Source organism: Hemitrygon akajei, chromosome 9 (genome assembly GCF_048418815.1).
Source record: "Hemitrygon akajei chromosome 9, sHemAka1.3, whole genome shotgun sequence".
Lineage (NCBI taxonomy): Eukaryota > Metazoa > Chordata > Chondrichthyes > Myliobatiformes > Dasyatidae > Hemitrygon > Hemitrygon akajei.
In genome coordinates this window covers 163,153,199-163,297,377 of record NC_133132.1, presented here as the reverse complement: position 1 = coordinate 163,297,377, position 144,179 = coordinate 163,153,199, and positions in this window count along the sequence as shown.

Genomic DNA, 144,179 nt, shown 5'->3' with positions numbered 1-144,179 from the left:
TGTTGCCCATGTAGCAACCTCACCTTCATCTGATGAACCTAAAGGAATGGCAGTTTGGCACCTGCAGGAGTTGCCAGTCAGCATTAAACTCAATGTAGGATTGCCGTACAGACTCCAGCTCCTGATTTTTTCCTCGGGGTTTACTCCTGAAGCCTTCCACATGAGTGGGTACAGTCGCAAGGCAGCAGAGGTTTGAGATCAGAGTTTTCCTTCTCCTAGATACAGCTATACAAGACCTTGGTCAGACCCCACTTGGAGTACCGTATTCTGCTCTGGTCACCTCACTACAGGAAGGATGTGGAAACTCTAGAGAGGGTGCAGAGAAGATTTACAAGGATGTTGCCTGGATTGGGGAGCATGCCTTAGGAGAATAGGCTGCATGTGCTTGGCCTTTTCTCCTTAGAGCGATGGAGGATGAGAGATGACCTGACAGAGGTGTATAAGATGATGAGGGACATTGATCGTGGTGTGGATAGCCAGAGGCTTTTTCCCAGGGCTGAAACAGCTAACACGAGGGGGCATAGTTTTAAGGTGCTTGGAAATAGGTACCGAGGGGATGTCAGGGTTAAGTTTTTCACACAGAGAGTGGTGGGTGCGTGGAATGCACTGCTGGTGGCGGTGGTAGAAATGGATAGAATAGGGTCTTTTAAGATCCTCCTAGACAGGAAAATGGAGCTTAGGAAAACAGAAGGCAATGCGCTAGGGAAATCCTAGGCAGTCTCCAGAGTAGGTTACATGGTCGGCACAACATTACGGGCCGAAGGGCCTGTATTTTGCTGTAAATTTCTACGTTCAGTGTTCTAGATGAGCTGCCAACCATGGCTGACGTGTTCCATCTGCCAGATGTGGTCTAACTAGAGTTCAGTAAAGCTACAGTATAACTTCATAGCTTGAGAACTCAAAGCCTCGACTAATAAAGGCAAGCATGCCATATGCTTTTTTAACCACCTTTTCAACCTGTATTGGAGGAACCGATCTAACCAACCGATGATCAGTCCAGCACTCTGCTCCGTGCATCACTCTGCTTGCCCTGAAGTCACCAGCATCCCACCTCCGGGTGATAACAAAATCTATCGTATGGATCTCGGATGCATCCATGTAACCTTATATTTGTCAGCTTGCCCGAACAGGGTGTTTGTGATCGTCAGATGGTTTAACAGAGGATCAACAGCAGCAGACTGTTACTGTTCACTTTTGCCAACCCAGCATCCCTTTCCAGTTTCCGAAGTCCTTGCCAACCCTCTGTTAAAGTCGCCAAGCGGTTTGTCCCCTGGAGGTGTTGATTTCACGATTTGATCGCATTGTCGGTAGAAGGTTTCCTTGACCTTAGGACGTGCAAGCCCTGATGACTGCGACGTGGCGAGGTGGGTTGGGAGGAAATCGGAGGCTTCATCAGTGGCTTGTTTATGCAGGTTGGAAGGATGGAAATTGGTGCAGGAGTGAAGTTTTGATTGCCAGCCTTCACCGTGGATTTGGTCTTTGCTGTTAAAACTTGGGTGCCCGTGCAGATTCGTCAATCTTGTCCGTCTCTTCCGCAATGACGTGTGGCCTTGTTCTGTCGACAGGGAGACTTCAATGCCATTCAGCCTTTCAAGTGGGTGAAGCAAAGGTGCGTACTGGCATCTGTACTGTTCAATCTGTTCCTCATGTGCGTACTACACCATGCATCCGGTGCCATACAACGTGGGATACACATAAGGTACAGGATGGATGGATCACATTTGAGGGCTCGTACGAAAACAATCAGTGATCTCATTCAAGAAGCCCTGTACGCTGGTGATTGTACCCTTAACGGCCCACACAGAAGCCGAGCTTCAGCTGCTTGTCGATTGGTTTACTGAAGCCACTCGTCTGTTCAGCCTCACCATCAGCCTACAAAAGACAGAAGTCTTGTTCCAACCCGGTCCAATGTCTACAGCCCCCTGCCTCAGCGGAGGAATTCAAATACCTTGAAAGTGTTATTTCTAGTGATGGCTCCCCAGACAAAGAAATCAGTGCTTGGATTTGCAAGACCAGTCAAGTCCTTGGGTGCTTGTGTTTACATGTACTGAACCAACATAACATCCGAAAAGCCACGACGCTCAAGGTGTACAAAGCAGTTGGCGTTAGCGGTCTATGATACGGCTGTGAAACCTGGACCATATACAAAAGGCACCTTAAAATGCTGGACTCCTTCCACACACCAAACCTGAGATCAATCCCCGGCATCCGTTGGCAGAACTGTGTCACCAATCTGGAAGACCTCGAAAGAACAGAGAGCACAAGCATAGAAGCAATGATCCTGCAAGCCCCGCTTTGCTGGACAGGGCAGGTTATACAGATGGAGGATTCCAGAATACCCAAACAATTGCCATATGGAGAGCTGTCACAAGGAAGAAGAGTTGGTGGACGATGGCGGGGGGCGGGGGGGGGGGGGGGTGCACCTCGTAAGAAGTTCAAGGACTGTATGAAAGCCAGCCTCGTGCATGCTGACTTTGCACCTGAGCAGCTCGAGCGGAGTGCTCAGGACCGGACTGGATGACGTGCCCTGGTAGGCCAAGCCTCCAAAAACCTCGCTGTACAGATCTGGTCACTGCTCGAGAGGGAGGAGAAAAACGCTCCAACAGTGGCCAGTTGGTTTACCTGCCTCTCTGTGCTCAGGCCTTTTTGGAATTGGACTGCAGAGCCACCTCAGAACCGATGAGCCGCGTAGACAAACATCATCATCGGAAACAACAGACAACAAACATGTCGACCTGTGCCGCCACTTCCGGGGAGCTCTGAACTGAGATCCCAGGATTTCTCTAACAGTGAGTGTACTTTCTCTTTACGTTTGACATCTATCGTCAATTTCTGTGGCACATATAACCATATAACAATTACAGCACGGAAACAGGCCATCTCGGCCCTTCTAGTCCGTGCCGAACGCTTACTCTCACCTAGTCCCACTGGCCCGCAATCAGCCCATAACCCTCCATTACTTTCCTGTCCATATAACTATCCTACACATGACGAAGACAATCATGATCTCATGACCATGGCAAGCCATTTCTGTGGAAGACATTGCCAAGAATGTCAATGGTCCCATGACCATGATTGTTCTTGGCAAATTTTTCTACAGAAGTGGTTGGCCATTGCCTTTTCCTGCCCAGTCTCTTTACAAGACAGGTGACCCCGGCCATTGTCAATACTCTTCAGAGACTTTCTGCTTGTCATCAGTGGTCGCATAACCAGGACTTGTGATATGCACCAACTGCTCATACGACCATCCACCACCTCCTCCCCCATGGCTTCACATGACCTTGACTGGGGTGGGGAGGGAGCTAAGCAGGTGCTACACCTTGCCCAATGGTGACATGCAGGCTAGCAGAGCGAAGGAACACCTTACACCTCCTTTGGTAGAGGCATATTTGCACCCTGCCATCCATTTGACAGTAATGTGCTCAACGTGGGAGCCTGGCATCAACACGTGGTTGATGAAGCTTAAGCAGAGCCTTAATGGTGAATTGTTGATCCGAAAGAGGATGCTGCTATGGAATCAGCGATCCACCAGAGGACTTGGGTTTGGAGAGACTTTACAGACACAACCTCATTTGCCTGCCATCTGTTCACATCTTTGATGTGTAAAAAAGGGCAGAGGTCACTGCTACGAACACAAGAAAATCTGCAGATGCTGGACATCCAAAGCAATACACACAAAATTCTGGAGAAACTCCCAGCTCTTTACTTCACCCTCTCCTCCTCTCCCAGTTTCACCTAATACCGACCACTTTGTACTTCTTCCTCCCCTCCGCCCACCCTCTTACTTTCACTCTCCTCTTCCTTTTCCAGTCCTGATGAAGGGTCTCAGCTCGAAACGTCAACTCCTTTCTCTTTCCCAGAGATGCTGCCTGGCCTCCTGAGTTCCTCCAGCAGTTTGTGGTTGTGGCTTCAGAGGTCACCGCTGCTTAGAAGGACATGAGTTCGGTGCCAAAGTTGGACGTTGGAACTTTGTTTCTTCATCCGGCCAAAGAAAACATGAACCACTTTTCATATGTCGGGTGGCTCTTCTCAGTAAAGCCATGACAAAAAGTCACCAGTGCATCACGACAGCTGTTGACCAACCAAGTAAAAGAGTGTTCAAAGATCAGGTAAAATCTTTTAATACTGAGGAAATAACAGAACTTGGATTAGTCTCTTCATCATCAAGCAATAAGAAGCAAAAACGTGTTCTAAAGATAACCTACAACAGTTCATCATTTTAAATGCAGCACAGTTCTACAAAAGAAAATGAACTTAAACACCACCCCCAGTTTTCATCAAGAATGCTTATTTATTTATTGAGATACAATGCAGAATAGGCCATTCCAGCCCTTCAAGCCACACGACCCAGCAACCCCCAACTTAATCCTAGACAATTTTCAATGACCAATTAACCTACCAAATGGTACGTCTTTGGACTGTGGGAGGAAGCCAGACGACTCGGAGGAAACCCACGCCATCACAGGGAGAAGGTGAAAACCCCTTATGGGCAGCGGTAGGAACTGAACTGGGGTCGCTGATGCTTTAAAGTGTTAAGCTACCATGCCATAAATCAATATAGGTCCATTTGTGACATAGCCATTATGTTTTCCTGGATAAAAAAATTCATTCATTTATCAACAAACATTTGATTCATCAAAAGGAAGCTCGTACGAACTCCTCGTTCATAATTTTTTTCCCCCTTCAGTTAGTAGTTGTTAAAGGGCTAAAATGCAGTTGATTGGCTGCTCAGGTGCATGCGAGGGGAAAAAAAAGTTTCCTCTGAGGATTTACGAGTTTTATTGCTTGGGCTGACACCTACTGTTTACATGGAATTTGCCTTTAATAAGCAAGAGCCGTGTGGGCTCGGTGGGAAGTTAAAAGTAGATATGAGGTTTACAACATCATTATCTGGAAAGGTGCTTGACGTGTTCACAGTCTATATTACCATCACCTCCCAGACTCTGGGCCTCAGTAGAAGTCTAAAATAATTTCTCCAGTGAATCATAATGCTCAGGAAAGCACCAGCTTCCCAATGCAGAGTCCGTCAGCTAATTAAATGCGCAGTTTCAGTTGACTACACCCACATGAATGGCAGCCCCTCACAGATCCACGCTGAAATTTCCAAAAGGAGATCTGACCCCTGGCCTCTTTGCATTGCCAAGTTTGGGAGGAGGGCTGAGCACAAATAAAACAGTGAATAGGGCTGAAAAGCAAGCTGTCAATCAATTCAGCAAGGCAAATTAGAATCAAATCCAATGGTATTCCCTGAGCTTGCTTCAGTAAATCCAATCTGCACATAGCTGTGCAAGCTTTCAGACACACGCTTGAATGCATACGAAAGTGACAAGCACACTGTACATCATGCACCACTAAATTTTTCATTAATATCCGTTAAAAAAACAATGAACTTTGGTTGGTGATTCTTAAGTGCACTTCAGTTTTCTTTAACTTATTTCAGTGACCTTTTCCCACTGTTCTTTGAGTATCTTTGGGGTCAGATCCAGTACACTTAAATGAAGTAGTGGTTCATCACGAAATATAACAGAATTGCTGAAACTGTAAAAATAAAAGGATATACAACCCTGGACCAGATCATGCTATGTATCTGTCAATTATTCCATAGGGAATCACCATCAATCCACAGCTCTCAGGTCTGTGACTGTTGACCCCACTCATCTCTATGGCAAAGCAGAGGTCAAGGGTGATCAGGGGTTCAGATGCCAGTAGATTTAAACTCATGCTCTGCTATTCGATTTAATGACACCTGAGCTGTGAGACTAGATTAATTAGCAGAACTTTAGACATAAAGTTCAGTGGGATGACTTTTTAAAGTTATTACTTTTAGAGTCATGGAGTCGAACAAAGCCCTCAGCCCACATGTCACACTACCACACTGAACACGATGCTCACCCAGCTCGTTCAAATTTACTGCATTCAGCCCATCTCCTTCCAAGACCTGTGACTGATTGTAACTATCAAAATGCTTCATAAGTGATAATGTTTGTACCTACCTTCTGGTAGCTCATTCCATAAGATCACCGCCTTTTAATCTTTTCCCTCTTCCCTAAACCTAGGCCTCTCCATTTTGGTGTCCTCTTCCCTGGAGAAAGGGCTGTTATCATCCAATTTAATTTTAAACACTCCTGTAAGTCTGTACCTTGCTCTCCTGCATTCCAGGGGGTAAAAACCAGGGCTGGTCAACTTCCCTCTGCAACTCTGCCTCTCTACTCCTGGCAACGTCCTTATAAATTATTATCATTACAATCTACAGACTCACTTTCAAGGACTCATCAGCTCACATTGTCAATATTTATTGTTTATTTATTTATCATTATTACTTTGAATTTGCACAATTTGTTGTCTTTTACATACTGGCTGAACACCCATGTTGGTGTGGTTTTTCATTGATTTCATTATGGTTATTATTCTATTATGGATTCATTGAGTATGCTTACAAGAAAATGAATCTTAGGATTGTATATGGTGACATATATGTACTTCGATAATAAATTTACATTCAACTTTGAACTTTGGACATTATACATAGAACACTACAGCACAATACAGGACCTTCAGCCCATGATGTTGTGCCAATCTTATAATCTGCTCTAAGATCAACCTCACCATTCCCTCTTACATAGCCTTAATTTTTCTACCACCCATGTGCCTATTTGAGAGTTTCTTAAATGTTGTTCATGTATCTACCTCTACCACTACCCCTTACAGGGTGTTCCAAGCACCCACCACTCTCCGTGTAAAAGACTTAACTCTGACATCCCTCCTGAACTTTCCTCCAATCACCTTAAAGTTATGTTAATTCAGAACTTGCAAGAACACAGGAACATAGGAGTAGGAGTAAGGCAACTGATTAGCAATGTGTTTGGCACTGACTTTGTGGCATGGAGGTCCTATTCGTATGTTGTACTGTCCAATATTCTGTGTTCTTATTGGCTCATCAAGCCTGCCGACCTATCATTCACAGCGATCATGGCTGATCTTACCCGGTTTATCTTTTCTCTGTTGCACTTCCCCATCGTGCTCAATACCCAATCTTCCCAAAATCTCCTTTTTCAATACTTCCAATTATCTTATTTCTACATCTCTCTACGATAGGGAATTTCAGAAGAAAAAAGCATTTTAAAATAAGTATTTTTTCAAAGTCCGAATGTTCAAAGTAAATTTATTATCAAAGTACCTATATATACAACCCCACATACAACCCCAAAATCAATTCTCATGTGGGCATGTACAAAAAATCTATAGAATAAAAGCCTAAACAGAAACAATGAAAGACCACACTAACTGGGCATTCAATCAGTGTGCAGAAAACAACAAACAGTGCAAATAGTAAAAATAAATAACAAAAATAATAAATAAATAGGCAATAAATATCAAGAACATGAGATGGAGTCCTTGAAAGTGAGTCCATTGATTGTGGGATTATTTCAATGACGGGGCAAATGAAATTGTGTGAAGTTATTCCCTTTGGTTCAGGAGCATGATGGTTGAGGAGTAGTAACTGTTCCTGAACCTGGTGGTGCGAGTCCTGAGGCTCCTGTACCTTCTTTCTGATGGCAGCAGTGAGAAGAGAGCATGTCCTGGCTGGTGGGGGTCCCTGATAATGGAAAATAAATATATATATATTTTTTTCCTCAAATACTTTATTTTAGTTATTTAAATGCTTGTGTACTGTTGTTAAATGTCACCGATTGCCAGAGGTATTTAAAATTGACTCAAAGACCTTCAACAGCATTCAGCTGTCAAAAGGCCATCAGGCCATTTTGTGGGCGGGGCCTCAGGATTTTCCACCGAAAGCACAGTTGTGAGATGGCTGCAGCAGAGAAGCTTTAAGGACGATTAGATATGCGGGGCTTCAACAATTCTGTGGTGCTGCGGGAATATCACAAGCAGGGAGCAGGGGCAGTGAACCAGCCAAAATCCGGCCCTATCATTCTGAGTCTCCAAGCAATGATCAGTGCATTCATTCGTGTCAGTATAGTTAGCAAATATTGCCAGAATATTCATCCACTGGAGCCAAAAGTGCTGAGCTCAATCCTCAAACAATGGCCTTATTCTTGCAGGAGTCGCTGAATGAGAATCAAGCTCAGGATGAGGCTTTGTGACCTGTTTTCTGCCTTCTGCCAGGAACATTGAGGTCAGATCTGCATTTCTTACATGAGGAGGCTCACAAATGTATCATTTAGGAGAGTGGGCAAAGAAGTGGCAGATGGAATACAGCGTCGCGAAGTGTATGGTCATGCACTTTGGTAGAAGAATTAAAAGCGTACACTAGTTTCTAAGTGGAGAGAAAACCCAAAATTCTGCAAAGGCACTTGGGAGTCTTCGTGCAGGATTCCCTAAAGGTTAATTTGCACATTGAATCAGTCGCGAGGAAGGCAAATACAATGCGAGTGTTCACTTTGAGAGGACTAGAATATTAAAGCAAGGATGTAATGTTAAGGCTTTATAAGGCACTGGTGAAGCCTGATTTGGAGTATTGTGAGCAGTTTTGGGCCCCTTATCTAAGAAAGGATATGCTTACATTGGAGTGGTTTCAAAGGGGGTTCACAAAAATAATTCTGGGATTGAAAGGTTTGTCATTTGAAGAGCATTTTGAATGCACTGGGCCTGTACCCACTGGAATTCAGAGAATCAAGAGGGATCTCATTGAAACCTATCAAATGTTATGTCAAGTCAAGTCAACTTTTATTGTCATTTCGACCATAACTGCTGGTACAGTGCATAGTAAAAATAAGACAACGTTTTTCAGGACCATGGTGTTACATGACACAGTACAAAAAACTAGACCGAACTACGTAATAAAAAAACACAACACAGAGAAAGCTACACTAGACTACAGACCTACACAGGACTGGGTAAGGTGCACAAAAACAGTGCAGGCATTACAATAAATAATATACAGGACAATAGGGCAGTAAGGTGTCAGTCCAGGCTTTGGGTATTGAGGAGTCTGATAGCTTGGGGGAAGAAACTGTTACATAGTCTGTTCGTGAGAGCCCGAATGCTTCGGAGCCTTTTCCCAGATGGCAGGAGGGAGAAGAGATTGTATGAGGGGTGCATGGGGTCCTTCATAATGCTGTTTCCTTTGCAGATGCAGCGTGTAGTGTAAATGTCCGTGATGGCGGGAAGAGAGACCCCGATGATCTTCTCAGCTGACCTCACTATCCGCTGCAGTCTTGCGTTCCAAGATGGTGCAATTTCCAAACCAGGCAGTGATGCAGCTGCTCAGGATGCTCTTAATACAACCCCTGTAGAATGTGATGAGGATGGGGGGTGGGAGATGGACTTTCCTCAGCCTTCACAAAAAGTAGAGACACGGTTGGGCTTTCTTTGCTATGGAGCTGGTGTTGAGGGACCAGGTGAGATTCTCCGTCAGGTGAACACCAAGAAATTTGGTGCTGTTTACGATCTCTACCGAGGAGCTGTCAATGTTCAGCGGAGAGTGGTCGCTCCATGCCCTCCTGAAGTCAACAACCATCTTGTTTGTTTTGTTTACATTAAGAGACAGGTTGTTGGCTCTGCACCAGTCCATTAGCCGCTGCTCCTCCTCTCTGTAAGCTGACTCGTCGTTCTTGCTGATGAGACCCACCATGGTCGTGTCATCAGCGAACTTGATGATATGGTTCGAGCTGTGTGTTGCAGCACAGTCGTGGGTCAGCAGAGTGAACAGCAGTGGACTGAGCACACAGCCCTGGGGGGCCCCCGTGCTCAGTGTGATGGTGTTGGAGATGCTGCTCCCGATCCGGACTGACTGAGGTCTCCCAGTCAGGAAGTCTAGGATCCAGTTGCAGAGGGAGGTGTTCAGGCCCAGTAGGCTCAGCTTTCCGATCAGTTTCTGAGGGATGATTGTGTTGAATGCTGAACCGAAGTCTATGAACAGCATCCGAATGTGTGTCTTTTTTGTCCAGGTGGGTTAGGGCCAGGTGGAGGGTGGTGGCAATGGCGTCATCTGTTGAGCGGTTGGGACAGTACGCAAACTGCAGGGAGTCCAGTGAGGGGGGCAGCAGGGTCTTGATATGCCTCATGATGAGCCTCTCGAAACACTTCATGATGATGGAGGTAAGTGCAACGCCTTGATAGAGGCGTTGATAGAGTAGATTTGGAGGGGTATGTTTCCAATGGTGAAGGAGACCAGAGGACATGGCCTCAGAGTAGAGAGACATTCATTTAGAATGGAGAAGAGGAGGAATTTCTTTAGCAAGGAAATGATGAATCTGTGGAATTTGTTGCACCAGGCAGCTGTGGAGGACAACTCATTGGGTATATTTAAGGCAGAGGTTGATTAGTCAAGGCAAGAAGGGATATGGAGAGAAGGCAGGAGATTGGGGCTGAGAGTGAAATGAATCAGCCATGATGAATTAGAAGAGCCGACTCGATGAGCCAAATGGCCTGATTCTGCTCCTATAACTTATGGTCCTATTTGTACTTAAGGTGAAATTCAGTGATATCAAATCTAATCCGAGTTCAAGCCTATAAATCAGACTGATACCCAATATGAGACCTCTTATTTTCAGAGAAAAGCTTATCTACCATCAAGACCATGTGAACAACTCCGGAATTGAAACTTGGAGCAAAATAAAACAGAAAAAAACACTAAACATACTCAGCAGGTCAAGGAACATCTGAGGGAAGGGAAACAGAGTCAGCGTTTCAAAGTTCAAAGTTCAAAGGACATCTATTATGAAAGCACACATATGTCACAATATGATTCATTTTCTTGCAGGCATTTATGGATAAAAAAAGCAAAAAATAAAATTCAAAGGCAACACGAGTGAATCTGCAGATGCTGGAAATAAATAAAAACACAAAATGCTGGCAGAACTCAGCAGGCCAGACAGCATCTGTGGGAGGAGGTAATAACAACGTTTCGGGCCGAAACCCTTCATCAGGAGTGAAGTAACATGGGATGGTCGGGGGGGATAAGAAGTGGGGGGAGGGATAAAGTAGAGAGCTGGGAAGTGATAGGCTGGAGGGAAATGGGCTTGGGGGAAGGTGGAGAATTATGGGAAATAAAAGAGAAAGAAAGGTAGGGCTGGGGGGAGAGATTATAGTGAGGGGGGAAAAAGAGAGAGAAAGAGAACCAGACTAAAATAATAGATAGGGATGGGGGTAAGGGTGGGGGGCAGGGGTATCAACGGAGGATGGTGAGTTGGATGTTCCTGCCAGCATGAACATTGATGCAACATCAATAACTCTCTGAGACGTGAGGTGAGATATCGGCTTTTATTGACTGGAAGAAAGAACAAGCAGCAATTGACCACCATGCTACATCCTGGAGACTGAGAGGCAGGGCTCAGGCCCCAATCACCTTTATACAGGGGTCTGTGGGAGGATCCACGGTCAGTGGGAAGGGCCACAGGAGCAGTCAGCGGGGGGGCGTGTCCAGACAGGTATATGTAGTTCACCACAAACATCCAACTCACTGACCTCCGTTGATAAGCAATACCTTATCTCCCGCCTAGGTAGCCTCCTGATGAAGCGTTTCGGCCCAAAACATCGTCACTACCTCCTCCCATAGATGCTGTCTGGCCTGCTGAGTTCTGCCAGCATTTTGTGTTTTTTATCAAAAAATAGAATTAATGGAATTAAGCATAGACAACCGATGTGCAAAAGATGAATAAATAAACAGACAAATGAATGAATAAATACAAACTACTGAGAGCATGAGTTGCAGAGTCATTGACAGTGAGTCCATAGCTTGAGGTGAGTGAAGTTATCCACACTGGTTCAGTGTGGCTGTAGGGTAATAACTGTTCCCGAACCTGGTGCTTTGGCAACTGAGGCTCCTGTATCTCCTCACTAACAAGGGAAAATCTGCAGATGCCGGAAATCCAAACAACACACACTGATGCTGGAGGAACTCAGCAGGCCAGGCGGCATCTATGGAAAAGAATACAGCTGATGTTTCGGGCCGAGACCCTTTGGCAGGACTGGAGAAAAAAAGACGACAAGTAGATTTAAAAGGTGGGGGAGGGGAGAGAGAAACGCAAGGTGATAGGTGAAACCAGGAGAGGGAGGGATGAAGTAAAGACCTAGGAAATTGATTAGCGGGCAAACACGAGGAAATCTGCAGATGCTGGGAATTCAACCAACACACACAAAATGCTGGTGGAACACAGCAGGCCAGGCAGCATCTATAAGGAGAAGCACTGTCGATGTTTCAGGCCAAGACCCTTCGTCAGGACTAACTGAAAGGAAAGATAGTAAGGGATTTGAAAGTAGTGGGGGGGGAGGGGAAATTGCAAAATGATAGGAGAAGACCGGAGGGGGTGGGATGAAGCTAAGAGCTGGAAAGATGATTGGCGAAAGTGATACAGAGCTGGAGAAGGGAAAGGATCATGGGACGGGAGGCCTCGGGAGAAAGAAAGTGGGGTGGGGGGAGCATCAGAGGGAGATGGAGAACTGGAAGATATAAATTATATTGGTGAGACCCGACGCAGATTGGGAGACCATTTCGCTGAACACCTACGCTCGGTCCGCCAGAGAAAGCAGGATCTCCCAGTGGCCACACATTTTAATTCTACGTCCCATTCCCATTCTGATATGTCTATCCATGGCCTCCTCTACTGTCAAAATGAATCCAAACTTAGGTTGGAGGAACAACACCTTATATACCGGCTGGGTAGCCTCCAACCTGATGGCATGAACATTGACTTCTCTAACTTCCGTTAATGCCCCTCCTCCCCTTCTTAACCCATCCCTGACATATTTAGTTGTTTGTTTTTTTTTCTCTCTCTCTGCCCATCACTCTACCTGTTCTCCATCTCCCTCTGGTGCTTCCCCCCCTCCCCCTTTCTTTCTTCTTAGGCCTCCCATCCCATGATCCTTTCCCTTCTCCAGCTCTGTATCCCTTTTGCCAATCACCTTTCCAGCTCTTAGTTTCACCCCACCCCCTCCGGTCTTCTCCTATCATTTCGCATTTCCCCCTCCCCCCACTACTTTCAAATCTCTTACTATCTTTCCTTTCAGTTAGTCCTGACAAAGGGTCTCGGCCAAAAACGTTGACAGTGCTTCTCCTTATAGATGCTGCCTGGCCTGCTGTGTTCCACCAGAAAATTGATTAGTGAAAGGGATACAGGGCTAGAGAAGAGGGATTTGATAGGTGAAGACAGAAGATCATGGAAGAAAGAAAAGGGCAAGGAGCACCAGAGGAGGCAAGGAGATAAGGTGAGAGAGGGAAAAGGGGATGGGAAATGGTAAAGAAGGGTGGGGTCATTAATAGAAGTTTGAGAAATCAATGTTCATATCATCAGGTTGGAGGCTACCCAGGTTGAATATAAGGTGTTGTTCCTCCAACCTTTGTGTGGCCTCATCACAACAGTAGAGGAGGACATGGAATGCCATGTTAGAATGAGAATGGGAAGTGGCCACTGGGAGATCCGGCTTCTTCTGGTGTTTGGAGTGTAGGTGCTCGGTGAAGCGGTCTCCCAATCTACATTGGGACTCACCGATACACAAGAGGCCACACTGGAAGCACTGGACACAGTATATGGCCCCAACGCTCATAGGTGATCTGTCGTCTTACCTGGAAGGACTGTTTGGGGCCCTGAATGGTAGTAAGGGAGGAGGTGTAGGGGCAGGTGCAGCACTTGTTCCACGTGCAAGTGCCAGGAGGGAATGAATGGAAAAGGCAGTCGTGTAGGGAGCGATCCCTGCGGAAAGGAGTAAGTGGTGGGGAGTGAAAGATGACCAAGGAAGGGGTCCCAGCTATGCCTGCCTTTTTGTCGGCTATGTGGAATAGTCTATGTTCCAAGCTGCTCTGGAGTCCGTCCCCCACTTTTCCTACACTACATCTACAACTGCATTAGTGCTGCTTCCTGCACCCATGCAGAGCGGGTCGACTTCATCAACTTTGCCTCCAACTGCCACCCTGGCCTCAGATTTATCTGGTCTGTTTCTGATACCTCCCACCTGTTTTTTGATCTCACTGTCTCGAAATCTGGAGACAGCTTATCTACTAATGTCTATTATAAGCCCATGGACTCTCACAGCTTTGGACTTTACCTCTTTCGACCATTGTACTTGTAAAAACACCATCCACTTCTCTCAATTCCTCCATCTCTGTCACTCCTGCTCTCAGGATGCGACTTTTCATTTCAAAGAAAGGGTTTTCTCTTCCTCCACCATTAACGCTGCCCTCAACCACATCTCTTCCATTTCATACACATCTGCTTTTACCCATTCTCCTGCCACCTTACCAGAGTTCCTCTTGTCCTCACCTACCTCCCCACCAGCCTCCATGTCCAGCACATAATTCTCTGCAACTTTCTCCATCTCCAATGGGCTCCCACCACCAAGCACATCTTTCCCTCTCCCCACTTACTGCTTTCCGCAGGGATTGCTCCCTACACAACTCCATTGTCCATTCGACCCTCCCCACTGATCTCCCTCCTGGCGTTTACCCTTGCAAGCGGAACAAATGCAACACCTGCCCCTATTCCTCCACCCTCACTACCACTCAGGGGCCAAACAGTCCTTCCAGGTGAGGCAACACTTCACCTGCAAGTCTGTCGGTGTCATATAACTGTGCCCGGTGCTCCCGGTGTGGCATCCTGTATATCGGTGAGACCTGACATAGATTGGGAGACTGTTTCGCTGAGCATCTACGCTCCATCTGCAAGAAGAAGTGGGATCTCCCAGTGGCCATCCACTTTCATTTCACTTCCCGGTCTCATTTCAAAATGTCAATCCAAGGCCTCCTCTATTGCCACGATGAGGCCACACTCAAGTTGAAGGGACAGCACCTTATATTCCAACCTGATGGCATGAGCATCGATTTCTCAAATTTCCAGTAATGGACCCCCCTTCACTATTCCTCATTCCCATATCCTCTCCCACCTATCTCTTTGCCTTCCCATTGCCTCCCTCTTGCAGTCCTCCCCCCTTTTCCTTCTGTCCTCTCCTATCAGATTCCCTCTTCTCCAGCCCTATATCTCTTTCACCAATCAACTTCCCAGCTCGACTTCGTCCCTCCCCCTCCCAGTTTCACCTATCGCCTGGTGTTTCTCTCTCCTCTCCCCCACCTTTTAAATCTACTCCTCATCCTTTTTTCTCCAGTCCTGCTGAAAGGTCTCGGCCTGAAACGTCGACTGTACTTTTTTCCACAGATGCTGCCTGGCCCGCTGAGTTCCTCCAGCATTTTGTGTGTTGTTGCTCCGGCATCTCCTTCCTGATGGCAGCGGTGAAATGAGAACATGGGCTGGGTAGTCCCCTGATGATGGACGCTGCTTTCTTGTGGCAGCGCTCCTTGTAGATCTGTTCCATGGTAGGGAGGTCTTTTCCTGCGTTGGTGTCAGTTGTATCTGTCACTTTTTGGTGGGTCAGGTTGAAGATGCGAAGGCCAAGTCATTGGGTGCATTTAAGGCAGAGATAGATAAGTTCTTGATTAGACAGGGCATCAAAGGGTATGGGGAGAAGGCAGGGGAGTGGAGATGACTGGAAGAATTGGATCAGCCCATGATTGAATGGCGGAGCAGACTCGATGGGCCAAATGGCCTAATTCTGCTCCTATATCTTATGGTCTTATGGTCTAAGATCTCTAATAAGACTCAATTAAGAGCCTGAACTATTCAGATCCATGTCAATCCACACTTCTGATGAGCTAGCATGTGTCTAAAACATCACTGAGCCAGCAAGTCTCAAAAATGCAGAATTTGAAACAAAAATTAAAAAAAATGCTGGAAGAATTAAATCAGTCAAGGAGCATCTGTGGAAAGAAAAATCATTTAATGATTTGGGTGATACTGGTGCACGAGTACCGTTTGTTCAGATGACATTTTGTAGAAATGATGCAAGAAAGGGTCATAAACAATGAGGGGGCACTTTATCTGAAATTAGAAAATTCAATGTTCATTCCAGAGGCTTGCAAAGTCTTATGCACAGGATGAGATGCTGTTCATAGAACTGTTAAATTGTATGGCAGAGCAATAGATATATTGTCGCACGTTATCCATGGCAACTGTGGTGCTTTTCTATACTAATCCCATGTGCCCACATTACCCCCATATCTCTTTACACCCTTCCTATCCAAATATCTTGCAAATGCACCTGTCAAGTTGCCTCTCATCTTCCTTCACTCCAAAGAGAAAACCTCTCCCTTGCTCAACTTTTCTACATAAGACACATTCTGCAGTCTAGGAGGCATCCTGGTAAATCTCCTGTGCACCCTCTCTAAAGCTTCCATGTCCATTCTGTAATGAAGTGACCACAAATGAACACTATAGAACACAGGTATGAAATGATTGGTAAACACAAGGGATTCTGCAGATACTGGAAATCCAGAGGAACACTCGCAAAATGCTGAAGGAACTCAGCAGGTCAGGCAGCACCTATGGAGAGGAATAAACACTCAATATCATGGGTCAAGACTCTTCAGCAATGTTCAAAGTTCAAAGTAAATCTATTATCAAAGTACGTACACTCAGTGGCCACTTTATTAGGTACACCTGTACACCTGTTTGCTGAGCAAATATCTATTCAGCCAAACATGTTTTATTTTTATTTTTGTACTACTAATTTAATTTAAATATTTTATATATATTTACCGTAATTCACATTTCTTCTATTATTATGATGTTGCTGCCATAAAATCAACAAATTTCAGGACATCTGCAGGTGATATTAAACCTGATTCTGATTCTGATGGTGCAGCAACTCAATGCATAAAAGCATGGTCTAAAGGTTCAGTTCTTGTTCAGACCAAACATCATAACGGGGAAGAAATATAATCTAAATAATCTTTGATGCCAGGTGGAGTGATTTGAGTATCTCAAATTTTAACGCAAAACAGTATCTAGATATTTCAAGATGAGGCCCTTCATCAGGACACCAATGAAATGGTTGTTTTTAGTCAGATATGTCTGTTGAAATGTAACAATGGCATGCATGAATGGGTACATTGGAATGAAAGGAGGTTCATGACAACAATTCCAGGTGTCATATGAACAGTGTTTGGTAGCTCTAGCCAGTATTCATGGGAATTCATAAGAATGAGGGGTGATCTTTTGAATGGTGAAAGGCCACGGTAGAGTAGATGAGGAGAGGATGCTTCCTTTTGTGGGAGAGTCTATGACGTGAGACACAGCGTCAGAACAGAGGGCAATCCTTTTAGAACAGAGATGAGGAAGAATTTCTTTAACCAGAGAATCATGAATCTGTGGAATTTGTTGCCACAGGTGGCTGTGGAGGTCAAGGTATTGGATATAGTTAAAGCAGAGTTTAATAGATTCTTGATTGGTCAGAGCATGAGATTGGGGCTGAGAGGGAAATGGATCAGCCATGATGAAATGGCGGAGTTGACTCGATGGGCCAAATAGCCTAATTCTGCTCCAATATCTTATGGTCCTATGGAAAAAAAGTAATGATCCTCAATAATTATCCTGAAAATCATGGCTATACTGATCAATTCCTTTCTGCTGTCATAGCAGGACAGAGGAATTATATTAATTCGATAATTAAATGGTATAGGACTGATTAGAAAGCACCTTTATTGGTTTTAGAACCAATCAAGTCCCGGAAGTAAAACGTTTGTTTTGATTATGTTTATTTTATGTCCAACTTTTCCCACCATTTTGTCACGTTAGAATCGGAAGTACCGATGCTGAACGTGTTATTTTGTGGTTTCCTGGCTGGTGTGTTGATGAAATAACTCATTGTCACTGACCCAAACATTGACATTGAGTGAAATGCTGACTTTGTTTCCTCTTCCCCTGCTGCATACAAGTTGCTTGGAAACTAGCATTTACACTTGTTTTTTTTGTACGCACCGGAGTAAAAATATCTGTTGGTTGCTGTTAACGTTTTTACTGCAGATAGACTCCATTAAGGCAACTGCTGTAATACTCTTATCCACAGTGAAATGAATACCATCTACGCAACAGTAACACACCTCGCTCTACTCTTTGCTTTGCTATGGCTGGTATGCAGTTTATTCGTATAGAACATGTGTATGATGGCAAACATCGAAACACAAGGGAGCCATACAGTATCAAACGAGTGTGAATTATTACCTTTTACCCACATTTTGCTCCATAAGAGCACGCACAAGTACAATAAAATGAATATTCTTGTTTTAAAAAAGAATGCACAGTTGTTTCTGAGCAAAAGGACAAACAGGAAACAGCTGTGAAAATAGTCACACTTTCCCTCATCAATGAACTGGTGTTGTGGACATAAAACAAAATTAAGACACATTAAAAAGAAATGGAGAGAAAGCTTTGATAATTTAAATGCAGTGCACAATAAGATGCAAGTAGTACTTGAAATTATACCAGAGTCACAGAGTACTACAGCCTTTCGGCCCATTAAGAACGTGCCAGCCATGGTGGCCTTACAGCTGGACCCAATATCCTGCATTTGGCCTGTGTCCCTTTAAGCCTCCACATACCTATCCAAGTATTTCTTCAAATCTTCCATTGAATCTGCTTCAGCTGGCTGCCTGTTCTACTAATTCTGTGAAAGGAAATTATCATTTAAGTATCCACTTAAATTATTTTGTATAATCACAGTCATAGAATCTTCCCCATATCTGAACAATCTGCCAGCTAAATAAAACATTTTTTAATTGTGTTTCTCAAGTTGCAAAACAAAAGTGCTTAATTTACAAGATAGGCAACTTGGGATCAGTTTTATTAACACAGTTGAAAATGAGTCTGTCATAAAAATAAGCATGTTTAATTGGAGCATTTGTTCTACAACCTGTGAATGACCTGATTTTAAATCACCAAAGAATATTTTATAAATTATATTGAACAATTTAATAGTTTTATTGGTATATATTTTATTGGAGGTTCCTTATAAAGTGTCCACTGAGTAGATGTCCATGGTCTTCAAATTTTGATGTGTTGTGCTTTCAGAGATGCTCTTCTGCAAACCACTGATCTATTTTTTTTGCTTCCTGTCAGATTGAACCAGTCCAGCCAATTTCCTCTGACCTCGACCATTAACAAAGTGTTTTCATCCACAGAACTGCCACCCATTGTTTTTTGCACCCTTCTCTGGAAACTTTAGAGACTGTTGTACTTGAAAATCACAGGAGATCAGCAGTTTCTGAGATACTCAAACCACCCCATCTGGCGCCAACAATCATTCCACAGTCAAAGTCACTTAAATAGCATTTCTTTTCAATTCTGATGTTTGGTCTGAACAACAACTGAACGTCTTGACCATGTCTGCATGCTTTTATGCGCTGAGTTGCTACCACGTGATTAGCTGAGATAATAATAAACACAAGGTGCTAGAGGAACTCAGCAGGCCAAGCAGTATCTATGGAAAAGAGTAAACGAGCGACGTTTTGGGCTGAGATCTTTCTTCAGGACTAGTTTGGCTGATGAGATATGTGCATTGACTAGCAAGTGTAGAGGTGTATCTAATAAAGTGGCCAGTAACTGTACATTAAAGTTCAGCGTCCAATGTTCAAAGTAAATTTATCATTAATGTCACCAAATACAAGCACTGAGATTCATTTTCTTGAAGGCATTCTCATTGAATCCAATAACCATAACAGAATCAATGAAAGACTGCAGCAACAGGGCAAACAACCAGTGAGCAAAAGACAACAAACTGTGCAAATACAAAAAGAAAGAAATAATAATAATAAATTTCGAAAACATGAGGTGAAGAGTCCTTGAAAGTGCATCCATAGGTTATGGGGATAGTTTAGTGATGAGATTTTGATTAAAGAAATAAGGATTTTTAAAGATGTATTAGCATCAGTATACACAGATAAAAGCGCAATTTGATTTCAAGGTCTCAATCAAACATAAATAGTTTAGTCCAGTGTGTGGGCAGAATTTGTGGATGGGGATGTTTCTTCAGTAGGATGATTTTTAAACCAAAGTAAAATATTATTATCAACTTTATTTGCATAATTCTTTCTTTGGCTAATTTTAGCTGAAAGGCACCACTAATAAAAATCCAATCCAAGACAAACTGGGGAAGAATTTCAATTATTGAAGATTTACTTTTCATAAAGCTAATTTCATTGGTGAAATGATCATCCATCATACATTTCCTTAGGAATTTTTCACACTGCTGCATTTTCACTGTTCTGCTCTGGCGTTTGATATCAAGCATAGCTCTGTACTAGGTAATATGGATAAAAGCTTGTATTTTTGTGGCACCTTTCACATAGTAAACGTGATACTGAACATTTGTTCGTGCATTTATTCATTTCATAGGTGTTGCTGGAAAATCTAGCAGATAATAAATATCCTTAATCGTTCTTAGAGTGATGGTGGTGAAGAAAAGTCTTGAGCCTGTGTAGTAAACGCATTTCCATGATGCAAATAAGTTAAAATTCCTAATCACAAACACAAGCGATTCTGCAGATGCTGGAAATCCAGATTAGCACACATTAAATGCTGGAGGAAGTCTGCAGATCAAGTAGTATCTATGGAGAGGAATAAAGTGTTGATATTTTGGGGCAAGACTCCATCACCTTTTCTGATCTGGTATCATTATTGCATGCCTAATTTAGCTCATTACCTTGAAAGCACATTCTGCTGATTGAGCAAAAAATGTCACAAACTGCACTAAAATTCATTGCAACACACACAAAATGCAAAATGCTAAGGAAATAAAATTCATTATTCTTCTTTGAGTAATATCACCAGGTATTCACTAAAAAAATAGTTTCTTGGGGTATTGTTTGCAGAGGAAGAGGGCATTCATTCAACAGCCGGAGAGATTTACGGTCCACACAATGGTTCATCCATCTTCATCTAATCCTTTCAACAAATCTGTCATTTCCACATTGATCAAAACATCAGATGTTTTCAGAATTATAGAAGGTGGAAAAGGGTGGCTAAAGTGAACATAGGGCCCTTGAAAATTGTGAAAGTGGAATTAATATTGAGTATTGTGGAAATGGCCAAGGACTTGAACAAATACTTGCTTGCATTGTTCTTTACAGTGGTCTAACGTGCCAAAGAGAGATGTTATGCATGTGATGGAAGCTGAGGACATCAATGAAATTGCTGTTACTAAAAGGAAATAGCAAGGCATCTGGATAAAAATGGGTCCATCAGGCAGACACTGCATGAATTCATGAAGGGCAAGTCATGTTTGACAAACCTACTGGAGTTCTTGGGGATAAAATATTAGCATGGACGGAGGACTGGTGTACAACAGAAGGCAGAAAGTTGGGATAAGTGGGTGTTTCTCCTGGTTGTCAGTCAGTGGTGAGGGGATTGGTGTTGATCATGCAACCGTTCACAAAACGCATTAATGATTTGGAAGAGGGGAATGAGTAAGTGTGCCATATCTAGCATGGGCTCTTATCTTGTTAAGCAGCCTCATGTGAGGCACCTTGTCATAGGTGTTCTGAAAACCCAAGTAATTAACATCCATTGGCTCTCCTTTGTCTATTCTGCCTGCTATTTCCTCAAGGAATTCTAACAGATTTGTTTGGCAAAAAATTCTCTGAAATTCTCTAGCCTATAATTTCCTTTCTTCTGCTTCCCTTCCTTATTAAAGAGTGGAGTGACATTTTACAATTTTCCAATCCTCTAGAGCCATTCCAGAATCTAATGATTTTTGAAACATCTTTATTAACATCTCCAACATCTCTTCAGCTATCTCCTTCAGAACTCTGGGGTGTAGAGCATCTGGTCCAAGAGGCTTTTACCTTCTGAGCCTTCAGCTTCCCTAACACCTTCTCCTTAGTAATAGTGACTATACTCACCTCTGCTCCCTGAGATTCACAGTTCGGGCAATCTGCTAATGTCTTCTACAGTGAATACTGATGTAAAATACTTATTAAGTTCATCCAGCATTTCTTTGTTCCCCATCATTTTCCACCAGTCCAGTATCCACTCATGCCTCTTTTTTCCTCTTTATATATCTGAAAAATCTTTTGGTATCCTCTTTGATACTATTGGCTAGCTTATCTTCATATTTCATCTATTTTTTCTTTGTGACTTTTTCTAGTTGCCTTCTATTGGTTTATAAAAGATTCCCAATCCTCTATCTTCCTACGAATTTTTGCAATATTATATCCCATCTCATTGGCTTTTATTCTGTCCTTGATTTCCCATGTCAGCCATGGTTTCATTATCCTCCCTTTAGAATACTTCTTCATTTTGGGGATGTATCCATTCTGCATCTTCCAAGATGCACCCAGAATCTCCAGCCATTGCTGTTCTGTTGTCATCCCTCTTCGTCCCCCCTTCCAATCAACGTTGACCAGCTCCTCTCTCATGCCTCTGTAATTCCCTTTATTCCACTGTAATACTGATGCATCTGACTTTATCTTCTCTCTCAAAATGCAGGGTGAAATCTATCACATTATGATCACTACCTTCTAAGGGTTTATTATCTTAAGCTCTCTAATCACATAAGGGAGAATGGAGCAATACACAACACCCAATCCAGAATTGCCATTCCCCTAGTAGGCTCAAGCACAATCTGCTCTAAAAATCCATCTCAAAGACGTTCTAGAAATTCCTCCTCTTGAGATCCAGCAACAACCTAATTTTCCCAATCTACCTGCATACTGAAATCCCATATGATTATCGTAACATTGCTCTTATTATATGCCTTTTCTATTTCCTGTTGAAATATATATTTCACAAGTTGGGTATTGCTTGGAGAACTGTATATGATCTTATTAACTTTGCAGTTTGTTAACTCTACCCACAAGGATTCTGCACCTTCCAATCCTTTGTCACCGATGCCATCCTACGTAAATGGTGAAAGATTGCAGCATACTGTTGTGCAGAGCGTCTTGGGAGTGCTTGTGTGTGTTGTAGGTGCCACAAGTTATCAAGAAGGCAAATGGAATGTTGGCCTACGTTGCTAAAGGGATCGAATTTAAGAGCACGGAGGTTATGCTGCAATTGTACAGGGTACTTCTGGGGCTGCACCTGGAGTACTGAGTGCAGTTCTGGACTCCTTTCTTGAGAAAAGATATTCTGGCTTTGAAGATGGTTTGAAAGGAAGTTCACCAGGTTGATTATGGAGATAAGAGGATTAGCCTATGAGGAGGGGTTGAGTTGCTTGCAATTATACTCACTGGAATTCAGAAGAATGAGATGGGTTCTTTTAGAGACATATAAAATTATGACATGGCTAGATAAGATAGAGGAAGGAAAGTTGTTTCCACTAGTCAGTGAGACTAGAACTAAAGTACAGAGCCTCAAGATTCAGCAGAATAGATTGAGATGAGGAGAAACTGTTTTTCGTAGACAGCAGTAAATCTGTGAAAACAATAGAGACAACCTCATCAAATATACTTAAGACACAGTTAGAGTTTTGTGAATTAAAGTTTATGGAGAAAAGGCAGGTAGATGGAGATGAGTGCATGGGCTGATCAGCCAAAATTGTATTGAATGGCAGAGCAGGATTGACAGGCCAGATGGCTTACTGCTCCCATTTCTTGTGCTCCATTCTCCCTTATGTGTTTTGTCCAGATTTCATCAAAGGCTTTGATGCTAATCACCGAAACTGTTCTCCACAGAAGCAGGCTCTAAGTTCTAACCACTCTTCAGTGTTCACTTAACTCCTGGGTCAAGCAAACACGACATTGGTTTAATCTTTCATTTCTGCTTAAGTGGCCATTGCTGCAGGCAATCTTCTTTGCCAGAAATGCATACTCAGTCCTTTCATCCAAAGAGTGAGCTTGAGTTATTGGCACCTTTGAACATTGCTGCTCTTAGAACCACGGGAGCATTGAAAATACCAGCTCAGAAGGTAGCCTATATATATGATATTATTTCTGTTGGTTCTTCATTCAGTCAATGCACTCCTCGACTCTATTCTTTCACTCGAAGCTTTCAATTTAACTTTCCCTTAAAGGACGCTATTCTGCTAAGCCTGGCGAAAAAGTTTTTACTGACAGGAGAAGGAGCAAAGGTAAGTTACTGGCAGCTTAAAACCAGTCGCTTCAGGTAGATTAGGCATGTCAGCCGTGGTTGTCAGTTCATCTAGGAGAAGGAAAACTCTGATCTTAAACCTCCAACACATACAAAATACTGGAGGAACTCAGCAGGCCAGGCAGCATCTATGGAAAAAAGCACAGTTGATGTTTTGTGCCAAAACCCTTCGGCAGGATTTGAGGAAAATAGCTGAGGAGTGGATTTGAAAGGTGGAGGGAGGGGGGAGAGAAACACCAGGCAATAGGAGGAGGAGCAATGAAGCAAAGAGCTAGGAAGTTGACTGGTGAAAGAGACAGAAGCCATGGAAGAGAGAAAAAAGGGAGGGGGTTGAGGAGCACCAGAGGGAGGCGATGGGTGGGTAAGGAGATAACATGAGAGAGTGAAAGGGAAATGGGAAATGGTGAAGGAGGGGGCAGAGGCATTACTGGATGTATGAGAAATCAATGTTCATGCCATCAGGTTGGAGACTACCCAAACAGAATATGTTGTTCCTCCAATCTCAGTGTGGCCTTATCACGACAGTAGAGGAGTCCATAGATGGACATATCGGAATGGGAATGGGAAGTGGAATTAAAATGGGTGGCCACTGGGAGATTCTGTTTGTTCAGGCAGACAGTGTGTAGATATTCGGCAAAGCGGTCTCCCAATCACTGTCGGGTCTCACCGATATACAGGAGCCCATACCAGGGGCACTGGACATAGTATATGATGCCAACAGACACACAGCGGGAGTTTTGCCTCACCTGGAAGGACTGTTTGGGGCTCTAAATGGTAGTGAGGGAGGAGGTGTAGGGGTAGGTGTATCACGATCCGCTTGCAAGGATAAGTGCCAGGAGGGAGATCAGTGGGGAAGGGTCACCCTGTCTGGCACCAAAAATCATTCCACAATCGAAGTCACAGTTCTTCCCCATTCTGATGCTTGATCTGAGCAAATACTGAACCTCTTGACCATGTCTGCCTGCTTTTAAGCATTGAGTTACTGCTACATGATTGGCTGATTAGATGTTTTCATTAGCAAGCTAGTGTTCAGGTGTGCCTAATAAAGTGGCCGCTGAGTGTATCATTGTGCACAGTTCTGTTTGCCACACTACAGAATAGATAGTGCTAGGCAGGATGCAGAGAAGCTCTGTGAGAGCATTGCTAAGGTGATGAATTTGAGTTATGAGGAGAAATTGGAGAAGTTCTTGTATTTGAAATAGTATAGGCTGATGGGAGATTTAACCAGTTTATAAAATCATTGAAAATCTTTAACAGGATTATCAGGAAGGTGCTTTATCCCTTATCTGAGAAGTCAGTAAGTAAGGAATCTAGATTTGAGTTAATTGGGAGAAGGAATAAAGGACTGCGCAATCAGAATCCGAATCGGGTTTACTAGCAAAAAGAGTCACTTTTCAACATAATTGTACAAGGGCTAAGAGTGTTGTAAAAACAAGCCTGAAGGCTTTGTGTGTCAATGCGAGGAGCGTTCGTAACAAGGTGGATGAATTGAATGTGCAGATAGTTATTAATGAATATGATATAGTTGGGATCACAGAGACATGGCTCCAGGGTGACCAAGGATGGGAGCTCAACATCCAGGGATATTCAATATTCAGGAGGGATAGACAGGAAAGAAAAGGAGGTGGGGTAGCATTGCTGGTTAGAGAGGAGATTAACGCAATAGAAAGGAAGGACATTAGCCTGGAGGATGTGGAATCAATATGGGTAGAGCTGCATAACACCAAAGGGCAGAAAACACTGGTGGGAGTTGTGTACAGGCCACCTAACAGTAGTAGTGAGGTTGGGGATGGCATTAAACAGGAAATTAGAAATGCGTGCAATAAAGGAACAGTAGTTATAATAGGTGACTTCAATCTACATATAGATTGGGTGAACCAAATTGGTAAGGGTGCTGAGGAAGAGGATTTCTTGGAATGTATGGGGGATGGTTTTCTGAACCAACATGTCGAGGAACCAACTAGAGAGCAGGCCATTCTAGATTGGGTATTGAGCAATGAGGAAGGGTTAGTTAGCAATCTTGTCGTGCGAGGCCCCTTGGGTAAGAGTGACCATAATATGGTGGAATTCTTCATTAAGATGGAGAGTGACATAGTTAATTCAGAAACAAAGGTTCTGAACTTAAAGAAGGGTAACTTTGAGGGTATGAGACGTGAATTAGCTAAGATAGACTGGCAAATGATACCTAAAGGGTTGACGGTGGATATGCAATGGCAAGCATTTAAAGATCGCATGGATGAACTACAACAATTGTTCATCTCAGTTTGGCAAAAGAATAAACCAGGGAAGGTAGTGCACCTGTGGCTGACAAGGGAAATTAGGGATAGTATCAAGTCCAAAGAAGAAACATATAAATTAGCAAAAAAAAGCAGCACACCTGAGGACTGGGAGAAATTCAGAGACCAGCAGAGGAGGACAAAGGGCTTAATTAAGAAAGGGAAAAAAGATTATGAGAGAAAGCTGGCAGGGAACATAAAAACTGACTGTAAAATCTTTTATAGATATGTGAAAAGAAAAAGATTGGTCAAGACAAATGTAGGTCCTTTACAGTCAGAAACAGGTGAATTGATCATAGGGAACAAAGACATGGCAGACCAATTGAATAACTACTTTGGTTCTGTCTTCACTAAGGAGGACATAAATAATCTTCCGGAAGTAGTAAGGGACCGAGTGTCTAGTGAGATGGAGGAACTGAGGGAAATACATGTTAGTAGGGAAGTGGTGTTAGGTAAATTGAAGGGATTAAAGGCAGATAAATCCCCAGGGCCAGATGGTCTGCATCCCAGAGTGCTTAAGGAAGCAGCCCAAGAAATAGTGGATGCATTAGTGATAATTTTTCAAAACTCCTTAGATTCTGGATTAGTTCCTGAGGATTGGAGGGTGGCTAATGTAACCCCACTTTTTAAAAAAGGAGGGAGAGGGAAACCGGGGAATTATAGACCGGTTAGTCTGACATCGGTGGTGGGGAAAATGCTAGAGTCGGTTATCAAAGATGTGATAACAGCACATTTGGAAAGAGGTGAAATCATCGGACAAAGTCAGCATGGATTTGTGAAAGGAAAATCATGTCTGACGAATCTTATAGAATTTTTTGAAGATTTTACTGGTAGAGTGGATAGGGGAGAGCCAGTGGATGTGGTATATTTAAATTTTCAAAAGGCTTTTGACAAGGTCCCACACAGGAGATTAGTGTGCAAACTTAAAGCACACGGTATTGGGGGTATGGTATTGATGTGGATAGAGAATTGGTTGGCAGACAGGAAGCAAAGAGTGGGAGTAAACAGGACCTTTTCAGAATGGCAGGCAGTGACTAGTGGGGTACCGCAAGGCTTAGTGATGGGACCCCAGTTGTTTACAATATATATTAATGATTTAGACGAGGGAATTAAATGCAGCATCTCCAAGTTTGCGGATGACATAAAGCTGGGCGGCGGTGTATGCTGTGGGGAGGATGCTAAGAGGATGCAGGGTGACTTGGATAGGTTAGGTGAGTGGGCAAATTCATGGCAGATGCAATTTAATGTGGATAAATGTGAGGTTATCCACTTTGGTTGCAAGAACAGGAAAACAGATTATTATCTGAACGGTGGCCAATTAGGAAAAAGGGAGATGCAACGAGACCTGGGTGTCATTGTACACCAGTCATTGAAGGTGGGCAGGCAGGTACAGCAGGCAGTGAAAAAGGCAAATGGTATGTTGGCATTCATAGCAAAAGGATTTGAGTACAGGAGCAGGGAGGTTCTACTGCAGTTGTACAAGGCCTTGGTGAGACTGCACCTAGAATATTATGTGCAGTTTTGGTCCCCTAATCTGAGGAAAGACATTCTTGCCATAGAGGGAGTACAGAGAAGGTTCACCAGATTGATTCCTGGGATGGCAGGACTTTCATATGAAGAAAGACTGGATCGACTAGGCTTATACTCACTGGAATTTAGAAGATTGAGGGGGGATCTTATTGAAACGTATACAATTCTAAAGGAATTGGACAGGGTAGATGCAGGAAGATTGTTTCCAATGTTGGCGAAGTCCAGAATGAGGGGTCACAGTTTAAGGATAAAGGGGAAGCCTTTTAGGACCGAGATGAGGAAAAACTTCTTCACACAGAGAGTGTTGAATCTGTGGAATTCTCTGCCACAGGAACCAGTTGAGGCCGGTTCATTGGCTATATTTAAGAGGAAGTTAGATATGGCCCTTGTGGTTAATGGGATCAGGGGGTATGGAGAGAAAGCAGGTACAGGGTTCTGAGTTGGATGATCAGCCATGATCATACTGAATGGCAGTGCAGGCTCGAAGGGCCGAATGGTCTACTCCTGCACCTGTTTTCTATGTTTCTATGTTTCTATCACTGACGTATGCTGTGAAATTTGTTGTTTTACAGCAGCAGTACAGTGCAATACATAAAAGTTACTGCAAGTTACATAAATAAGTAGATAGACAGGAAGGAAATGTGAAAGAGGAATAGTGAGGTAGTGTTCGTCGATTGATGGGCCATTCAGCAATCTGATGGCAGAGGGGAAGAAGCTCTTCCTAAAACATTGAATGTGGGTCTTCGGGCTCCTGTACCTCTTCCCTGTTGGTAGTAATGAGAAGAGGGCATGTTCCAGGACACTTTTAAACACATCTAGTGGTGTGGGCTCTGTAAATCTTTGTTGAACGAGTGGTGCAGGGAGAAAAACTCAACGATACCTTGATAACATCTGAAGAGGTTTTGCCTACAAGGTTATGGACCAAGAAATAGTTTAGAACATTAAACATAGAACAGTACAGCACAGGAACAGGCCATTCAGCCCACAATGTTGTGCCAAACCAGCTAAAAAGCAAATCAAAAGCACCCAAACACTAATCCCTCCTACCTATGCTCTGTTCATATCCGTCTATCCTCCTTACATCTACGGGCCTATCCAAATGTCTCTGAACAGCCTGTAATGTATTTGCCTCTTTGTGGGATTCATCTAGGTAGCTCCATTTAGGACAATATACGCCACAAATTTGACTATCAACAAGTATAAAAGTTGTATGGATGTGACAAAATCCAAGGTGAACATTTTAGTTGTAAATTGTCTGAGGCAAGGTTTGTAGTGTATGGATAGAAAGTAGGTTAATCCATGTCATGCATGAGGTTGTATTGTCAAAGTCTAAGATGCTAGCTTTGTTTGTGTTGCAGAAATTACTGTGTGTCTCATCTAAAGTAGGAAGTATAAAGTGGAGGTTGAAGTTTGCTTCTCAGAATGGGGACCCGTGACTAGTGATACAGTATGTCACAGGGGTTGTCAGTGTTGGATCTGCTGTTATTCATTATTTATATAAATGATTTGAATCGTGAGTCTCTTTGAAACTTACTGAATTTTGAAAAGCCTAGAGTGGATGTGGAGAAAATGTTTATGATAGTAGGAGAGTCAAGGATCAGAGGGCATCACCTCAGAATAGAAGGATGTTACTTTAGAACTGAGATGAGGAAAAATTCCTTCATTGCCACAGACAGCTGCAGAGGCCAAATCACTGGGTATATTTAACACAGCAGTTGATAGGTCCTTGATTAGTAATGGGGAGAATGCAGGAAAATGGGGTTGAGAGTGATGATATATCAACCATGATCAAATGGCAAAGCAAACACGATAGGCCAAACAGCTGAATTCCACTCCTAACTCCGGTTATGTTCATATTAGTGCACAAGGCTTGATCAGTAAGTTTGCAGGTGATGTGACACTAGCAGGTGTTTATAGTGAAGGAGATAATTGCAGATTATTGAAGGTGGGCATGCAGGTACAGCAGGCGCTGAAAAAGGTGAATGGTATGTTGGCATTCATAGCAAAAGGATTCGAGTACAGGAGCAGGGAGGTTCTATTGCAGTTGTACAAGGCCTTGGTGAGACCACACCTGGAGTATTGTGTGCAGTTTTGAACCCCTAATCTGAGGAAAGACCTTCTTAACATAGAAGAAGTACAAAGAAGGTTCACCAGATTGATTCCTGGGATGGCAGGACTTTCATATGAAGAAAGGCTGGATTGACTAGGCTTATACTTGCTGGAATTTAGAAGATTGAGGGGGGATCTTATTGAAACGTATAAAATTCTAAAGGGATTGGACAGGCTAGATGCAGGAAGATTGTTCCAGATGTTGGGGAAGTCCAGAATGAGGGGTCACAGTTTAAGGATAAAGGGGAAGCCTTTTAGGACCGAGATGAGGAAAAACTTCTTCACACAGAGACTGGTGAATCTGTGGAATTCTCTGCCACAGGAAACAGTTGAGGCCGGTTCAATGGCTATATTTAAGAGGGAGTTAGATATGGCCCTTGTGGCTAAAGGGATCAGGGGGTATGGAGAGAAAGCAGGTACAGGGTTCTGAGTTGGATGATCAGCCATGATCATACTGAATGGCGGTGCAGACTTGAATGGCTGAATGGCCTACTCCTGCACCTATCTTTTATGTTTCTATTACAGAGGGATCATCAGTGAGGAAAATAGGTTGAAAAGTACAAATGGATTTCAATACTGATGAGTGTGTGGTGATACATTTTAGGAAGCCAAACCAGTGTAGGACTTAGAGTATGAATAGAAAAGTCATAGAAAACTACAGCATGAAACAGGCCCTTTGGCCCATCTAGTCTGCGCTGGACCATTTAAACTCCCTCGGGCACTAGTGAGTGTAACGGAACATTGAGACCTTGGAGCACAAGTTTGTTGAAAGTTGTGTCACAGGTAGACAGAGTGATGAAAAAAGGTGTTTAGCATGCTCGTTTTCATTAGTCATGGCGCTGAGTGGAACATTATGCTGCAGTTCTATAAAGGTTCAAAGGTTTATTTATTATCAAAGTTCACAACTCTGAAATTCTTCTTCTCCAGATAGACACAAAACCAAGAAAGTAAAGAACAGCAGCATGATTATCAATTCCCAAATTTTCCCGCTCTGCACAAAAAACTGAGAAATATGGAGTGAAAAATACTGAATATAAAAAGAAACTACAAGTCACTGGCGAGGCCTCTAACTGTGTACAGTTGTGGTCACCCTGTTATGGGAAAGATGTGGCTGAGCTGGAAAGAGTGCAGGAAAGATTTACCAAGGTGTTGCCAGTGACAGGGCACTTGCCTTATAGGGTGAGGATGGCTACACTGGGTCTCTAGTCCTTGCAGTGCAGGAGAATGAAGGGTGACCTTATAGAAATGTTTAAAATTAGGAGAGGCATAGATCAGTCTTTTCCCCAGGGTAGGGAAGAACAAAACTAGGGGGGCATAGCTTAAGACATAATCTAAACCAGTGGTTCCCAACGTGGGGCGTACGCCCCACAGGGGGGTAATTTGATTTTTAAGGGGGGCAATTCGAGAATGAGTTATTAACAGTGAATTTTTTCTAGTAAGTCTGTGTGAGTATGAGTGTGTGTGCGAGTTAATACATATATGTATATACAGTATGCATACATAAAAATACTTGTGTGTATGTACATGTGTAATTGCGTATGTACTGTATATATAGTGTATCACCATCATTACAACCATCAAATGGCTTTCATAATTAAATTAATGAATTGACTGATGTAGGAAGGAATGAATGAACAAGTCCAAACGCGTAAGAAACTCGTACGAGGTCGCGCCAATGCTGCTTTTTGCAGTAGCTTTCGGTTCTTGGTGGTGTGAAGGTGTGTACATTGCGTCATCTCTTTTAAACGGTGTATCTGTCTTTGTATGCTGTAAAAACAAATCGGCATTGTTTTATTTATTAATTATTATTATTATTTTAATATCACTTAATGTTCTTTTTTTTTACAATTTCTTAGTAATTTCTTCCTCAGAACTTTAACAGTCCTTTGGTTCTTTTATTTTTCTCTTTCATGAATGCCATGTTCTTTGGAAGCTTGTTTAAACCAAGTTAATGGTCTTTTAGGCTTCCTCCAGGTGAATAGGAGTTCACTTTTTGAATAATAAGAATTATATATCACCACAGGGGGCATCAGGATTTTAGAGGTGATTAGGTGAGGCATGGCCAAAAAAAGGTTGGGAACCACTGATCTGAACTGTGACTGGGTCAGGATGGCAGGTAGTAGTGGTGGAGTGGAGGAGGAGGTGAGAGACCATGAGGAGTGGAATTAAGTGCAGACAGATAAGAAAAGAGGAAACATCAAGAAAATGATAATAATGATGATAAAGAATGAAAGAAAAAATAGTGATCTTAAATATCTCAGGGCTGTTTGAAAATCTTCCGAAACTGCTGATCTCCTGGGATTTTCACAAAGCAGGAATCTCTAGAGTTTGTGAGAAATGAAAAATATCCAGTGAGGGGCAGTTCTGAGGGTGAAAACACCTTGTTAATGGGAGGGCTCAGAGGAGAATGGCCAGACTGGTTCAAGGTGACAGTAACTCAAAAAGCCATGCATTACAACAGTGTTAATGCATGTGCAACTGTGCAGAAGAGCATCCCTGAATGCACAACATGTCGAACCTTGAAGTGGATGGGCTACAGCAGCACAGGACCATAAGGATACTCTATTAGGTACGGGAGGCATCTAATGAAGTGCCACTGACTGTATATTTCAAAAATGAATGGAGAAAATCAAAGTACCAGAATTGTTTGTTTCAGGAAATTCAGAGTAAAAACAAGTCAACTTTGTATGATTTTCCCCCTGCAAAACCAGCCACAGAATCTGAATTCTCTTGTTTATTGCGAGCCAAAGCCTTAAAATTCACTTCCGAAGAAACTTCAGTCTGAAGCTGAGCTGGACATCCGAGGTATGTTAACCAGTGATCTTATCTTTCTAACAAATATCAACAAAGGTACTGCTGAAGGTTTGCTTATATTCAAAAGGGAAAGTTTCCTGAGGTTAGGAAAATTCGTCATGCATAAAGATCGAATATTTTGAATTTGATTAGTACTGATGAACCAGGTTAAACATTCGTTACCTGCTCCTGCTTCCTTTTCATTCCAGAACAAAACTGTGACACTTTGGGGAAACATTTTTTGCCTTCTGTCCATGATACTTTAATTACACCAGACCATGAAACTTAAAAACTTTAGCTCATTTCCCTGGAAATGTACACACGTGAACATTTTTCGTTAAGTTAATGAGGGTATCAGGCTGTCAAGCAAAACAATGTGTGGGTCTCTGTCAAGAATGGTTCTGGATGGATAATTTCCTGTAAAATTAAAAAATGACATTAATCTTCCATATTTTTTTCCTTTGGCTAGAGGAATCTTGACAGCTTTTCTGTACACCTAGGCAAAGGTTAAAACAATGCAAATTAATCAAGCCTCACCAATCATTATTTCAATGGTTTTGATGTACAGTCTGACACTTGTGTTATTATTTAATGATTTGTCTAAAATAACATGAGTATAAAAAGTATCGACAACCACTGCAAACTGTGTACAAGAACTTTGAAAATATGGCAAATAGATTAATTGTGTTAGGAATTTTCCTGTTGTACAATACTGTGCGAAAGTCATAGGTACATATACAGCTAGGGTTCCTAAGTCTTTTGCACTGTATTGTATTTGTCAATGTGGAGCGGAAAGCGAGTTTATAAATCTGGCAGGAGCAAAGGATGTTGGGAATAATGAGGGTGAAGTGCCATGGGAGGGGTGTGGGACAGGTAGTACTGGGGTGGGGGAAGGCATGGGTGCAAACATACCCAGCCCTGAGACACTAGGAAAGGTAATTTAATTCCAAACAATTAGTTTATTGATCTTTACAGCATCTCTGGCGCTCCCTGCTCCCTCCCCTCTCCCTCCCCTATCTTCCCTTTTTCCCAGCTGTGATTCCCCTCTCCCTGCCTCCCTCTTGCTCTCAGTCCACAATAGAAACCCATATCAGAATCAGGTTTATCATCACTCACACATGTCATGGAGCCGTGTTATCTTTTGTGGCAGCAGTACAGCGCAAGGACGGGTTAGTAGGTTAATTAGTCATTGTAAGTTATCCTTGGATTAGGCTCAGATTAAATAGGTAGCATGGCTCATTGCGCCAGAATGGCCTGTTCCTTGCTGTATCTCAAAATAAAAAAAACAAAATAAAATTTAAAAATTGCATTGGCAATCACTGAAGGAGCTAATTCGGCAGATGGGTCTACTCCGAGGCCTCCGTTGGTCAGGGTGAACCATGGATATAGCATCCTAGCTGTCTAGATACTTGAGCCTCGGCAGTAAAATATGGAGAGCAAGCTGTGGCCCATGTAGTCAGCTCCTCTGTCCACGCAAATGATGAACTGAAAGGAACAACAGAGACTCCGATACGGTTTTGCACCAGCAGCATAACAGGACTGTATAGGGTTCAACATAGGACTGCCTTCGGGATTCCCGCTCCGGACTTTCCCCTCGGAGTTTACTCCTGAAGCTTTCCCCGTGAGTGGGTGCAGCTGCAAGGCAGCAGAGGCTTGAGATCAGAGCTTTCCATCTCCTGGATGAGCTGCCAACCACAGCTGATGAACCCCATCTGCCCAGAGTGACGGGTTGTAAGACACCAGTAACTTGTCCTTGCACCTTGTCCTGTCAGTAGAAGCGGTTCCGATGGGATTAGTAGCTAAGCCTATGTGAAGGCCAGGAGCTGGACATGGTTGTCAGAGTCTATATGAGGCGCACACAGATGACTATGATTGTTAAAATTAACAGCTGGTGACTGGATGATATATGCTGGAAGGTATTGGATATTTAAAGAAATGGATAGTTCATATGAATTCAATGAAATGAGAACAGGCTGGAGAGTTTAACTCAACTATTCAGATACTGCTGCTAACTAAGTTCTCATTTGGCAGAGATGCTTGCAGCCCCATAGCAGCTGGCAAATCCTTCGGTTTCTCAGATGCTTGTTTGTACGTAGAGGTATTGTGCATTAACAGCCAACACATCTGAGGACACGCTGGGGGCAGCGTCCAACAACAACATCGCATACCCGTGATGCTCGGTTAAACAGCATAGAACACAACAAAGCCAAGTGGAATATTAGATGTTTCCTTTCCGGTCTGAAAACTAGTGAGGCTAATTACTTCAAGAAGTACTGGCGATGATGAAGTGAGGTGGAGGGATCAATGCAATGGTGCTTCGTTCCATTCTTCAGTCATTATACCAGTACAATGGCTGACAATTAAAAATGGACACTGCGTAGATTGGGAATTTAGTGCCAACCACAAAAAAGAAAATTCAAAATGAATTAAATAGTCAATGAAAGTACACATTCAATTCAAATGCAATTTTTTATGTACATTTCTGGACTTTAAACTTTTTATATATAATTTACAGAGCATTTGGATACCAGAGTGGATTTTGCCCTTCTCGGATAAAGATAAAGAATTTGTGAGAATCATTTACGGAGGGTATGCATTGGCTCAGTTTTCTTTGGAAGATGTTGTAAATGTAAGAGAATTGAAAGGTAAGTGGACAGAGGCCATTGAACTGTTGTAGATTTAGGTTTGGGAGACAAGCGGGCGTTCAGCGCTGTCTTCCTGCGTCTGACTGCTCTCCCTCTCACTGCTGTCAGAGGAAGGTGCAGGTTCGATCACCTCTGCCTGGTGCACTCTTTCTCGGGCGACTTTGCGGTTTGATGTTTAACGTCCTCAGTGCTGAACGTGCTCTGGAGTTGAGGACCCTACGATCCCTGTTGTATGTGTTTTTGTTTGCTCTTTTTTTTGCAATTTGCGTGATTTGATTGAGGAGCCTCAGCACGGAACTGGCTCTGCGGCTGAGGCTTGCAGTCATTGACACAGTGCTAAACTGAACCGACGCGGTGGCTGTCACGGCTGGACCGTTTCGGGGACTCCGCGGTTTGATGTTTAATTTCTCCATGTTATTTGTTTGCACAATCTGTTCTCATTTTTCACACATTGGGTGCTTGATGTTTTCTGAGAATGGGTTCCACAGTGTTCCCTTCATGGCTGCCTGTAGCAGGATGAATCTCAGGGTTACAAACTGTATACTGTAAATACTTTGATAATAAATGTGTTTTAAATCTTTGAGATTCATTTATTTATCAAATGTAGATTGAAATATGTGTCTGTTGCATTAATTACCAACCCAACTTAAGGACATGTAGGGCAGGCAAGCCCGCAATTATCGCCACACACTTGGTGCCAACATAGAATACCCACAATGCTCTGCAGAACAAACTAGAACACACCAAGTAACAAAACAAAAACAGGAAAACAAGCCTTATTCTTCTCTCCCACCAACCCACTCACACACACAGAGTCCTCTAACTTCAGGACAGGCCTCTGGCTGAGGATGCTGAGGATGTTCTACGAGTCTGTGGTGGCCAGTGCTATCATGTTTGCTGTTGTGTGCTGGGGCAGCAGGCTGAGGGTAGCAGACACCAACAGAATCAACAAACTCATTCGCAAGGCCAGTGATGTTGTGGGGGTGGAACTGGACTCTCTGACGGTGGTGTCTGAAAAGAGGATGCTGTCCAAGTTGCATGCCATCTTGGACAATGACTCCCATCCACTCCATAATGTACTGGTTAGGCACAGGAGTACATTCAGCCAGAGACTCATTTCACCAAGATGCAACACTGAGCGTCATAGGAAGTCATTCCTGCCTGTGGCCATCAAACTTTACAACTCCTCCCTCGGAGTGTCAGACACCCTGAGCCAATAGGCGGGTCCTGGACTTATTTCCACTTGGCATGATTAACTTATTCTTATTTAATATTTTATGGTTTTATATTGCTATATTTATTCACTATTCTTGGTTGGTGCGGCTGTAACGAAACCCAATTTCCCTCGGGATCCATAAAGTATGTCTGTCTGTCTGGCTCTCCAGCCTCCAGTGGGCCTGTGGACATGCAGACCATGGCTGCCTAAAAGGACAAGGCTGAGTAAGTGTCTGGGAGTTTATACAGAGAGTTCATGCCGCCCTCAGGAAGAAGATACCGGAGCTCTAGGACTTACCCCCACCAGGATCAGGAACAGTTATTACCCCTCAACCATCAGGCTCTTGAACCAAAGGGAATAACTTCACTCAACACGAACAAGAGAAAATCTGCAGATACTGGAAATCCAAGCAACACACGGAAAATGCAGGAGGTGATCAGTAGGCCAGGCAGCATCCATGGAAAAGAGTCCTGTTCCTCCAGCACGTTGTGTGTGTAACTTCACTCAGCTTCATTTGCTGCATCACTGAAATGTTTCCAAAAACCTGTGGATTCACTTTCAAGGACTTGCACAGTTTGTTGTTTTCTGCACTCTGGTTTAATGCAGAGGTCTGTCATCGATAGTTACTATTTCATAGACTTGTTGAGTACGCCCACAAGAAAATGAATCTCAGGGTTGTATATTCAAATCAAATGGTTCAATTTAATATTGGAGAATCAACATATGCAGTACACAACCTGAAATTATTACTCGTCACAGAGACACCCACGAAGCAAGAAACCCCAAAGAATGAATGGTAGTAACATCAGAACCCCAGGGCTCTCCCCCACTCCCACACAAGCAGTATCCGAAGGACCAACTCTACTCCCACTTGTAACTGCAGAAGCACCACCTACCCCCAACAAGCAAGCAACAGCAAAAGTCCCAAAGAGATCTTGATCTAGAGTCCATCAATAACTACTGTTCATTACCTAGGTAACTAGATCACTTCGGTATCTCAGACTGATTCTCTCTCACCAGCAAATATGATGACTTCTATGTACTTCGATCATCCAAGAGGACCACAAACAACCTTGTCGCGGCTTGGAGGCTTGTATGCCTCACTGACCGGGAGAGCTATGTTGGCTGGAGTCAGGGCGTTATGCTCTGGCTCTTGGCAGGGTCACCTATGCTGAGCAGGTCAAAGGGGAGAGGACAGACTAAAAGTGGTCCACTGGTCCCCCAGGTTCGGGGTTTCAGCTCAGGGCTAACAGCCCTGGCTACTAAAACAAAATTGCTACAGATACAGCAATAAAGAACCCTTCTACATCTGAGTGTGGTGGTATTCCTGAGTCTCCACCCGGGACTTGCGTGACTGAGAGCGGTGAGGAAGCTACTGACATGATGAAGGAAGACCTGAAACACCACCAGAGATGGACAACCTTCATTGCTGTCCTAAACATCAGTGGTGTAACAGGCAGTAAGTAAATAAGTATATAAGACCATAACACCATAAGATAGAGGAGCAGAATTAGGGCATTTGGCCCATTGAGCCTGCTCAGCCATTTCATCATGGCTGATCCAATTTTCTCTCAGTCCCAATCTCCTGCCTTCTCTCCTTTTCCATTCATGACCAGGCCAGTCAAGAATCTATCAACCTCTGCCTTAAGTATATATGAAGACCTGGCCTCCACAGCTGCTTGTGGGAACCAATTCCATAGATTCACCACTCTCTGGCTAAAGAAATCCCTCCTCATCTCCATTCTAAAAGGATGCCCCGCTATTCTGAGGCTGTGTCATCTGATCCTAGACTCTCCCACCATAGGAAACATCCTCTCCTCATCCACTCTATCAAGGCCTTTCACCATTTGATAGTTTTTAATGAGGTCACTCCTCATTCTTCTAAATTCTAGTGAATTTAGGCCTCAGACCAATCAAAAGCTCTTCATATGACAAACCATTCAATCCCAAGGTCATTTTCATGAACCTCTTTGAACCCTCTCCAGTGTCAGCACATATGTCAGTGTCAGAAGGTTAGTTAGGAAGGTTCAATCGTTAGGTATCAATATTGAAGCAGTAAAATGGATTCAACAGTGGCTGGATGGGAGATGCCAGAGAGTAGTGGTGGATAACTGTCAGGTTGGAGGCTGGTGACTAGTGGTGTGCCTCAGGGATCCGTACTGGGTCCAATGTTGTTTGTCATATACAATAATGATCTGGATGATGGGGTGGTAAATTGGATTAGTAAGTATGCAGATGATACTAAGATAGGTGGCGTTGTGGATAATGAAGTAGGTTTTCAAAGCTTGCAGAGAGATTTAGGCCTGTTAGAAGAGTGGGCTGAAAGTTGGCAGATGGAATTTAATGCTGATAAGTGTGAGGTGCTACATTTTGGTAGGACTAATCAAAATAGGACATACATGGTAAATGGTAGGGCATTGAAAAATGCAGCAGAACAGAGTGACCTAGGAATAATGGTGCATAGTTCCCTGAAGGTGGAATCTCATGTGGATATGGTGGTGAAGAAAGCTTTTGGTATGCTGGCCTTTATAAATCAGAGCATCGAGTATAGGAGTTGGGATGTAGTGTTAAAATTGTACAAGGCATTGGTAAGGCCAAATTTGGAGTACTGTGTACAGTTCTGGTCACTGAATTATAGGAAAGATGTCAACAAAATAGAGAGAGTACAGAGAAGATTTACTAGAATGTTACCTGGGTTTCAGCACCTAAGTTACAGGGAAAGGTTGAACAAGTTAGGTCTTTATTCTTTGGAGCGTAGAAGGTTGAGGGGGGACTTGATAGAGGTATTTAAAATTATGAGGGGGATAGATAGAGTTGATGTGGATAGGCTTTTTCCATTGAGAGTAGGGGAGGTTCAAACAAGAGGACATGAGTTGAGAGTTAGGGGGCAAAAGTTTAGGGGTAACACGAGGGGGAACTTCTTTTCTCAGAGAGTGGTAGCTGTGTGGAACGAGCTTCCAGTAGAAGTGGTAGAGGCAGTTTTGATATTGACATTTAAAGTAAAATTGGATAGGTATATGGACAGGAAAGGAATAGAGGGTTATGGGCTGAGTGCAGGTCAGTGGGACTAGGTGAGAGTAAGCGTTTGGCACGGACTAGAAGGGCCGAGATGGCCTGTTTCTGTGCTGTAATCGTTATACGGTTATATATGGTTATATGCACTTTGATAATAAAATTTACTTTGAACTTTTAACTTTGAGTCACTGAAGTATCGCTAAGGATACGAGGTAAAGTTATTGAATGCTAAAATTCCTTTGACCACAAGCATTGTAACCAAACACAAGATCAGACTCCTCCACTGGTTTCGGAGCTACATAGATCCACATTCATTTGGGTTGTTTAAATCGCAAGATGACCTCATACAGCCAGATGGTCTGCCAAAGGGAAGTGGTAGGTGTCCCCCTAAGGGGAAGTGGAGGGAGCAAAGATCAGAGGATGATTCACACTGGGTTACTCTGGTTCACATCATATTACAGCTTTGGCAGAAACGTATTCATGGCCTGTCCTTTCACAGGGAATGAGAGAACCATGTCTCCTTCATTGTTGTTGCCGTTCAGTCGCTTAGTCGAGTCTGACTCTTGGTGACCTCATGGACCATAGGGTCCATAGGGTTTTCAGGGCAAGATACAGAAGTAACTTTCTTCCATGCAGATACTGCTGCTGGGATCCAGCTGGGTTTGAACTCAGGACCATCTGCCTTGAAGTCCATTGCTGACACCACTACACCACCAGCTGGCTCTATTTCCTTCATTAACAGAGCAATAACACTAATCAACACCTCCACCCCCTAACCCACCCCACCTCCACTTACTTTATTATTTGCTGTCAGAGTTGCCTCATGTGTCGTCACTTCTGTGCCTAGCATCACTTTCATCCAGGAGGATCTCCGGGGTCTCCCTCGCCCCTATATTTGTGACATTTACCAGGGGTGTTGGAGACGAAGTGCCCAAAGCATTGTTGAGGATCCCTACCACCCATCCCACAATCTCTCTGACCCACTACCATCAGGAAGGGGGTACAGAAGCATCAGGATTAGGACGGCAAGATGGAGAACCAGTTTCCTTGCCCAGGCTGCGAATCAAATGAAGACACTACCACCACCAAGGGCTTGCCACAAGGACAGCGAGCTGATCACTACAAATGGTTGTAGATACTGTTTACCTATGCTACATGAATTTTAACTTGTATTTCATTAGCTTATTTATAGTAATATTTTGGTTTATATGCTGTGTGTGTTTCTGGGTGCACACGAACCGGAGGAATGTCGTTTCGTTGTGTACATGTACAGTCAGATAATGGACATACAATAAATCTCTGTATATCAGCCATCTTATGTATTTAGTAGTTATTGTACTTTTTATTGTTCGTGGTCTTCTTCTTATTGTGTGTTTTTTGTGTCGCTTCGGATCCAGAGTAACAATTATTTAATTATCCTTTATACTTGTGTACTGGAAATTACATTAAACGATCTTGAATCTTGTAAAGGCTTGGCAGAGAATGTACTGTATTTCCAGTGGCAGTTGGTAAAATTCCATCTTCCCCGGAACATCCTGGTGCAACTCTACACTGCCATCATAGAGAGCATCCTCACATCAGCCATTACTGTCTAGTTAGGTGCAGCGTCCTCTCAAAACATACAAAATATTACGGCAAACTGTCAGGTCAGCAGAGAAGGCTGCAGTCTACCCTCACCACATCAAAGAAGCAGGAAGGAAAAAAAAATCATTGCAGATATGACCCACCATTCAAACTGACTTTTCCAAAAGCTTCCTTCTGGGAAGTGCCAAAGGGAGATTAAAAGAAAAAAAACTTCATGCTATCTCAGAAGCTTTTCCCCTGAGGTGATTTATCTGATCAACCATTATATTTGCCCCCACTCCAACCACCTCTTTTACACTAGTCACTGCAAAGCACTGTAAACAAACTAGACCACTTTTATAACGCTGTTTACATTGTAAGGTTCCTAAGGTTGTCATAGTCGGGGTGGTAGTGGGGATAAGCTCCCACTACCTATAAAGTGCTCCAAATGGCATGTGACTAACAGCCTCTGACAACCAAATCTAACTCTTGGCCTTCACTTGTGGCTAAACGACTAGGCCCAGCAGACCTGTTTCTACAGACAACAGAAGGGACAAAAGCGGATCACTGTCACCTCAAAACCAATTGCTTTGGGCAGGTGGGACTCATCAACCTTAGATGGCAGCCCGCCTAGGAGAAGGAAAACTCTGATTTCAAACCTCTGCTGCCTTGCAGACATACCCACCTATGGGAAAGGCTTCAGGAGTAAACCCCGAGGAAGAAATCTGGAGGCGGGGTCCCTAAGGCAGTTTAATGGTGTTTACAACTTCACTCTGGCAACCTCTGTGACGACACTTGTGCCAAGATGTATCAGCACTTCCCCTTCCCTTGGACTCCATCAATGACTTGGAGAGGGGGAACCCGCTGCATGGGCAACAGCCGGTTCTTCAAATCTTCCCGCCCAGGCTTGTGCCCTGAAGAGGACACGGTCCACCAGAGGCGCAAACCCATGATCCTCTGGGATTGACGGCTGCCTATGTACATTGTAAGTGCATTCTGGTAATTATGTATTTTTGCAGAATTTATTCAATTTCCATATTTTAATATCTGACTTTTATTTTATATAATTTTCAAGTTCTTTATAATTGTTGAATGTTGTTGTTTTTCATTGCATGTCATGCCTACACATATATACCATCAAAGGATGTATATGTCAGCATAAAGGCAAGAGATTCTGCAGATGCTGGAAATCCAGAGCAACAGACACAAAATGCTGGAAAAACTTGGCACGTCAGGCAGCATCAATGGAGAGGAATAAACAGTCAATGTTCCCTTCATATCTCAGTCCAAAACTTCAAATGATTGCTCTTCTCCATAGATGCTGCCTGACCTGCTGAGTTCCTCGAGCATTTAGTGTTTGCTATATGTTATCACATGTTACCTTGGGATTAGTTTTCTTTCAGGCATTTACTAATAAAATAGAAATATGATAGAATTTTATGTAGAAACATAGAAAACCTACAGCACAATACAGGCTTTTCGGCGCACAAAGTTGTGCCGAACATTTCCCTACCTTAGTAATTACTAGGCTTACATATAACCCTCTATTTTACTAAGCTCCATGTACCTATCAAAAATCCTCTTAAAAGACCCTATCGTATCTGCCTCCACCACCGTTGCTGGCAGCCCATTCCACGCACTCACCAGTCTCTGAGTAAAAAAACATACCCCAGACATTTCCTCTGTACCTACTCCCCAGTACCTTAAACCTGTGTCCTCTTGTGGCAACCATTTCAGCCCTTGGAAAAAGCCTCTGACTATCCACACGATCAATGCCTCTGATTATCTTGTGCACCTCTATCAGGTCACCCCTTCACTCCAAGGAGAAAAGGCCAAGTTCACTCAATGACCTGATACGTCGACTGTACTTCTTCCTGTAGATGCTGCCTGGCCTGCTGCATTCCACCAACATTTTGTATGTGTTCCTATATAGCTGCAACATTACCTTTTGGCTCTTAAATTCAATTCCACGATTGATGAAGGACAATATATCATATGCCTTCTTAACCACAGAGTCAACCTGTGCAGCTGCTTTGAGTGTCCTATGGACTCGGACCCCAAGATCCCTCTTATCCTCCACACTGCCAAGAGTTTTATCATTTGATGCACCATCAATAACTCTAGGGGTCTGGAAGTGAACGATAGGCTTTTATTAACAGCGAAAAGGGAGCACGACATGTCGAAGACTGAGGGAGGAGCAGTGCCCCAATCGCCTTTATACAGGGAGGAGGAGCCACAGGAGCAGTCAGCAGTGGGGCATGTCCAGACAGGTATACATAGTTTACCACATCATTAATACTATATTCTGTTAACAAAATGAACCACTTCACACTTATCTCGCTGTAACCTCCGACAGCCTTCCACACTATCCACAACACCTCCACCCTTTTTGTCAATGTGAACTATTCATAAACAAAGACTGAGGAAGCTGTTAGTTTTTTTTTAGCTGTTCAGTGTTTAATGAAATGGTTGTACTTCCCAGAATGGCTCTATTTTGAGTGACACTGCACAAGAATGCTAATATGGCAGCACATGGCATTTCTAAGGCTTGTACTTCATCGTGCCTTAACATTTCCCCTTCTGCAGTTCAAATGATTTTGGCATGCCAAAATTTCCGAGTAAGTGTAAGTAAGCACACCTGGTAAAGTGGGTAATGCTGCTTTGGTTGCCATCCACTTTCTGAAAACGCATGGGTTAGTAAGCTATGGGCATGCAGTGTTGGCTCCAGGAGTGTGGCCACACTTGCTGTTTCCCCCAGCTCATCTTCAGACTGCATTGGTTTTTGATGCAAACAGTGCACTTCACTGTACGTTTTGATGTTTCAATATGCATGTAACAAATAAAGCCAATCTTAAATCTTCAGCACAAAAGATTCTGCAGGCACTGGAAGCAACACACACAAAATGAAGGAGGAACTCAACGGGTCAGGCTGCATCTATAGAAATGAGAACACACTTGACACTTCACGCCCAAACCCTTCATGTCTTGGCCCAAAAACATCTACTATTTATTGCATAGATGCTGCCTCACCTGATGATTTCCTCTAGCATTTTGTGTACATTGTTCTTTAATCTTTAGATTTTTTTTTAACGGCTTATGATTTTGTGTTTTGCAGGTGACATTTTGTGCTGCTACAAGTGCGTGATAGCACATCATCTCCCACTGTGCAATCAATAGTTTAACACTAGAATCAAAATTCAAATAATCTTGCCCTTGAATCAGAAAGGCAAGAGAGGAGGACTATGATTTTCATCTCCTTTTTGCTGATTACACGAGATTGTTCTGAAGCAGTTCCAGCTGTTGTCTCCTGAAGCCAAGACCATACACTATTTCCATTAGTCATTATTGGATCTGGCCAGGTCTCGGGCTGTGCTCCAGTTTACTCTCTTTCATTAAGATGAAGAGCTCCTCCATGTTCCTGGACGTTCTCTGTCTTCTGTTCAACTCGTGGCTCACCGCCAAAGGTCTCACCACTTCCCCTTTTACAATTGGCTCCATTGTTTATGGCCTCCCAGTAATGGTGCTAATCAGCTAATAAGTGAACAAAAGTGCCCCGGCAGTTCTTCAGGATCAGAATAATCAAACTCAGAGTCTGGTTTCGTATCCCTGACGTACAGTACTGTGCAAGAGTCTTACGCACATATATGTATAGCTAGGGTGCCTAAGACATTAGCACAGTACTGTATTTGTCAAAGTATTTGTAAATCTGGTGGGGACACAGGATGTTGGGAATGGTGAGGACAGAGTGCTGGGGGAGGGTTGTGGGACAAGTGGCCGAGAAAGAATGACAGGGAGTAGCGCAGGTGCGCACACACAATCCTGAGACACCAAGCAAGGTCGTTTGATTCGCAGCAATTGGTTTATTGGTCATTATAGAATGTCTCTCTGATGCTTCCTACTCCCTCCCCTCTCCCTTCCCCTTTTCCCAACCACGATTCCCTTTTCCCTCCCCCCTTCCCACTCTCAGTCCACAATCGGGTCCCATATCAGAATCAAGTTAATCATCACTCACATACGTCATGATTTGTTTTCCTTTTGAGGCAGTATTACAGTGCAACACATAAAATTACTAGCGTACTGTGCAATGGTCTTAGGCATCCTAGCTGTGTGTGTATATACATAATGTGCCCACGTACTTTACGTCATGAATTTATCGGTTTGCGACAGCAGTACATTGTACAATATAAAAAATGCTATAAATTAAAATAAGAAATATATAAAACTAAAATATGTAACTACAATAAAAATAAATGCGATAAGTATTGCAAAAAGAGAGCAAAAGTAGTGAGGTAGTATTCATGGACTGGCTCGTTGTCCATTCAGAAACCTGATGACAGAGGGGAAGAAGCTGTTCCTGAAATGTTGAGTGTGTGCCTTCAGACTCTCGAACCTGCGTTCTGATGGTGGCAATGAGAAGTTGGCATAGATGGTTGGGGTATGGAAGGCTATGGACCCATTGCAGGTCGATGGGAGTAGGCAGTTTAAACAGCTCAGCATGGACTAGATGGGCCAAAGGGTCTGTTTCTCTTCTGTACTAATGACCGTATGTATCCAGGCTGATGGGGGTCCTTAATGATGGATGCTGCCTTTTTGAGAATTTGCCTTCTGAAGATGTCCTCAGTGCAGGGGAAGCCCATGATGGAGCTGAATGGGTTTGCAATTCTCTTTTGCTCTCCATCCCCATGGGGAATTTTTAATCTTGATTGCATTGCTTTGAACAGAGGCTTGATTAAAATCAGGAGCTCAGAGAAATCAGAAAGTGAATCGGTTGGCCAGTTTTCTGTGGTTTATTTTGGCAGAACTCCAGTGTGTACTCCGTCCTGAAGATCAGATGAATTAAATTTAAGAAGTTTCCACAACAGGTACGATTGCTCTCCATAAGCTGAGAGTTTTCTCCCGTTCCAACCAGATACCACTGGTTTCAGCTGTGGTTTGCAATCAGCACGCTTGCCTCCAAATCTTTCCTTTGGCTAATAGGTTAAATTAATTCCACATTACCCTACTCAAGTGGATATAAAAGGTACCATGGGGGAGACTTTGGAGCAAAGCAGGAGAGCAAACTGTCTGTGTCTTGGTCAATGTTTTCTTTTATTACTTATTTTGTGATACGGTGCAGAACAGGCCCTTTTCGCCCAATGAGCCACACCACCCAGGAACCCGCCCATTTAAACCTAGTCTAATCGCAAGACAATTTACAATGACCAATTAATCTACTAACCAGTACATGTTTGGAATGTGTGAGGAAACTGGAGCATCCTGAGGAAACCCATGCGATCACGGGCAAGGCATACGAACTCCTTAAAGACAGCACAGGGATCGAGCTCCGAGCTCCGGAATGCCCCAAGCAGTAATGGCATCATGCTAACCGTTATACCACCATGGCAGTCATAACCACCTGTTTTCTTCACAACTGCAATGGGCTGGCAATGTGTGAATACACTTTGAAAGTTCTCCAACCCTGTAAAGTACTTTAGAAAGTTCAGTGGTAGCTGATTAAAAAATTCATACTTCAGTGAGACTCGACGTAGATTGGGGGACCGTTTCATCAAGCGCCTTTGCTCCAACAGCCACAAAATGCAGGTTTCCTCAGTGGTCACCCATTTTAATTCTATTTTCCATTCCCATTCATGTTGGCCCACAGTCTCCTCTACTGCCATGATGAGGCTATTCTGAAGTTGGAGGAGGAGAAACCTTATATTCCATTTCTATCTTGCGGTAATTTCTTCTGCCTGCCACTTCTCTCTTTTTCCATTCCCCATTCTGACTCCCCTCTTACCCCTTCTCTTCTCCTCTCCTACCCATCACCTCTCTCTGGTGCTACTCCTCCATCCCTTTCCCTTTTCACTGTCTCGTCCTATGAGATCCCTTCTTCCTCAGCCACCCAGTTTCTCACTTCATACATCCTCCCTCTCCCACCTTCCCCCTCATCGGCTTTCCACCTATCACCTGACAGCTCGTACTCCTTCCCCTTCTTTGCCAGTCCTGATGAAAAGTCTCAGCTCAAAGCATCGACTGTTTAATCCTCTCCGTCAATGCCGTCTGACTTGCTGAGATCCTCCAACAGTTTGTGTGTTTTCCACTCCATAAATAGAAGTCGTTTTATTTATTTATTTCTTGAGATACAACAATGAATAGGGTCTTCTGGCCCTTCGAACCATGCCACCCAGCAATCCCCCGATTTAACCCTAACCTAATCACGGTACAATTTACAATGACCGAATAACCTCCCAACCGGTAGGACTTTGGGCGGTGGGAGTCACGTGAGGGAAACTCGCGTGGTCAGAGGGAAAACCTATAAACTCGGTACAGGCAGCCATGAGCATTGAACCCATGCCGCTGGTAGTGTAAAGCATTGTGCTAACCACTACACTACCGCACTGTGTATATGCCATTTGACAGAATTCTGTACATACGAATGTATGGAATCAGTTTATAGGGAATATTTGTTTTGTGTGTCACGGTTTACATTGCACCATGCATTTATATATCTTTATGATAACGGTTTTATGTGTAGGAGACCACAGGTGCCACAGGCACTTGAAAGCCCAGGAACTATACTGCTACAGATCCCAATGAAAGATTTTGAGGATCAGCTGGAAGGACAGATGAACTTACAACAGGAGTGCGGGGTGGAGATACGCCTCCCTCTGCTAGTCTGCGGGTCGGCCTTGAGCAAGATGTAGCACCTGCTTAGCCCCCTGATATGTCACGTGAAGCCATGGGAGCTGATGGTGGATGGTCATATGAGCAGCCGGAGCATATCACAAGTCCTGGTTATGTGACCACTGACACCAGGCAGACAATCTCTGAGGAGTATTCATTGTGGTTGGGTCACCTGCCTTGTAAAGACACTGCCCCGAGGAAGCCAATGGCAAACAACTTCTGTGGAAAAATTTTCCAAGAACAATCATGGTCATGGACAGAGAAAAGAATACAGGCAAAGGCAGATGGAAGACCATAAATACTCATGTCATATGAAATGGCACAGAATGATTTTGACTGGAGGAGACCAACATGAGCAGCATCTCCATCACAATAAGCAATACAGTCATCCGGATGACCGACTCATGTCTCCCCAAACAGAATTCTTACTCTCAGATGAAGCAAGGTTCGTGAACCCAAGGGCAAAGCAATGCTTCAAAGATAACATCAAATTCATCCTGAAGAAATTCACCATCCCACCAAAAATGCTGGGAAGGCATTGCACTCGATAGATACATCTGGAGTGAATCTGTTCACGAGGGAGCTGCACTACATGGGAATGCCCTCTGTTGTGCCACAGAGAACAAGCGGCAGGTGTGAAAGGAGAGACTGAACAAGCAGAAGACTGAACCACGAACCACGAACACCACTTATTCTTGCCAACACTGCACCAGAATATGTGGATCCCGGCTTGGCATCTACCGCCACCTGAGGACCCACCAGTAGGGGACCAGCATGCTTGACTAGAATGATTGCACTACTACTCAGAGAACACAATGTCACTTGCCTTGCAGTTTACAAGGGTAGGTTGTGCAAACAATTGAGGGAAGCATGTGTAGGAGGGGTTTTAGATGGGAAACTTGTAATGTTCAGATGTTCCTGAAAGCTGAGGGATTTTCATGTGAGGTTATCCCTTGGACATTCCAAGCTAGGGAGTCTACCTGATCGACAAAGGTATTTTTTAGCCAGGCATAAATTTGTAGATGGCAGTAAATCTACTGTCAAGGCAGGTGAGGAGAAGGGGTTAAATTATGAGAAACTTCTTGCTCTTTCTGTTTTGAAAGCATTGTTGTAAAAGTACCAATCTTTTCCCAAACATTGCCCAGGCCTTGCTTGGAAACCAGTTTAAACAAGTGGGTTGGTCAAATTTCCATCGTCCTGTCTCCTGTAAATTCAGAAGAGCTGAACCAGACTTGAGATTTTAATATATCACTTAACCTTAATCCACCCATCATCCCTCAGTTCCTGTATTTTGTTGTCATGGTCCGGTCCGAAGTCCACATTTCGGTTCTCGTGCTGGTCCGCGGACTCTGGACTCCAGACTCCGGGTCCTCCGATTGTTCCTTGTTTCAGTTGGATTTAAGCATTGGCACCTGATGCTCATCTTGTTGGCTGGGAATACAAGTGGCTCAGGGACTGAGTGTAGTTGGGGTGTTGTCTCGTCAGACTCTGCTTGGAGTAACCCACTAGTGGAAGGCTGGTTCATTCAGTGAGTTATGGATTTGGCTGTTCTGTAGCCCGCCGAGGTTACCGGCCACCTCGAGTCTTGAAGCCAACCCAGACTGAGTTCCCTTCCTGTCCCTCACCTCCGTCGGGTAAGCCAGGGCGATTGCTGTTACCCTGTGGTTGGTTCTGTCCCTTCCTGTCACTTGCCTCCATTGGGTTGTGTTCCGCGTCCTGCCCAGGAATCCCACAGCCTGCCCAGGAGGCGAGCTCCAAAAACCCAACACTCTAGCCTCGAGCTACCCAAGCCTCCAAGAACTCCAACTCCTAGAACCCAGGCCTTGTCATGTCTTCACCTGGTTTGGGAGTCTGAGCCCAAGTCAAGGCCCAGGCTCTGGGTTCGTGTCCAGTCTCCAGCTTGGAGTCCACCCCAGGCTCCTTGTTCCCAGTCCCTCATCCCGGTCCTGCTTTGCCCCTCGTGTTACCCCTAAACTTTTGCCCCTTAACTCTCAACTCATGTCCTCTTGTTTGAATTCCCCTACTTTCAAAGATAAAGCTGATCCATGTTAACTCTATCTATCCCCCTCATAATTTTAAATACCTCTATCAAGTCCTATTTTGATTAGTCCTACCAAAATGTAGCACCTCACATTTATCAGCATTAAACTCCATCTGCCATCTTTCAGCCCACTCTTCTAACTGGCCTAAATCTCTCTAAATTTACCACCCCATCATCCAGATCATTAATGTATATGTCAAACAACATTGGACCCAGTACAGATCCCTGAGGCACACCACTGGTCACCGGCCTCCAACCTGACAAACAGTTATCCACCACTACTCTCTGGCATCTCCCACCCAGCCACTGTTGAATCCATTCTACTACTTCAATATTAATACCCAACGATTGAACCTTCCCAACTAACCTTCGGTGTGGAACCTTATCAAAGGTCTTACTGAAGTCCATATAGACAACATCCACTGCTTTACCCTCGTCAACATCCCTAGTAATCTCTTCAAAAAACTCAATAAGATTAGTCAAACATGACCTTCCACGCACAAATCCATGTTGACTGTTCCTAATCAGACCCTGTCTATCCAGATAATTATATATACCATCTCTAAGAATACTTTCCATTAATTTACCCACCACTGATGTCAAACTTACAGGCTGATAATTGCTAGGTTTACTCTTAGAACACTTTTTAGACAATCGAACAACATGAGCAATGCACCAATCATCCGGTACCATCCTGTTTCTAATGACATTTGAAATATTTCTGTCAGAGCCCCTGCTATTTCTACACTAACTTTCCTCAAGGTCCTAGGGAATATCCTGTCAGGATCTGGAGATTTATCCACTTTTATGTTCCTTAAAAGCACCAGTACTTCCTCCTCTTTAATCGTCATAGTTTCCATAACTTTCCTACTTGTTTCCCTTACCTTACACAATTCAATATCCTTCTCCTTAGTGAATACAGAAGAAAAGAAATTGTTCAAAATCTCCCACATCTCTTTTGGCTCCATACATGGCTGTCCACTCTGATTCTCTAAGGGACCAATTTTATACCTCACTATCCTTTTGCTATTAATATAACTGTAGAAACCCTTTAGATGTATTTTCAACTTAATTGCCAAAGCAACCTCGTATCTTCTTTTAGCTTTTCTAATTTCTTTCTTAAGATTCTTTTTATATTCTTTATATTCCTCAAGCACCTTATTTACTCCATGCTGCCTATATTTATTGTAATATCTCTGTTTTTCCGAACCAGGTTTCCAACATCCCTTGAAAACCATGGCTCTCTCAAACTTTTAACCTTTCCTTTCAACCTAACAGGAACATAAATATTCTGTACCCTCAAAATTTCACCTTTAAATTACCTCCATTTCTCTATTACATCCTTCCCATAAAACAAGTTGTCCCAATCCACTCCTTCTAAATTCTTTCGCATCTCCTCAAAGTTAGCCTTTCTCCAATCAAAAATCTCAACCCTGGGTGCAGTCCTATCCTTCTCCATAATTATATTAAAACTAATGGCATTGTGATCACTGGTCCCGAAGTGCTCCCCAACACATACGTCCGTCACCTGACCTATCTCATTCCCTAACAGGAGGTCCAACACTGCTCCTTCTCTAGTTGGTACCTCTATGTATTGCTGCAAAAAACTATCCTGCACACATTTTACAAACTCCAAACCATCCAGCCCTTTTACAGAATGGGCTTCCCAGTCTATGTGTGGAAAATTAAAATCTCCCACATTCACAACCCTGTGCTTACTACAAATATCTGCTAACTCCTGATGTAGGAAAGCTTTTTATTTTATTTTATTGAGACACAGCATGGAGTAGTCTCTTCATCCTTTCTATACACGCACCGAGCTGCGCCGCAGAGTAACCCACCGATTTAACCCTACCCTAATCACGGGACGATTTCAATGACCAATGAACCTACCAATCAGTATGCCTCTGGACAGTGGGAGGAAACCAGTGCCCCCGGAAGAAGCCCATACAGTTACAGGAAGAACCTTACAGGCAGTGTCAGGAACTGAACCCGGGTCCCCAGTATTGTAAAGCATTGTGCTAACCACTACGCTACTGTGCCACCCCCAAATCTTGATTGACATACACACAAAAAATGCCGGAGGAACTCAGCAGGTCTGGCTGCATCTATGGAAGGAAGTATAACACAGGGTTTATGTCCCCCAGAAGATGCTGCATAACTTGTTGTGTTCCTCCAGCAATTCTTGTGTGTCACAAACATGAGAACATCTGCAGAAGCTGGAAATCCAAGCAACAAACACAAGAACTCAGCAGCTCAGGCAACATCGACAGAAAAGAGTCAACAGTCAATGTTTTGGGGTGAGACCCTTCATCAGGACTGTTTCTGTGTGTGTTGATTTTGAATTAAGAGTTTCTTCACAGAGGACTGAAAAGTATACATGTTTAGAGTAAACAAGCATAGCTCATTAATGACCTTTATGTTAAAGGTCACTATCATTAATTCTGTGCTATTAAACATTACATCTGGCTGGTGATACAAGCTAATGCAGCACTGAAGGCTAGTTGCATTACCTAGAAAGTAGTATTTTTTTATACAATAAATTTTATTTAGGGCACAGACACAATATAAATTGTCTTCCGCTGTTTTGCAATAAAAAAAATCACACCATTTTTAGAGACCCATGGATTGCAGGGTTGCAGAGTCACAGTATTGCACAGAAGCAAGCCCGTTACCCATCAATGCACCCATCTAAACTAATCTCATCTACTTACAACAACACACACAAAATGCTGGTAGAACACAGCAGGCCAGGCAGTTAGTCCTTTTGGTTAGTCCTGACGAAGGGTCTCGGCCCGAAACATCGACAACGCTTCTCCCTATAGATGCTGCCTGGCCTGCTGTGTTCCACCAGCATTTTGTGTGTGTTGTTGTTTGAATTTCCAGCATCTGCAGATTTCCTCGTGTTTGATCATCTACTTACATTAGGATCAGAATCAGGTTTAGTATCACTGGCATATGTCGTGAATTTTTTTGTCTTTGCCTAAGCAGTACAACGCAATACATAATAAAAGGAAAAAAACTATGAGTTACTCGAAATATAGTGTATATAGTAGATAAACTCAATAAGTAGTGCAAAAATTAAAAAGAAGTATTGAAGTAGTGTTCATGGGTTCAATGCCTGTTCAGAAATTGGATGGCAGAGGGAAAGAGTTGTTCCTGAATCACTGAGTGTATGCCTTCAGCCTTCTGTACCAAAAAGAATAAAGCATGACCTGAGTGATGGATACCGTCCTGCATATTATGGAGGTTATCACCCATGACGGAGCTATGTTTACAACCCTCTGCAGCTTATTTTGATCCTGTGCAGTACACACCCATACACACCCCCATGTGGGCAGCACAGAGTCGTGGCTGAAAGAAGGTCATAGCTGGGAGTTTAACATCAAAGGATAAACTTTGCATTGAACGGACAGACAGGAAGGCAAGCAGTGGTGTGTCTGAAGCACCATCAATAACTCTCGGAGACGTGAGGCGAGATATAGGCTTTTATTGGCTGGAAGAAAGAACAAGCAGCAAGTGAAAACCACACGACATCCTGGAGACTGAGGAAGGGTCTGTGCCTCCAATTGCCTTTATACCGGGGTCCGTGGGAGGAGCCACGGTCAGTGGGAGGAGCCACAGGAGCAGTCAGCGGGTGGGCATGTCCAGACAGGTATATGTAGTTCACCACATTCACACCCCCCCCCCCCCCCTTTGTTTTAAGAGAGAGTCCCCATGGGGCGAAGTTTCTTACAAGTATATTTACAGGTTAAGTCTATCAGGTGGTCGAATCTGTCGCTGCGATCTACATAGCACCGGCTGTGATTGCACCGGAGACGGTGGTTGTGCTGGTTCCGGCCTGACTGGAGGTGTCAGACCACTAGGCATCAGTGATCCTCATGCGTGTGCGAGGTGCCCGGTATGGGAGTGTCGTGAGGAGTCTGTGTAGGGTTTGGTGTGCGCGGTGTCAGGTGGGTATACACCTCGGTGGGTACAGGGTTCATAGTTACCGTGGAGTGTTCGGGGTAGTGGTCTGCTGCTCCTGCGGGCACCAGGTTGTGGATGAAGACAGTGTCCTCCCGCCCATCAGGTAAGACCACGTAGGCATACTGGGGGTTCGCATGTAGAAGGTGAACCCTCTCAACCAGCGGGGAGTATTTATTGCTCCTCGCATGTTTCCGGAGCAGCACTGGCCCTGGGGATGTCAGTCAAGCCGGTAGGGTGGTCCCAGTGGCAGACTTCCTGGGAAAAGAAAAGAGGCGCTCATGAAGGGTGGCATTGGTGGACGTACATAACAGGGAGCGGATGGAGTGGAGTGCCTCAGGGAGGACCTCCTGCCAGCGAGAGACCGGCAACCCTTTTGACTTAAGGGCTAAAAGTGTGGCCTTCCACACTGTGGCATTCTCCCTCTCCACCTGTCCATTTCCCCGGGGATTATAGCTCATGGTCCTACTAGTAGCAATGCCCCTAGCCAGCAGGTACTGGCGCAGTTCGTCACTCATAAAGGAGGACCCTCTATCACTGTGGATATAGCAGGGATATCCGAACAGAGTGAAGAGCTGGTGCAGGGCTTTTATGACGGACGTGGTAGTGGTGTCGGGGCAGGGGATGGCAAAGGGGAACCGCGAGTACTCGTCGATAATATTGAGAAAATAAACATTGCGGTCAGTGGAGGGAAGGGGGCCCTTAAAGTCAACACTCAGTCGCTCAAAGGGGCGGGTGGCCTTGATAAGTTGCACCTTGTCAGGATGGTAGAAGTGCGGTTTGCACTCAGTGCAGACTTGGCAGTCCCTGGTCATCGTCCTGATGTCCTCAAGGGAGTACGGCAGGTTCCGGGCCTTCACAAAATGGTAAAATTGGGTGACCCCTGAGTGGCAAAGATGTGCATGGAGGGTGTATAGCTGGTCGACCTGTGCGCTGGCACACACTCCCCGGGATAGGGCATCAGGGGGCTCATTGAGCCTTCCAGGCCGGTACAGGATTTCATAGTTGTAGGTGGAGAGTTCTATTCTCCACCGCAAAATTTTATCATTTTTGATTTTGCCCGACTGTTGGTTGCTGAACATGAATGCAACTGAGCATTGGTCAGTCAGCAAGGTGAACCTTTTGCCGGCGAGATAGTGCCTCCAGTGCCTAATAGCTTCCACTATGGCCTGGGCTTCTTTCTCCACCGCGGAGTGCCGAAGTTCAGAGCCTTGAAGGGTACGAGAAAAGAATGCTACTGGCGTGCCTGCCTGATTGAGGGTAGCAGCCAGCGTGAAGTCGGAGGCGTCTCTCTACTTGGAAGGGAATGGTCTCGTCCACCGCATGCATCGTTGCTTTGGCAATGTTCCTTTTAATGCGGCTGAAGACCGCATGGGCCTCGGCAGAGAGGGGAAATGTGATGGACTTGACCAGGGGGCGGGCCTTGTCTGCATAATGGGGGACCCATTAGGCGTAATAGGAAAAGAAGCCCAGGCACTGTCTGAGGGCTTTGAGGGTGGTGGGAAGAGGGAGTTCTAACAGGGGGCGTATACAGTCTGGATCAGGGCCAATGACCCCGTTCTCCATGACATACCCAAGGATAGCGAGTCGGGTGGTTCCAAACACTCACTTGTCCCTGATATAAGTAAGGTTCAGGGCTTTAGCCACTTGGAAAAATCATTGGAGGTTGGTGTTGTGATCTGGCCAGTCGTGACCACAGATGGTGATGTTATCCAGATAGGGAAATGTGGCCTTCAGTTGGCACTGGTCCACCATCCGGTCCATTTCCCTCTGGAAGACAGAGACACCATTTGTGACACCGAAGGGGACACGCAGGAAGTGATAGAGCCTACTGCCCGCCTCAAAGGCAGTGTAGGGGCGGTCCTCTGGGTGGATGGGGAGCTGGTGGTAAGCGGATTTCAGATCTATTGTCGAGTACACCTTGTACTGAGCTATCTGGTTGACCATATCCGCGATGCGGAGTAGGGGGTACGCGTCAAGCTGCGTGAACCTATTGATGGTCTGGCTATAGTCCACGACCATCCTATTTTTCTGCTCGGTCCGAACAACAACCACCTGTGCCCTCCAAGGACTTGTGCTTGGCTCAATGATCCCCTCCCTGAGCAGCCACTGCACCTCTGACTGAATGAAGGCCCTGTCCCCCGCACTGTACCTCCTGCTTTTAGTTGCCACAGGTTTACAGTTGGGGGTCAGGTTGGCGAACAGCGGTGGGGGAGGGATCTTGAGCGTGGAGAGGCTGCAAGTGGTGTCAGTAGCGCAGCTGTCGGCATGGTGCTGGGTGGGATGTGCGGGTCAGTGTGTGTGTGTGGTCAGTAGCGGGGTATATGACAAAGTCCCACAAAACTGAGGGTTCCTGACAGTGAGTGGTGGGAGGGGCCCGTCATATGCCATAGTCACACTTTTGAGGTGGCTCTGGAAGTCCAGCCCAAATAGCACAGGCGCGCACAGTTGAGGCATGACCAGTAGCGCAAAGTCCCGATATTCTGTGCCGTGCACCACCAATGTCGCTACACAACCCACCCCGGATGTCTGTGGAATGCGACCCAGAAGACATGGTGACCCTCTGGCTTACCGGCCGTGTCACGAGTCCACAGCGTTGCACCGTGTCCGGGTGAATAAAACCTTCAGTGCTGCCCATGTCAAACAGGCAGCGAGTCCTGTACCCCTCCACCAGGATGTCCATCATTGACCTTGCAAGCTGGTGTGGGGCGCTTTGGTCGAGGGTTATGGAGGCCAGAGTTGAATCGCCGTCTTGGTGCCCGGTAAGCACCCGTGGGTTGGGGGGGGGGGGGGCTCGAGGTGGCGCTGACAAAGATGGCCGCCCCCATGTCTCGCACGAGGCGGGCAGGCAAGATGGCGGCGACCAAGATGGTGGCCCCCATGCCTCGCACGCGGCGCTGCCCAACTCCGCTCGTGGTTCAGACTTACAGCCTTTGGCGAAATGGCCCTTCTTTCTGCAGCTGGAGCAGGTAGCTTCTCGGGCCGGGCAGCGTTTTCAGGGGTGCTTTTCGAGTCCACAGAAGTAACACTGTGCGGACTTGTGACTGGCAGCAGCCGAGGTCGATTCGTTCGCGGGTGACGGGGTCTGCAGCGTCCATGGAACCGGCGGGGGATTGCGTGGCTGGACAGCATCAGCGTTGTGCAGAGCAGCCTCCAGCGTGTTGGCCATCTCGATCGCCGAGCGTAAGGTAAGATCGGCGTTTTCCAGCAGCCGCTGGTGCACGTACACTGACCTGATCCCCGTAACGAAGGCGTCTCGTACCAGGAGCTCCGCATGCTGTTCCGCCATCAGTCCCTTGCAGTCGCAGGCCCGCACGAGTGTCTGTAGGGCTCGGACAAACTCCCCGCTTGACTCGCCGGTTTGCTGCCGCCGTGTCGCTAAGTGATGTCTTGTGTAGACGGTGTTCACCGGCCGCAGGTACCGTCTTTTGAGGGCGTTCAGTGCCCCTTGGTAGGTCGGCAGGTCCCTGATAAGGGAAAATACTTTCGGGCTGACCCTGGAAAGGAGGATTTTGTGCATTGTGGCAGGCTCAGCCACGGGAATCTCTTCCAAGTATGATTGGAAGCATGCAAGCCAGAGTTCAAAGACAAGAGCTGCTTCTGGAGCTTGAGGGTCCAAGTCTAATTTTTCCAGACGTAAAATACTCTCCATGTTTTAAAACTTCCAGCCAATAAAATTGATGCACCATCAATAACTCTCGGAGACGTGAGGCAAGATATAGGCTTTTATTTGCTGGAATAAAGAACAAGCAGCAAGTGACCACCACACAACATCCTGGAGAGTGAGGAGGGGTCTGTGCCTCCAATCGCCTTTAAACCGGGGTCCGTGGGAGGAGCCACGGTCTGTGGGAGGAGCCACAGAAACAGTCAGCGGGGGGGGGGGGGGGGGGGCGTGTCCAGACAGGTATGTGTAGTTCACCACAGTGTCTCTGTTGGTAAGAGATGAAATTACAGCATTAGATAAAGGAGACATAGGATCAGAGAATGTTGAATCTTTGTGGCTGGAGTTAAGAAACTGCACAGGCAAACAAAAATATTATGGGAGTAATATATAGGGCTCCAAATAATAGCCAAGAGGTGGGGTTGAGATTGCAAAGGGAGCAGGAAAAGGCATGTAATAAGAGTAATGACACAATTTTAATGGTGGGCTTCATTATTAAAAGTAACATTAGCAAATTTGCTGATGACACAAAGCTGGGTGGCAGTGTGAAATGTCAGGAGGATGTTATGAGAATACAGGGTGACTTGGACAGGTTGGGTGAGTGGGCAAATGTATGGCAGATGCAGTTTAATGTGGATCAGTGTGAGGTTATCCACTTTGGTGGCAAGAACAGGAAGGCAGATTACTATCTAAATGGAGTCAAGTTAGGAAAAGGGGAAGTACAACAAGATCTAGGTGTTCTTGTACATCAGTCAATGAAAGCAAGCATGCAGGTACAGCAGGTAGGGAAGAAAGCTAATAGCATGCTGATTTTTATAACAAGAGGAATTAAGTATAGGAGTAAAGAGGTCCTTCTGCAGCTGTACAGGGCCCTAGTGAGATCCCACCTGGAGTATTGTGTGCAGTTTTGGTCTCCAAATTTGAGGAAGGACATTCTTGCTATTGAGGGAGTGCAGCGTAGGTTCACAAGGTTAATTCCCGGAATGGCGGGACTGTCATATGTTGAAAGATTGGAGCAACTGGGCTTGTATACACTGGAATTTAGAAGGATGAGAGGGGATCTGATTGAAACATATAAGATTATTAAGGGATTGGACACACTGGAGGCAGGAAGCATGTTCCCGCTGATGGGTGAGTCCAGAACGAAAGGCCACAGTTTAAGAATAAGGGGTAAGCCATTTAGAACAGAGATGCGGAAAAACTTTTTCACCCAGAGAGTGGTGGATATGTGGAATGCTCTGCCCCAGAAGGCAGTGGAGGCCAAGTCTTTGGATGCATTCAAGAGAGAGTTAGATAGAACTCTTATAGATAGCAGGGTCAAGGGATATGGGGAGAGGGCAGGAACGGGGTACTGATTGTGTATGATCAGCCATGATCACAGTGAATGGCGGTGCTGGCTAGAAGGGCCGAATGGCCTTCTCCTGCACCTACTGTCTATTGTCTATTGTCAACTGTTTTGGGCTCCATATCTCTGAAAGGATGTATTGTCATTGGAGATGGTCCAGAGAAAGTTTGCAAGGATCATTCCGGGAATGAAGGGGTTAACACATGAGATGTGTTTGACAGCTTTGGGTCTGTACTGACTGGAATTTAGAAGAATACAGGGGCATCTCTTTGAAACCTACTGAATGTTGCAAGGATTAGATAAGGTAGACGTGGAAAGGATGTTGCTTATGGTGGGGGCATCCAGAACTAGACTCAAAACTGAGGGGCTGCCTTTTAACACAGAGTTTCTCAAGTTTGAATCTCTGGTTCCTCAGGAAACTAAGGGAATTTGGCATGTGTCCATTGACACTCACTAATTTTTGTTGATGCATCATAGAAAGAATACTTTCTGAATGACTCATGGCTTGGTATGGCAACTGCTCTGCCCATGATTACAAGAAACTGCAGTTGTGGACATAGCTGAGCATATCATGGAAACCAGCCTTCCCTCTGTGGACTCTTTTGGTATTCCCTGCAACAATAAAGGATCAGTAAAGCAAGTATTCCCACTCTAGGTATGATCAAACAGCCAATCCAGACCAGATATTCCTGCTTCTCTCCCTCCCATTGGGCAGAAGATACAAAAGCCTGAAGGTACTGTAGATACCACCAGGTGCTAGACAGCTTCATCATGGGTTCAATGGTTCAATCTGATAACAGAGAATGTATACAGTATACAACCTGAAATCCTTACTCTTCACAGACATCCACAAAACACAAAACAAAACCCAAAGAATGAAAGACAGAAATGACAATCGCCAAAGCCACCATCCCTCTTTCGACACACAAGCAACAGCAATAGCATAAACCCTTCACCCTCCCCCTCCCCCACCTGCTCCAGCAAAATCTCTGAACCCCTCCCCAATATGCAACAATAGCAAAAACCCCATAAGATTCCATGATCTAGAGTCCATAAAAATACTACTGTCCATCCCAACACTTCGACATCTCAGACAAGCTCTCTCTCTCACGAGCGAGGAAGAGAGAGGTATCACCCCTGCAATAGCGAGAGGGGAGACTAGCAGTTTCAATGTTATAAGTCTCTATTTCGCTTGTCTGAGTCCCAAGACTAGAGGGCTGGCAGCCTCTCACTATCAAGAGAGATTTCTCGATTTCTGATAGCAGCGCAAAATACCTACTGTCTCGACATTTCAATCTCCCACAACGTTTCGGTTGGCGACATCCGTTAGGAACCAGGGTTTCCACCGGGCCGCCACTCTGAAGACGCTCATCTTCCAGGCTGTACCTGGAGATGCCAAGACATCCGGCCACAAAGCAAGTCTGAGAACGAGAATACATTGCCCATGGAAAACCATAGTTTGAGCTGCAGCTGTAGCTTACAGACGTCGACAGGACAACAGCCACCTTGAAAAGAAATGGAAGACACAAGAAAAGAAGAAGAAGAAGAAGAACCTCTATGCCATCTTTTTAGCTCCTCCCTCTTGCCTCCATTGCAATTACACTTATATGACGTGTCCAGGACTGTTCCATTGAGACAGCACACCCAGGAATTTAAAGGTACTGACCCTTTCCACCTCTGATTCTTTGATGAAGACTGGCTCATAGACCACTGGTTTCCCCCTCTTGAAGCATGCAAAATAAAGTTTTTCACTATACCTCGGTATATGTGACAAAAATAAACCAAATTTACCAATCGACTGGTTAAAGGATTTCTCCATCGAAACCTTTATAAGCATCTTTACTCTCACTGTAAACTTATTCCCTCCTGCACAGATATTTTCGAATGATAACAAATCATTTTTTCTCCCAATAACAGGAGATAGTTTTCATGCTGACTCTCCCTAAATGCTCTCTCCATCTTAACCATCTCAACTTGTTTTCACAGCAAGCTAATTAAAGAAATATCCTATGAAGATTGACATATGTGTGACATCTCTCCTGCCTGCTGTGATCTAATATATGCTTTTCACTAGTCCACAGTACGCCTCTACTTATTCAAAGGTTTAGGCCTGTTCTGCCTTGCTTATCAGATGGACGTACCGGGTCCTCTGAAGTGATCTCATGTAAACGCAGAGTAATTGGTGAAGACAAGGAATTAGATTGTATCTCAGAGAAGGTGAAAAAGTAAGTATAAATCAAGGTAATAAAGCTTTTGCTGTTGGAAACTCTGAACACATTCCCTATTACTTTTATATGTCAATGTACAATACCCTATTTACCAATTAACTTACCTAACTTAACAATTAGAGCAGAGGTTCCCAACTTGGACCCCGACCATTACCTAAGGGGACTGTGGACCCGAGGTTGCAAACCCCTGAATTATAGAAGACCTGAGGTCTTCTATAATTGATATAATCTAAGTACCTTGCCAGAGTTACAGCACTTTCATATCTCTGTAATAAATATATTGCAAGGAAAATCAGCAATGGGAATTTATACTGCTTTTCATTGACGTTCGGTTGCCTGGAGACATTAAGATTGGCTGAGGTGTTAATCAGCTATGACATGCATTGTGAAGAGGAGTGAATTTACACAATTCTGATGAGTGACATTTATGTTTTTAAATAATATTGTGTATGTACGTGAATTATTACGGAAATAAAGAACCATCTGAAAATTATCTAGCACCACCTTTGGGGAAATGGAGTCAGTATTTCTCCTTTAGACATAGGAACAGAAATAGGCAATTTGGTCCATCGAGTCTGTTCTGCCATTTCATCATGGCTGATCTATTTCCTTTTCAGCTTTATGACCTTTCATTTGATGACAGTTGATCGACCTGACCCTAATTTTTATATCTATTGTTGTAGCTGCCGCCAGACTCCAGAATATTTCTAGTATTTCTGCAGCTGTTTTTGATGTAAAGAATTTAAATAGTGAATATTAGTTATCCTATATGATAATACTAGCAGATATTTTCTGGTTAGATAGAATTTCTGAATTAGATATCAAATTGTAGATCGAACTTTGCTGGGACCAAAAGACTCCTTGATCTGGTTTCAGTTTAAATTCTGCTGAAATAATAGGCAAATATGGACTGTGAATTTGGGTCATTGAATTTTAACATGTAATCTCAATTGTAAAATCCCAGCATTCAAGATCAGCAGTAATTTGGGTTAACACACACAAAATGCTGGAGAAACTCAGCAGGTCATGCTATATCTATGGAAATGGAAATGAATAAACAGTCAACATTTGAGCTGACACACTTCTTCAGGACTGGGAAGGCAGAAGAGGCCAGAGTAAATGGTGGGGGGGGGGGGAAGGAGGATTGCTGGAAGGTGATAGATATAGCCAGGTGGGTGGGAAAGGTAAAGGGCTAGAGAGGAAGGAATCTGATAGGAGAGGAGAGTAAACCATAGGAGAAAGGGATGGAGGAGAGGTGATAGGCAGGTGAGAAGAGGTAAAAAGTCAGAGTGAAGACCAGAGGAGGAGGAGGGAGCAGAACTTTGTTTTTACAAGAAGAAGAAATTGATTTTCATGCAATCAGGTTGGAAGTTACCCAGACAGAATATAAGGTGCTTCACCTTCACTTTGATGGTGGCCTTATCTTGGCACAAGAGGATGCCATGGACTGACGTGTCGGAATGGGATTGGGAATTAAAATGTTTGGCCGTCGGGAAGTTCCGCTTGTGGCAGATGGAGCAGAAGTGCTTGATGAATTCAGGTTGCTAGCTTGGTGGGAAGTGAGGGCTATATGAAATAATGGAGTTTGTTATAACAGTAATGTAACAGGGCATATGTACAAAATTAAGGGAGGGAAGTTTAGGAGAGACATCAGGGGTAAGTTTTTTACACAGAGGGTTGTGAGAGCCTAGAATAACTTGCCAGGGATGGTGGTGGAGGCTAAAACATTAGGGGTATTTGAGAGCCTCTTTGACAGGCACATGGATGAAAGAAAAATGGAAGGTTACGGGGTAGTGTGGATTTAGTACTTTTTTTAAAGGATTATATGGGTTGGCACAACATGGAGGGCTGAAGGGCCTGTACTGTGCTGTAGTGTTCTATGGTTCTATGGTTAACAGTATTTGGTGTGACCAGACATTTTGTGATTACCAGGATGATTCTTCAAATAGTTTCAGAAATATTGTGTAGGGATAAGACCTTGTCAAATACTTTTCTTCTGGAAATGAATAGGGATATATTTAAGTCTAGTACTATGCAAAAGTCTTGGGCACCTTGGATTTTTAATCATTTCAAATGGTATGGCCTCCACAGAGAACAGACCGTGGAAGAACTACTATCAAACAGCCATTCCTCCAAAGTAGAAACAAAGACAAGAGACTCACCTATGCCCAAAAACACAAGGACTCTGGTGCTGAACAATGGTAGCATGTGCTCTGGACTGACGAGTCAAAATTTGAAAATATTGGTTCAAGCAGGAAGCAGTTTGTCTGTAGGAGAAGCTGGCCCACTACAGCTATGGCCCACTCTCCTATCAGATTCTTCCTTCTCCAGCCCTTGAGCTTTCCTGCCCATCCAGCTTCACCTATCATCTTCCAGCTAGTCTCTTTCCCCTCCTCCTACCATTTTACTCCGGCATCCTCCCCCTTCCTCCTCAGTCCTAAGGAACGGTCTCGGCACGAAACATCGACTGTCTACTCATTTCCCTGGATGCTGCCTGAGCTGCTGAGTCCCTCCAGCATTTTGTGTGCGTTGCTTTGGATTTCCAGCGCCTGCAGACTTTCTCATATTTATGACTTGCCAATCACGAAGATGGTTTTGTTCTGGATATCGTCGAGCTTCTTCTGGGTTGCTGGAGCTGAAGTTGTCCTGTCCAGTGGAGATTGCTTTGTAACAAAGCTGTGGAAATGCTTTTAGGAATCCAGTGGTAAAACATCCACAGCAGGACACTGAGCCTCTGCCATACTTCATGTCACCATGATATTTATAAAACCATAGGACCATAAAAATTAGGCCATTTGGCCCATCAAGTCTGCTCTGCCATTTCATTATGGCTGATCCAATATTCTTCTCAGCCCCAGTCTCCTGCCTTCTCCCCGTATCCCTTCATGCCCTGACCAATCAAGAATCTATCAACCTCTGCCTTAAATGTACATAAAGACTTGGCCTACACAGATTTGTCACTCTCTGGCTAAATAAATTCCTCCTCATCTCCATTCTATAAGGACACCCCTCTACATCTCTCCACATCCACTCTATCAAGGGCTTTCACCATTTGAAAGGTTTCAATGAGGTTTACTGAATAGCAGTGAATACAGGAGTAGAGCCATCAAACGTTCTTCATATCACAAGCTGTTTAATCCTGGAAACATTTTCATAAACCTCCTTTAAACTCTCTCCATTTGCAGCACATCCATCCATTCAGAGGGCACAGTTTTAAGGTGCTTGGAAGTAGGTACAGAGGAGATGTCAGGGGTAGGTTTTTTACGCAGAGAGTGGTGATTGCGTGGAATGGGCTGCTGGCAACGGTGGTGGAGGTGGATATGATAGGGTCTTTTAAGATACCTGGATCTTACCTGGATAGGTACATGGAGCTTACAAAAATGGAGGGCTATGGGTAACCCTAGATAATTTCTAAAGTAAGGACATGTTTGGCACAGCTTTGTGGGCCGAAGGGCTTGTATGCTGCTGTAGGCTTTCTATGTTTCTATCCTTTATAAGATAAGAGGCCCATGCCTGCTCAAAATACTCCAAGTGAGGCCTCAACAGCGCTTTATAAAATTTCAACAAAATATCCTTGCTTTTATATTCTAATCCTCTCGAAGTGAATGTTAAATGAATGCCTTGAGTCACCACAGACTCAAACTGCAAATTAACCTTTAGTGAATCCTGCACAAGGACTCTCAAGTCCCTTTGCACCTCAGTTTTTTTCTCCATATAGAAAATAGTCAACCCTTTTACTTCTTCTACCAAAGTGCATGACCATACACTTCCCAACACAATATTTCACCTGCCATTTTTTTGTCCACTCTTCTAATCTGTCCAAGTCCTTCTGTTGTCTCTCTACTTCCTCAAAATTACCTGCCCCTCTTCCTACCTTGTTATTGTCTGCAAACTTCGCAACAAAGCCAACAATTCCATCATCCAAATAATTGACTTGCAGTATAACATAAAAATAATCTGTCCCAACACAGACCCCAGTGGAAACCACTAGTCACCGACAACTCATCAGAAAAGGCTCCCTTTATTCCCAGACTTTGCCTCCTGTCAATTAGCCACTGCTTTATCCAAGCTAGAATATTTCCTGTAATACTCTGAACTCATAGCTTGGTAAACACCCTCATGTCAAAGACCTTCTGCAAACTCAAGCACCCAACATCAACCGACTCTCTTTTGTCTATCATGCTTGTTACTTCTTCAAAGAATTCTAGAACACTAGTCGCACAATGCTCAACCTTTTGATTCCTAACTTTGTCTGAGGTCTTACCAACACCTGCCTCCACAACCTCTCCACTAACTGTTCTGGCCCTCTGGTTCCCATCCCCCTACAACTCTAGTTTAAATCCCACCATGCAGCATTAGCAAACTTTCCCACTGGGATATTAGTTCTCCCTCCAGTTCAGGTGCAAACCGTTCCTTCTGTACAGGTCCCACCTTCCTTGGAAGAGAGCCCAATGATCCAAAACTCTTATGCACTCCCTCCTACACTAACTGCTTTGCCATGTGTTAAACTATATGATCTTCCCAGTGACTAGCACGTGGCATGAGTAGCAATCCTGAGATCACAACCCTGGAGGCTCTGTGCTTTAAACTTTGCACCTAATTCCCAGAACACCTCATGCAGAACCTTGTCACTCGTCCTACCCATGTCATTGGTACCTACATGGACCACGACTTCTGGCTGTTTACCCTCCAACTTAAGAATGCTGAGCACTCGATCCGAGACATCCTGGACCCTGGCATCCAGGAGGTAACATAGCAGCTGGAATCTCATTCTTGCTCACAGAACTTCCTGTCTGTTCCCCTCACTAATGAATCCCCTATCACTACAGCGTGCCTCTTCTTCCCCCTTCCCATCTGAGTCACAGAGGCAGACTCAGTGCCAGAGACCCAACCACTATGACTTTCCTCTGTTAGGTCATCCCCAACGACGGTATCCAAAGTGATATATCTGTTGTTGAGGGGCATGGACACAGGGGTACTCTGCAATGGCTCCTTAGCCCCTTTTCCCTGCCTGACTGTCACCCAGTTTCCTATGTCCTGCACCTTGGGTGTAACTACCTCTCTATATGTCCTATCTATCACCTCTCCAGCCTCCCAAATGATCCGGAGTTCATCCAGTCCAGCTCCAACTCCTTAACGTGGCTTGTTAGAGTTCTCCCTGCCTTCCCACATCCTGCAAAAGCAGCATTTCACTATCCTGCCTGGTGATCTCTACTGTCCTGCTGAGCAAACATAAAGAAGGAAAGGAAGAAGAAAATTTATCCTTGAGCTTTGCTTTCCTTTGCTTTCTCTGACCGAAGCCTCGATGAGCGAAAGCCTCAAACTCACCACTCAGACGACATTGAGGTTGACAGCTGGAATGCTACTTCCTGTTAATTGTTGGTTGACTCTGTCTAGTCTTCACACTTTCAGGGCACAACCATTACCTTCCACATAGCTTCCCAGTTTTGCTTGACATTCAGCAACATTCAAAACATATTAAAAAATAGATAATCACTTACTCAAAATACTTTTTAATAAAGTTATGAAAATACCTAAGTGAAATCATTTAGGACTTTGTTCCCTGGAGTGCTGGAGAATGAAGAGAAATCTCACACAGGGTATGAGGGAGAGAGGGTGAATGCAGTCAGGGCTTTTCCCCTCAGCTTGAGTGAGACTAGGACTAAAGGTCATAGGTTTATTTAATATACAGTACACTTAAGGGGAATTTGTTGGGGAAATCTTTCTCACAAAAGTTGGAATAAGTTGCCAGTGGAAGTAGTAGGTGCTGATTTAATTGTAAGCTTTAAGAGAGGTTTGATTAGGTGTATGGGTGGGAGAACTAGGCTGGCCAGTGGAATTTGAGCCTGGAACAAGTCACTGGGCAGTGAAATCTGGGTCTGGAGCAGGTTGCTGGGTGGCATGGTCTAGGCCCGGAGTGTTTTGCAGCAGCGGTGCCTGGTTCCTTGTGTAAGACAATCTAAATGTTGGATTGGAGGCAAGAGCTGATCTTTCTCACTCTCTGCGATAGTCACTCCTCTCTCCAGTACCATGGAGCCTTTTTCTGTTCTGTTCTTGGGTCAATTTAAATGTTGGCCCAGACAGGCTGAAAAGCCAAGGGGCCGGTCAGGACGAGAACCGATTTCGCTCCTTCTCTGCGATGGTCACTCTGCATGGCTCTGAGGCTACGGAGACGACCTTGGCTGCTGTGCTCCATGCCCGCTAATGTGATGAACTGATAAGTAAAGATTTGGGCCTACTCCGGGCTATGCTAGAGTTCAGATCTGAAGACTCAATCTTGGTTCGGATTGCCGTTGTTTGCTCAAACGTTTGCATGGCAATTTCTTTTCTTCTTTTTGCACTTGACTGTTGGCCTTTTTAAAAATGTTCATCCATTTTTTTCTTTAAATTGGGTTCTTTAAGGATTCTAGCTTAGTGGCTATCTGTGAGCAAGCAAATCTCAAGGTTGTATAATTTAAACATTCTTTAATAATAAAGGTACTTGAAACTTGAAGTCAATTAGAAACACGTTGAATTTGTTCAAAACATTAAATCAAACACAAATAATATGAAAAAATAAAATTTGTTACATATATTTCTAGTTTTCATCATACCATCTTCATTTCAATGAAAGAGCGCTTGGATCCTGTACTAATTCTGGATGCATTAGGGCATTTCCCAGCATAAATTCTGGGAGAATCTCAGCTCTTTAGTGGACTTCTTGTGAAGCTCCAGTGACAGAGTGCATGCAGGAATTTACCTGTGGAGATTGTGTTTGAATCTACTCATCTTTTTTCTCTCCAGTCCTGTTGAAAGCTCTCAGCCCAAAATGTCAGCTGTACTTTTTTCCATAGATGCCGCCTGGCCTGCTGAGTTCCTCCAGCAATTTGTGTGCATTTTGCTTGGATTTCCATCATCTGTAGATTCTCTCTTGTTTGTGGAGTTTGGTTAGTAAGTTTGTGGCTTCCAGTAATTACTTCCCCCTGGGTCCTGCCTCCTTCACCTTCTTCCATGGTCTACTCTCCCTTCCTATCAGATTTCTTCTTCTCCAACCCTTGACCTGTCCCACCCACTTGGCTTCACCTATCACCTTGCAGCTAGCTTCCTTCCCCTCCTCCGCACCTTTTATTCTGGCATCTTTGCCCTTTCTTCTCACACCCGAAACGTCGACTGTTTATTCACTTCCGCTTTTGCTGCCTGACCTGCTGAGTTCCTCCAGCATTTTGTGTGCATTGTGTTGGATTTTCTTGTGTTTATGATTATACAAGTATTAATGTCTAAGCTATTGCATTGCTGTTCATTGTATTTTTGAATTAATTAATTTTTAATTTATATTCTTTTCAATCAGTTAACATTTTTTAAGCCTTTCCAAATATCTCTAAACACCAGTGATGTTTAGACAGAGCAAAAGGACCATTGACAGTACAAACTATCAGAACACAGCCAGGGTGGTCTGCATTATTTTCCACTGCCTGCAGCCCAAAATCTGCATGCGTCCCAATGCACCTCACAAAGGGGTTGGGGAGGGGGAGGTGATTATTCCATCACGTTCTTAGGAGATGTACAATGGCAGGAACTTAGTTCAGCCACAGGGCTAATGCAAATAACAACCACAAGACGAAGGACAGGATGAGATGTTCCAACCCGCTCATGGGCGAGAAGATTTCTCCACTGAAACATTCCTGAGGTGCTTTGGGAAGAGAGGAACTCTTTTTTTTTCTTTTCAGCTGTGCTGGAAGCTCTCCAGACGTGGATATGAATTTCAGCTGATGGAGTACAGTCATCAAAACCCAGGGTGAGTGAAAAAAGTGATTCAATGGTCTCATTATGGTTGCAGTTCAGCTTACTACAGCACCAAAAGACAGCCTGGTGACACAACAGCAACGTGATGAGCTGGTATACAGAGAAGAGTAATGTGGTTCTGTTTAAAAACAGATAATAAGCAATTCTGCAGGTATACAGTGTATGGTCTCTCTGAGGGTAAGACTGAGAAATCTATAATGAGACATTGAGCCCCAGAATCAGGTTTATTAGCCCTGATACATGCCATGAAATTTGTGGTTTTGTGGCAGCTGTACAGTAAAATAAACTTGTCACACCACTGCTAAAAAAAAGGATGTAGGCAAAAGGCAGGTAACTATAGGCCAGTTAATTTAACATCTGTAGTTGGGAAAATGCTTGAAGCTGTCATTAAAGAAGAAATAGTGAGGCATCTGGAAAGAAACGGATCCATCAGGCAGACACAGCGTGGATTCAGCAAAGGCAGGTCCTGTTTGGCAAATTTAATGGAGCTCTTTGAGGATATAACACGTGCAGTGGATAGAGGGGAATAGAAGGATGTTATTTCCTTGGATTTCCAGAAAACTTTTGATAATGTGCCACATAAAAGAATTTTCAATAAGATAAGGATGCATAGAGATGGGGGTGATGTATTAGCATGGATAGAGGATTGGCTAGCTAATTGAAAGCAGAGTTGGGATACATGTGTGTTACTCTGGTTGGCAATTGGTGGTGAGTGGTGTACCGCAGGGGTCGGTTCTGGGACCACAACTTTTCCCAACATACATTAACGATCTGGAAGAGGGGACCGCGTGCAGTGTATCTAAGTTTGCTGTTGATACTGAATTGAATGGAAAAGCAAATTGTGCTGAAGATATGGAGAGTCTGCAGAGAGATATAGATAGGTTAAATGAGTGTGGGCAAGGGTCTGGCAGATGGAGTACAATGTTCGTAAATGTGAGGTCATCCATTTAGGAGGGAAAACTGAAAGAGCACATTATTATTTAAATAGTAAAAAATTGCAGCATGCTGCTGTGCAGAGGGACTTGGGAGTGCCTGTACATGAATCATAAAAGGTTGGTTTGCAGGTGCAGCAGGCTATCAAGAAGGCAAATGTTGGCCTTCATTGCTTGAGGGATTGAATATAAGAGCAGGGAGGTTATGCTGCAACTATACAGGGTACTGGTGAGGCCACACCCTGGAGTATTGTGTGCAGTTCTGGTCTCCTTACTTGAGGAAGGATATACTGGCTTTGGAGGCAGTGCAGAGGAAGTTCACTATATTGATTCCGGAGATGAGGAGGTTAGACTTGGAGAGATTCAGTAGCCTGGGACTATACTCTCTGGAATTCAGAATAATGAGAGGAGATTTTATAGAAATATATAAAATTATGAAAGGGATAGATAAGATAGAGGCAGGAAAGTTGTTTCCACTGGTAGGTAAGACTAGAACTACGGAACATAGCCTCAAGATTCGGGGGAGAAGATTTAGGATGGAGATTAGGAGGAACTGCTTTTTCCAGAGAATGGAGAATCTGTGGAATTCTCTGCCCAATGAAGCAGTGGAGGCAACCTCAGTAAATATGTTTAAGACAAAGTCGGATAGATTTTTGTATTGTAGGGGAATTAACGGTTATGGGGAAAAGGCAGGTAGGTGGAGATGAGTCCATGGACAGATCAGCCATAATCTTATAGAATGGTAGAGCAGGCTTGATGGGCCAGATGGCCTACTCCTGCTCCTATTTCTTATGCTCTTGTGTTCTTAAGAATCTGTGTGGAGTTGTTGGGATTTGAAAACAAGCTGTTTACAAGATAGATTTGGTAGAGTAGGTTGCAAGAAAAAGACAAGGTTACAAGGAATGAACAGTCAATGAACCTATGAATATGACGACACTATTTTTGCTAAACTTTTCTAATTTATAGTATTTTTTTCATGTAATGCACAGCACTACTGCTGCAAAATAACGAATAGTATGTCAGTGGTAATAAACGTGATATTGATTCTCATTCTGAAATAAGATCAGGAATAGAATTATTGAGATTGCATTGGAAACAGAGTTTCAGTGGGCCAGACTGCCTCTTTCCGTGCCAAAACAATATATGGATCAAAGTAAATTAGGGTTGAAGTAAGCTGCAGAGAGTTGTTAAATTAATCAGCTCCATCATCGGTGCTAGCCTCTTTAGTATCCACAACACCTTCAAGGGACAGTGCCTCAGAATTGTGGCATCCATCGTTAAGGACGCCCATCACCCAGGACAAGTCCTCTTCTGACTGCTACCATCAGGAATGAGGTACAGAAGCCTGAAGGCACACACTCTATGATTCAGGAACAGCTTCTTCTCCTTTGCCATCAGATTTCTGAATGGGCACAACCTCATTACTTTTCACTGTATTTATGTTTTTGCTCAATTTATTTAATTTAACTATTATATACATTTACTGTAATTTACAGTTTTTTCCTATATTTATTGTACTGCTACTGCAATGTTAACAAATTACACAACATATGTCAGTGATACTAAACCTGATTCTGATTCTGGAAAAGAAATCCCTTGAATTTGATTACCTGCATCCTGGGGTTTTAAAGAAAGTGGTCATTAAGTTGAGGAAGGGTATCACCCCAAAACGTTTCTTCCTCTCCATAGATGCCACCTGACCAGCTGAGTTCCTCCAGCATTTTGTGTGTATTGCTCAAGATTTGCAGCACCTGCAGAATCTCTTGTGTTTACGTTAGTCGAGATAATGTTTTCTTTCATTGTGATTCATTAAAATTTCTGAGATTCTGGAGAGGTCTCAGTAAGGAGACTGGAAAACTGCGAATGCCAAAGTTGAGAAAGGAGGGAGACAGAAGGCAAGAGAGTGATAGCCATTTAGCATAATGACTCTTGCTGAAAAGTGCTTAAATCCATAATCAAGTAGTAGGAAGGACAGTTGAAAATCATAATATCGTCAAGCTGAATCAACTTGATTTCATGAAAGTTAAATTGTTTTTGACAACATTTTTAGAGAAGTATTTTGAGGATGTGACTAGCCATATGTATGAAGGGCAACCTGTTGATCTAGTCTATTGAAATTTCTGAAAAATATATTAAACACATCCACCAACAAGCAGCATCCATCATTAAAGATCCCCTGCCATCCAGACCATGCTCACTTTCTGTAATTACTGCATGGAAACTCTTCGTCATATTAGTTAAATCATTTTTATAATCTCACTCTTTGCTCTGCTGGGTGAGAAGCTGACAGTGATGCAGGTGGATGCTTCCCTGGTGTCATGGATTATTGATTACCTGACTGGCAGACCACAGTACGTGCACTTGCAACACTGTGTGTCAGACAGAGTGGTCAGCAGCACTGGGGTTCCACAGGGGACTGTCCTGCCTCCCTTTCTCTTCACCATCTACACCTCGGACTTCAACTACAACGCAGAGTCTTGCCATCTTCAGAAGTTTTCTGATGACTCTGCCATAGTTGGAAGCATCAGCAAGGGAGATGAGGTGGAGTACAGGGCTACGGTGGGAGACTTTGTCACATGGTGTGAGCAGAATCATCTGCAGCTTAATGTGAAAAAGACTAAGGAGCTGGTGGTGGACCTGAGGAGGGCCAAGGCACCGGTGACCCCTGTTTCCATCCAAAGGGTCAGTGTGGACATGGTGGAGGATTACAAGTACCTGGGGATACAAATTGACAATAAACTAGACTGGTCAAAGAACACTGAGACTGTTGTTATGAATGAGGAGAAACTCTGATGGGTCGAAGGGTACAGAATCGCCAATGCCCGCCCCCCCTTTTGAGAATCGCAAGATCGCTATTATTTCGGGTCTGATACCCAGGAAATGAGAGAGATACACATCATGTCAGTGATGAGAGAGACAACGCAGAATACACAACAAGGTGGAATGTCTCCTATTGACAAAGAGAGGGATTACTGCTATTGTCTCTTGAAGGAGGAGTTGTGTATTGAATACTGTACTATTCATTGAAACCCCTCGGGGCAGCCAGAGTGGTCTGGTTGGGATTGCATCATCCCAACCTGATTGACATCTGAGACCCTGTGAGTAGGGATAAAAGTAGGGTCAGGGGAAACACCCCTCAGGCGCACCAGGAGAGAAATGCTACGAGACCGGTGGGGGGCTTGTGTGTGTGTCCACCCTTGCCTGGGTGACGAGTCCTCCACGGAACGGTCTAGCTAAAGGACGGATACGGATCAAGATCGTAAAAAGGAAAGTTGGCAAGTTAATAGCTGTTACTGCTTTTTCTCTCTCTCTCTCTCTCTCCAACAATTACAACACAGCGAACAACAACGACTGCAGCCTGTATGAACGAACTGAACTTTATATTTCCATCGGACAATTCATTATCCCCTAGACAATGATAGAGCTTAACTTTTATTGATTATTATTATACCCGCACTTTTAGGTTTAGTATTGATGACGTATATTATCTGTATATTTGCATTGATATTATTTTTGTGTATTTTTGCTAATAAATACTGTTAAAAATAGTATCATCAGACTTCAACAGCTACTCCTATCTTTGCTGGTAAGACACGCAGTTAGGGGGTTCGTAACACTGTCTACAAGAAGGGTCAGAGCTGTCTCTATTTCCTGAGGAGACTGAGGTCCTTTAACATTTGCCGGACGATGCTGAGGATGTTCTACGAGTCTGTGGTGGCCAGTGCTATCATGCTTGCTGTTGTGTGCTGGGGCAGCAGGCTGAGGGTAGCAGACACCAACAGAATCAACAAACTCATTTGCAAGGCCAGTGATGTTATGGGGGTGGAACTGGACTCCCTGATGGTGGTGTCTGAAAAGAAGATGCTGTCCAAGTTGCATGCCATCTTGGACAATGTCTCCCATCCACTCCATAATGTACTGGTTAGGCACAGGAGTACATTCAGCCAGAGACTCATTCCACTGAGATGCAACACTGAGCGTTATAGGAAGTCATTCCTGCCTGTGGCCATCAAACTTTACAACTCCTCCCTCAGAGTGTCAGACACTCTGAGCCAATAGGCTGGTCCTGGACCTATTTCCACTTGGCATAATTTACTTATTATCATTTAATTTATTTTGGTTTTATTTTGCTATATTTCTACTCTATTCTCAGTTGGTGCAACTGTAACAAAACCCAATTTCCCTCGGGATCAATAAAGTATGTCTGTCTGTCTGTCTGTCTTTAGTTTCCTAAACTCAGCTATAAACATGCCACATTTCTGCAACCTGTGCTTATATTTTAACATTTTAATGCTCAGTTCATTCAGGTAAATACATGAAGTATCAATCTCTGACCCATCTATTTTTCCACATGTTCAGTAATCTAGATCCATCATCAAAGCTCCCTACATCTGGGCCATGATATCACTTCATAGGTACATTCGGGCATGACGTACAGAAATCTGAAGTCCCACACCACATGATTCAAGAACTTCGCTTCAACCATTCAGTTCTTGAACCAACTGGCAAAACCATAATATTTTAGCAATTCAATGACCACTCTAATCTTTCTATACCACAATGGATTTTTTTTTGTTGCTTTAATGGTGGGTTTATTTCTTGTTAAAAATGTTCATAGTTTATGTTTAATTTTTATACTTTTCTGAATGCTGCTTATATGATGCTAAGTTCTTCTAATACTGATACAAATAAGTTTCTCATTGCATTTGTGCATACATGCACTTCTGCTTATGACATAAACCCAGCTGGTTGACATTATGATTACTTCAATTGCACCACACCAAGTAGAATTGGTCTATAGAATTACTTCTTCTTGAAGTTCCCCTCATACTTAATAGAAATTTAGATTATTTTCTGTTCCATTTCGTTTCAGGGGAAATTCCATGAAAGAGATTGAAAATCCAATTGTGGTTAAATTTAGATATAAAAATAATAATTTGGACTCTCAGATATCATAGTAAATAAACAAAATTTCAATTAATCACATCAAGCATCAGTTCAGGATGGAAAAAGGAATTTCATTGATTATTAATTGGTGAATAAAGAAGGCTAAAAAAGCAGCATTGTTGAATATGAAATACAGAGAATGAATAACCAAGAGAAGAAGATATACGTGCAGTGGCAACTTTATTTGTTGCCTTCTGTACCTAATAAAGTGGGCACTGAGTGTATCTTTGTGGTCTTCTGCTGCTGTAGCCCAGCCACTTCAAGGTTTGATGTGTTCTGTATTCAGAAATGCTCTTCTGCACACCAGTGTTGCAAAGTGTGATTATTTGAATTACTGTTTCCCTCCTGTTAGCTTGAACCAGTCTGGCCATTCTCCTCGAACCCCTCACATTTACCAGGCACTTTCACACACATTTTCTGTAAATTCCAGAGACTGTTGTGCTTGAAAATCCCAGGAAATCAGCAGTTTCTGAGATACTCAAACCACCCCATCTGGCACCAACAGTCATTCCACAGTCAGTCACTTATATCACATTTCCTCTCCATACTGATGTTTGGTCCGAACAACAACTGAATCTCTTGATCATGTCTGCATGCCTTTATGCATTGAGTTGCTGCCAAGTGATTGGATGACTAGATATTTACATTAATGAGCAGGTGTGCAGGTGTACCTAATAAAGTGGCCACTGAGTGTAAGTGCACATTCTGGCCTATTCCATTGAAAACTAGTTGCTAGAAAATAAGTACTGAGGAGATTTCTATAGTTGGATGATGGAGAGCATTTTGACTGATTGTATCACTGCCTGGTATGGGGGCTGCGAAGCACAGCATCGCAAGAGGCTCCAGAGGGCTGTAGACTCGACCAGCTTCATTACCAGCACAACCCTCCCCACCAAAAGGCGATGCCTCAAAAAGGTGACATCCATCATGAAGGACCCTCACTATCCAGGACATGCTGCCTCTCATATCTACCATCATGGAGGAGTTACAGGAGCCTGAAGACCCACACTCAAAGTTTTATGAACAGATTTCTCCCCTCCATCAACAGAATTCTGAATGGCCGACAAAGCCATGAATACTACCTCGGTACTCCACTTTTTGACTATTTTTAAAATTGTAACCTGTTGTAATATCTCTGTATTGCACTGTACTGCTGCCACAAAGCAACAAGTTTGATGTCATATGTCAGTGATAATAAACTTGATTCTGACTTTAATCTGTAAGCATAAGGCTTAATTCTCCAGAACCCTAAAAATTTAAATGCAATTATGCAATTATTCATATGTTAAAACAAATGAGATTCTGCCTTTGGTGCTTTGATGAAAGCAACATTTTGAAAGGCTGATGATTTAACTTGCTTGTGAGAAATGGGTCATAAGGTGGTGACATAAATTTGCTGTGTTCCTGGCCTGTTAAACCTGATATTAGTAGTCCCTTTAGACTCCTTGTTCCTTTACAGCATTTGTGTAGATTTCCACTTCCTTCGCTGCCACAACTACGCACGTAATCACCATTTACTTCCTCTGTGCTCCCACAGAACCTCTGCGCACTACATCTGTACGTTGACAAAGAACATATGTTAATGTTTTCACCAGCACTAAATAAATTTTCTGCCCGTAGCAGCAACAACACTTTTGAATTATTAGCTGTGAAACAGACAATATCTAGTTAATTATAGGACTGCGATTCTCCCAAACTGCTTTATGTTGTTACAGCAGATTTGAATGAGACCTCGACTTCTCCATCCTCAGTAACGATGGCCGCCTCATGACCAGCCGCCAGAACAGGCTGCGTGAAGACAGAGAGTGGAGCAAGCAATCGCAGGTGATCTTCAATGCTGCAATGATAGAAAGACATCGACAAAAACATATCTATTACAGAACTAGGGAACAAGTACGCAATGAAATTAACACTTATCCTTTTACATGAAAATTTACTCATTACAGGCCATAAGATCATAAAATACAGGAGCAGATTTCAACCATTCAGCCCATTGAGTCTGTTCCAGCATTCCATCATGGCTGAGTTATTGTCCCACTCAAAATAATTTTCTGCCTTCCCCCTATAACCTTTGATGCCCTTACTAATCAAGAACCTATCAACTTCTGTTTTAAATATACCCAACGACGTGGCCTCCACAGCCATCTATGGCAATTAATTACACAGATTCACCACTCTCTGGCTAAAGCAGGGATTCCCAACTTTTTTATGCCATGGATCCTTACCACTAACCAAGAGGACTGTGGACTCCAGGTTGGGAAATCCTGGGTTAAAGAAATTTCTCCTCATCCCTATTTTAAATGGATGTCCCTCTATTCTGAGGCTATGCTCTGTGGTCCTAGACTCTCCCACCATAGGAAATATCCTCTCTACATCCACTCTATCGAGGCCTTTTAACAATCAATAGGTTTTGAAGAGGTTCCCCATCATTCTTTTGAACTCCAGTGAGTCCATCAAACGGTCCTTATATATTAACCCAGGTCTTAGTGGAGTGTTGTTAACGTTAGATGTCGATGTTTTAAAAGAAATGTAGCATCATAGACAAGGTTGGCACAGTAACATAGTGGTTAGCACGGCGCTCTACAGTACCAGCAACCCAGGTTCAATTCCTGCTGCTGCCTGTAAGTTCATACTTTCTCCACATGACCACATGGGTTTCTTCTAGTCCAAAGATGTATTGGTTGATTGGTCAATGTAAATTGTCCCATGAATAGGCCAGGATTAAACCGGGGGTTTGCTGGGTGGCACAGCTCGAAGGGCCAGAAGGGCCTTTTCCGCACTGTATCTCAATAACTAAATAAATAACTATTGAAATCAGCTGTTCAGGAGAAGCAGGCCTTAAGGGAGTGGAGAGTTCTCAGGTCTACTTAACGCAATATTGCAGTCCCATGCCGGGGTTAGAGGCCAGGTCCTGTTTACCAGGAAAGGTGGCAGGAAACTAGCAAGAGGTGGCTCGAGTCGCTTCTTGCAGATGGGAGACTCTCCAAACAATATTGCGATGCACATGTAAAGTCCACATCTTCATTAAAGAACGTCACAGTGAACTGCATGCTACTCAAATCACTTATATTGAGCTCTTTCAGTAACTGGCTTATTGAAGACTTTTAATCAATGCAGATGAACATCAAAAGCAGCAGGTGAGAAAATGTTAGTGTTATCTGCGTTTCCTGGATGATTATTCACAAGCCATGTGGTTAACCAACTGAGTGCTATGCAGATCATATGCTTGCTTTGTGTATTACAAGGGCCTCTTTTCTCTAAGAAAACCACAACCTTGTCATGGCTTAGAGGCTTGTGTGCCTCAACGATCAAGAGAGCCCTGGCTGGAGTCAGGACTTTATGTTTTGGCTCTTGGGAAACAGGTCAAAGGGTAGAAGCCAGACTAAGAGTGGTCCACCAGTCCTCCTGGTCCAGGGGTTCAGTTCAGCGCTAACAAACTTTTCTGGTCAAACAAAATTGTTACGAAAACAACAATGAAGAATCCTTCTCCATGTGAGTGTGACAGTATTCCTGAGTCTCCACCCAGGGCTTGCATGACTGACAGTGGTGAAAACTGAGAGGAAGCTACTGACACAACAAAGGAAGTCATGAACACTGCAGAGCTGGAGAACCTCCGTTGCTGCCAAACTGGCAGTTATTAATTAAATAGGCTCTTTTGGAAAACTATCTCTTAGAGCGCCCCTTAGGCCATTGTCTGTTCTCTCTCATTTCAGCTGGGAGATTCCTCCAGAACAATTCTTCCTCCTGCTCCATCTGTTGCTGCTGATTTTTCAGTCTCCACTTCGTTAAGCTTGGATACCTGATCTCCTTGTTGTCCTGCATCTTGTAACAGTGCTGCTTAAGGTTTATCGGCTTGTAGCACTTGATCTTGAAGTCTCAGCATCTGCTTGACAAGGTGCCCCCTTGATGAACAATGGGAATAAAGCTAGGAGGACCAGTGCCTTTTCCATACCTATTGCAGGACCTGTATCTCCATTCAGCTGCACTTACTGGTGGGGGAACCTCCGTTCGATAAGGTGATGTCATGGCGTGCGCTGGCACAGGTGCAGAGGAACGACAAATTCGCATGTTGAGACAGAAACAAGGATTTATTCATCAGAACTCCATCTGAACTTCAGCAGCTTGACCGAGCAACACAGCCAGACAACTCATTCTCGAAACACACAGAAGAAAGAACCCCACGATCAGTGCTAGTTGCAAGTCTGTTTTAAATAATCACAGAGTGCGGAAACGCCGTGCCAGTTACAATCAACTTGACAAGATTAAACAGAGAGTTCAGGGGCCTAATGACTCTAGCTAAGACAACAATTAGTAAATAGAGGTGCTCAAGAAACCTAAACCCCCAATGCTCTATGACTTGCCGTAGAGCTCATGACAGATGGCACACATCTAAATTCCATATCATCATGTTCAGGGAGTACACAGGAGTGAGCAGGGTAGTCCTTGATCCTCCTCACCCAGTATCCAAGACTGTTGGTACTGCTAGTACTGTGATTACTCGAGTCGAGCAAGATGTTCTTCTGAGGTAGGTCCTCTGTTGGCTGTAGACACTGAATTTTGTGGTGGGGACGCAGGAAAGGTTTTCTTCTGATGACTCTTCCATGAAGGTCATATTTGTGCAGGTGTCACTGCACAGTAGAACAGTGCACCACCACTCCAGAGTCTGCTGAATCTTCCTGAAGGTCTTTTGCAGTCAAACGGGGGTTTTGATTTGCCTTTCTGGCAATCCTATGAGCAGTTCTCTTGGAAAGTTTTCTTAGTCTTCCAGACCTCAACTTGACCACCAGCGTTCCTGTTAACTGCCATTTCTTAATTCCATTACGAACTGCGGAAATGGCTACCTGAAAACGCTTTGCTATCTTCTTATAGCCTTCTCCTGCTTTGTGGGCATCATTTATTTTAATTTTCAGAGTGCTAGGCAGCTGCTTAGAGGAGCCCATGGCTGCTGATTGTTGGGACAATGTCTGAGGAGTCAGGGAATTTATAAAGCTTTGAACTTTGCATCACCTGGCCTTTACTAACAATGACAGTGAACAAGCCATTGCCCTAACAAGCTAATTAAGGTCTGAGCCCTTGGTAAAAGTTATCTGAGAGCTCAAATCTCTTGGGGCGCCCAAACTTTTGCATGGTGCTCCTTTCCTTTTTTTTCACTCTAAAATTGTACAATAAAGTATCTATCTATCTATCTATCTATCTATCTATCTATCTATCTATCTATCTATCTATCTATCTATCTAATACACTAATCTTGCTTAAAATGTTGAAAAGAATGTTTCATCTTTAACTTTATAACTTTTGGAGATCAATTCATCTTCTACTCACTTAACTATTCACAGTAGCAGAAAGTTTGACCAGGGGTGCCCAAATTTTTGCATGTCATTGTATATAAGAATCTAGTGCATATATGATGAATAAACTCTTCTCAGGCTTCCAGCTGGGTTCAGGTATCGATTATAACCAACATTTCAATGACAGACTCTGCCATCTTCAACAGGGGTGATGCCTAGGCAGGTCTAGTCCGGAGGTGTACATACCTCCGTTGTACATCCTTCCTGATTGGATAGTCCTCAACCAATTAGATTTCCACTGTCCCACCTTGTTAACAATTGCATTCAGAAACATAATTGGTTGAGGACTAATCAATCAGGAGGGACATATGCCAGGAGGGTGGCTTGGGTATATATACCACCAGACTACACATTCCTAGGTGTTATCCTCAATAAAGACGGCAAAAGCTGTCATTGGAACGTCAGTTAAAATCATTACCTGTACCTGGCTGGGAGCCCAAGAACAGTTTACTGTGTTATCATTTGGGGAAAGTTCTAGCTTAAGTTTGGTAGGTTGCCCCAGCTTTATATCTTGTACCATGCTAGTTCAATTGAATACTCTTAGTGATACGGTGGTTAGTAGTTGGGTGTTTTGGTTGTGCAGTCTCTCTGTTCACAGGTGCCACTTGTTCTCCGTGGCACAGAAGACATCGCTGTCATATAACGCATCAGGTAGTACTGCCCAGGAAGGAGAAGCTGTGTACTTTGCAGAAACACGGCATTCACTGTGAGAAATCCACAAAGATCTGCATATTGAAGGAGTCAAAGAGTTTTCTGTTCACATAAACATTTGGGTTACTAAGGGGAGCCCTTATAGACATAAGTGCCAGCATTCAAGGAAAGCCAGCACTGTTGGCAAGCCCCAGTGCCAGGGATGCCACCTGCTTCTCACTGAACTCAAAACTAAATTAATTCATTTCTTTCTGACACACAAAGCTTGGGTGACCCCTCTGATACAGTAGCTGTTACAGAATAGAGACTGTGATTACTTGAAAATAGCTATGAGGAATAAATTGAGATTCAACTTGACTTTCACATTCACTGAAAGAGTAATCTAATCATGAGACCATATCCACAGAATGTCCTTTCGCTTAATGATGAAAAATTTAAACATCCAACAATGTTATGTAATGGAGTGACCTAGATAAGATATAGTGTACACATAACTTTAGGGAAAAGTTCTAGCTTAAGCTTGGGAAGTTTGTTCCTGCTTTATATCTTGTACCATACTAGTTCAACTGAAAACACAAGAGAATCTTCAGATGCTGGAGATGCAAAACACCACACACAAAATGCTGGAGGACCTCAACAGGTCAGGCAGCATCTATGGAAATGAACAGACAGTCGACATTTTGGGCCGAGACCCTTCTTCAGGACTGAGAAGGAAGGGGGAAGATGCCAGAGTAAAAAGGTGGTGGTGGAGGGGGTGGGGGGGGGGGGGGTGGTGGTAATAGGTAAAGCCAGGTGGCTGGGAAAGGTGAAGGGCGTGAGAAGAAGGTATTTCCTTTCACCTCTTCTTACCTGCTTATTATTTTCCACTGGGTTCCCTCTTCCTTCCCTTTCTCTTATGGTGCATTTTCCTCTCCTATCAGATTCTTTCTTCTCCAGCCCTTGACCTTGCCCTCACCCTTTTGTTCTGGCATCTTCTGGCTTCCTTCTCAGTCCTGAAGAAGGGTCTCAGCCTGAAACGCTGACTGCTTAATCATTTCCAGTGATGCTGCCTTACCTGCTGAGTTCTTCCAGCATTTTGTGTGTGTGTCGCGAGTTCAATTGAATACTATCTGGAATAAAACTGATATTCCCTTAGTGCTTCAGGTTTTAATGGGAGAGTGAGAGATGGTGGTACTCAAGTGTGGACAGCAGTTCAAAAGAACCCAGGACATCAGATAATCTTGCTGGGATACATCCTGGTATGCACTGGGACACATTATCAGTGACCTGAGGTCATCGGGTGTTTCGGAGCTTCCGAGATCAGAAACCCTCACCCAAGCGACTCTGCCAGGGTTGGTCAGGTTTTGGCTTGTGTCCCACAGCACCAGTGGTCCATATGTCACACCTCTTGATCCATGGCCATCTGGATGCTCACTCTACAGCCTCTCTGGTGGCCCCGGCGGCTTTTTTCCTTTGCATTCCCCATAACGCTAAGCAGGAAGTATGTTCTGCAGAGCTGACAGCACGCAAAACCTCTGCACCCCACCTCTGCAGGCTTGCAACGTGCCCTCCACCCCCGTTTGTGGCTCTGCTCAACCAGCTCCTGGTATTTGGCTTCCATATGCCCAAGCACCTGTCTCCTTTATCCAGTCTTCCCACGGAGCTGTCTGTTCTACCGTGACCACCAGCTTTGTCGTTTCAGATAGCATGGCCAAGTCAGGCCAGCTCTCTAGCAGTCACCTCTTCATTGATGGGCAACCCTTTGTCTCCTTATCAGCATTCTTACCTCTCTCTAAGCAGTCAGTCATGGCTACAGTGTCACCTCCAGTGTCAACTCTGAGTCAGCCAATGAAAATCAGCAGCTTTCTGGTCTTCGGAAGATGTTTGAGCAATTTTCAGTAAGGTTTGCATTGACTTCTGTGGTTGGACAGGGCAGACTATTGGTGATGTTCATTCCTTGAGAGGCAATTGTTTAACCGGGGTAGAATGTTCATGGAATGAGCTGCCAAAGGCAGTGGTTGAGACAAGTGTAATAACAAATTTTAAAAGACAATTGGACAGGCACAGTACTGTGCAAAAGTCTTAGGCACATATATATAGTTTGGATGTCTAAGACTTTTGCACAGTACTGTATTTGTCAATGTGGAGTAGAGAGCTAGTTTGTAAATCTGGTGGGAGCAAAGAATACTGGGAATGGTGAGGGTGGAGCTCCGCAGGAGTTGTGAGGAAGAGGTGGCAGAGAAGGAGAGTCAAGTGCAGGAGGTGGTGCAGGTGCAGACGCACTCATCCCTGTGACACCAGGCAAGGTCATTTGATTCCAAACAATTGGTTTATTGATCATTACATAATGTCTCTCTGGTGCCTCCCACTCCCTCCCCTCTCCCTTCCCCTTTTCCCCACCATGATTCCCCTCTCCCTGCCCTCTTCCCACTCTCAGTACACAGTAGAGACCCATATCAGAATCAGGTTTATCATTACTCAAGTGTCGTGAAATTTGTTAACTTAGCAGCAGCAGTTTAAGGATAACATAGAAAGCAAAAAATTATATCAATTACAGTAAGTATATCTATATATAAAAGCTAGATTAAAAATAGTGCACAACAGAAATAATATTAAAAAAATTGTGAGGCAGTGTTTTTTGGTTCAATGTCCATTTAGGAACCATTTGGCAGAGGGGAAGAAGCTGTTCCTGAGTCACCGAGTGTGTGCCTTCAGGCTTCTCTACCTACTTCCTGGCAGTGCCAATGAGAAGAGGGCATGTCCAGGGTGATGGGAGTCCTTCATAATGGATCCCACCTTTCTGAGTCACTGCTCCTTGCAGGTGTCTCGGATACTACAGAGGCAGGTACCCAAGATGGAGCTGACTAAGACTTTTGCATAGTATTGTATTTGTCAATGTGGAGTGGACAGTGAGTTTATAAATCTGGCAGGAGCAAAGGATGTTGGGAGTGGCGAAGGTGGAGTATGTGGGAGAGATGTTGGACAGGTGGCAGAGAAGGAATACGCCACATGAATTGGAAAGGTTTAGAACATTAACGGATTAGCTGAGATGGGACATTATGGTCAGGATGGGCCTGTTAAGCATGAAGTCCTCTTTCTGTGCAGTTTCATAATAATTATAAAAATAAGTGCAAGCGTATGTGTTGCTTAGTTACAGAAAGTTAAGTTTTGGTGACAAAGCAGGGGAATTTCCAGAATATACCACAGAAAAGTGCAAGAGGAAGGAAGATGACCCATACTTGGTTTAAATAAACCCGAACAGAAACTGAACAACAGCTATACTGGCTCAAAGGGACTTACAGTCATATGGAATCTACTAATACCCAGTTGGTACTGAATGCAGGAACTTCATTTGAATTATTAGCTGATTCTCTTACATTAGGTTGCAAAATCTTACTGGCAGTCTTAATTGAATTGCTAAAGCAATACACACGAGCAATTCATCACGTTTTATTGAGCTTAAATTTGACCTTAAGAGTCATAGAGTCATCAAAAAGTACAGCACTGAAACAGAGCCTTCAGCCCATCTAGTCTGTGCCTACTCCCATCGGCCTGCACCAGGACCGTAGCCTTCCATACCCTTATCATCCACGTACCCATCCAAACTTCTCTTAAACGTTGAAGTCGAGGCCACTTGCACCACTTGCGCTGGCAGCTCATTCCACACACTCACGGCCTTCTGAATGAAGAAGTTTTCTTTCATGCTCCCCTTAAACTTTGCACCTTTCATCCTCATCCCATGACCTCTAGTTGTAGTCGTACCCAACTGCAGTGGAGTTACAACCTTTTATTATGAAAAATTTTCTTTTACCTTCTTTCATACATTCCAAATAACTAGTGGGCCATCGTGTAATGATTTACAATAAATATAAAATGATTTCTTGAATTGGTTCGGTTATTTGCCTATACATTTGTATATGTTAGTTACAAAAAGGTGATATACACTCAGTGGGCACTTTATTAGGGTATTGTGGCGACCCAATTACTAGCACACTCGAACCGGCTGACAATTAGCCAGCGTGCAGGCACAAAGGAGAAAGCCTGAGGGGGTTTCAGTACGTGCCAGTAGAGGCATCACGTCAGGGTCACCAATTGTAGCGGTGTGCTACACGCAGCGCTAAAATAACGACACGGAGTCAGTAAACTGCAGTCAAAGATAAAGTTTATTCCAACTTCACAGTCTTGCTTTAAAGCCTCGCTCCCCCGCCGGATGCTTCTACTTTGGGATTTGATGGTATCCGCGGATGAGGTCGACCTTGGAGAAGATCCGTGTGCCGTGCAGGTTTGCTGCAAAGTCCTGAATGTGCGGCACAGGGTAGCGGTCCGGTGTGTAGCCTCGTTCAGCCTGCGGTAGTCGCCGCACGGTCTCCAGCCCCCTGTCGCTTTGGGCACCATGTGCAGGGGGGAGGCCCATGGGCTGTCGGACCACCGGATGATCCCCAATTCCTCCACCCTCTTGAACTCCTCCTTCGCCAGTCGGAGCTTGTCCGGGGGAAGCCGCCCAGCGCGGGCATGGAGGGGTGGTCCCTGGGTCAGGATGTGGTGCTGTACGCCGTGTCGGGGCATGGCTGCCGCGAACTGCGGTGCCAGAACCGATGGGAAATCCGCCAGGACCCTGGTGAAGTCGTTGTCGGACAGCGTGATGGAGCCGAGGTGAGGGGCTGGCAACTGGGCTGCACTGGGCTGCACCCAGGGAGAACGTCTGAAAGGTCTCGGCATGAACCAGTCTCTTCCTTGGCAGGTCGACCAGTAGGCTGTGAGCCCGCAAGAAATCCGCACCCAGAAGCCGTTGGGCTACGTCGGCCAGTGTGAAGTCCCACGTGAACTGGATGGAGCCGAACTGTAGCTGCACCGGATGGGTGCCATAAGTCCTTATTGTGCTGCGTTCGCGGCCCGCAGGGGGGGACCCGGCGCCCTGCTGCGGGTGTCATAACTCGTCGGAGGTAAGACGCTGATCTCGGCACCGGTGTCGACCAAAAACCGGCATCCCGACCTGCTGTCCCACACATACAGGAGGCTATCCCGATGGCCAGCCGCCATAGCCATCAGCGACGGCTGGCCCTGGCGTTTCCCTGGAACTGGCAGGGCGGGCGACAACGGCGGGCTTCTGCGCCCTACCGCTGGTGGTAGAAACACCATTGCTCGTTGGGCTCCACACCCTGGCCTCCGGGTTTAGCGGGCTCTGCGGCCGGGCCTGGACTGGTTTGCTGCTGGGAGCATGGCCGGGTGATCAGTGAGATGGACGCCCCACTCCCCTTCTTGGTGTTCCACAGCAAGTCCGCCCGGGCTGCCACCTTCCGGGGGTCGCTGAAATCAGCGTCGGACAGCAGCAGGCGTATGTCCTCGGGCAGCTGCTCCAGGAATGCCTGCTCAAACATGAGGCAGGGCGTGTGTCCGCCGGCCAGAGACAACATCTCATTCATTAAAGCTGATGGAGGCCTGTCTCCCAAGCCATCCAGGTGCAGTAAACGGGCAGCTCGCTCGCGGCGGGAGAGCCCGAAAGTCCTAATGAGCAGGGCTTTGAATTCTGTGTACTTGCCGTCTGCCGGGGGAGACTGTACGAACTCCGCGACCTGGGCCGCTGTGTCCTGGTCGAGGGAGCTCACCACGTAAGGTCTTTGGGTATGCAGGTCGGGTGCTGCCCATGCTGTGGTGGGTATGGGGGCCAGGGCACCGAGCCTCCTGCGTAGTCTGCCCAGGACTGCTGCGGGTTCTTCCTCTCGCCCCCTTGGGGCTGGTATGAACTCCCCGGGAATGACAGGGGTGCGCCGTACACCAACTCGGCCGACGAAGCGTGCAGATCGTCTTTGGGCGCCGTGCGGATGCCGAGTAGGACCCCGCTTTGGTGTACCGGCCCACATTACCTCCGACAGAGGCGCCCAGTTCACCTCCAGCCTGTGGTCAGCGATGGCCAGCCTGTTGGGGACTCAGCTGCACCACACCACTGCCTACCACCCACAGTCGAACGGACTGGTGGAGCGTTTCCACCGTCACCTGAAGTCGGCTCTCATGGCCCGCCTGCGCGGAGCTAACTGGGCGGACGAGCTTCCCTGGGTCCTACTCGGCATCTGCACGGCGCCAAAAGACGATCTGCACGTTTCGTCGGCCGAGTTGGTGTACGGCGCACCCCTGGTCGTTCCTGGGGAGTTCATACCAGCCCCAAGGGGGCGAGAGGAAGAACCCGCAGCAGTCCTGGGCAGACTACGCAGGAGGCTCGGTGCCCTGGCCCCCATACCCACTTCGCAGCATGGGCAGCACCCGACCTGCGTACCCAAAGACCTGCAGAACTGTAAGTTTGTGTTTGTACGACGGGGCGGGCATCGGCCACCGCTGCAACAGCCCTATGAGGGGCCGTTTACGGTGATCAGAAATGACAGGTCCACGTTCGTGCTGGACGTTGGGGGGAGAGAGGAGGTTTTCACGGTGGACCGACTCAAACCGGCCCACGTGGACTTGGCGCAACCGGTCGAGTTTCCGGCACCGCGGCGCAGAGGCCGATCTCCCAAACAGGGTCCGGCCCAGACTGTGGACATTGGGGGGTGTATCGCCGGTTCTGGGGGGGGGGTTTATGTGGCAACCCAATTACTAGTACACTCAAACCGGCTGACAATTAGCCAGCGTGCAGGCACAAAGGAGAAAGCCTGAGGGGGTTTCAGTACGTGCCAGTAGAGGCATCCGACGGGGGAGCGAGGCTTTAAAGCAAGACTGTGAAGTTGGAATAAACTTTATCTTTGACTGCAGTTTACCGACTCCGTGTCGTTATTTTAGCGCTGCGTGTAGCACACCGCTACAGTATCTTGTGCACCCAATAAAATGGCCACTGAGTGAACGTTCATGATCGTCTGCTGTTGTAGACCATCTACTTCAAGGTTTAATGTGTTGTGCATTTGGAGATGCTGATTTGCACACCACTTTCGTAACGTGGGGTTACTTGAGTTACTATCACCTTCTTGTCAGCTAGAATCCACCTGGCCGTATGCTTACTGCACCCATGCAGCCCCTAAAGCCTGGCCTTTCCTGGATCAGCTCCCTTTATACTCCCTCTCCCGACTTCTATAAGGCTCTGACACATTCCCTGCGCCTGAGTCACTGAAAAAAATGTGTTTATTTGAGTTACTATTGCCTTCCTGTCAGCTTGGACCAGTCTGACCATTCTCCTCTGACCGCTCTCATTAACAATTTAACTCATAGAATTGTCACTCACTTGATGTTTGTTTTTTTTGCACCATTCTTTATAAATTCTAGAGCGGGGATCCCAACCTTTCTCATGCCATTGGCTCTTTACCATTATCCGAGTGGTACAAGAAACCCAGGTTGGGAACACCTGCTCTGGAGATTGTTATACGTGAAAATTCCAGGAGATCAGCAGTGCCTGAAATATTCAAACCATGCTGCCTGGAACTGAGAGTCATTTCACAGTCAAAGTCACCTAAATCATGTTGTTTTCCTATTCTGATGTTTGGTCTGAGCAACAACTGAACCTCTTGACCATGTCTGCATGCTTTTATGCATTGACTTGCTGCCACAAGATTGGCTGATAACATATTTGTATAAACAAGCAGGTGTACAGGTGTTCCTAATAAAGTGGCCACTGAGTGTCTATTTCTTCATCACGTCTCTCACCCCGCAGTTTCCTAACTGATTTCAATGAAGCACATATCATGGAGTACAGGTCTGCAATTTGTCAACACCTGCTCACAATATTTGAGAAATTGGTGGGGGAGAAAAGGAGAGAAAAGAATCAGTTTATCTTGAAAATCTCGAGAGGAGAATTCCATAGGCTCTGTTCCCAATGTGTGAAGAAATGTCTTTACATCTCAGCCTTATTTCTCAAACTGTGCCCAGGGCCCAGGGCCCAGAGATATCAGTCATGGGAAATACACTCAGGAGATCAAAGATGTACACAAAATTGCAAGCCATATAACATCATGATAAGTCCTTCTTATTCCTGGCATCAATTCCATTTATAGTAAAGAATAACATAGTATTTACCTTCTTATTTTGAACATTAACTCCACTCACTCTCACCATTTAACAAGCACTCTGCTTTTCTGTTGTGTGCACTAACTAGATGATTTGCTATATTCCATTTGCCTCTTTATTCTGCTTTTAAATATCCCCTTGAAGCCTCTTTACATCCTCTGGACTCTCAATTGTATCAAGTAAAATATTGTCAGGAATCTTGGAAAAATGACATTTTGTCCCCTCAATCAAATTATTGACAAAGATTCTAAATAGCTGGAGTCCAAGAAGCAGTCCTTAAATTCACAGCTTGCCAATCTGAGAAAGCTCTCAAGTCAAGTCGCTTTTTATTGTCATTTCGACCATAAACTGCTGGTACAGTACAGTACACAGTAAAAACGAAACAATGTTCCTCCAGGACCATGGTGCTACATGAAACAACACAAAACTACACTAGACTATGTGAGACAACGAGAGGCTACACTAGACTATGTAAAACAACACAGAAACTACACTAGACTACAAACCTACACAGTGCAAAGTGCACAAAACAGTGCAGGGCAGTACAATAATAAATAATAAACAAACAAACAAATAAATAAATAATAAGCAAGACAATAGGCACAGTAGAGGACAAATTTCAATATAATAATAAATGATGTAGATGTCAGTCTAGACTCTGGGTATCGGGGAGTCTGATGGCTTGGGGGAAGAAACTGTTACACAGTCTGGTTGTGAGAGCCCAAATGCTTTGGTACCTTTTTCCAGTTGGCAGGAGGGAGAAGAGTTTGTATGAGGGGTGCGGGGGGTCCTTCACAATTTTGTTAGCTTTGCAGGTGCAGCGTGTGGTGTAAATGTCTGTAATGGTGGGAAGAAAGACCCCGATGATCTTCTCAGCTGACCTCACTATCCGCTGCAGGGTCTTGCGATCTGAGATGGTGCAATTCCCAAACTGTGTATCGCACTCTCATTTCTCATTCAACTTCCACACTTAATCATTAGTTTCATGAGTTTTCAAACTTGTTAACCAAACTCTTATGTGGAAACTTATCATAAGCTTTCCAGAAATCCTAACATGGTACATTCATTGGTTTCCTCTCATGCACTCTGTTAGTCATATTCTCAAGGAACGCCAACAAGATTTGTCAAACATGATTGACTCTTTGTTAATCCATGTTGAGTTTGCTGAGTCCTATTATTTGATTTAAGATGTTTCTGGTTATCGAAATAAAGCTGTAATCTGTGACTAACTTGCCGCTTGTTAGGTTTGCAAATGTTATACCTCAACTGCTCTGTTAATATTGTTAATACTACAAAAAAGCATGCAAGCTAAACACAGTATATGAGTAACATAAGGTGGTGAGGAGATAAAATGATAATTTTCTTCTTGAGTGCTTACAGAATAAACACCAACAAAATTTGCATTCATTTAGGACATTCAGTATGGTAGAGACATCATCTATGGTACATCACAAACATGAGAAAGTCTGCAGATGCTGGAATTTTGTGTAATTGAATGGTGTGTCATATGAAGAGCGTTTGATTGTTCTTGGCCTGTATTCACTAGCAGGCCCAGAGAATATACCCATTCATTCTTCTCTCCATTCTAAAGGGACGTTCTTGTACTCTGAGGCTGTGCCCTCTGGTCCTAGACTCTAGGCTCTCCCACTATAAAAAACTTCTCTACATACATGTACTCTGTCTAGGTCTTTCAGTATTCAATATTCAATAGGTTTCAGTGAGATTTTTCCCTCCCCATTCTTCTAAACTCCAACAAGTACAGGCCCGGAGCCATCATATCTGAACACTTCCATTCCTGAGATCATTCTTGTCATCCTTTCTTAGAAAAAGGGCTCAAAGCTGCTAACAATACTCCAAATCTGGTTTGATAAATGCCTTATAAAGTCTTATCGTGAGCATGCTGGTCAAATCAAACCCTCAGCCTGCCTATTGGGTTGCAAGCATTATCATAGAGGCAGAAGGTCAAAATTTAACCCACTGCCACACCCAATGCAGTATTACACATCTGTAAATGATACACTTCCACAAGTATTGGGTTTGGAGGCTTGCGTGCCTTGATGACCCGGAGAGCTATGTTGGCTGGAGTCAGGACCTTGTGCTTTGACTCTTGGCAGGGTCACCCATGCCAAAGAGGTCAAAGGGTAGAGGCCAGACTAAGAGTGGTCCACCGGACTTTCAGATTTAGGGGTTCAGCTCTAGGCTAACAACCCTGATGGGTAAAACAAAATTGTATGGATAGAGTAATGAAGAATCCTTCTACATCGGAGTGTGATGGTATTTCTGAGTCTCCACCCGGGACTTGTGTGACTGACAGCAGTGAAAACCGAGAGGAAGCTACTGACATGATGAAGGAAGCTCTGAACACCACCAGAGATGGAGGATCTTCATTGCTGCCCGAAATGCCAGTGGCGTAACAGGTAGTAAGTAAGTAAATGACAGAGACAGCGTGTAACCGGTAAAGTCCATTGTGGAATATTGGCAAGCTTTACAATTTCCATCATTCATTGCTTGCTCCTCTCACAACACAATGTTTGTTAATCCCGTTTCAGCCCCGAATCATTATTAAGGCATCTTGATTTCCCTTGAATTCGCTGGTCATGTCAAATGTGGAAATCACTACTGAAATGACTCATTGCCCGCTTTGGGGAAGCGTGTTGACTTCAAAGTGATATGATTCAGTCAGCTATAATAAAACAGAAAGGAAGGACTGCAGATAAAGGAAACAGAGAATGAAACAGTTCAGTTTTACTGAGCCAGCTGACAGTGAGTCCCCTTGCCAGAAGTACATCAGCCTGACCCAATGACTGCTGGAAAGTTCCATTTCGATTTCAGCTCCACAGATGGTTCGCTTTAGTTTTATTTAACTGTGTTAACCTCCTTTTTGCTTACAGTGCATTTTCCATATTAGCACACTGCTGCAAAATAACTTATTGACTATTGTTCCTTTCAATCACTGCAAATTTATAAATGTTTTGCTGATTTAACAGAGGAGTGGATTTTTAATAGATCACAATTCCAGTTATTTTGTGTGGAGTTTGGAACAATTGCTGCACTTAACAGAAATAAATATCAAAGTGCATAAACTTAACTGAAAAGTTAACGCTATTTCCCTGGCGGGCTGTTGTCATCTCTGGAGATTCACCCTGATGTTTCATACTGCCTTATGGGTTCACATTGTTAATTAACCCTTCATGAATTACACAAGTACTGATCAACTGACCATAGAGCCATTGTTATAGAGCACTCGTTGTCATCGTTGTTAGGTCGCACCTGGAATTTCCAGTTGGTGGATGATTTCTCTCCACGCCACTCTGACATATTGGGAAATCACGTTTGTGACAAGTCACAGCAGCGGTTTGCCTTTGCCGGGTGAGTTTAAAAAGATCACCCTCTCTTGCAGTGGATGACCTGGATGTCTACGTGCCTTGTCGTGCTCTTAGCGCTCCACCTACACCTGCTGGCCTGCCTTCTTGACCATTGGACCATTAATCGGTCTCCTCCACTCAATCCTCCAGGGCTAGACTTCACACGCTGGGACAGACAAATCCCCTACCTCACTGAGGGTCGAAGACCCGTCGGCTACCTTCACCTGGTTTGGCCTCTCTGCCGAGATGGTTTGCCGGGGTGTGGCCACTGCACGTGTTACATCTACTTGGAGCCACAGGCGAGAGCTGAGCTGAGTGGGGACCAAAGGTGGGCGAGCTGCCCTGAAAAAGGGCACGACAGGCCCCCCCCCACCAGAGGTGCTACCCCTCCCTAGACACCCCATATGCCCCCATAGAGCACTACAGCACAGAAACAGGCCCTTCAGCCCATCTAGTGCAGACTAGCCTGTTTTATAGCCTAGTCCCATCTACCTACACCCAGACCAAAGCCCTCCATACCTGATCCACCCATGTGCCTACCCAAACTTCTCTTAAATGTTACAACTGAACACCTACCACTTCTGCTGGCAGGTTTTTCACACTCACACTTGCCTCTGAGTGAAGTTATTCCTCCTCACTTCCCTTTAAATATTTCACCTTTTGCCCAAAACCTATGACCTCAGGCTCTAGTCTCATACGTCCTGAGGGGAATAAGCCCCACGCAGTTACCCCATCTATAGTAATAATCCTGTATACCTCTACAAGATCTTCACTTGTTTTTCTACATTCCAGGGAATAAAGTCGTAAGTTATTCAGCCTTGCCCCAGAATCTCTGAACTACAGAATGACAGGAACCTATTGCCCACAGAATGACCAAATCAGGTAGATTCTCTGTACTGGATGAGCAGACAGCTATTTGCATGGTCAGCACAAGTTCACTCTCGCTTCTGAATGACCTGGAAGATTTTTATGTTGCAAAGTCAGGTACACACTTATTACCTTTCACTCAGTGATAGTTTTCAGTGTTCCCACTCCAAAGTTCAAAGTAAATTTATTATCAAGTACATATATGACACCATATAATATCTGAGATAAGTTTTCTTGCAGGCATATTCAGTAGATCTATTATAGAATAATAACTATTATATGATTAAGAAAGACCGCACCAACATGGATATTCAACCAGTGTGCAAAAGCCAACAGACTATGCAATTACAAAAAGAAAGAAAGAATAATAAAAAGAAACGATAAATATTGAGAACATGAGATGAAGAGTCCTTTAAAGCGAGTCCATAGGTTGTAGGCAGGAGTTGATATGCTTCATCGTCAACCTCTCAAAATATTTCATCACTGTGGATGTAAGCGCTACTAGACAATAGTCATTCAAGCAGGTTACCATGTTCTTCTTAGACACCGGTATAATTGAATCCTTCTTGAAGCAGGTGAGTACCCCAGACTGCCAAAGTGAGAGGCTAATGAGCATAAATATAAATTCCCTTCTGGATCATGTGATTATCATAATCACCCAAGGACTGATGACCACCCCTCAAAATGCAAAGAGAGTTAAGTTCTTGGGTAAGACTGCAATAGGCTGAAGGAATGGAGATAGGTGACAAAGAAAGGATGAAAGGTGTAAATTAGATGTGTTACATTTTGGAGAGTTTTCATCAAAAACGGAGGAAAAGAGCTGCTTATGTATTTAAGGCAGAGATTGATAGATTCTTGATTAGTCAGGGCCTGAAGGGGTACAGGGAGAAGGCTAGGAGATTGTGGCTGAGACGGAAATGGATTAGCCATGATGAAATGGTGGAGCAGACTAGATGGGCCAAATGGCCTAATTCTGCTCCTGTATCTTACAGTCTAATGGTCTTAATGGGACTGGAGGGTGGCGGGTGGAGATACGTCTCTACCAAAGGATGTGTTAGGCACTCCTACCCTCCACTTGCCTGCAGATCACCAGTGAGCAAGGTGTATCATCTGCTTATCCTCTTTGAGCAGGTTCACATGAAGCCATGGGAGCAGGGGTCATATAACCATCAGGTAGACAACCCCTGATAATGGCTGGGGTCACCTGTATTGTAAAGACACTGCCCATAAGAAGCCAATGGCAAACAACTTCTGTGGAAAAATTTGCTATTAACAATCGTGGGCGTGGAAGAGCCATGATCACCTACAGCTCGGCCCGTAACAAACAACTAAATAGACGTGGAAGCAAGTGTGGAAAATTTCAAAGATCAGCCATGCTAAAGTTTGCTGAGAATTTAATGAGAATGAAGAGGCATGGTGTGATGTGACAAAGTCATAGTCATGAGGAGTATAGTGGAGCTGTGCACAGAACTTAATGGGCCATTTGCAGAACGCCAGAGGCACGGAGGGGAACGTTGTACTCATCCAAGTTGGATTGTCACTTGAATAGACGTGTGGAGGTAGGAAGGCAAGGGTGAAGCGTTTTTGCAGGAAAAAAGCATCCATTGTCAGGGCACCACCACCTAAGTCATGCTCTCTTCTCGCTGCTGTCGTCAGGAAGAAGATACAGGAGCCTTAGAACTCACCCCATTAGGTTCAGGAACAGTAATTACCCCTTAGCCATCAGGCTTTTGAACCAAAGGGGATAACTTCACTCAACTTTGCTTACCCCATCACTGAACTGTTCCTACAACTTATAAACTCACTTACAAGGACTCTTCATCACAGATTCTTGATAACTATTGCTTATTTATTTGCTAATATTTACTTTTTGTATTTGCATATGTTGTTGTCACTGGTTGAACACCCAAGTTGGTCTGGTCTTTCATCGAGTCTATTATGGATTTTTTGTGTATACCTGCAAGAAAGTGGAACTCAGGGATGTGTATGGTGACATAGATGTACTTCAATAATAAATTTACTTTGAACTTTGAACATAAGCACACAGGGCCATAGCTATATCTGAAACTACTTCTAAAAATAGCTGTGACCTTATCCCTACAGAACAGGATTCTAAAAACTTGAATTCTAAAGTGAATGCAAGCTCAGCATAAATGCTTCTTCTCTAAAAATCTGGTATTAACTTCAAACAATGGGAAATGCCATATTACCACAAAACATAATCTATCACAAGCACGGAGAAGATACAGCCAAGCTTTGAAATTCGATTAGAATGCATAGGGTGCAATGCCTTTAATACTGTTCTTCCTTCAGCCAAATCTCCACATATGCAAGAAAATGACAGCATAACAGCTCTCCAACAAATCCTCTGGCCATCTTGTCTTCACTAAAATTCTTTTGCCACAAGGTGGAATTCATTATCACGGATGGCTATGGAGGCCAAATCATTGGGTATATATGTTCTTGATTAGTAAGGGCGTTAAAGGCTACAGGAAAAAGATAGGTGAATGGGGTTCCATCATTAGCCATGTTAGAATTGATTCTGTTCCTGTGTCTTATTACTTATGGTCTAAATGTAAAGGTAAAAGTTTCTCTTTAGCTGATATAACATATATTGTACAGTCCTGAGTGCTTATGTTCAAAGTTCAAAGTAAATTTATTGTTGAAGTACATCTATTTCACCATATACAACCCTGAAATAACATATATTGTCAATATTTGGATATTGACCCAAAAGGTATCCTGTCTATGTGATGGAGTGTTGTTTAAGATTTTAGAATTAGTGCAAGCATTCACATAAAGAAATATTCAGTATGGGAAGGAACTCCTTTCAGTGACCATTATAATCTCTGTTGGACGGAAGTGGATTACTGACTGATGCCTCACAACAAGAAAGAGGAGACGGTTATCAATTTCAGGAGAACTTGCACCTCCCACACCACTCTTTACATCGCCGGCATAGCAGTGTAAGCTCCTGGCAGTGCAGATCTCACACATCCAGTCATGATCCTAGAGCACATCCTACACAATCAACATCAACTGTTTAATCCTCTCCCTAGACACTGCCTGGCCTGCTGAGTTGACCCAGTGTTTTGTGCTTGTTGTTAAAGACTGTAGGATTCCACAGAAAACTGAAATCAGGAAAGCTCACCAACACCTCTACTTTCTGAGGAGGTTGAGGAAAGCTGGACTATGTGAATCTATCATTCTACAGATGTACAGTAGAGAGCATCCTGACATGCTGCATCATTGCCTGGTATGGAAACCGCAGCGCTGTGACTGGTAATGCTCTACAATGTGTAGTCAAAACTGCCCCATGCATCACCAGCACCAGCCTACCCACCGTCAAAGACATATATACAGGCACCTGTCGGGAAAGGGCCAGTAACATCAGATCAGTCCCAGTCATCCTGCACATGGAGTGTTTGTTCCACTCCCATCAGGGAGGAGGCTACGTAGCATCCACACCAGGACCACTAGGCTGAAAGACAGTAACTTTCCCCAAGCAGTCAGGCTGATCAACAGCTCCAGCCACTAACCCACCCCAGCACAATTTCTTTATAATTTCCTGTTAGAGTAACCTTATGTACAGACACCCCTATGCCTGGCATCACTTTATGTACATACAATCAATCTATGTATATAAGGAATCATAAGTCTTTATATTTATTGTATTTTATTATTATTGTGTGCCATATCCTATTGCATTCTTTTTTGTGCTGCATTGGATCTGGAGTAACAATTATTTAATTCTTCTTTACACTTGCGTACTGAACTGACATTAAACAATCTTGAATCTTAATGACTGTGGAACACTGTATACATTTCCCCAATAAATGGAACAGAGGTTTTCCAATATTCCCTGTCCATGGAAACGAGTGACGGAAACATTCGGTAAAGGAAAATTCCCTTACTGGCAACGTTGTCATTTTCATCGACATCTCTGAATGACGGTCCGATGTTCATTCTTTCCCCCCACCTACCAAGCACTGCAAACCTCTCTCCTGCTGGCAGGGATTCTTAAAAAGCTGGTCTTCCAAACGCTGAAGCCTCCCAGCTGCAATCATGTCATCATGGGCTCATTGCCTGTGCTGGCTTCATTACTTAATGATATTACCAATCTTTTCAAACTTCTGTTATTCTTAAAGTACAAATCTCTCCTCTTGAATATAGCTGTGCCTCTTCCAACAGCTACAGAATTGCTGGACATTCCTCAAGACTTCCAGTATAATTTCCAGAGGGAGGCCCAATATGAGATATGATCACATTATCATCTAGAAATGGGAATACTTTGCACCAACTTGTCTAGGACTTGTTGTACAAATCTTACTTTCTATATAATGTTAGCAGACATTTCTCTGTGGTTGTATTGAGACCAGCTACAAAAGTGAAACTGGGAATTTCTATCCGGGGCATGTATTATTACATTAACTCTTTCCCAGCAACGGCCTCACATTTAATGATGTCATTGATAGTGCTCCCCTCCAAGAGGACCACCACTTTCCGTAGGGTTTGGAGGCTTGTGTCTCAATGACCCGGAGAGCTGTGTTAGCTGGAGTCAGCGCCCTGAGCTTTACAACAGCTTTGACCAGGTTACAACACCGACTGGTCAAAAAATAATTGTTATAGAAGCAGCAATGAAGAATCCTTCTACAGCTATGTGTGACAGAGACAGAGGATCTTCATTGCTGCCCTAAACACCAGCGGCGTAACGGGCAGTAGGTAAGTAAGTAGCAATACTCTGTTTCTGCTCAACAGTGCAGATTTTATGGAACAACCTCAATGAAGCAAGAAGAGTGTAGAGCTTGGTTGTTGCTAATCTCACTGTTTATCTAGGCTTGTGTATCGAGACAGTTAGGATGCAACATCCATGGTCGACCCCGACCGATGGAGACTGCAAAGGGACAGTCTTTTCCAAAGAGAAAGGATCCTGGAAACGTGGCCACTGTTGCCTGTATTCTCTTCCATTCACATCAGCTGAATTCAGATAACATGAAGGTCAAACAAGTACCAGCATGGCAGTGGAAATTACCTTTGGTCTGCTCAAGATGAAAATCCAATGCTTCCTCGCTGTTTCTGGACTCTTTGTCCCACTCCCATCAGGGAAGAGGCTACGCTGCATCCACCCCACGATCACTCAGCTCAAAAACAATTACTTCTCCTAAGTTGTCAGGCTGATCAAACCCTTCACCCATAAACCCACCACTACATACAAATCACTGAGCCTTACTTTATGTATACACAATGAGTCTGTGTATATAACAGTTACTTGTACATTGTGTTTTGTTGGATCGGTATTGTATTTTTATTGTATTCTTCATGCTTATTGTGTTTTTTATGCTGCATTGTATCTGGAGTAACAATCATTTTGTTTTCCTTTACACTATGTACTGAAGAATGAGATTAAATAATCTTGAATCTTTAATTATGAATCTTAACATTTCAGGGGCTTTTACACCCTACAGTGTTTACCACGTATGTCATGGAGTCATAGAAAACGTGTAGCACAAAACAGGCCTTTCATCCCAGCTAGTCTGTGTGAGCTTTGAAAACTGCCTACTCCCATCGATCTGCACTGGGACCATAGTCATCCATATACCTATCCAAATTTATCTTAAACATTGAAATCAAGCTCACATACACCAGTTGTGCTAGCAGCTTGTTCCACACTGACACAACCCTCTGAGTGAAGGGGTTTGCCCTCATGTTCCCTTTAAGCTTTTGACCTGTCTACCGTTGAGAGTCTATGTGTGGAGAGTCTAGCATCACCTGTTGTACATCACACAGTCTAAGAAACCAAAGACACTGGCTGATGCAGGAGGAAGCTGAATGCAGAGGTGTGATTCTCAATAGCTATAAAGCTAAACCTTGTTGAATACATGGAGCTTAGGAAAATAGAGGGCTATAGGTAAGCCTAGTAATTTCTAAGGGAGGGACATGTTCAGCACAACTTTGTGGGCCGAAGGGGCAGTATTGTGCTGTAGGCTTTCTATGTTTCTATGAACAGTGGGGACAAGTTAATCAATGGCATACCCATTGGAGAGCATGCCTTATGAGATATAAGTTGAATGAACTTAGTCTTTTCTCCTTGGAGTGACAGAGGATGAGAAGTGACCTGATAGAGGTGTATAAGATGATGAGAGGCATTGATCGTGTGGATAGTCAGAGGCTTTTTCCCAGGGCTGAAATGGCTAACATGAGGGGGCACAGTTTTAAGGTGCTTGGAAGAAGGTACAAGGGGGATGTCAGAGGTAAGTTTTTTCACACAGAGAGTGGTCGATACCTGGAAAGCACTGTCAGCGATGGTGATGGAGGCAGATACAATAAGGTCTTTTAAGAGATTCCTGGATAGGTACATGGAGCTTAGAAAAACTAGAGGGCCATGTGGCAGGGAAATTCTAGGCAGTTCCTAGAGTAGGTTGCCTGGTTAGCACAACGTTGTACTGCACATTGTGCTGTAGATTTCTATGATTCTATGATTCTACACCAGTTAGTGATCCCGACAGCATTCAAGGCCCAATTTCTCAGCTGAGCTGAGGAGCGATGTGTGATCAGCACAGGCCATAAGCTGCTCCTTCATGGCAAGTTCAAGTTTATTGTTGTCAAAGACTCCCATTCAGGTTTATTTAACACACATACATTAATGTGTTGCCAGGGCTCACTGACAGGCATCAACACCTTGCTGGGCTGGCACTGAGAGGGAGCCTTCCAGGCAGATCCTTCCTGCGTGACTGGAGCATGAGTCCCACTGCGTGCTTGCTGTGGAATGGCTGTAGGTGGGGAAGAGGCAGTGGCTCAAACGAGAAGAGGGTGTGGAGAAAGACACAGGGGCCTGGGTCACGGTTCACCTCCAGCAGCTGTGTGCCAGATGACTCTCTGATGTACCGGCTGTTCCCAAGGACGGACGGACGGACACACACACACACACACACACACACACACACACACACACACACACACACACACACACACACACACACACACACACACACACACACACACACACACACACACACACACACACACACACACCAGCATGGTGAAAGCAGCTCTTTGGTCTGTCCGAAAATTGTTGGCCTGCCAGTATGTCGGGATGCTGTGGAATGCAGGAGTGCACGCTGAGGGATGTACTGATGCTTGTTACAGTCACCACAATCACTTGGTGGGTAGGACCACAATACAGGGTTCTTCCACTGTTGCACAGGGAGTGACCGGGTTGGATGAGGAAACCCCTCAATTGTTGTAGTAATGTATCACCCTACGGGTCCTCATGAGTGGCAACAGACCTATTGGTTTTAAGGAGTGTTATAGAACAGAACTTAACACATTGATTGTAAGAATTCAAGAATATTGCAATGTTTCCTCTTGGGAATAAAATTTATTTTGATATAAAACAGTACATCAAATTACACTTACCTGTACAAAAATGACAGCTTGCACCTGAACCAAAGGGGAACCAACATCCCTGCGAGGAGGTTTGCTAAGGCTGTTGGGGAAGGTTTAAACTAAATGGAAGGGTGATGGGAACGGGAGTGTTAGTGCTGAGGATCGGGCAATTGTTATACAAGTAGCTGCAGTGCGTAGGGAGACAGTGAGGAAGGATAGCCAGATGATAGGGCAAAATTGCAGTCAGTGAGATGAGTTGAAGTATAACATGGGGACAAAATTGAAGAGGGTGACAAATAGAGGACAGAATGCAGGCAGCATGAGGAATAAGAAAGATGATCCTGCAGCACAGTTAGAGATTTTCAGGTATGATGTTGTTGGTATCGATGAGGCATCGCTGAAAGAAGATCATATTTGGGAGCTTAACATACAAGGATACAGATTGTATCAAAAGGACAGGCAGGTAGGCAGAGGGGATGAGAAGCTCTATTGGTAAATAATGAAATCAATCCTTAAAAAGAGATGACAGTGGGTCGGAAGATGTAGAATCCTTATGGGTAGAGTTAAGAAAATGCAAGGGTAAGAAGACCCTGATAGGAGTTATATACAGGCCTCTACAGAGTAGCTGGGATGTTGGGTACAAATTACAATGGCAGATAGAAAAGGCATGTTAAAAGGGCAATGTTACAATAGTCATAGGGGATTTCAATATGCATGTAGATTAGGAAAATCAGGTTGGTGCTGGATCTGAAAAAAGTGAATTAGTAGAATGCCTATGAGATGGATTTTAGAGCCCCCATGGGAAGGCAGTTCTGGACTAGGTGTTGTGTAATGAACCAGATTTGATTAGAGAAGTTAAAGTAAAGAAACCCTTAGGGACAACTGATCATAATATGATCAAATTCACACTGAAATTTGAGAAGGAGAAGCTAAAGTCAGATGTATCAGTATTCCAGTGGATTAAAGAGAATTTCTGAGGCACAAGAGAGGAGTGGCCAAAGTTGATTGGAAGGGGACACTAGTAGGGATAATGGCAGAGCAGCAATAGCTGGAGTTTTCGGGAGCAATTCGGAAGGTGCACTTGAAGAAGGGAAGCTGAGGTAACTGTGGCTGACAAGGGAAGTCAAAGACAATACAAAAGTAAAAGAGAGATCATATAACATAGCAAAAATTAATGGGAAGTTAAAGGAATGGAAAGCTTTTAAAAACCAATAGAAGGCAACTTATAAAAAAAAGGAGAGAAAAGATGAAATATGAAGGTAAGCTAACCAATAATATACAAGAGGATACCAAAATCCTGCAAGGTCTGAAGGTAGATAAGTCACCTAGACCAGAAAGACTACACCCAAAGGTTTTGAAAGAGGTAACTGAAGAGATTGTGGGGGCATTAGTAATGATCCTTCAAGAATTATTAGATGCTAGAATGATTGTAGACAACTGGAAAATGTCAAATGTCACTCCACTATGTAAGAAGGGTGTGAGGCAGAAGGAAGGGAATTATTGGCCAGTTAGCCTGATTTCAGTGGTTGGAAGACATTGGAGTCCATTATGAAGGATGCACTTAGAGGCACATGATAAATAGGCCAAAGTCAGCATGGTTTCCTTAAGGGGAAATCTTGCTTTGTGAATCTGTTGGAATTCCTTGAAGAAATAACAAGCAGGATAGACAAAGGAGAATTGGTTGATGTTGTGTACTTGGATTTTCAAAAGGCCTTTGAAAAGATGTCACACATGAGGCTGCTTAAGAGCCCATGGTCTTAGAAGAAAGATTCTAGCATGGATAGAACATTGGTTGACTGGCAGGAGGAAAGAATGGGAATAAGGGACCTATTTTAGTTGGCTGCTGATGACTAGTGGTATTCCCCAGGCTTTTGTGTTGGGACTACTTCTGTTTATGTTATATGTCAATAACTTGGATGGAAATATTGAAGGCTATGTGGCAAAGTTTGCGGCTGATATGAAGACAGGTGGAGGGGAAGGTTGTGTGTGGTCATGCACTTTGTTAGAAGAAATAAAAGGGCAGACTATTTTCTAAATACAGACAAAATTCAAAACTCTGAGGTGCAAAGGGACTTGGGAGTTATTAACATTCATTTTTAGAGGACTAGAATACAAAATCAAGGATGTAATGTTGAGGCTTTATAAAGCACTGATAAAGCCTTATGCGGTATTGTGAGCAGTTTTGGGCCCCTTATCAAAGAAAGGATGTGCTGATATTGGAGAAGATTCAAAGAAGGTTTACGAAAATGATCCTTGGATTGAAAGGCTTGTCATGTGATGAGCATTTAATGGCTTTGGGCCTGTACTCACTGGAATTCAGAAGAATGAGGAGTCATCTCATTGAAACCTATTAAACGTTGAAAGGCCTGGATAGAGTGGATGTGGATAGAATGTTTCTTCCTGTGGGGGAATGAAAATCACAGACAGTGAGTGAAATCAGCTCTCACCTCTGACCTAGGCCAGTGTTAAAATTGTCTAAACAGCGCATTGTACCTTGCACTAGGACCCAGGCACCACTGCCTAGCAACTCACTCTGGGCCCAGATTCCATTGCCCAGTGTGGAGCTGCTCTTAAACTGTTCAAATCATCTTGGCACCCAGAACAGTCTAACCTTACAGCTGGGTTAGTTGTACAAGCATTGAAATCAAATCTCCTCTGCCAGGACCCTGACTTTTCCTTATGGCATCTGGAGCAATCCAACCTCGATCCTGGGTCAGCTGTATGGGCATTGGAACTCCATCTGCATCGATCTATCTCCTGTACTTGCTCCACCCTTTCACTATTTGTAGTGATAACTTAACACAATTTACCTCAGAAAAGGTATTTTTAGTGAAATTTTTAGTCAGAATTCTTCACTTTCTGACTACCAGGAAGCTGTCAACCACGTTTGGTAGTGCCATCTTAACCGGATGTGGAGAGGATGTTCGATTGGTTTCAATGAAATCGCCTCCTTATTCTTCTAAACTCCAGCATATACAGGCCTGGAGCCATCAAATGCTTCTCATATGTTAATTCTTTCATTCCTCTTCGGGACCCTCTCCTATGCCAACACATCTTTTCCTTGATAAGGGGCTGAAATTTGCTCACAATACTCCAAGTGCAATCTGACCAATGCCTTATAAGATTTCAACATCACATCCTTGCTCTTTACTCCAGGCCTCTCAAGATGAATGCTATCATGGCATTTACCTTGCTTACCACTGACTCACCCTTTAAGTTAACCTTTAAAGAATCCTGCACAAGGACTCCAAGTCCCTGTGTTTATTCCTTCTGCCAACATGCATGACTTTCCTGCACTATATTTCAGCTAACACTTATTTGCTCATTCTCCAAATCTGTCTGTCTTTCTCAGACTCCATGCTTCCTAAACACTCTGCCCCTCCACCTATCTTTGTACTGCCTGCAAACTTAGCTACAAAGCCACCAATTCTGTCATCCAAATCATTGACATATAACATAAAAAGAAGCAGTCCCAATACTGACCCCTGCAGAACACCACCAGCCACCAGCAGCCAACCAGAATAGATCCCTTTATTCCCACTCAGGCAAGATTTTCCCTTAAGGAGATCATGTTGACTAAGGCCTATTTTATCATGTGCCTCCAAGTACCACTAAGATACATCCTTAACAATCGACTCCAACATCTTCCCAACCAATGAAGTCAAGCTAACTAGCCAATAATTGATGCACCATCAATAACTCTCTGAGACGTGAGGCGAGATATCGGCTTTTATTGACTGGAAGAAAGAACAAGCAGCAATTGACCACCGTGCTACATCCTGGAGACTGAGGGCAGGGCTCAGGCCTCAATCGCCTTTATACCGGGGTCAGTGGGAGGAGCCACAGGAGCAGTCAGCGGGGGGGGGGGGGGGGCGTGTCCAGGCAGGTATATGTAGTTCACCACAATAATTTCCTTCCTTCTGCCTCTCTCCCTTCTTAAAGAGTAGAGTGATTATCTGAAAATTTCCATTCCTTTGGAACCATGCCAGAATCAATTGATTCTTGAAAGATCATTACAGATACCTCCACAATCTCTTCAGCCACCTCTTTCAGAACCTGGGGTGTGTACCATCTGTTCCAGGTGACTTATCTTCCTTTAGACCTTTCAGTTTCCCAAGAATATTCTCCCTAGTAGTTGCAAATTCACACACTTCTCCCCCCTGACACTCTCAAACTTCCAGCCCACTGCTAATGTCTTCCATAGTGAAGACTGATGCAAAATAGTTATTCACTTCATCTGCCATTTCCTTGTTGCCTGTTGCTAACTCTCCAACATCATTTTTCAGTGGTCCGATATCCATTCTCATCTCTCTTTTACACTTTATGTATCCGAAGAAACTTTTGGTATCCTCTTTAATATTATTGTTTAGCTTACTTTTGTATTCCATCTTTTCCTTCTTAATGACTTTTTAATTGCCTTCTGTTGGTTTTTAAAAGCTTCCCAATCCTTTAACTTCCCACTATTTTGCCCACTATTGTATGCCCACCCTTTGGCTTTTTGTTGGCTTTGGCTTCTCTTGTTAGCCATGTTTGTATCATCTTACCTTTAGAATACTACTTCCTCTTTGGGATGTATATATCCTGCGCTTTTTGAATTGCGCCCAGGAACTCCCGCCATTGCTGCTCTGCTGTCATCCCTACCAGTATTCTTTTCCAATGAATTTTGGCCAACTCCTCTATTACATTTACAATTGCAATTACATTTACTATTACAATTACATTTACTATTACAATTACATGCCTCTGTAATTCTCTTTGCTCCACTGTAGTACTGAAACATATGACTTAAGCTTCTCCGTTTCAAACTTCAGGGTAAATTTGATCTTATTATGATCACTTGTCCCTGAGGGTTCCTTTACCTTAACTTCCCTAATCAATTTCAGTTCATTGCCCAACACCCAGTCCATAATAGCTGATTCCCAAGGGGTTTCAGTCACAAGCTGCTCTAAAAAGTCACCTTGTAGGCATTCTACAAATTCTCCTGCTTGGAATCCAGCACTGACCTGATTTTCCCACTCTACCTGCATATTGAAATCTCCTGTGACAATCATAATGTTGCTCTTTTGGCATGCATTTTCTATCTCCCATTGTAATTTGTAGATCACATCTTTAGTACTGTTTGGGGGTCTGTATATAACTTCCATCAGGCTGTTTTTACCCTTGCAGTTCCTTAGCTCTACCCACAATGATTCATCTCTTTTATGATTTGATTTCATTTCGTACCAACCGAAGCACACCATCCCCTCTGCCTACTTGCATCTCCTTTGGATACAATGTGGATGTTGTGCTCCCAGCTATAATATTCTTTCAGCCATGACTCGGTGATGCCAACAACGTCATACGTGTCAATGTATAACTGTGTTACAAGTTCATCTACCTTTGTCCGTGTACTGTGCACATTCAGATACAACAGCTTCAGTCCTGTATTCACCTTTTTGGATTTGTCCACCTTTTACATTGCAGCTCATCCTGTTGATTGCAACTTTGCCCTCTCATCAGCCTCTCCTTGCTAGGAGTTTCTCGACACATTGCCTCTGTTTGTAATCCAGCTACCTCATCATCATTCCAGTTCCCACCTCCCTGCCAAATTAGCTTAAACCTGCCCTGAGCAGCTGCGGCAAACCTGCCTGCAAGAATATTGATCCCACTCAGGTTTAGGTGTAACAAATTCCTTTTGTACAGGTTGAAGCTTCCTCAGAAGAGATCCCAGTGATATATAAATCTGCACCAGTTCCTCACCCACGCAATCATCTGCCAGATCATCCTATTCTTACGCTCACTGACGCATGGCATGACAACAATCCAAAGGTCCTGGAGATCCGGTTTTTCAGCTTTCTACCTGGCTCCCTAACATTTCTCTTCAGGACCTCCTCACCTTTCCTACCTTTGACATTGGTGCCAATATGTCCCAAGGCTGCTCACCCTCATCCTTGAAATTGCTGTGCACCTGATCTAAGACATTCCTGACCTTGGCACCTGAGAAGCAGCATACCACCTGGATGCCTCTATCATGGGCACAGAATCTTGACCCTGTTCCTCTGATAATGTAATCTCCTGTCACCAATGTAGTCCTCTTCACCATTATTAAGGACCTCCAGCACCCAGGGCATGCCCTTTTCTCACTGTTACCATCCGGAAGGAGATACAGAAGCCTGAAGGCACACACTCAGTGATTCAAGAACAGCTTCTTCCCCTCTACCATCTGATTCCTAAATGGACATTGAAGCTTTGGACACTACCTCACTTTTTTAAAATATACAGTATTCCTGTTTTTTGCATGTTTTTAAATCTATTCAACATACATATACTGTAATTGATGTGCTGGCGCGTGGCCAAGTGGTTAAGGCATTCGTCTAGTTATCTGAAGGTCACTAGTTCGAGCCTTGGCTGAGGCTGCGTGTGTGTCCTTGAGCAAGGCACTTAACCACACATTGCTCTGCGACGACACCGGTGCTAAGCTGTATGGATCCTAATGCCCTTCCCTTGGACAACATTTGTGACGTGGAGAGGGGAGACTTGCAGCTTGGGCAACTGCTGGTCTTCCATAAAAAAAACCTTGCCCAGGCTTGTGCCCTGGAAACTTTCCAAGGTGCGAATCCATGGTCTATCGAGACTAACGGAGGCCTACTACTGTTATTTATTTATTTATTTATTTGTTTGTTTGTTTGTTTGTTGTTTTTATTTCCTTTTTTTCTATATTATGTATTGTATTGAACTGCTGCTGCTAAGTTAACAAATTCCATGCCACATGCCGGTGATAATAAATCTGATTCTGATTCTGATTCTTCCATCTCTTCTGAGCCATGGTGCCAAGCTCAGTGCCAGAGTTCTGATCACTGAGGCTCCCCCTGGTAGTTTGTCCCCCTCAACAGTATCTAAAGTGGTATACTTATTATCGAGGGGAATGGCCACAGGTGTACTCTGCACTGCCTGCCTATTTCCCATCCTTCTCCTGACTGTCACCCAGGTGCCTGCCTCCTGCAAGTGAAGTGTGACTACCTCCCTGTAGCTCTTGTCTATCACCTCCTCACTCTCCCGTCTGAGCTGAAAGTCATTGAGCTGCAGCTCCAGTTCCTTAACACTTCCTCCGCGGAGATGGAACTCGGCGCACCTGGTGCAGATGTGGTTACCTGAGAGGCTGGAGGTCTTCAAGAATTCCCACATCTCCCACACAGGACAAAACACTGCCACTGGAGCCATTCTCGCTGCACCACCATGCCCTAAAAAACAAATCATCTGTTAGGACATCGTTGCACCAGTAGGCACATTGGAGAGGATCCAAGTCTCTTCTCAGGCAGGAGCTGATAAGTTTCATAATCAACCTGTCAAAACACTTCATCACTGCGGATATAAGTGCTACTGGATGATAGTCATTGAGGCAGGTTACCATGTTCTTCTTCAGCAATGGTATAATTGAAGCCTGTTTGAAGCTCTCTTAGATATGATTACTGGGGCTACCTCATCCCTGAATCATCTTAAGTTCAGCTTTCTGGGATATCTTGCCCTCCGATGAAGTAGTATAATTTTTCTGGCATGCACCTCATTAACATGGCCTGCAAATCCCTCTAAGTGCTACCTCGATATATTTTCTTGAAGGCAATTTCAGGAAAATAAAGAAATACAATAGAATTTATGACAAACTACATATATGAATAAAAATTGACAAATGACCAATGTACAAAAGAAGATAAATTGAGCAAGCAATAAAAAAGAAAATAAATAATACTGAGAACAGAAGTTTTTAGAGTCTTTGAAAGTGAGCAAAGTTATCCATATTGGTTCAAGTGCCTGATGGTTACCGGGTAACGCAATCATTGTCTGGTCGCCATGGTCAGTAGACTGACGCCTTTCTTTTAGTTGTTCCAAGCTATAGTGTTGGGAGGTTCATTGAATTGATTGGGGTCGACTTCAGTGCTACTTTAGAACTTAGAACATAGAGCAGTACAGCACAGGAACAGACCATTCGGCCTCCAGTTGTGTTGAACCAGCTAAAAAGCAAATCAAAAATACCCAAACACTAAACCCTCTGGCCTACACCATGTCCATGTCCCTCCATCTTTCTTACATCCATGTGCCTATCCCAATGTCTCTTAAGAGCCTCTAATGTATTTGCCTCTACCAACACACCAGGCAATAAATTCCAGCCATCCACCACTCTCTGTGTAAAAAATTTACTCTTCACATCCCTCCTTGAACCTACCCCCTCTCACCTTCAATTCCTGCCCTCTAGTATTAGACATCTCAACCCTGGGAAACAGATACTCCCTGCCCACTCTATCTATGCCTCTATAAATCTCTCTGAGATCCTCCCTCAGTCTCTAGAGCTCCAGAGAAAACAATCCAGTCTTTTGTGATAGCGCATGCCCTCTAAACCAGGTAGCATCCTGGCCAAACTCTTCTACACTCTCTTCAATAGCCTTCCCAGAGTGGGGCAACCAGAATTGTAGCAATCCTCCAGATGTGGCCTAACCAGAGTTTTATAAAGTTGCAACATAAACTCTTGACTTTTGAACTCAGTGCCTTGACAAATAAAAGCAAGCATTCCATAAGCAGTCTTAACCACCTTATGATCTGTGTAGCCACTTTCCAGGGGCTATGAACTTGGATCCCAGGATCTCTTTGCTCAGTAACACTGCTAAGGAACTTGCCCTTAACAGTGTACTGTCTCCCTGCATTTGCCCAACCAAGGTGAAACACCTCACATTTATCAGGGTTAAACTCCATCTGCCATTTCTCAACCCATATCTGCAGCTGACCTGTATCATGCTGTATTCTTTTCCAGTCTTCTACATTATCCACAATTCCACCAATCTTGGTATCATCTGCAAACTTACTAACCCACCCATCTACATTTTCATCCAGGTCATTTATATACATCACAAACAGTACAGATCCCAGTGGAACACCACTAGTTATAGACCTCCAGTTTCAATAAGTCCCTTCAACCACTATCCTCTGGCTTATATGCACAAGCCAGTTCTGAATCCAAACAGCCATTTTGGCGAGCACCCCATGCATCTTAATCTTCTGGACTGGGCTTTCAAGAGGGACTTTATCAAATGCCTTACTAAAATCCATGTAGATGACACCCACTACCCCACCCTCATCTATTTCTCTCATCATCTTGTCAAAAAACTCAGTCAGGTTGGTAAGGCATGACCCACACAAAGCCATGCTGGATCTCCCTAATCAGGCCATGGGCTTCCAAATGCTCATATATCCTATTCCTAAGAATTTTCTTCTGCATTTTCCTTACAACTGATATAAGACTCACCAGTCTATACTTCCCAGAATTTTCCCTTGTTCCCTAATTAAATAGAGGTATGACATTAGCTACTTTCCAGTCCTCTAGGATCTTATCTAAGGCTAGATAGGACATGAAGATACTGATCAAGGGCCCAGCAATCTTCTCTCTTGCCTCCTTGAATAACCTGTGGTAAATCCCATCAGGCCCCTGGGACTTATCCACCTTAACACTATTAGAAGGCCCAGCACTTCCTCCTCTGTGACCTTTAAATGCCCTAACATATTAAACATACAGCACCGACCTCCTGGTCCTCCATATCCTTTTCCTTCATATATACTGAAGCAAAGTACTCATTTCGTACCTCACACACATTCTCCACATCCAAACAAATGTCCCCCCCCCTTATCCTTCAGTGGTCCCACCCTCTCCCTAGTTATCCTTTTGCTCTTGATAAATGTATAAAATGCCTTGGATTCACCTTAATTCTACTTGCCAAGGACTTTTCATAGCCCCTCCTGGTTTTCCTAATTTCGTTCTTTAGTTCTCTTCTGAAGCTTTTACTTCTTGAATAAATTAATCAGCTCTCTGGGCATCCAAGGTTCTCTTATCTTTCCATCCCCATCCTTTCTTCTAACAGGAACGTACCTTTCCTGTACTCTGTGCAATTAATCCATAAACACCCTCTACATGTCTGATGTGGGCTTGTCAGAGAAAAGGTGCTCCCAATAAATGCTTCATAGCTCCTGCTTAATGTCTTCATAATTTGCCCTATGCCAATTTAAAACTCTCCCACAAGACTATACCAATCCTTATCTATAGCTATCCTGAAAGTTAAGGAGTTATGGTTGCTGTTCTCTAACTGATCACTCACTGAAAGGTCAGTCACCTGGCCAGGCTCATTACTCAACACCAGGTCCAGTACAGCCCCACCTCTTGTTGGACAATCCACCTATTGATTTAAGCAACCTTTCTGGATACACTTAAAAAATTCAGCCCCATCTAAACCCCTTGCACTGAATGGTCCTCATGAAGGGTCATAGCCCAAAATATGGACTGTTTACTCTTTTCCATTGATGTTGTCTGGCCTGCTGAGTTCCTCCAACACATTGAGCATGTTGTGCTAAGAAGGTTCTAGTTTATATTAGGGAAGTTGAAAACCCCATGATAACAATTCTATCAATTTTACTCATTTTCTTCATCTGTTCCTCAATGTCCCAGTGGCTATGAGGGGTCTGTAGTACAATTACATCAGTGCGTTTGCACCCTTCCTATTCCTGAGTTCCACCCAAATGGACTCAGTGTCTGACCCGTATAGATAGATGGATAGATGTGTAGATAGATCATTCATTGATCCTAAAGGAAATTACAGTGTCACAGTAGCATTAGAAATACAATGCTCCCCTGAGCATTATGTCTCCTCAGAGTGCAGCTGTGATACTGTCCCTGACAATAGTAGTGTAGTAGTGTAATAATAGTAGACAGTAGTGCAACTACCCTCCCCCTCTTTTATCTCCTCCACGATCTTTTATAAAATCTGGTACAGTAATCACCATTCCTGCCCCTCTCACAACCAAGTTTCAGTAATGGCTACAACATTGTAGTGCCATGTACCGATCCATGCTCTAAGTTCATCACCCTTATGCATTATACTCTTAGCATTAAAATATATACACTTCAAACTATCCGACCCATGATACCGTTTCATTTGATTTTGCCTTTCCATACTTTCACTGACATCTACCTTCCAGTCCAATTCTTCCCCTGATGACCTGGGGTTCCAGTTGCCAATCCCCTGCAAAACTAGTTTAAATTCTCCTGAGTAGCATCAGCAAACCTCCTGGCCAGAATATTCTCCAGTTCAGGTGCAACCCATCCCTCTTTCCCTGAAAAGGTTGCAATGTTCCAAGAACTTGAAACCCTGTACACTGCACCATCTCCTCAGCCATTCATTCATCCGTACCATCATCCTATTCCTACCCGCGCTAGCTTGTGGCAAAGGCAGTAATCTAGAGATTACAACCTCGGAGGTCCTTCTCTTCAGCCTCTTTCCTAACTCTACATACTCACTGTATAGGAGCTCTCTCTCTCTTCTGCCTATGTCATCGGTGCCAATATGCACCATGACCTCTGGCTGTTCCGTCCTCCCCCTTGAGAATATCCTGCAGCTGTTCAAAATTCATCATGAAACCTACCTGGGAAGGTCTCGGCCCAAAATCTCGACTGTACTTTTTTCCATAGATGCTGCCTGGCCTGCTGAGTTCCTCCAGCATTTTGTGTGTGTTGCTTGAATTTCCAGCATCTGCAGATTTTCTCTTGTTTGTGATATCATTACTACACTATCCTGGTGTCTCTTTTGCGGCCACAGAATCTCCTTTCTGTCCCCCTAACTATCGAGGACCCTATAACAATCATACTGCCTGACTTTACCCTTCCCTTTCGAGCCTCAGAGCCGGCCACAGTGCCACCAGCCTGGCTGCTGGTGCTGTGATCTGTTGGATCATCGCCCTCCCCCCGCCACCCCGGCAGTATCCAAAGGGATATACTTGTTGCTGAGGGAAATGGCCACAGAGGAACCTTGCACTAACTGCTTAATTCCCATACCTCTCCTAGTGGTCACTCATCTACTGTCCGAAGTCCGTACTCTATGTGTAAACACTTTTTCCAAAGTCTCATCGAAAATATATTCAGCCTCCCAAATGATCCTGGCTACATCCAGCTCCACTCTGAGTCTTTGATCCAGTCAGTCAGTCGGGTGCACTTTCTGCAGGGAAATGGTCTGGTATCCTGAGCTCCTACATCCCACCTTCTGCAGGTAAATTACCTGAATGCATTTTCAGATTGGAGCTTTGTCAATCTTGCAATGAATGTGTGTGGGGCAGGTTTGGTGGCAGATCAAAATACACTCATAGGTACACCTGTTCACTGCTCATAAATGCATATATCTAATCAGCCAATCACATGTCAGCAACGGTGCATAAAAGCATGAAAAATGGTCAACAAGTTCAGTTGTCATTCAGACCACACATCAGAATGGGGAAGAAATGTGATTTAAGCGACTTTGACCATAGAATGAATGTTGGTGCTAGACTGGGTGATTTGAGGATCACAGAATCTGCTGATGTCCTGGGATTTTCATGCACAACAATCTCCAGAGTTTACAGAAAATAGTGCAAGAAACAAAAAAGATCCAGTAGCGGCAGTCCGGTATGCAAAAATGCCGTGTTATTGAGAGAATGATCAGACTGATTCAAGGTGGCAAGATGGCAACAAAGTAACTCGAAGAAACTCAATGAGCCGTGTGCTGTAACTGTGATGTGCAGAAGAGCATTTCTGAATGAACGACACATCAAGCGTTGAAGCAGTTTGGCTATAGCAGCAGAAGACCATGAATATTCACTCACTGACCCCTTTTATTTGGTACAGAAGAAACCTAATTGTGTGACCACATTTATACACAACAAAAGTAGTTGCTTTCCAATTTTTTGGTAGATGAGTATAATCTCTGTCCATCCAAGGAATGTCCATTAGTCACCAAGTTACATGGTGTACATGGGCACACAACCAGCCATGAAGTTATTTAACTTCAGTGGTAATTGTCAACAGAAAGCTTTTTGAAGCATTTCATTGAAAGTGGCATTACAGGTAGATAGGGTCGTAAAGAAAGCTTAGAGCACATTGGCCTTCATAAATCAAAGTATTGAGTGCATGAGATGAGATGTTACATTGAAGTTTATAAAATATTGGTGAGGCCTAATTTGGAGTCATGATCCCTGTGGGAAGCGGGTATTGGGGGAGAGGGAAAGATGTGTAGTTTTAATCACCTATCTACAGGAAAGGTATAAATAAGGCGGAAAGAGTACAGAGAAAATTTTGCAAGGATGTTGCTGGGCCTAGAGGCCTGGGTTATAAAGAAAGATTGAATAGGGATAGGTTAGCCTTTATTCTTTGGAATGTAACAGATCAAGAGGAGTTTTGACAGAGCTATCAAAATTATGAGTGGTATAGATAGGGGAAAGTCCATGTGGGCTTTTACTACAGAGGTTGGGTGGGACTACAACTAGAGGTCATGAGTTAAGGGTGAAAGGTGAAATGTTTAAGGAGAACATGAGGAGAAACTTCTTCGCTCAGAGGATCATGAGAGTGTGGAATGAGCAGCCAGTGCATGCAAGCTCAATCTCAACATTTAAGAGAAGATTGGATAGGTACATGGCTACTCAGGGTATGGGGAGCAATGGTACCGAAGTAGGTCGATGGGAGTAGGCAGATTAATGTTCCAGCACAGATTAGATGGGTTGAAGAGCCCGTTTCTGTGCTGTACCTTTCTATGACTCTATTTACAGGTAAAAACAAAACTCTGATACACAACTGAAGTGGGTAAGGAGGTATGTTTGTATTTTCACCATCTACTTCCTTTGCAAATGCACAGAAGTTCCCAACGCTTTCTAACTGAGGAAAACAATCAGATAGAATTTGCCAGTCACTTTTGAGTTCCAAGTGCAGATAGAATTTGTTTCGATTTCTTCAGCCTGAATATTTATTGCCGGGAAGGCAATGTGTGTGCACAGGCGTAATTTCCCAATTATGTTCAATTTCTTCACTGGCAAACGAGATGTGACAAAAAGAGGTCCTCACTTGACAGGCCATAAAGGGAGCAGTTGAGATAGAGAGCTGTCTGCTGTATCCACTCTAGTTGGAGACTGTCATTCACGCTTACCAGCGACCTCTTTGGTGGAAGTGTAATTAAAGATAATTACCCAGTACTCAACAAAGTACTGTCTATAGTTTGAAGTTGTCAGATCATTTCTGCATGTGAACAGCATAATAATTCTGAGATGGAAACTAGTTGAAGTATATGTGGAATATGCACAGAAAGCACAACAGTGCCTCTACCTCCTCAGGAGTTTGCGAAGTCAACATGACATCTAAAACTTTGACAACTTCTGTAGATGTGTAGTGGAGAGTATATTGACTGCTGCATCACAATCTGGTATGAAAACACCAATGCCCTTGAATGGAAAATCAGAATCAGAATTAAGTTTATTGTCATTGGCATGTGACATGAAATTTGTTAACTTACGTCACACGCTGTAAAATCCTTCAAAAATTAGTGGATATGGCCATCAGGAAAATGGTACAGGAGCCTCAGGACTCACATCACCGGGTTCAGTAACAGTTATTACCCCTCGACAATCAGGCTCTTGAACCAAAGTTGAACTCAACTTCACTTGTCTCATCATGGAAACATTCCCACAATGTATGGGCTCACTGTCAAGGACTCTTTATCTCATGTTCTCAATATTTATTGCTTATATTTTATTATTATTATTATTATTATTATTATTATTATTATTATTATTATTATTATATCTTTCTTTTTGTATTTGCACAGTTTGCTGACTTTTGCTCACTGGTTGAATGCCCAACCATTATTGAGTATGCCTGCAAGAAAATGAATCTCAGGGTTGTAGGTGGTGACATATATGTACTTGGATAATAAATTTACTTTGAACTTTGAATCCCCTGTTGCAGATGAAAACTGAAGCATCAGGTCTTTGCTTTGTGATCCATCTGAATGCTACCTGGCTTGCTGAGTTCCTCCAGCATTTTGTGTGTGTGTGTTGCTCAGGTTTCCAGCATCTGCTGATTTTCTCTTATTTGTGATATTTATTGGGATTGGTTTATTATTGTCACGTGCAGTGAAAATCTTGTCTTGCATGTTGTTCACACAGATCAGATCATTACGCGATGTCGTGAGGTGGAAAATGTCCTGTAAAACAATAACAATGCAGAATGAAGTGCAACGTCTACAAGAGAAAGTGCAGTGCACATAGACAATAAAGTGCAGATCAGAACAAAGTAGATTGTGAGGTCAAGAGTGCATCTTATCATTCAAGAGGTTCATTATAGAGTCTGTTAACAGCAGGATAGAAGCTGTACCTTCAGACTGAAGGTACATACTTTCTGCTTTTATGGATTTAAAAATTTTTTATTTAGATATAAAGCATTGTAAAGATCATTCCGGTCCAACAAGTCCATGCCACCCAATTACATCCGTGTGACCATTTAAACTACTATCCCATATGTCTTTGGACTGTCGGAGGAAACCGGTAGTACCTGGGGGAAACAAAAGCAGTAACAAAGACAACGTACAAGCTCCTTATGGACAGCAGCGGGAATTCAACACAGGTCACTATTTCTCTAATAGAATTACAAAAATCACTACACTACCACGACACCCCAATCTTCTGCCCGATAGGAGAGGGGAAGAGAGAGAACGTTCAGGGTCTTTGATTGTTGGCTGCTTTACTGAGGTAGGCAGAGTTAAAAGCTCACAAAGTGCTGGAGGAACTCACTAGGTCAGGTAACATCAATGGAATGAAAAGAACCAATGAGGCAAGACCCTTCATCAACTTATTTCAAAGCAAATTTATGTTCAAAGTATGAACAGAATGTCACCGTATACTACCCAGAGATTCATTTCTTGCAGACATTCACATTAGTGCAAAGAAATACAATAGAATCAATGAAAAATTACCCAGGTTTGCCCCACAGACCCAATCCCAGTCTCAATCCAGATGCACTGATCTGAATTCCTGATTAAGAATGACATCCTGGAAAAAAATCTATGTTCAACATTCGCAGCGGAAGGAGGAGATGGGGAGGCGGGTGTTGGCCCCATTGGCCAGACCGACAAGAGCCACTGTACAGATTTATCGGGTACAGCCTGTTATGACTGTGAATGAGTCACCGGTAAAACTGATCGATATTCATCAGGACAAACAAACATTCTCTTGGAGACTCTATCAATAGAATTACTTAAGGTCAAAATACATCACCTGAAGTCAAAATACAAAATACAAGTTTTTATACCCTTGAGAACTTACAGTAAATGTGATTACAGACTTCAGAAAGGGTAAGATGAAGGAATACACACTAGTCCTCACAGAGGGATCAGAAGTGGGAAGTGTGAGCGATTTCAAGTTCCTGGGTGTCAATATCTCTGAGGATCTATCCTGGACTCAACATACTGATGCAATTACAAAGAAGGCACACCAGCAGCTATATTCCATTAGAAGTTTGAGGAGATTTGGTATGTCACCAAAGACACTCGTAAATTTCTACAGATGTAACCCATAAGACTAAGTTTACAACTCTCTGCAGCTTATTTCAATCCTACGCAGTGCCTCACCACCACCACCCCCCCCCCCACCCATACCAGACACAGCCAGTTAGCATGCTCTTCACAGCACATTAGGCTGAATGGCCTAATTCTGCTCCTATGGCATAAGGCATGGGAATAGAATTAGGCCATTCAGCCCATTGGGTCTGCACCATCATTCCATCGTGACTGATCCTGGATCTCACTCAGCCCCATACACCTCCCTTCTTGCCATATCCTTTGATGCCCTGATTGATCAGGATAAGACCATAAGACATAGGAGCAGAATTAGGCCATTCAGCCTAATGTGCCGTGAAGAGCATGCTAACTGGCTGTGTCTGGTATGGGTGGGGGGGGGGGGGGCGGTTGGCGGTGGTGAGGCACTGCGTAGGATTGAAATAAACTGCAGAGAGTTGTAAACTTAGTCAGCTCTATCATCAGCATTAGTCTCCGTAGTATCCAAAACTTCTTCAAGGTGCGATGCCTCAGAAAGCCAATGTCCTTCATTAAAGACCCCCATCACCCAGGCCATGCCTGGTTCTCACTGCTACAATCGGGAAGGCACACACACAGTGATTCAGGAAAAACTTCTTCTCCTCTGCCATCCAATTTCTGAATGGACATTGAACCCATGAAGAGTACCTCACTACTTTCTTATTTCTATTTTTGCACTACTTACTTAATTTAACTATTTTATATATATCTAACAGTAATTTACATTTTTTCTATTTTTATGCATTGCAATCTCAATGGCTCTTCACAGGGTTGGACAACACAAACACCTACGTCAGGATGCTGTTCATCGACTATAGCTCAGCATTTAATACCATCATTCCCACAATCCCGATTGAGAAGCTGCAGAACCTGGGCCTCTGTACCTCCCTCTGCAATTGGATCCTTGACTTCCTAACTGGAAGACCACAATCAGTGCGGATTGGTCATAATATCTCCTCCTCCCTGATAATCAGCACTGGTGCACCTCAGCGGTATGTGCTTAGCCCACTGCTCTACTCTCTATATATTCATGACTGTATGACTAGGCATAGCTCAAATGCCTTCTATAAATTTGCTCACGATACAACCATTGTTGGTAGAATCTCGGGTGGTGACGAGAGGGCGTACAGGAGTGAGATATGCCAACTAGTGGAGTGGTGTCGCAGCAACAACCTGGCACTCAATGTCTGTAAGATGAAAGAGCTGAATGTGGATTTCCAGAAGGGTAAGACGAAGGAACACATACCAATCCTCATAAAGGGATCAGAAGTGGAGAGAGTGAGCAGCTTCAAGTTCCTGGGTGTTAAGTTCTCTGAGGATCTAACCTGGTCTCAACACATTGATACAGTTATAAAGAAGGCAAGACAGCGGCTATACTTTATTAGGAATTTGAAGAGATTTGGTATGTTAACAAATACACTCAAAAACTTCTATAGATGTACTGTGGAGAGCATTCTGACAGGCTGCATCAATATCTGGTATGGTGGTGCTACTGCACAGGACTGTGAGAAGCTGCAGAGGGATGTAAATTTAGTCAACTCCATCTTGGGTGCTAGCCTAGAAAGTACCCAGGACATCTTCAAGGAGCGGTGTCTCAGAAAGGCAGTGTCCTTTATTAAGGACCTCCAGCACCCAGGGCATGCCCGTTTCTCACTGTTACCATCAGGCAGGAGATACAGAAGTCTGAAGGCACACTCTCAGCAATTCAGGAACAGCTTCTTCCCTTCTGCAAATCCGATTCCTAAATGGATATTGAACATAGCTCACTTTTTAAATATATAGTATTTCTGCTTTTTGCTGAATTTGTAATGTATTCAATATACATATACTGTAATTGATGTAGTTATTTATTCTTCTTCTATAATATGTATTGCTTTGTACTGCTGCCACAAAGACAAATTTTATGATATATACCCATGATATTGAACCTGATTCTGATTCTGAGATAATTCATATTGATTTCAATAGCTACAATGACATCATTTATTTCAGTATATTGTGTCTAACAAATGGTTCAACCGAAGCATATGTTTGTAATAGGAGCACACTACAAAACTTCAAGTATCTGGGAGTACAGTTAGACGAGAAGCTAGACTGGACTGCCAACACAGATGCCTTGTGCAGGAAGGCACAGAGTCGACTGTACTTCCTAAGAAGGTTGGCATCATTCAATGTCTGTAGTGAGATGCTGAAGATGTTCTATAGGTCAGTTGTGGAGAGCACCCTCTTCTTTGTGGTGGCGTGTTGGGGAGGAAGCATTAAGAAGAGGGACGCCTCACGTCTTAATAAGCTGGTAAGGAAGGCGGGCTCTGTCGTGGGCAAAGAACTGGAGGGTTTAACATGGGTAGCTGAGCGAAGGGCGCTGAGTAGGCTATGGTCAATTATGGATAACTCTGAACATCCTCTACATAGCACCATCCAGAGACAGAGAAGCAGTTTCAGCGACAGGTTACTATCGATGCAATGCTCCTCAGACAGGATGAAGAGGTCAATACTCCCCAATGCCATTAGGCTTTACAATTCTACCGCCAGGACTTAAGAACTTTTTAAAAGCTATTATTAATGCTTTTTGAGATAGTGATTTAGATGCATATCATATTTTTTACTGAGTTAAGTATTGTATGTAATTAGTTTTTGCTACAACAAGTGTATGGGACATTGGAAAAAAAGTTGAATTTCCCCATGGGGATGAATAAAGTATCTATCTATCTATCTATCTATCTATCTATCTATCTATCTATCTATCTATCTATCTAACACGTGATGGGTCAATAGCGTTTGCAGGAACAAAGGAATTCATGTGGACAGTCTAAATCAGAGGTTCCCAGCCTGGGGTCCATGGAGCTCTTGCTTAATGGCATTGGTCCATCGCGTAAAAGAGGTTACCTTCTGAGGATGGAGATTTAGATATTCCTGCGTAGCAGAGAGGTGTTGAATCCAGCTTGTAGGACAGGCAGCAGAACCTGCAGCACTGCTCCTCTCATTGTCTATTAATAGGCAGAGTTGGATATCTGTCCTGTCCATGCAGAGATTTCAGGAAATAATGAAGAGATGGTAAAGTTAACGTGTCAAAGCATTGAGATTAGAATAATATCCCCAATTATATTACTAAAGGCATGCGTTCATTTTAGTACATTTTTTTATTTTTAGAGAGACAGCATGGAACAGGCCCTTCCAGCCCAACGAGCCGCACCGTCTGCCAACCGACCTATCTAACCCCAGCGTAATCACAGGGCAATTTACAATGAACAATTAGTCTATTAACTGGTGCATCTTTGGAATGTGGGGTGGGTTGGTGGTAGGGGGGTACTGGAGTAGCCGGAGGAGAACTACACTGTCACGGGAAGGACGCACAAACTTCTTACAAGCTGCTTTGGAACTGAACTCCGAATTCTTACACTCCAAGCTGTAATAACACACTGATAACTGCTATGCTACTCAATTCACATCCTACAGACCATTGGTCTCTTTCTAAAGTTGATTTTCTGATCAATGGATAGCTAATCAGGAAAACGTGAGGCATGCTAGTTTTATGATTGGACATATGAATCAGAATCACAATCAGGTTTAATATCACTGGCACATGTTGTGAAATTTGTTGTTCTGTGTCAGCAGTATATTGCAATACATAATAATAATAAAACTATAAATTACAGTAAGAAATATATATATACACAAAAAGAAAATTGAATTAAATAAGTTGTGCAAAAAGAAAGGAAATGCACTCAGTTAGTGTTTATGGGTTCAATGTCCATTCAGAAATTGGATGGCAGAGTGAAAGAAGCTGTTCCTGAATTGTTGAGAGTGTTCCTTCAGGCTCCTGTACCTCCTCCCTGATGGTAGCAATGAGAAGAGGTGATGGGGGTCTTTAATGATCGATGCCACCTTCTTGAGGCATGGGCTTTTGAAGGTGTCCTGGGTGCTGTGCAGGGTAGTGCCCACAACAGAGCTGCCTGAATTTACGGCTCTCTGCAGCTTCTCCCGATCCTGTGCAGTGACCCTTCCAGACCAGATGGTGATGCAACTGTTAGAATGCTCTCCATGGTTGATCTATAGAAATTTGCAAGTGTTCATACCAATTCTCCTCAAGCTCCTAATTACGTAAAGCCACTGTTGTGCCTTCTTTGTAATTGCAACCAATATGTTAGGCCAAGGATGGATCCTTAGATATTTTGACGGTGGAATTATTGTTGGCGCCAAATGGGGTGGCTTGAAATATCTCAGAAATGACTGATATCCTGGGATTTTCACACACAGCAGTCTCTAGAGATTACAGAAAATGGTGCGAGAAACAAAAAAAATCCTTTGAGCAGCAGTTCTGCGGGTGAAAATACCTTGTTAATGAGAGAGATCAGAAGAAAATGGCTAGATTGGTTCAAGCTAACAGGAAGGCAACAGTAACTCCAATACCTATACATTACCACAGAGCAGAGCAGAAGAGCATCTCTGAATGCACAACATGTTGATCCTTGAAATGGATGGGCTCCAGCAGCAGAGGTCTATATTCTCAGTGTCCACTTTATTAAGTGCAGGAGGTATCCAATAAAGTGGCCACAATGCATTTTTCAATCTTTTGATGTGCAGGTGACAAATAAAGCTAATCTTTAATGTTGTTGATTTCAATAGTTCCCTATGCATGCTAGTGCAAAAAGTTTACTTCTCTGAGGACACTAAGGTAAAACAAAAGAGCAGAAGCATTAGTTGACAATCACTCCTCAGTGCTTAGCTTAATCACAAAATCGACTTTTGCATGATCACCTTGAGGAACTTTCCATTTTCTCTTGTAAGTTGTTAACTAACCCAAATGTATTTTACATGGTATTTCTTGAGGGCAAGTCCATGGAGCTGGATGAGATGTGAGAATGTTATTTCTTTCTAAGGTGGGTTCATGCTCAGATCATTCAGGTGGGAGCAGTGTGAGAGATTACCTCATGTCTGGAAAGAGGCAGGAAGAACAGGATTCAACTTCATTATGAAGAGGAGATGGGCTTGAGACAGATCCCTCAGCCATTGAATGATAATCGATCAGGGGATCCCAACCTGGGGTTCATGGATCCTTGCTTGACGGTATTGGTTCGTGGCATAAAAAAATGTTGGGAGCCCCTGTCATGGATGATGCTGGAGCAGAACTGAACATGGCAGCTGAGGACATATTGAGAAGGTTCAATGCAGAACTGAGTGGAATGGGGTGGATGGCTTCTTCAACTCAGTCTGAATCTCTGCCCACCTAAGTGTTTCTGATGGGAAAAACAAGCAATCCTTGAAATTTTATTTTCAAAATTACAGGATGCCTTGTTCATTTCAAAATTTATAGCATTGTGGGTAACATTAATATTAAATTTCCTTTCAGAGTAAATGTTGATGCAGGAGATCATATTAGATACATCAGGCCTGAAGTTAATGAACGACACAACGCTAGATTGAACTGAACTGAGCTGAACTAAATATTCCTGGACTATTGCGATGGCTTTATGGGTTGGTGTTTTATATTTTGTGTTTCTCACTGTCTATTAGATAGATAGATAGATAGATAGATAGATAGATACTTTATTCATCCCCATGGGGAAATTCAACTTTTTTTCCAATGTCCCATACACTTGTTGTAGCAAAACTAATAACATACAATACTTAACTCAGTAAAAAAAAATATGATATGCATCTAAATCACTATCTCAAAAAGCATTAATAATAGCTTTTAAAAAGTTCTTAAGTCCTGGCGGTTGAATTGTAAAGCCTAATGGCATTGGGGAGTATTGACCTCTTCATCCTGTCTGAGGAGCATTGCATCGATAGTAACCTGTCGCTGAAACTGCTTCTCTGTCTCTGGATGGTGCTATGTAGAGGATGTTCAGAGTTTTCCATAATTGACCATAGCCTACTCAGCGCCCTTCGCTCAGCTACCGATGTTAAACTCTCCAGTACTTTGCCCACGACAGAGCCCGCCTTCCTTACCAGCTTATTAAGATGTGAGGCGTCCCTCTTCTTAATGCTTCCTCCCCAACACGCCACCACAAAGAAGAGGGCGCTCTCCACAACTGACCTATAGAACATCTTCAGCATCTCACTACAGACATTGAATGACGCCAACCTTCTAAGGAAGTACATTCGACTCTGTGCCTTCCTGCACAAGGCATCTGTGTTGGCAGTCCAGTCTAGCTTCTCGTCTAACTGTACTCCCAGATACTTGTAGGTCGTTTGCGCATTGGGGGTTTGATGATTTTTTTTTGAACAGGTTAGAACATAGAACATAGAAAGCCTACAACACAATACAGGCCCTTCGGCCCACAATGCTGTGCTGAACATGTACTTACTTTAGAAATTACCTAGTGTTATCCATATGTTTTTTAAGCTCCTTGTACCTATCCAGGAGTTTCTTAAAAGACCCTATCATATCCCCCTCCACCACTGTCGCCGGCAGTCCATTCCACGCACTCACCACTCTGCATAAAAAACTTACCCCTGACATCTCTTCTGTACCTACTTCCAAGCACCTTAAAATTGTGCCCTCTCGTGTTAGCCATTTCAGCCCTGGGAAAAAGCCTTTGATTATCCACATGATCAATGCCTCTCATCATCTTATACACCTCAATCATGTCACCTCTCATCCTCTGTCGCTCCAAGGAGAAAAGGCTGAATTCACTCAACCTATTCTCATAAGGCACGCTCCCGAATCCTCCTGTAGATCTCCTCTTTACCCTTTCTATAATTTCCAAATCCTTCCTGTAGTGAGGTGACCAGAACTGAGCACAGTACTCCAAGTGGGGTCTGACCAGGGTCCTATATAGCTGCAACATTACCTCTTGGCTCTTAGACTCAATCCCACGGTTGATGAAAGCCAATACACCATAGGTCTTCTTAACCGCAGAGCTAACCTGTGCAGCAGCTTTGAGTGTCCGATGGACTCGGACCCCAAGATCCCTCTGATCCTCCACACTGCTGAGAGTCTTACCATCAATACTATATTCTGCCATCATATTTGACCTACCAAAGTGAAGCACCTCACACTTATTTGGGTTGAACTCCATCTGCCGCTTCTCAGCCCAGTTTTGCATCCTATCAATGTCCCGTTCTAATCTCTGACAGCCCTCCAGGCTATCCACAGCACTCCCAACCTTTGTGTCATCAGCAAACCTACTAACCCATCCCTCCACTTCTTCATCCAGGTCATTTATAAAAATCACAAAGAGAAGGGGTCCCAGAACAGATCCCTGAGGCACACCACTGGTCACCGACCTCCATGCAGAATATGACCTGTCCACAACCACTCTTTGCTTTCTGTGGGCAAGCCAGTTCTGGATCCACAAGGCAATGTCCCCTTGGATCCCATGCCTCCTTACTTTCTCAATAAGCTTTGCATGGGGTATCTTATCAAATGCCTTGCTGAAATCCATATTCACTGCACCTACTGCTCTACATCCATCCTCAGAAAATTCAATCAGCTTTGTAAAGCATTACCTGCCTTTGACAAAGCCATGCTGACTATTCCTAATCACATTATACCTCTCGAAATGTTCGTAAATCCTGCCTCTCAGGATCGTTTCTATCAAGTTACCAACCAACCAACCAACTAGGTTCTATGGTGTTTCTTTGTTTCTCGGCTGTCTGTGGAGAAGACGAATCTTAGGGTTCTATACTGCAGACTACTTTGATAATAAATGTACTTTAAATCTTTGAATCTTTTTTGGGATGAATTTATGAAAAGAAAAGCATGTCTAACTGATCTACATGAGTTCTCTGATAATGTGGTCTGGTACAGTAGATAAAAGGGAACAAGTGGATGTGATTCATTTGTATTTTCAGAAGACTTTCATTGATGTCTTACACGAGAGATTGGTCTATAAGTTTAGAACGGGGCATTGAGTGTAATACATTGACATGGATTGAGAATTAAGGGTTATCAGTCAGAAGCAAAATGTGGGGATAAATGCATAAAAGAGATTAATAGACTTTGCATAATTACAAGAATCAAGGGAACCAGGGATTGTGTTGGAAATAGACAGTTTGATAAAAGGTCAACCATGATTTTCAATGGGCTCAAAGAACAAAGTGGCATTCTCGTCCCTTTAATTCATACGGTTTTAATTTTGCCACGGAATAATTGGTCAGATTTTTTTTCTTTTGACAAAATGCTTTTATGCAAAGATATGTAAGTAAAGTTAAAATAAGCAATTGAAGAGGGAAATAATTAGACAGGAAAATAGTTAGATGATCTTTAAGAGAGATGAAAATTAATGAACATTCAAAGAAATGTTCCTAATGATATGGAAGGCACTGTAGACAGAAATTGTCCTAATTAGATCTGAGCTAGATGACTTGACTGAAGCTATAATGACAGGGAGAATGAATTTTAAAATTGAGGTACTAGTTATGCTATTTTTAACCAAAGTTCATATTTTTAGCACGAATACTTCAGACAGATTGGTTTAGAAAACTTGGTATTCTTTGAAATTAAAGCATTGTAGCATTGGGCTTTTGAAATGATAGAGTAACAGAGCATGCTGTGTGCTCTCTGCAGGCCAGACCACATCTGTGGAAAATCAGACAACTGACTTTTCTGACCCTCCATCAGAAACGTAAAGGAGAGAAAATGAAGGGACTTAAGTTGAAGAGACAGTGGGGTAATGGTGGGAAAGTAGAAGATAAGAGAAATACTGTATCTCTGAGAGACAGAGGCTGGGGTTGCCATGGGGCCAAGTCTTTGAAGAAGCTATCTGGCTGATAGACTAATGAGGGCATTTAGAGAAATGGAGCAGAAACAAAGGAGCACGTAGTGGCTGTGAAATGCAGGTCAGAGCTATAGGAAATGCTCAGCATTTCTCACATCAACTTTTGTTTTAGTAAACATAATAGATTTGGTTCACCTCTGAGATGTTAGAAATGTGCTAACATGTTATGCTAAAATATATGTTAGACAGAAGGTAGTATAAGAGCAAGGAATGTAAAGCCTGATTTATACTTCTGCGTCGCATGAACGCCATAGGTACCGTGTACCCTACGCCGTACCTACACCGTACCCTACTCTGTAGGGTGACGAGCACCTCCCCAAAAAAGTAACTCACGCATTGCAGCGACGCAGACCGCAACAACTGTGATTGGTCTGTTTGGTAGTATCGTATTTCCTCCTACGCATTTCTGATTGTTTCTTCTCCGCCATGTCTGTACACCGATGCGAAATAGATGAACCAAGTCGTCAAATCTACCTGCCGACATGTGAAAATGTTTGAAATGCATTTTCACGAAGAAACTCAACACAGTGGCATAGAAACCCCACCACCAACTAGTAGTGTTTTCGCGCACACCAATGCATGCTCGCTACGGTGTAGAGCCTACGCAGAAATGAAAATCAGGGCTATGGTGTAGGGTACGGCATAGCCCATACGCACAAGTATAAATCAGCCTTAAGGCCGTGTAGCAATGATTCCTCCCATCCATCCAGCACTCTCTTTGAGCCCCCAACCATCAGGCAGGAGGTACCATAGAATTAGGACAGGAACTATGAGTATGGGAAACAGCTTCTTCCCCCAGGCCATGAGACTACTGAACTCCCTACCACCACTCAGGTCTCATAACGTATGAAGCACCAGTAACATTATACTCAAACACGAGAAAATCAGCAGATGCTGGAAATCCAAAGCAAAACACACAAAATGCTAGAGGAACTCAGCAGGTCAGGCAGCATCTATGGAAAAGAGTAAACAGTCGACATTTCATCATTGAAGGGTCTCAGCCTGAAACGTCGACTGTACTCTTTTCCATAGATGCTGCCAGGTCTGCTGAGTTCCTCCAGCATTCTGTGTAAGTAGTGTCATACTGTTTACTTTTCAACTTGTATCATATATGCACTTTATAATTTGTGTAAATATTATTTTATGTGTTATGTGTACTGTGTTGTATATCTTGATTGGGAGGAATGTCTTCTAGGGCAGCATACATGTGCATGGTTGAATGACAATAAACTTGAACTGGAACTTCCTCCAGGCTGTGAGACCTCTGAACACCCAGTACACATTATATATGATAGCACACGTAGCATTATACCATGGTAAACTTAACTATATATCATATATCTACTTTATGCCAACTTATACATCTACAGAATACTATTATTATTATTTTTTAATATTATTGTGTTAATATTATTTTATGTGCTGTGTGTGATATATGTAATGTGTTTTGCATCTTGGCCTCAGAGGAACATTGTTTCATTTAACTGTATACATATGTACAGCTGAATGACAATAAAACATGAACTACATCTTGCTTTGCTACTTCAATTTTGTTTTCTTGCCTGTTCAGATAGTGAAGGCATAACTGCCTGACTATTGAATAGAAATTAGGCTGGTTACCATGCAAAACAAAAGATAGTCTGTCCAGTACGGGAATGGCCTTATGGTCCCTTGTCACCTAATTTTCCCTTGAGTATACGAAGGAAGCTTTGAAAGATTAGAGCCATATAAGTTAGTCGAAAGCACAGAGAGATGGTGCAGGCTAGCCTTAAGGGTCTTCAGTATCTTTTGGAGGAATCATACATATTGCCTTGTCTACTTTTGGTGCTTGATACAATATCAGTGCTTTGCATATCCGTTCGTTTGACGTCACAAGGGGCTGCAGTTCTGGAATCCAGAGCAAAGTGCTGGAATAACTCAGTGGGTAAAGAATCATCTGTGAGGGCAAAGGGGTATTAGACGTTTTGGGTTGAGACCCTGCATCAGGATTGAGATTGTAGGTGGAAGCAGGAAGACAGGAGTGAAAGGGAGAATGGGTCAAATGGCCTAATTCTGCTTCTGTATCTTATGGTTTTGTGAAGTGGTAGCTACAGTAGATTTGGAGCAAGGATTGTTCCATGTTATCAACAAATTTGATATTATCTATCACGCACCAGCTTCTGAATCAACCACCCCTCTCATTTTTTTTATGTTGGTCATCTTCATTCTACACCAAGGGTTTCCATCCTTTTTCATGCCATGGACCGATACCATTAAGCAAAAGGTCCGTGGACTCTAGGTCGGAAACCCTGTAAAATTTCTGTCTCAGCTTGATGTGTCTCAACTATCCCCTTTCCTCCACATATATTGTTTTACTCAGTGATTTCTTCCAGCAGCTTATTTTATTTTGCTCTGTTAGTTCGAACTTGAATGCATTTTACAAACAATGAGAGATTTGTTGACATTTGAGGGTCATCTGTTCAATCTCTGGTGCTTTTATATTGTAACTAGGGTCAGTAGTTAAGGCTCTTGAGATGCTATTAAGATATAGTGTGCATTAAAAAATAAGCTTTGGTTCATCAAAAGTCAAATGTAATATTTTCCCCTTGAAGAGTGGCCCATTTGTAAGGCTTTGTGTGCAGATTTAGGTGGAAGTGGGGTTTTCACAAGTAAGCTTAAATACTAGAATTAAGTCATTTTTGAAGAAATTCAGATTTGTCTGCTAACTTAAAGGACATTTCTCACCATCACCACCATTTTGTCAAGTTAAAATCTGGAAAGATTGAAAGAATGCAGAGACAATTTATGAGGATGTTTTCAGGACTTGAAGACCTGAGATATAAGAAAGATTGAAGAGGTTTATTCCCTAGAGTGTAGGAGAATGAGGGAAGATTTGATAGTGGAACACTAAAGTTTGAGGGGACTTGATTGGGCAAATGCAAGCAGGCTTTTTCCACAGAGGTTGGGTGAGTCTAGAACTAGAGGTCATGTGTAAGGGTGAAACATGAAATGTTTAAGGGGAACATGAGTGGGAACTTCTTCACGCAGAGGCTGGTGCGACGAGCTGCCAGCAGAAGTGGTAGATACCAATTCGATTTCACCATGTAAAAGAAATTTGGATAGGCACACGGATGGGAGGGATTTGGAGAACGATGACCTGGGTGCAGATCGATGGGAGTAAACAGATTAATAGTTCAGCACGGCTTGGATGGGCTAACGAACCTGTTTCTGTGCTGTAGTGGTCAATGACACCATGACCCTAAAATACGTTAATAATGTAATTTGATTGGAAGATCTGATGTTTGAGATATATTTCAGATGGTGACAAGAAGGCATACAGAAGTAAGGTAGATCAGCTGGTTGAATGGTGTCACAGCAACAACTTACAATCAACGTCAGTAAGATCAAAGAACTTACTGTGGACTTCAGAAAGTGCAAGATGTGGGAACACATCCCAGTCCTCATCAAGGGATCAGAAATGAAAGAGTGAGCAGTTTCAAGTTCCTGGGTGTCAACAGTTCTGAGAATCTATCCAGGGCCCAACATATCGATACAGTTACAAAGAGACACGACAGTAGCTATACTTCATGAGGAGCCTGAGGAGGTCTGGCACGATGCCAAAGTCACCCACAAAGTATTACAGATGTACTATGGAGAGCATTCTAACTGGCTGTATCACCGTTTGGTTTGATGAGAGGAGCACTGCATAGGATTGAAATAAAATGCAGAAAACTGTGAAGTCATGTCAGTTCCATCATGCACACTAGCCTCCCCAGCATCCAGGACATCTACAAGGAGCTATGGCTCAAAAAAGCAGCATCCATCATTAAGAACTCCCATCACCCAGGTCATGACCTCTTCTCCTTGCTAACATCAGGGAGGAGGTATAGAAGCCTGAAGGCACAAACTCAATGATTCAGAAACATTTTCTTCCATATAGATACAAACATTTGTGTGTATATATATATATAAAACAAAATATTTCATGACATATGCAAATGATTTAAGCCTGACTCTGATTCTGATTCTAATTCATGAGGGTGGAAAATATGGTTCAATGGTTCAATTTAATGTCAGAGAAAGAATGCATTATACAACCTGAAATCTTTACTCTTCACAAACATCAATGAACTGGAGTGAAAAAAAACCCCAAAGAATGAATGACAGAAAAAACATTAGAATGCTAAAGTCCTCCCCCCACTTCCCATACACTGAAATAGACTGGACCCTCAACCTTTTCCAAACCTACTTACAAATTTGAATACGTGCATGCATGTCTATGGTAAGAAAATTCCCATTAGCTGCCATGAAAACAGTCAAAGAGTTTGTTTAACTGTCAAGAAATTCACAGAGTGTGCAAAGCGTGATCATCATCAATTAAATAAACCTCAGTGCAGACTGATGTCAAGCTTATCAGAAACTGTTCAACCTATGTCCAGGATCAAGTTTACTTCACCCTCAGACACTGAGCTTCTGCTGCTTGCAAAACCACACATTTTCAGACTGAGAAGGCACAAGAGACTGCAGATGTTGGGATCTGGAGTGACAAGCAATATGCTGGAGGAACTCAGTGGGCCAAGCAGCATCTGTGGAAGGGGAGAAATTTTAGATGTTTCAGGTTTATTATTACCCTACAACCATTGGGTTCCTGCACCAGCATGATAAATTCCCTCACCCCAACTCTGAACTGATACTGCAATTGATGAACAGTCTGCTGGAGGAACTCAGTAGGTCAAGCAGCATTTGTGGGGGAAAAACGTTATGGATGTTTCGGGCTTATTATTACCCTACAACCATTTGGCTCCTGCGCTGGTGAGGATAAATTCATTCACCACAGTTCTGAACTGATTCTACAACTAGCAGACTCACTTTTAAGGAGTCTTTACAACTCGTGCTCTGATGGAGTAAAATGCAAAGATAAAGATCTGAAGATTAGCTCCATTTGTCACATGTACATTGAAACGGACATTGAAATGCACCATTCGCATCAAATCAAACCAGTGGGGGTTGTGCTGGGCAGCCTGCAAATGCCACCAAGCTTCCGCCACCAACACAGAATGCCCACAACTCACCAGCCCTAACCAGTACATCTTTGGAGTGTGAGAAGGAACTGGAGCACCAGGAGGAAATCTACATGGTACAGGGAGAGTGTGCAGTCCTTACAGTCTGTGGTGGGATGTGAGCTCCAATCTTCCAGCTGGTGCTGAAGTGTTACATTAACCACCATGTTACCGGGCTGCCCGATTCTTTAAAAAAAAGCCCGGTAGCCAAACTAACATAATTTAGATCAACTCAAACCTCTTCTGTAATTGTACTTAGCCTAATGCAGCTTGAACTTTATTCATGTTCTAAATTTTATGTCTTTTTACTGAAAACATTTCTCTCTCCCAGTGGCAGAACAGTCCACAGTTAAACATTGGGCTGGGAAGACTGAAACGTCAACATTTCAAGTTGCAACCCTTCATCTGGAAGATCTCCAACCAAATCCAGATGAAGGTTCTCAACCCAAGATGTGGGCTGCCCATTTCCCTCTAGGGATGCTGCCTGAGCTACTGAGTTCCTGCAGTGGCTTGTTTTTACTTTGTTTCAGATGCCAGCATCTGCTTCTCCAATGTGCAGCTTGGAAATAGTTGAGTGAGCAAAGAACAAAGTCAGCAAAGCACAACACTTTACAGTACAGAGGCAGCCAGGGTCCAATTCCTGCCGCAGTTTGTATGTTCTCCCCATGACCGTGTGGGTTTCCTCCAGGTGCTCCGGTTTCTTCCCACAGTCCAAAGACGTATTGGTTGGTAGGTTAGTTGGTCATTGCAAATTGTCCCGTGATTATGATGGGATTAAGTCGGGGAATTTCTGGGTGGTATGGCTCAAAGGGCTGCACTGTATCTCAGTCTTGTAAGGGATGAATCTATTTCAGCAAATTGATTCCCTTCGTATGTAAGTGTCTTAGGATTATGTGTCATATGGATTGCTAGTTTCACAATGTCCTGAATATTGTATATTATAACCAGTGTTGTCTTGCTCTCTTTATCAGAATAGAAATGTCACAAAAGTTAGGGATTTACTGTTTCTTTGTTTGAAAGGAAAATATGAAAGAGGAAGTAAGAGCAACTCACAGCTCATTTCAAGAGCATGAAAGGGAAATGAGGTGTCTGTCCTCAGCATTCTCCTCTAAAGGAAAATGCCAGGCTGATGTTGAATTGCAACAATGTTGGATATAAATGGAAAGTCTGTAGGCATCTCGTGGAGCGGTTAACAGTACAAATATAGACAAGAAATTCTTCTGCTCAAACAGACAGTGAAGTGATAGTAGACAGGAGACCTCCGGTTGCTTTTCCTCTGTGTTTGATGACTCTGGGCCAGTACTCGCTGGAGTTTAGGAGAATGAGTGCGAGTGCGGGGTTCGAGGCTCTCATTGAATCCTATTGAAATTAAAAGGCCTAGCTAGAGTAGACATGGAGAAGATGTTTCCTATAGTGGGGGAGTCTGGGACTAGAGGGCACAGCCTCAGAGTACAATGATGCACCTTTAGAACAGTAATGAGTAAGAATTTTTTCAGCAGGAAAGAAGTGAACCATTGCCACAGACAGCTGTGGAGGCCAAGCCATTGGGTATATTTAAACCAGGAGTTAATAAGTTCTTGATTAGTAAGGCCATCAAGGGTTTCAGAGAGAAGGCAGGAGAGTGGGATTGAGGGGGATGATACATCAGCAATGATACAATGGCAAAGCAGACTCAATGGGCTGAAAGACCTATTTCTGCTCCCATCTATTCTGGTCTTATGGTCTTCAGTGAAGCAACAAGTCAGGACTCATAATACATAACATTCCCAATAGCCACCTGTCATCAAACTAGTACTATCGTAATAGTACTGTAGTACAATAATCAGACTAAGATGGGATATAGCTTCTTCCCCTAGGCTGTAAGACTACTGAACATTACTTTGTGTGTCAAGTCAAGTCAAGTAAAGTCACTTTTTATTGTCATTTCAACCATAACTGCTGGTACAGTGCATAGCAAAAATGAGACAACGTTTTTCAGGACCATGGTTTACATGACACAGTACAAAAAACTAGACTAAATTACGTAATAAAAAAAAAACAGAGAAAGCTATACTAGACTACAGACCTACACTGGACTGCATAAAGTGCACAAAAACAGTAGCGGTATTACAATAAATAATAAACAGGACAATAGGGCAAGGTGTCAGTCCAGGCTTCGGGTATTGAGGAGTCTGATAGCTTGGGGGAAGAAACTGTTATATAGTCTGGTCGTGAGAGCCCGAATGCTTCGGAGCCTTTTCCCAGATGGCAGGAGGGAGAAGAGTTTGTATGAGGGGTGCGTGGGGTCCTTCATAATGCTGTTTCCTTTGTGGATCCAGGGTGTAGTGTAAATGTCCGTGATGGCGGGAAGAGAGACCCCGATGATCTTCTCAGCTGACCTCACTATTCGTTGCAGGGTCTTGCGATCCGAGATGGTGCAATTTCCGAACCAGGCAGTGATGCAGTTGCTCAGGACGCTCTCAATACAGCCCCTGTAGAATGTGATGAGGATGGGGGGTGGGAGATGGACTTTCCTCAGCCTTCGCAGAAAGTAGAGACGCTGCTGGGCTTTCTTTGCTATGGAGCTGGTGTTGAGGGACCAGGTGAGATTCTCCATCAGGTGAACACCAAGAAATTTGGTGCTCTTTACGATCTCTACTGAGGAGCTGTCAATGTTCAGCGGAGAGTGGTCGCTCCATGCCCTCCTGAAGCCAACAACCATCTTTTTTGTTTTGTTCACATTAAGAGACAGGTTGTTGGCTCTGCACCAGTCCGTTAGCCATTGCACCTCCTCTCTGTAAGCTGACTCATCGTTCTTGCTGATGATACCCACCACGGTGGTGTCATCGGCGAACTTGATGACATGGTTCGAGCTGTGTGTTGCTGCACAGTCGTGGGTCAGCAGAGTGAACAGCAGTGGACTGAGCATGGTGTATGTGTGTGAGAGAGAGACCACACAAGTCTGTTTACTTTTAACCTGCATCGTAAATGCACTTTATTATTTGTTAATTTACTTGCAGTAGTATTACTTCATGTATTGTGTGTGTGAGGTATATGTACTGTGTTGTGCACCTTAGTCCAAAGGAGCATTGTTTCATTTGGTGGTATACATGTGTACATTTGTGCATGTGTTTGTCATGGTTCTGATTGGCTGTTCCCCTTTAACGCTCCTTTCTCCCTGATTATGCCCGAATTTCAGTCATTAGATTTCCAATTGCTGCTAGTTTACTTAATTACAATACACTTGGTTTTCATCAGAGACTGTGAAGTAAGTACGATGGCGTCACTATTACAGGTTGCCAGTTTGTTGGTCTATTCTCGTGTGATACTTCGTTCCTTTTTTCTGACTAGAACCGTTAGTTCTAAGTCAGCTCTAGTTTCAGGATAGTCCCTGTAAATCCCATCTCCTTGTCAAGATTTCTCTGGTTTGCTGTTCTACGTTCATGTCTACGCCAGCATCCCCAACTCAGTTGACGTGCTAGTGTCCTGCACTTGGGTCTTCCTCAGTTGCCCCGTGGAACAGAGTTGTATGTACTGTGCTGTGTACCTTGGTCAGGAGGAACATTGTTTTGTTTGGTGGTATACGTGTGTATGGTTGAATGACAATAAACTGAACTTGAATTTGAGCTAAGTACAAATGAAACTGCTACTGCGCTATGCAACATCAAGGAGCCCAATCTTAAAAGATGTTAAACCACTGCTGAAAGTGTTTTCAGAGATTGAAGATGATGTGACCATTAAGGATGTCCAGCTGGGAGTGCACTCACACACTAACAGATGGGAAACTCAGTGTTCTGGTGAATGAGGTGCTCTGAACTAGGAGGTCACACCATCTTGAAACAAAGTGGTGAGGGTACAGGTGCCCAAATTAAATTTTTGCAGGAACAAGTTAATGCAGACTCGGACTAAGTGCTCCGAAACAAATCTTACCTGGACTCATTTGGTCAACTTATCCCGTAAAAGGGTGGTGGGGTAGAGAAATGTCTTTATCTAAAGGAGGTGTAGGGTGCTCCTTCCCTCTGGTAGCCTGCAGGTCACCCATGGGCAAGGTGTTACACCTCTTAATCCCCCAGTCAGGGTCATGCAAAGCCATGGGAGCAGGTGGTGGATGATTGTATGAGCAGCTGATGCACATCCCAACTTGTGATTATGCGACCACTGACAACAGGCAGACAATGTCTGAGTTATAGATAAAGGCTGGGGTCACTCATCTTGTAAAGACACTGCCCAGAAGAAGGCAATGGCAAACCACTTCTGCAGAATAAATTTGCCAAGAACAATCATGGTGATAGACCATGACTGCCTATGTCATTCGACATGGTACATAATGACGATGATGATAATCCTAGAGCTTCATAACATCACCAGTAATGCAACATCACCACTTCCGAAACAGCTACATATCCCACAGTGGCTTCAGATGAACTGTATCTAAATATCCCACTTTTGGCAGAGAGTCAGCAACCTACAATTAACTTCTTATCTCTCTTTTTCCCTTTCTGATGAAGGGCCTTCGACCTGAAATGTCAACTCTGATCCTCTTTCCACAGATGTTGCCTGATCTGCTGAGGGCTTCTAGGATTTTCTGTTTATAATTTCAGATCTCCATTTTCTGCATGTTCTTGATTTTCATTTGCATGGAACAAATGCCTGGCTTAGTGGATTAAGAATGACAATTTTAGATCCAACTTGTGGTTTGGTTGGAGGTCAGGTGTGGGCCGTCATGAAAATGGTTGCCATGGAGCCTGCAGCCCATGCCGAATCTGTCCTTTCAAATCTTTCCCTCACCCTATTACAATGCTCTGTTCTCCATGTGGGTGTCTACAAAGTGCCCCTCTTACTAATATCAACCCTTCACTATTAACTTTTTCCTTTTCATTGCAACCTTCCCATTTGTCCAACCCAAGAGGACGCAGGAAAGGAAGAAAAGATGATCCTCTGCTGTTGCTTTGACACTGCCAAGTACCATTTTGTCACTGGTATCTTATGGAATACAAAAGGTAGTCAAACACATGGATTTGATAGCCAGGAATTTTCATACTCTAGGGAGGTAACCATTGGACAGTTAACCAGAAGTGGATTCACTATCTGTCAGTGTATTTAAATGGCAAGTGATTGCACTGATACTGCCCTGAAAATTCAGGACCTATTCAAGAAGGTACAAAGCTGTGATGTCTTTCAAGGTTGTGCCTCAGACTTAGTTGTTATTTGGATTCATCGGGATGGTTTTGGGACAGTGGGGGATCTTAGGGACAGGTTAGGGTTTAAGGACATGGATGAGGGGAGTTAGAGGTCAGGGGCAGTTAATGAAGAGTCAAGGGCAAGCACTGGTGGTTGGAGCCCAGGTCAGGGCACTCCATGGTCAAAGGACAGTAATCCACGTAGATGACTGTGGGTCAGCAGCTGCTGTAGATGAAGGTCAGCAATCTGCATGATCAGTGACAGGAGACAAGGTTTGGTGACCACACAGTTCAGCAAGTCCCAAAACTGGTGATCTGTGTGGGCAGGAGGCACAAAGGCACCCAGGTCAGCAAATGCTAGGGTCACAGATCCATGTGAGTGTCAAGTTTGACACTTGGTGTTCATGATCTTGATCAAGTTCGTGATCATGAGCCCTAAGATTAATATTAAAGGCAGAAGCCCAGAAGTTGAAATCCAGTTAATAAGTCTGGAAGTCGAGGCCCGATGGTCGAAATCCTTGGACTAAGTTGGAGGTTCAATGTCTGTGAGTCTCTGAACCCACTGGAGGCCAAAGGCCCGGAGGTAGCCTGACTTTGGTGGGGGGGAGGTGTTGAGAGAAAAGGGGCTTGTTTTGCTCTTGTTATTTTGTTTAGTTGCTGACGTTGTATGTTATTCTGCTGATCATTGCAGATTGCGGGCGTGCTATTTTGGTGCCGGAATATGAGCTGGAACTTGGAGGCTGGCCCCGGCACATCTTCAGATTGCATTGGTTGTTAACGCAAATGACCCATTTCACTGTGTGTTTCTTTAAACAATTGACAATGTAATGACGCTTTTTATTATGCCGTTCTGGGACACTGAGGTATATTGCAGTGGTACTGGAGTTAGGCTGCTGAGGCTGTCCATCAACTTTAACAAAGCAGTACAAACTTCTTCCTTTCTAGAGCAGCTGTTGATTACTGAGATCATGAGGTGATTTTATATTGTCTCCATTGTGCTGACAGCAGCATACATGCACCAGGAAGCTGAACTTTTGTCTGTTTTCTTTCACTGCCAAGAGGAACTGTGTTGTCCGTTACAGTGTGATTTTTTTTTCTTGGAGGGAAGCACTGAATTGTCTAGACTCCATGAGAAGCTGAGGAGTGCAGTGGTTTTTACACAGAAGGCTTTGTGCCCTGATGATCATGTTTGTTCTGTGGAGCAAAGCATTGTTTATACTGTCGTTAGCAGAGTGGACACCTCCAGTATTTGCTGTCGGACTGAGGTAGTACTGCTGCATTGCTAGCTTGACGCAGAACTCAGAGCCATATATATGGGCTGTATATGAGGACAATGTTAACGCTGGTTCCCTGTGAGTGGCCGATACAGTTTCCCAATGAAGTAAGCATTATTCAGTTTACTTGCACTTACCACCATGCTCAAGGATAACTTCAACCCATTGTTATAAGACTATTAAGTGATTCCCAAGTGTGATAAAATAGACTCTTGACCTCACAATCTACCTCAGTGTGATTTGGCAAAATGGTTATTGCTCAAGCACTAAAAGATTAATTTCTCATTATATCTACACTCTTGGAAATACTATACAAGCACAATGGGTGACAGGTGGAGATATGTCTCTACAAAAGGAGATGAGACATTCTCCTCCCATTTGCTGGCCTCCACCCTTCGGCAAGGCTTAGCACCTGCTTAGCCCTCCTCCCCAATCAGGGTCATGTGAAGCCATGGGAGCAGGTGGTGGATGGTCGTACGAGCAGCCGGTACAGATCACAAGTCCTGGTTATGCACCACTGACACCAAGCAGATGATCTCTGAAGAGTATTGATGATGACTGGGGTCATCCATCTTGTAAGGGCACTGCCCAGAAGAAGGCAATGGTAAAACACTTCTGTAGAAAAATTTGCCAAGTACAATTATGGTCAAAGACCATCATTGCCTATGTAAGAACATAAGAAATAGGAGCCGGAGTAGGCCATCTGGCCCATCGAGCTTTCTCTGCCATTCAATGAGATCATGGCTGATCTGACCATGGACTCATCTCCACCTACCTGCCTTTTCCCTATAACCCTTAATTCACCTACTATGCAAAAATCTGTCCAATTTTACCTTAAATATATTTACTAAGGTAGCCTCCATTGATTAAATTGGGCAGAGAATTCTCTGGGGAAAGTAGTTCTCCTCATCTCCATCCTAAATCTACTCCCATGAATCTTGATGCTATGTTCCCTAGTTCTAGTCTCACCTACCAGTGGAAAGAACTTTCCTGCCTCTATCTCATCTATCCCTTTCATGATTTTATATGTTTCTATAAGATATCCTCTCATTATTCTGAATTTCAGTGAGTACAGTCCCTGATGATGCAATCTCTCCTCAAAGTCTAACTCCCCTCATCTCTGGAATCAACCTGGTGAACCTCCTCTGCACCGCCTCCAAAGCCAGTATATCCTTCCTCAAGTATGGAGACCAGAAATGCACGCAGTACTCCAAGTGCGGCCTCATCAGTACCCTGTACAGTTGCAACATAACCTCCCTGCTCTTAAATTCAGTCCCTCTAGCAATGAAGGCCAACATCCCATTTGCCTTCCTGATAGCCTGCTGCTTCTGCAAGTTAACCTTTGGTGATTCATGCACAAGCACTCCCAAGTCCCCCTGCAGAGCAGCATGCTACAATTTCTACCTTTTAAATAATAACCTGCTTTCATTTTTCCTTCCAAAGTAGATGACCTGGCAATTACCAATAGTGTATTCCATCTGCCAGACCCCTCCCCACTCACTTAATTTATCTATATCCCTCTGCAGACTCTCTGTAGATGTCAAACAGAATGACACATAATGATGATGATGATACAAGCAGAACGCCCTTTCTAAAAGACTGTTTTTATTCACGCAGCTTCACTTGCCCCATCACCGAACCATTTCCACAGCCTATGAACAATTTACAAGGATCCATTTCATGTTCTTGATATTTATTGCTTATTTTATTTATTATTAGTATTTTATTTTCTTTTGTATTGTTGCCTTCTGCATGCTGGTTGTTTGTCTGTTCTCTTGGATGTGGTCTGTCATTGATTCCATTATGGTCCTTGGATTTGCTGAGTATGCTGCGAGAAAGTGAATCCCAGGGTTTCATGTGGTGACGTATATGTATGAGGTGACCCCAGCCATTAGTCAAGTCAAGTCAAGTTTATTGTCATTTAACTATATACATGTTTATAACGTATATAACCATAGAATGTATATAGAAACAAACCAGGGTGTAAAGCACAATGGTACACATAACACATGATAACTTATGAAGGTAAGGGGAAGATCTACAGATGAATCATACATAAATAACGAACTACATTAATATTAAATATTGTAAGGTAGAGACAAATTAACCCATGACACTTTGAATATGATGCGGTAGGGAGTTCAGAACTCAAATGGCCTTGGGGAAGAAACTGTTTCCTATGCTGACCGTTCTTGTTTTTAAGCATCATAGTCTCCTGCCTGATAGTAGAAAGTCAGAGAGGATGCTGGATGAATGAGCGGGATCCTTAATAATACTAAGTTTAGTGCTCCTGATAAACAACTCCGATTGATTGTAGCGAGGTCCCTGTGATCCTCTCAGCTGTTCTCACAGACCTTTGTAGAGACTTCTGGTCTGATGCTCGATTGCTCCCATACTAGACGGAGATGCTGTCCAATGGTACAGTTAAGATGGGTGGGGGAGGGGGTAGCCTTGCTTGCCTCAATCTTCATAGAAAGTGGAGGCGCTGCTGTGCCTCAGCAAGGTAATATTAAGGGACCAGGTCAGAAGCAAAGGGGGAAGGTTCATCTGCACCTTCCTGAAGTCCATAATGATTTTCTTTGTCTTCTCCACATCCAGGCTTAGGTTGTTCTTCTCACATCAATCCAACCTACCGCTTCACTTGCTCTCGATGCTCCACCTCATCATCAGTCTTGATAAGGCCAGCCACTGTTGTGTCATCCGCTAGCTTGACGAAACGGTTTGAGCTGGACCCTGTGACGCAGTCGTGCATCAGCAGTGTGAACACTAGTGGGCCAAGCACACAGCCTTTGGGAGCACCAGTGCTCAGCGTAAAGTGACAAGAGATGCTGCTGCCCACACAGACTGACTGTGGCCTTACTGTTAAGTGCAGCACCCAATAGCAGAGGAAGGCTTTGAGACCCAGTGAGGACAGTTTCTCCACCAGTTTCTGGGGTATGATGGCATTGAACACCAAAATGAAATCTATAACAACAGTCTCACATCTGAGACCCCATTTTCCAGGTGGGACAGGACAGAGAGGAGGGCAGAGGCTACTGCATCGTCAGTGGAGCGATCTGAGCAATAAGCAAACTGGAAAAGGTCCAATGTGGCCGGGAGAAAGGCTTTAATGTGCTCCATGACCAACCACTCAAAGCATTTCATAATGGTTGATGTTGAAGCCATCAGATGCTAGTTAGGTTACTGAGAGGCAGGTTTCTGTCGCCTTCTTTGGCACTGAAATAAATGATGGTTGCCACCTTGAAAACCGGGGGGGGGGGGGGGGGGCAGTGGATTGATCCAGAAAAATGTTGAATATGTCTGTCAGCTGGGCTGCCAATATTCTTCCAATACCAATGCAATGCCAATACATTATCAATACTCTTCAGAGATGGTCGGTCTGGCATCATATAACAAGAACTTCTGATATGCGCCATTTGCTCACATGTCCACCCACTGCCTATTCCCATGCTTTCATGTGACCCTGACTGGCGGGGGGTGGTGAGCAGGTTCTACACCTTGCCCAAAGGTGACCTGCAGGCTAGTGGAGGGAAGGAGCACCTTTCGCCTCCTTTGGTAGAGACATATCTCCACCCTGCTACCCACTCCTGGCAGGTAACTTGCAAAACTTAACCATACGACAATTTCCCCATGAAGACAAAAAAATACGATGTTGATTAATTCAAATTTATGACAGATCGCAATCTCAATTATCTGCATTCACTGGAACACGTACAACATGCTGGAGGAACTCAGCAGGCCAGGCAGCAGCTATGGAATCAATAAACAGTTGGTGTTTTGGGCCAAAACCTTTCTACAGGATCTGAAACATTGACTGTTTATTAATTGCTACAGATGCTGCCTGGCCTGCTAAGTTCCTCCAACATTTTCTGTACGTTGCTTTGGATTTCCAGCATCTGCAGAATTTTTCATTGGATGTTCTGAATAATTGGAGCTTTTATTATTGAATATCTCAAAATTATGTGACATGTGGTCTTCTATTTTCAATACAAATCATTGCAACTCATTACTCAATAATTTTACATTACTTTGTGAAGAGGTTTAAGTGATTGTGTTGTCCGTAATTTGTGAAGGAAGCCAAACCTGTCATTGATATGTCACTGAAATAGTGTGTAATGCTATCAGGTTTAAGTTTAGTTACAGTTTTTTTGTTTCAGAAGGTTCTGGAGATGCAATTGCTTGTCATGGCAGTTTTTAACTAAAATCAGCGCAGTTTGTGAAAGCAGTGATCCATATAGCTTGGTACATTTACCATGTGACTATAATTTACTTTGGTCAAAGTGACAAGAATTTAGGCATATGATTGATGAAGTGGAGCTTGTTACATTGGACCATTGTCAATTTAAAAAGTTATATATTCTTTCATGAGAATAAAAAATGTTCACAGTACAGTTCCCTTTCTACAATAAAGTTTCAGTTGATACAGACTGTGTTCAAACAATTATTAACTCATTGATTGTAGGGCAAGGTTTATTTTTTGCTCTTGTTGGATTGGGTGTGAAAATCTTATGCTGTTGAGAGCAGTATGGACCTCATATCTACGAAAGTATGTACTAGCGTTGAAGTGGACCAGGTGAGGTTTACAAGAATGATCCTGGGAATGAAAGGGTTAATGTATGAGGAGCATTTGATGGCTCTGCCAGTACTTACTGGAGTTTACAAGAAAGTCCATAAGACCATAAGAGTTAAGAGCAGATTTAGGCCATTCGGCCCCTCGAGTCTTCGACTATTTCATCGTGGCTGATCCATCTTCCCTCTCAATCCCATTCACCTGGAATCTCCCCATGACTAATCAAGAACCTATCAACCTCCACTTTAAGTACACTCAATGACCTGACCTCCACAGCTACAGTTTCTGCAGACTTGCCTCCCATGGCTAAAGAAATTCCTCCTCATCTCCATTCTAAATGGATATCACTCTATTCTGAGGCTATGCCCTCTTGTCCTAAACTCACCTACCATATAGAAACATCCCCTCCTCATCCATTCTATCTATTCTATCATCCTGACACAGTGGTGTACAGAAAACAACCTCTCCCTCAATATCACAAGAACAAAGGAGCTGGTTGTGGACTACAGGAGGAATGGAGACAGGCTGGCCCCTATAGACATCAACGTGTTTTGGGTTGAGAGGGTGAACAGCTTTAAGATCCTCAGCATAAACATCTCTGAGGATCTCACGTGGTCTGTACATACTGGCTGTGTGGTGAAAAAGGCTCCGAAGCATTCGGGCTCTCGCGACCAGACTATGTAACAGTTTCTTCCCCCAAGCTATCAGACTCCTCAATACCCAGAGTCTGGACTGACACCAGCTTACTGCCCTCTACAGTGCCTATTGTCTTGTTTATTATTTATTGTATTGCCTGCACTGTTTTGTGCACTTTATGCAGTCCTGGTTAGGTCTGTAGTCTAGTGTAGTTTTTTTTCTGTGTTGTTTTTATGTACAGTACTTCAGTGTAGCTTTTGCATGTAGCACCATGGTCCTGAAAAACATTGTTTCATTTTTACTGTATACTGTACCAGCAGTTATGGTCGAAATGACAGTAAAAAGTGACTTGACTTGACAACAGCGCCTCTTTCACCTCATACAGTGGTTTGAGGAAGAAGTTTGGTTATGGCCCCCCAGATTCTAAGAACTTTCTATAGGGGCACAACTGAGAGCATCCTGACTGGCTGCAACACTGCCTGTTATGGGAACTGTACCTCCCTCAATCGCAGGACTCTGCAGAGAGTGATGTAGACAGCCCAGCTGTAGTTGTGAACTTCCCACTATTCAGGACATTTACAGAGACAGGTGTGTAAAAAGGGCCTGAAGGATCATTGAGGACCCAAGTCACCCAACCACCAACTGTTCCAGCTGCTACCATCCAGGAAACGGGCCTGGTACTGCAGTATAAAAGCCTAGACCAACAGACTCTGGGACAGCTTCTTCCATTAGGCCATCAGATTGATTAATTCATGCTGACACAACAGTATTTCCATGTCATATTGACTATCCTGTTGTACATAATATTTATTAAAAATTACTGTAATTGCACATTGCACTTTAACACGGAGATGTAATGTAAACATTTTTACTCCTCATGTATATTTTGGATGTAGGTAATAGAATCAGTCCAATTAAATTAAATTCAATTGCCTTTCATCATTCTGTAGTTTTCAATGAGACCTATCATTGGAACCTACCAAATATCAAAGGACCTAGTTAGAATGTTTATGGAGAGATTGTCTTCAATAGTGGGAGAGTCTCATGCAGTCTCAGAATAGATTCCTTTAGGACAGAGATGAGGAGGAATTTCTGAGCCAGATGGTGGAGAATCTGTAGGATACAATGCCACAAACGTCTGTGGAGAATAAGCCTTTGGGAGCATTTAAAGTGGAGTTTGATAAATTCTTGATAAGTAAAGGCATCAAAGGTTATGGGGAGAAGGCAGGAGAATGGAGTTGAGACAGAAAATAAGTCAGGCATGGAGCAGACTTGATGGGCCAAATTACCCAATTCTGTTCCTACAAATTCAGGTCTTATACTTCCACTTGTGCCGACATTTTCTGGTAGGTGTCTTTGTTCTCATGATCTTAATATCTGTGGATTGTTGCTACATCAGGATTTAGACATTTTGATTGTAAAATAATGAACGATGCACCAGACCTATCTGTTGTGGTGACCCCTGTTTCCATCCAAGGGGTCAATGTGGACATGGTGGAGGATTACAAATACCTGGGGATACGAATTGACAATAAACTGGACTGGTCAAAGAACACTGAGGCTGTCTACAAGAAGGGTCAGAGCCGTCTCTATTTCCTGATGAGACTAAGGTCCTTTAATATCTGCCGGACAATGCTGAGGATGTTCTACGAGTCTGTGGTGGCCAGTGCTATCATGTTTGCTGTTGTGTGCTGGGGCAGCAGGCTGAGGGTAGCAGACACCAACAGAATCAACAAACTCATTCGTAAGGCCAGTGATGTTGTAGGGGTGGAACTGGACTCTCTGACGGTGGTGTCTGAAAAGAGGATGCTGTCCAAGTTGCATGCCATCTTGGACAATGTCTCCCATCCACTCCATAATGTACTGGTTAGGCACAGGAGTACATTCAGCCATAGGCTCATTCCACCGAGATGCAACACTGAGCGTCACAGGAAGTCATTCCTACCTGTGGTCATCAAACTTTACAACTCCTCCCTCAGAGTGTCAGACACCCTGAGCCAATAGGTTGGTCCTGGACTTATTTCCACTTGGAATAATTTACATATTATTATTTAATTATTTATGGTTTTATATTGCTATATTTCTACACTCTTCTTGGTTGGTGCGACTGTAACGAAACCCAATTTCCCTTGGGATCAATAAAGTATGTCTGTCTGTCTGTTTATCACATCCACAAGTTTTTAAAGGAATTCTGGTTCTACTTTGCATCAA